Source organism: Lissotriton vulgaris, chromosome 6 (assembly GCF_964263255.1).
Source record: "Lissotriton vulgaris chromosome 6, aLisVul1.2, whole genome shotgun sequence".
Lineage (NCBI taxonomy): Eukaryota > Metazoa > Chordata > Amphibia > Caudata > Salamandridae > Lissotriton > Lissotriton vulgaris.
Window position 1 is genome coordinate 1,623,749,126 of NC_141694.1, and position 144,179 is coordinate 1,623,893,304.

Sequence of the window (144,179 nt, forward strand, 5' to 3'; positions counted from 1 at the left end):
CTGTGATTATATGCGGGTTTGGATCTCTAGATTTTTGGATGATAACGTAGGTAGTGCGCTAATCGGCATGGTCTGGGATGCCCTAAAAGCCGGGATCAGAGAGGAGACTTTACGATTCTCATTAAATGCCAATAAAAAAGCCCAACAAGAGATGCAGCCACTCCAGAATAATATAGTTATAGCAGACGAAAGACTTACAAAAATTGTTCAGGAGGGAAGGGAAACTGAAAATGAATTAAGCCAGGTTGCAATAGCCAAAAACTGTATTATTGATATTTTAACGACAAACGCTAAATAAAGACCCACCATGCACAAAGATATTTTTTATGAACTGAGCGAACAGATGGGACATCAGCTTGCTGTACGAACTCGAGAACAAAGTACATCTAATTTTGTAAAGGCAATACGTGATCCAGAACTCTGGGTAAGGACAGATCCCGACGCAATAAGAATTGTGTTTCAAAAATACTATCAGGATTTGTATAGGGATATAGATATACAGCAAAGTTCAATCGAACGATATATAGATCAAGACAATTTTTGTAGATTAGAGACTGAAGATCAAGAATGTATGGATAGCATCCGGCACTGGGAAAAAATCTCTCTCTCAATTAATAGTCTTGCCCCAGGTAAAGTGGCGGGTATGGATGGGAGTCCCACAGAGTTTTATGTTAAATTCTCCCCTCAGCTAAAAAATGTACTTACAGATTTGATCACACATGTATTTCAAGGTGGACGTCCTCCGCGATCATGGTCCATGGCAAAAATCGTGATTTTCCTAAAAAAACACAAAGACCCTTTGGAACTTGGGTCTTATCGACCTATAACATTAATTGCCCGTTTGGCTCCAAGGATACATAAACTTGTATCTGAACGACAGCACAGGTTTATCCCAGGAAGAGCTACAACGGATCACATTCAAAGGGTGACCTCATTGTTTGATTGGTCCGAGGTTGCAGGAGACCCAAAGACACTTACATTATTAGACGCCCAAAGGGCTTTCGATAGGGTCTCCTGGAAATATCTTTGGACAGTTATGGCAAGGAGTGGTATTGGGGAGCCATTTATCAAAGCATCACAAATGTTATATCGGGATCCATCTTCTGTGGTAATGGTCAATGGGTCAGAATCCAAACCACTGGGTATAATGCAAGGAACTAGACAGGGGTGCCTGTGTTCCCCTCTTTTATTTGTGGTATATATTGGTCTCTTCATTCGAAGACTAGACAATAACGTACTAATTCCACCCATATGGATAAGGGACCAAGCTACAAAAACGTTGGTGCACGTGAATGCGATCGCGCTGGGACTAGTGACCTTTTAGGTACAATTGGTATAATGGAAGAAATGGCTACAAATTTTCTTGAGGTATCTGCATACAAATAAATCAAGACAAAACTCACATTATCCCCAATAGTAAAGTTGAGATAAGGGACGTACGGGTAACAGAGAACACAACATATCTAGGTGTTAATATAACGGCCAAATTAGAGAGTGTAGTTAACAACAATATTGTACCATTAATACAACGCACAAAAAAGGATATGATACAATCCAATAATCTACATCTATTTATTGGGGGAAGATGTAATCTGATTAACATGCTCTACTTGCCTAGATTTTTATGTTTTTTAAGTTAATTTGTTTGAAATTCCCACCCCAATTGTTTAAAGATATAGATAATATGTTTTCTAGATTTATTTGGGGGATACAACAGTTCATGAAGAGCATTATGATTCAGAACATTACCCTAAGAACAGAGGGGGAATGGCATTGTCAAACACCCCCCACCCCACTTCACCCTGGGGGCCCGCAACGGGCCCCCAAAGCAAAGACTCTATGAATTTCCACGGCGGCAATGCCGCCGTGGAAAGGCATAGGACCGCTGGAATCGTAATATGGTTGGCGGTGTCTCGCATACACCGCCACCATATGTAAGCACTTTTTCTGCCGGTCGCGAAGGCGACGGGCGGAAAAGCGGCAGACGGTCTTGCCGGCCGCCGCGGACTCCCCCGCCATCCTAATGTGGCTGGGGTCATTTCTGAGAGGATGGCGGACGGATTGCCCCCGCCTGGCCGGCAGTGGCTACCGCCAGCCCAGCGGGGGCAATCCGTCCGCCATCGTTATCGACCCCAAAGGTTGCAATTATCGTAGGAATATTTATTGTAACCTTTTTTTAGACTAACATTTTAATATTTCTTTATTTTTATATTTCATTATTTTTATATGGTTTAAATAGCAAGAGCTTTTGATTAGAACAGATTTGCAAAAAAGCACACAGTCATTTTATTAGAAGACGCACCTTTCTTGATAGAGGCTATGGTCGAGAGTTTAAGCCCATTCAGCATGTGACAGAAGGACCAGGCTCATCACATCTCCATATGATCTCGCAGCCCATTCAGGGCAATATACTTAAATGAATATACATATTGGAGGCTGTCTCGTATGATTTTCACTTTATACATCTGTTTTTTGTGATAAAAACAATTATGAAAAGTATAGTTTCCTCTTTTAATTGGGTAAGTGCAATTAGAAAACCGGTACAAAACTTATTTAGAGAGAGAATTGTCTCCTAGTCAGTATAATGAATTTGTTTTTATTCAGGTTGTGGTTTTAATTAATTATTTATGTGAATTTTTACAAACTTTTATAGGGATGAGCATTTATATATATGTTATTCACCTTAGCAACCCATTATATGAGACCCAGTTTAAGTTTTTATTTTTATTTGAGAAACTTAAAATATGTTGCAGATATATATATATATATATATATATATATTTAAAATGGCTGCCCGATATTACGTTTGGTTTGGAGATGATAGAAGCCCATCAACTATGTTCATGCTATTCCAGCCCTCCAATAGTGCTGTCATAAGATATAAGATAGGGAAAGTGTAGTGGACGCTGACATAGACAAAGGCCAGAGGACCAAAATGCATATGTTGGTTTGTTTTTTGTTGTGGTCACATGCAATAATAAAAAATAGATGAAGAAATCGCTCTTGAGTGCGCAGCGTTCCTGTGGGGAGTAAAACGTGCCTGCAAATAATTGCATTTATCAGCCTGAGTTGCACCTAGATAGGCAAATTAAGCTTTAGGAGTACAGGCCCTGGCCCTTTTGACAATTCATTTCTTAAAGTATAAATCCGGGGAGTGGCTTTGCAAACCACATTTTCCAGCAGCTACAATGAAGGTTACCAGATAAGCCGACTCTGGGAGGTAATAATATAACAGATATGAGAGGTCGGGATGAAGTGTGACTATAGGTGATGAAGACATATCAAAAAGAACGGCGTAACTAGGGTGAAAAGTAAAAGAAAGAAAACAAAGAGGAGAGAGAAATATAAACAGAATCTGTGAGCTAAAATAAAAAGGAAATACAGATTAAGGAGGGGGAAACAAACCCAAAGGAAAATCAGAAAAAGAAAGGCTGAAACAAGGTATGAACAAGTAAGAAGGGGAGAAGGACAACATAATGAAGAGAAGAAAGACATTTTTGGGGAGAGAAAAGTATAAGAATTTAGACAAAAGAGTGGAAGGAATAGGGTGAAAAAGAAAAAGGGGAAATAAAAAAAGAAAGGAGAGAGAGCAAATGAATCAAGAACCCCTGATATGCAGTTATGATGCACGGACATGTGGGATTGAATTTGTTCATTTAGGACACTAGTAAATGTGTGTACTTGATGAAAACCGCATGCAAGTATTAAGGACCAAACAATTGAATAACTAAAAATTCAAAGCTGGTATTTCACTGACAAAGAGTTATTTTCTTTACAAATTACCAACTACTGTTCGAGGAAGTCGATTTTCCAAAATTAAAAGAAGTCACTTTGGAAACGTGTATTTTTTTCAGACGTTATAAGTTGATCTTTGAGGACAAAAGTATTGTTCACATTAAATATTTAAAATTGCAGTTTGATCAACAATTAATTCTGAGTTAGGGACCCACATTGCTGGTGTGATTAACTTGGTGCCAGAGGTCAGTTACTGCTATTGCCGTTATTTTACGAATTATATAAAGGCATTTGTTGTCTGATCCAAAGCTTAATGATATTATGGCTATGTCTAATGACTGGATTTGTAAGTTCTCAGTAAACTGAGTGGCAGCTCTATTGTTTGAGCTTACAGCTTTAAAAGTCCCCACCCTGCCACACCTGATTAGATTTTCTTTCATAATGTATTACTGAAAATCTTGTCCAAATGTGTAGGACCATACATTGAAAGGAGGTGGGCAGTAGAAGCGAAGATAGATGCTATATGCCTCTTGAAATGTAATAGAACCCACATCAAGTTCATCCCCACATTATTTGAACAGTATGCAAAACCTGTGACTTTTTAAAATCATTTTTAGGGAAATTGGACTGAAAAGTATGCCATTTTGCACCATTTTAAAATGTTTTCTCAGATAGTAACGCTCTGTTGCAACTCCCATTAGGAATTGGCTAGCACTCCTCAAGATTATTGAAATATTTCAAATGTGCCTTTTCAGACTACTGGCTGAAATGTATGGCTTTCTCCACTTTAAAAAAAAATGTTCGTTACATAAACACTTTGGCCTTAAATGTTCAACAAAATCAGGAGCTGGGAGCCTCCAACACCTCTGGTGAAAGTTCGCCTCATCATCAAGGTCAAATTTGCAAAGTAGAGTGCATTCGGATGAATTAAAATGTGGGAAAGACTTGGGTGATGAATGCTTAATATAGCTCACCATTTCTCCAAAGAAAACAAGATTAGGAGATTGCCGAAATTTGTTTATTTAAGAAAAGTTTGTTTGCAGCTACTATAAAATAACATTCAGTTTGACACGCTATGTACAATAAACTATTAATCACTAGAATGTGTGACATTATTATTGCAATAGTTCTCATTCCTTTACCTATTCATACCTTGGTCTAAATGTACATGACATTCTCTACCTTGATAGCCATTAAAACATATATAAATGTATATTGCTTTTATAATATGAGACGTGCCAAGGGCGATTATGTACATTTCCTCGTCCTTGTACATAATTTAATGTGCTATGTATTTGTTGTGCTCTCATGAAAAAATTGAATACCCAATACAAGGTGAAGCAGAAAAAAACATACATTCATCTTCTTAATTATGGTTATTAGCTTCCATCATAAGGCATTAGCGAAGGCCATAATGAATACTAATACCATAATACAGCCCACCACAAATGAGAAGCATTCTTTACAATTGTCGACAGGTTACAATTGTTTGACTTGTGCACCACCAGCCAGCTTTTTACCTTGGGTTCTTATCCCACCCACGGCCTCTTTTGCTCAGCTTATATGTCTTATAAAAATTAAAATAGAATCAATTTCAGTATGTTTTTGACTACCAGAGAAGCTCTGGTAGAAATTATTTATTTGCGAAAAACAGCACGGAAGTCATATACTTGACAACAATAGCCTCCTCTATGATTTTTGTCAATTACTCCATATAGTGCATATGAGCTTTAATTAATTTTTTTGTTTGAACAAATTAAACACATTTGGACAAGAAAGGATAAGATACATACATAAGGTAGATAAGGTACATAAGATACATACATAAGGTAGACACAAGATAAGGTACATAAGATATCTAGCAGTATTGGGTGAAAATGTAGAGATTTGGTGGGTTATGATGGAAGAGGGATACATTAATCTTGGAATTACATAGAATAATTCATTAGCATATGTACATATTTGTGAGAAATGGATTGTTGGTTGGCTGAGGTGGGAGCCCTGGTCAAGCAGCAACCACAATCCTGGTCAGGGTTAGGCACAAACAAACTCTAAATTAACCTGTGCTCAGCCCTCTGGTAGTTTGGCACAGAGTAGGCAGGCTGAACTTAGATGCAATGTGTAAAGTATTTGTGCAATACTTCAAACAGTAACACGGTGAAAACACATCGCAAAAGGGTACCACAGCAGTCTAGAAAATAAGAACAGAATTGAATCAATAAAACAAGGCCAAAAAGAAAAACATTCAATCAGTTGAACTACAGTTATGAATTTCTTCAGTGTAAAATAGTGCCAAAAAGCACAGAGCCTACTGTGGCTATCTGGCTGCACTGAATCGGGTGAAAGTCACAATTTCAGGACGATCACCATGGAGGGCAAGTCGGCTACAGTCACTGGGTCACGCCCACTGAAGTTTACCTTTTCAAATCTGTGCCCAGAATTCAGTTTACGATGTAGGAGGCTGCGAAGAGCAAGGGAGTGTTGCAGTAGGCTGCCAGAGTAGCACAAAGAGGAGGCAGGCATCGCGGGTGGACCTTTCTAGAGCTTCGCGCTGGTGGTCCCCCACTAGCGGTCGATGATGAGCTTGAAGAGGTGGCTACCGGAGCTTTAAGTTGAATCGCGGTGTGAGCAGCTCTGTCTCTGTGTGAACGGGCCTGTTTGCAGTTGAGAAGTGCTCAAACACCTTAATACAGCTCCCTTGAGCCACGCCAAGTGCCCAGGACCTGAGGGGCACCTCTTGGGGGTCATGAACTCACTACAGCAGGGTCCAGGGGCTGATGTAGAATGTTGGGGAGCCTTTTATGTCCCTGAAATGCAGATCAGGAGGGCAGCATATTAGCCCTTGGAGTCACTGTGGTGTCCTTAATTCAAGGGTAAAATTGCAGGTTCAGTTCTCTCCTCACCCAGGCAAGAGGGCAACAGGCAGAAGGCCAGCACAACAATGCAGCAGTTCCTTCAGGGCAGCAGTCCAGCAGAGTGACAGTCCTACCAGAAGCACACCAGTCATTCTTCCTAGCATACTGGTCCAGAAGTGTACCGGAGAGCTGTTGTACGAGTTCCAGTATTTATAACCATTTGTGCTTTTGAAGTGGGGATAAGCTTTCAGAGGCATGCCTTTTAAATGTGCAGGGGCCCTGCCTTCCTAGTCCTGGCTCTAGACTAACTACAGGGGGTATGTCACCAGTTATGTGTATTCTGGACACAGCCTATTCAAGTGTAATTGGGGCTAGGCCCAACTCCTTGCTCCCATCCTGCCAGTGATGGCCCATACAGTCACACTTAAAATCCACATTCTGTGTGACAATCTAAAAGGAACACACAAACACCAGCTGTCCTCCACACCCAGCCATATGACCCAGAGACAGGCCATATACCACACATTGTTTGTAATCTCAACAGGTTTTTATACAAGGAACGTCAAATTTGTATTGTAAAAATGGTGCATGGTGTCCTTAGTGAACATGGAACCTACAAAAATTGTGACATATTGTGACATAGGAAAGTGGTTTCCAACAGTAATAAAGACAACCATCAAAAGTAATGTACAGTGAACACAGCCTCTTAATTTATAAGTAGGGACTGGTAAATGGTTTGCTGTAGTTTTTGTCAATGGCGTATCGACTTTCACTTCCTTGTGGTGCACTAATGTCACTCTGATATCGACTCCCTCTTAGGTACCTGCCTTTTTTCTGGCGTCTTCCCTATAGCAATGTAGCTATTTCTGGCCACAACATTAATGCTGTCATTCTCCTCATTATATTTCAGATGTCCCAACATCACTAGGTCCTGAAGAGACTCCTTACTGTTAAGGGGTCGAAACGCCATCAATAAAACCTAAAGCGAACCATTCGCCCACCATATTAGTGCATGTGGTCACGATACAACATGTACGCTAATCAGACCATGAAAGGGAAAATTTAGAAGGTGGATTATAAAGGTGAAACAAACAAACATGACTGTCAGCGGTCTGTAGAGTAAAGAAACTATGTGTCTGAAATGACATAGGTGTCACTGTGTACAGGAAATGAATCCCATCAGCCCACCCGAATGGCGGAATATCACCATCTGGGACTTTCGTGGAAACTCGTATGGATAGGGAGATACACTTGTTGAAATAGTGTGTTAATCTTCACTTCACCGAGACCACCAGTGGTTCTTGCCCCACCCACCCTACCCTTGCAGTTAGTGCCTTAGATTGATTTTGTAGTAGGGCTATAGTGAGCAACAGTGGTTGATGTGCTGTTAGTGTTCTGCTTTTGTTTTGATGTGGCATTAATTGTCTTTCTCGTTCATAAGCTGTCATGATGTTTGCTACCTTTTCTCAAATTGGGGAGGGGTGAGTTTATTGTGGGCTGAGACAACGTAAATTACCTTCGTCCCTCACTAGAATTCTAGACACAGGACATCAGTGTTTCAGGGGGACCTAAAAGAAGGATTCTTGCAGCATTTGGTAAAGAACCTGGAACTTTGAGGAGGGTTGGGTTAGTCGCTTTCAGGTCTCTTGGGGATGGAGGATGTGGTCTGTGCCAGGATACAAAGCCATGGCCCGGTTATCCAGACTGACTCTCCAATGATGTCAGGGGTGCCTAGATGGGGTTTCATTGGGTTGAGGAGATTTTTGAGTACAAGGAACAGCAAAGACATCGAGGAGGAGCGGTAGTCCTTCTTAGATAGTGCAGCGATGCTAGGGGAACAAGGTTTTAGGGCCTACCTTGAGCTCACATATTGTTTGTCCCCGGAGGTAACGGTTATAGGTGACGCGATGTATAGCATACTCTGTAGAGACAAGGCAATTTATGATCAATATTCAAACCTGTAAATAGGAATGCTGTGCGCTTTTATCTCGCTAAATGTGCTAACGTTTTTGAAGTGTTATAAATATTACATGTAGCTTATGATTTGGGTTTGTGGAGGCCGAGGGCATCAATGTGTCCCCTTCCATTTGGGGAGGCTACATTAAAATCCTGAAGACCTTGCTGATAATGGTATGGGGTAGAATGTGCTAGCTATTGCAAAGTTCAAGGAGTGAGTATTATTCACAGGTCAAATCGATGCTAGATTAGGCCGAATAGGAGATTGTTACACTAGCCAAGTTGCCTCATGGCTACAACATTGATTAACGTGGTTGCTTTCTGGAATGGGAGATAGGGATGGATCTTGCATATAATATAAATTTGCTAGTCAGCTATGAAAGCTCTCGCGGAAATTAATCATAATGCGCTTACAGAGCATCCTAGGATTTCCGGCTAGAAAGGACAGTATAAGTGTGGCAGGTGCTAAGAGTATAGGGAAGTATGGGGCATTTATGATTCCTGTTTAGGAAAACTTGAGCATAAGAAATGCGATCAGCCATGAATTGGCAAGTCACACAGTTTGGCAGACAGAGATGTGAGATTAAAGTATGAAGGGAAGGCTAAAAATGATAAAACAATGTTTGGCCATCTGAGATTGGATAATTAACGCTCTGGTATCAGCACAAACCCCTGCTCTTGAGGGGTGTGATTAGATCATTGACAGCTCTGGTTTTAGCCCAACCCCCCCCCCCCTTTGACTCTTTATTATTGTGTGCAGGCTGCAAGCTATGTAAAGACTGTGCATGCCATGCCTGTTGTATTCGCACCTGTTATGATAAAACCTCCAGCAACCTACCGACCTGGCATTGTGGACAGTGTCTTTATCCTTTGTCTTCCCTTGCATCACGTGGAAGTCTTACAAAGACTCGTCAGGTGCACGTAGGTCCCCCAGTAGGCTAAAGTCTTTAGACGCCAGACCCTTGCACAAGCATCTCCGAAAGATAACATGCCTAAGCACCTTAATCACCCTGCGCTTTGATGCCGTTATTATCTTACTCCAGGCACTTAGCGCTTTATCCGCCGCACCCGCACTTTCACAGGGTCATTGATTACAATATCTGCTTGCGTGAATATGCATCGTATTGGGGTAGGAAGAGCACACTTAGAAAACTGGATGCAATCTACTGGTGCATCTTAATTGTATACACTCCCCCCGGTCAGGGCAAATGGTATTCACAGGCTTGCGGCCGTTCCACCTCAATCTACAGGGTAGAACGTTATTCCCTTTTAAATCTTTCCATACAGTATTCCGCCAGATGGGTTTTCACCTTCAAAGGCCAACTGTGATGGCACTATGTGTCTATTTAGGGCATCCTTTTTAACACATTTGTATGTGTTTACTGTGTACTGTATTGCAACGGTGTTTAATAATCACGAAATAAACATTACTGTAAAATGTGGTCATCTGCGCATAGGTGGCAATAAAATGCAGCTGAAGAAATAGTATCACCTGGGAAGGGAGTATTTACAGCAAAATGAAAGGACTGGGGACACCATAAGACGTTGTGTGGGTGGTGAATATGAGGGACTCTAGAAGACAGTGAGGTCTTGATCAGAAAGATCAGACAAGCTCCAATAATGTCCTGGGTCATTGATGCCAGGGCAGCAGATGCAGCCAAAAAAAAGTCAAATGCCTCTAAGAATAAGGATATGGTAAGATGAACTGATGACATTGAGCGAGGACAGTTTCTATAAAGTGAAGCGTCAGAATAAAGACTGGATGACGGATAGAATGATGTGTTTTAACAGAGAGTAAGATTGTTGAAGTCACACCATTGTTGTGTTTTTGAGACCAATGAGAGAATGAAGATCGTGTGATGGCTTACAATACGCACTATGCATGCATTAGAAAGAACTATGCAGTAATTACTACCCTCATTACAAGTGTCCTCCAAATACCTATATGGGTGGAAAACGAATGCATCCGCCCTAATCAGTATGGCATGTAAAGTGGTATTACAGCATTCGTTATTCCCAGGAGCTGTAATATCGTATGTAATTTTTGACTCAGATTGGCTTGTTAAAATTAGATGAAATATATGCTCAGACTTATGGGTTTCCATTTTTCAATTAAGATGATGCTTGAAGAGGATCAACTTGCACTATCTTCTATTACTAATTATTGCCCCACTTATAAGCGTCTGTCTCTATTACCGTGATAAGGGGGCAGTAGGCAGACCTTCTCGTTTCATAAGGCTCTTTGGGAGTGGGAGATGGGTGAATGTTATAAAATTACATACACACTCACACATTTTTGACTGCTATCTGCCTAACCTGAGTAGGTAATAAGTATAAGTAAAAAATTGCAAACTGAATAGAGTCTGTGGTCTGTTTCAGTCTTCAAGACCTGGTATCTCCCTGAGATATTTAATAATAGTTAATTGTTGATGCTTGTTAGGTCTTGCCTAGGCCGCTCTTGTGGTGTCACTTCAAGATATGCTATATTCGGGATAGGGCATGAAGCTGTGCCCACTTCCCGCTCATCTTTTAATTGGCTCCTGTCACTGTCATTTGTAAATGGTGTCTCTTTGCATTGGTCAATAGGCTTAGTAGTCCCTCCTTAGTACCACCTTTTATTTTCTTGTAACCTCCCATGTGGACCCCCCTATTACATGTGTTGTTACTCAGTAGGCTTTAATTAAAGCCTCCAAGCACTATTTTCTTAACTAGCTTTGTCCTACGCTTTAGCTTTACACATCTTAAGCTTAAGCGCGTGTGCCGCAATTGCTTTAAAAGTAAACAAATAGCAAAACAAATTACATTTTTATGTTTGTTTACTTTTGTAGCTATTGCGGTCCTCATGCTTTAGCTTAAGATGCTGAAAGCTAAAGCGCGGGTGCCACGATTGCAACAAAAGTAAAAATATAGAGAAAAAAGTGTGCGCTCGCCATTTTGTTTTCTACTTGCTGACTTTTGTTACATTCTCTATACCTGCGCTTAAGCTTTCAACATTGCTTACCTTTGTTACAATTGCAGCACCCGCACTTTAGCTTTCAACATCTTAAGCTAAAGCTCGGATGCTGCGATTGCTTCAAAAGTTAAAAAATAGAAAAACGTTTTTTTTCTTTCTTTACTTTTAAAGGTATTGCAGCACCGCGCTTTAGCTCACGAAGTTGAAAGCAAAAGCGCGGGTGCAACAAGCGTCTCGCATTTGTGGGAATTTGAGCTATTGGCATTGTAAATTGCAATGCCTTTTAGTTATGTGTTTACAAATTCTGCAAGATGTATTTACACACCACTTGCAGGTTTCTTAAACACATAAATAAAAAGTATTATTATTTACAATGCAAATAGCTCAAACTCTCACAAATGCGTGACCTATTGCATTGCAAATGCTTGTTATTTATGCAACAATGGCATTTCTGATATTTTTAAAGAACTGAAAACGTTATGCTTGAGCTCTTTTTTAAATTTTATTTAAGGCATCATATTTACCCTTTACCTGTGACCAAACTTCCTAACATCCCCAACGCATAAATGAACTGCTGGCCACTTTTTATCAACCTTTCTCTTCGCTTTGGTTTGGCAGGCTTGGAACAGCAAATTCCAATTTCTGATTTTATACACACCTGGCAGCACGGGTGATGATAGCCAGCACCAGTCATCCATCAAAAAGGTGAGCTCTAATTCCAAACCGGAGAGACTTGCTTCGATTCCTTCTTGAAATGGTTAATGCTTGTTTGCATTCATGTGTGAAAGTGTTGCAGCTACTGAAATACACGGAGGAAATGTTCACATGGTATGTATGGATTAATTTATGAGATAAACACCTTGTGAATAGGGAATGCAGACGGATTAAAATTTCATTTCATGAGCTGTTTGAAGCAATCCTACAATGATTTACTGAATGGTTCCACCGGAGCTGGTAATGTCTTATCAGGCCATCCTTTGACTTTCCAAAACTGATTATTTAAAGGAAATTAACCACGTGACATAGAACTAATTTAGTAGCATTTTCTTATGCTTCTGTTGTTTGCTACACTTTTTAATGAAAACTGGAAAAACAATGAAAGAGTAAAATTATGATCTATGCGTATTGGATTAATTTAAAGGGCGACTCTGTCGCCAGATAATGGGCTCAAATGTGGGCGATTATGGTCTGGCAGTGACAGTTTTAACTGTCTGTCAGATCTCATGTAATCAAATACATAATTAAATCATACATGGAGGGACATTGTGCAGGCCCTCCAGCTACTGCTCGTGCCAGTGTCATTCACATGTTGGATAGGGAGGGAGTGATCATTGAGAGGTGAAGATGTCTCTGTTCAGAGACACTAACCAATGTCTCTGGCTCCACCACCTGCACTCCATGTTGCTGTTGTACCAGGCCAGTGTAGGCAGTGAGACCTGAGATGGAGGCAGCATCTGGGCCACCAAACACATGGACAGTTGGACTCACTTAGTGGCAGCATGGGTGACGCCGAAGACCGTGGGAGCTACTAGAGCGCCACAGCTCATCCGAGGACATCCTCTTTTGTTGATGTAGGGTGCATTTCTCCCCGAGATCTATGTTTGCGTCAACCACAAGTGCGTGCTTAATCCTCAGCAGAAGTTCATCAAAGCAAATGAATGGAAGGCATATGCAGCTGGGCACTTCCTGCACTGCACTAACCTAAGTGACCAGACCTGCCAACTTCCTAATAAAACTCATTGTGTGAGATGAGTGACCCAGAAGGGAGCGGGCATAAGGAGGGTGCGGGATCTAAAGTCCATTACCTTTGAAAGTGCTTCTGACGGAGTGTGGCTATCAAGGTAGGGGGCAGTGCTTTGGACAGGTCACTGCCCCTGAGCCACAGTAACCTCTACCAACCCAAAAAAAATCTGAAGTTTCAAAGGCTGCCACTGATATCCTGAGGGGGATGGGCATCAGCTGTGTTCAGCCTTGAACAAGATGTGTGTTAGAAACACTCGCTGCAGGAGTTTCCAACTCACATTGTCTGCCATGGTGCGATTTTGGCTCCTTACCAGGTGACTATCTAAAAGTAGTTGAAACCGCGTGGCACACAGTGGTGCTGTGTGAGTTTGCAGGTCTGGGTGACATTCTAAAACCTGTACACGCTGAGCAGACACTGGTTACGATTCTTCAGCAGTACGCACAATGCAGTTCAATGGAGAAAATAATATTGGTCCAGCAGAGGGTCTGGGTTCTCCCTGCCCCTTGACTTAACCATTCACTACAGTGACCCTGACTCGACACCCATTCACCAACAGTGCTGCTCAGTAAATGCAAGAATCTGGAAGGTGACAGCTTTGATATTTGTATCATTTTGAACTTCCAATGTAGAGTCCCATGGGAAGCCTAGTCTTCCCATGGGTGTATTCGTGAAGGGGAAATGACATGGCAGGACATTATAGGTTTAGGATAAAGTAAACACAAGGAGATGATGTATGGAGTGCTGTAACTTTTCAGACACTCATCCCCGGAAGACCTGGCTTGGCAGTTCGGGCTGGACTATTCACATGAAGAACAGGGTCAAGACTGATTCGCATACGGCTGAGTCTGAACTTGGGTGGCGAAGTGAGCTAAAGAACGATGATGGATTCCACCCAAGTCTGTGACTGGGGGTGAGTGTGTGAAAAATGTCAGCGCTCCGTCCATCATCTTTTTGTGTTTGCTAGGTTTAGGATAGGCATGGACAGAGGTTAACCTTTTGCAGGTTGTGTCAGGTTTGTGGGCCTGCTCACTCGCAATTACTGCGGATGCTGAGGCGGTCCGTGCGGCTTTGCACATGCTTGCTGTGGCTGGGTGTTCTGTCCGAGGCCTGGGTCGGCCTCTCAACACCAACGCGGGCTGCCTCCAGTGGTGTGGCTGCTGCAGTTGTGGAATGTTCCTCGCTGCGAGGTAAGCCTGGGAAGAAGGGCGGACTGGGCGGGGCCCTGCTATCTGCTCCGTGGGCAGTGGAGTAGTTTGCCAGCCCCTGTCCGGTGGGCCATGTGTGCTGCGGGCCTGCTGGAGGATGCATTGAGCCAGAGAGTAAGGCCCGCCTCATGAGTACTGAGCAGGGTGGGGCCAGTAGCGCGAGAGGAGTGATCTGTAGTGCGGGACAGCCAGGAGGCCTGAAGCGCTTTCTCTGACCCTGAAGCCTGGGGGAACACCAAGGGGGTCTTGAAACAGAAAGGCAAGCAGAATATGCCCCTGATGGACTCTTCCTCTTTGGTTGATAGTGGTGGGGTGGGTAGCTGAGTTCCTCACCTGATTACAATGAACTTGGTCCCATAGAAGTGGGCAGTGACCCAAGGGATGTGAGCATGGGAGGCTGAAGGCAAATGGGGTCAGGTTTCTTCCCAGGTTCACAGGTGGCAGAACTGCAACCTGGAGGCCAAGACCAGGGACCAGTGTCGGTTGGTAGAAGAGACAGAGGAGAGGTGGGAAAAGATGTGCAGGGAGTGGGAGGGTCAGGTTGAGATGGGGGACCACTCTAGGAAGGTGAGGGGTGCATTGGGTGAGAGGGAGGGTACTGGTAGCCCGGCAGGGGTTCTGCTTGGTCGGTATGGGTGCCTGGGGATGATTTTGGGGTCCTGAAGACGGAGGCTACTGCAGCACATAGGTCCTACTGCGCAGGGAATCTGCACGGTAGGAGAGACGCTGCAGAGAGCAGGGGTCCAGGTCAGTGGCTGAGGCTGGCAGGATGTTGGAGAATCCGGCAGGGTAAGGGCTCTTAGACGTTGAGATGAAGCACTAAAGGGGTCTTCGTTGACCTTCCCTACTTTGGGGGATTGGAAGCAGTGCTTAGGAGCACCCAGTGGCAGCTGGAGGATCTGGGGCCGGGAGTGTGCTTCTATTATCTGCTGAGCTGTCTGAGGTTTGAGTGAAGTGGAGGATGCCTTGGAGTTGGATTATGATGAGGGGAGTGATGAGTGGGAGGAAAGTGAGGTATGTGATAAGGATGAGGGGCACTTGCTGGATCTGAGTGCCTGGGGAAGGGGGGGGCAACAAATTCTTCAGTTGCTTTTTTGCAGAAGTCAGGTGTGGACCAAGCTGCTGGATTGGCGTGACGGAGGTAGTCGTCCTCTGGAAGGGCTTCAGCGAGGATGAACCCCATTTGTTGCCTCGAGATAAGAGCGACTGGTGGTCAGTGTGGGAGACTGGGATAGCTGGCTCACATGTGAAGGGGAGCAGGTCTATGGGGCTGGCGGAGGGGAGGGTAGATGAGGGGATGTTCAATCAAAGGGGGCATCTGAAGAGCGCTTGAAGGGTAGTGCCAAGGGCAGGAGAACAAAAGGGGGGGTGAGACACCTTAAGCCTCTGAGAAGGCGGGGGGACAAGAAGGACTCTGAGGATGGCTCACATAAGAAGCGGTTGCCATATATCGGGTTGGCCATGCCACTGGGGTGTAATCAACACAACAAACCGGGGGTCTAAAAGCCAATATTATGGCGAGCTACCCGTAACTTCACAAAGGTAAGTTAGTACCCGAATTACCAAGAGAGCCCAAAAGAAAGAACTCAAAAAAGAAGAGAACGCTAAGGTGATAAGTGGTAGGATCCAAATTCTTAGAACTGGATTGCCATTAACTTAACTTTGTGATCAGTATTATCATTTGGTTATCCAGCTAAAGAAATGGTATGTCCCTTGATCATCGAGACGTACCACCATTCAGACCATCATAGGATGGATCATGCCCCCAATCACTTAAAGACGGTAAATAAACAACTGATTAGTTGATAGTCAAAGTAATTCTAACGTGCAGTGCAATAACACAAAATATATGTGGTGGGTTAAAATAGAGTGATGTGTCCAAAAATAATACACTTTTTTATTAAGATATAGACACATCCCCTAATTAAAAACAGAACAGTGCAAACGGCAGTTTGAACAAATAACTGCCAACATGTTTCAGCCAAGTGGGCAAATAGCCCCACGGCTTTTGTCAGGGCCTCTGCTCTCAAAAATTGTGAGTGCATACAAATGTGTTAAATCAAAAATGTGAAAGAAAAAACAATTAATTAAAGGTTGGAATGAATACAACCTGTTATGTACAGATCCTCCGTATCAGTGAATGCAGAAGACATTTGCAATAAATGTAAATAGAACAACATTAACAGAATACACCTTACATGTCCTCTTCCTCAAGTGGTTCATGTAATCAAATAATAAATGTATAGATATTCTCACCCAGCTTGACCGGGGACTGGACCTCACCTCACCTTGACCGTGCTCAGTATATAGAGGCCCCGCTCTGTGAAGAGAGAAGATAGACAAAGGGAAGACATATAGAGCCACTAGTAAGCAGTCTCTCTATTTATTCTATAACCTATATCCCTTCGTCACGTGCTCATCCTCTTCACCTTTGAGTAAACTAAGGATAACCGACCAGTACTTCGTACAGCACTCCAGGTGCCACAACACAACTTAATGTGAAAAATGAATAATGAATAAACACCTATTCAGTAATAGTGTCCTTTTGAAACAAGAGCCCTAGAGAAATGTAACAGGGATGCTCTATGTAAATCTCCAAAGTAACATTCACCCAACCAAACAGCCTCTTGTATAAGGTGTTTGCAAGCTAGTGCAATAATCCCCTTGTATACAATTAGTTTGTTTTGTAATGAAAGGTTGATATCCAGGCCTGATCTTCTATCCTCCCAGATACCTGACATTACAGGCAAAGAACAATTATGTATATAGTGCTGCTTAGCTCCTCGCCAGCCTACCTGTCCGTCGTTGCCTCAAGACTGTCCTGAGTCTTGGGGGAGGCACAGGACAGCTTCTGAGGCTCGTTTAAAAAGAGCAACAGGGACTATTTGTCTACCTCTCACAATCGAAAGAACAGCCTAATTACATCATAAATCACCACTACAAGTACTTGCAGATCATTAAATGTGTATAATTCGGGGCAAATAGGGGAACAAAAGCGACTCATTACGCGCATAAATCTTGTGGTAATTATAAAATGCTCCTACCTTGTTTGTTGTACTCTGCCGCGAAAACGCGGAAGTCTAGGACTACAGATTGACGTCATCACTGCGACGTTAGCAGTGCCACTGGGGTTCCATGTGGCTGAAAATACTAAAAGTGAATCTGGAGTTTGTAGATGTTTTAAAGCGCTTACACAGGGATATACAGGCCAAGGAAGGTTCTAAGGAAGACGATTGGGAGTTAGCCATGCGACTCAGTGTGCCCATCATCATGTATAATAGGACATCAGCCTTCCTGATATATGCAAGTATATATTGGGAGAAATATGCTAATAGGGACATTGCATTGTATAAATTTAATTTATGGACATCATTCGCAAGGTGCAGTTACACTTTGATGACTTTGCTTGGCTCAGCTACAACAAGGAGTTTCAGGCCAGGGTCAGCCTTGAACCACAGAAGCCTTGGGGGGATGCAGACTCAGAGCTGTGAATGCAGTGAATGTTCTCAACCTAGTATTTGGCTTCGACAAACACTGTCAGTGGCCTGTCCAATACATAGAAGCCCTTCCAGCCTTGTCCCCCCCAGCATGGAGCAGGACCCACACCAAAACCAGTGGGCACAAATGTGGGTCCCTGTTGGAACTTCAACAAGGGGGCTTGTTCACGGTATCCCTGCAAGATCAAACATGTGTGCTCCAAATGTGGGCCTGGGCATCCCGTCACTCAGTGTTTTACACTGTCAGGCCCCTCTTAACAGTGGAGGGCTGCCAAAGGACAGGGATCTCATGGCCCTCCTGTGCCAAAAGGCTCCTACTTCAATTAGGCTGCGAGCGCTGTTACTGTGGCTTGCTCTATATTCAGACACGGTGATGGCTTAGAGGTTGGAGCGGGGTTTCTGAGAAGGTTTCAGGGTGAGATACCAAGGGCCCAAGGTCAGGAGGTGGGTTCACAACTTGCGGTCAGCCAAGGTTGCCCCCAGTGTAGTTTTGGACAAGCTTCAGTGGAAGATTGAGGAAGGCACGATTGTGGGTCCCTTTCAGCATTGGCCTCTGCAGGACCTGATTGTGTCACCTCTCCGAGTGGTCCCCAAGAAACAGCTGAGGGAATTTGACCGTATTCATCATTTGTCTTGTCCAGAGGGTCTTCTGTAAATGATTTCATTGCAGCTGAGGACACGAGGGCGGAATATGCCTTGGTAGATGTTGCAATCAGGGTGGTCAGGAGTTGTGGTGCGGGAACTTAGCTGATGAAGGGTGGCATCAAGTCAGTTTTCCGGCTTCTGCCCATACATCACAAGGATTTCTCCTTGTTGGGGATGCAATTGGATGGGAAGATCTGCATAAACAGAGTCTTGCCCATGGGCTGTGTGATCTTCTGTGCTCTTTTTGAAGTTTTCAGCACTTTCTTGCAGTGGGTCTTTGTGAGGGACGGTGGGCAACAGGCAGAGTCTGACTATCTTGATGATTTCCTATATGTGGGGACAGCGGAGTCTGGGGAGTGTCTGCAGGTGCTGAGGAGGTTTGAGGTGATGGCAGCAGAATTTGGTGTTCCTTTGGCACCTGAGAAGACGAAGGGTCCCTCTAAGGTCTTGACCTTCTTGGGCACAGACTTGGACTTGGTGCTCATGATGGCCAGGCTGCCCAGGTCAAAGGTGTGGAAGATTCACACTTTCCTGGAGGGGTTCTAGAATTGAGGAAGCTGTAGCTCCCGGAGGTGCAGAAGTTGCTGGGTTTGCTAAACTTTGCCTGTAGGATAGTGCGGGCAGCAGGACTTTTTACAGGCGACTAGGTTTGGCTAGGCCTATTCTGTCACACCACAAGATTCGGATTTCCATGGGGTGTGAGGGCAGATTTGAGGGTCTGGTTGGACTTCTTGCAGGATTCAATAGGGTGTCTATGCATTTTCTGGATGATGACAGTGTGGGAAATTCAAATTTTCTCTGATGTGGCTGGGGCTCATGGTTTAGGACCCTTTTGGGATGGTCGGTGGCGCTACTGCGAAGAGACTTGGCCAGCAGCATGGTTGCCTGAGGGGCAGCGCATTGCCTTTCCGCTGTTGGTGGCCTTTGCTGTTTGGGGTGCTTAGTTTGCAAACAGGACGATGCTTTTCCATGTAGACAACATAACTGGGGTGAACTTTCTCAGCAGACAAAGGATGAGGTATTTGCGGGTGCTGCGTTTGCTGCACAGGTTCTTTTTGTTTTGCTTGCGGCTGAGCATTGTGTTTAAGGCGAAGCATGTGCCTGAGGTCAACAATTTGGTTCCTGATTCCTTGTCTCTTTCACAGTGGCAAAGCTTTTGCAATCTGGCACCGGGAGCGGAGGCTTACGAGACACCGGTCCTGGTGGGTGCCTGGGACTAAGGGGGCGTGAGAGCTTTTAGGCTGGCTAAAAACTCAGTAGCTGCATCCACCAGGAAGAGTTATTGGTTGGCACTGAGTGATTTTTTGTCTTTTGAGGGGGAACTCTGGCAGTTTGTCCACATGGACCGAAGCACCCAAGAAAGTACAGTGATATTGTTTGTTTTTTCACTAATTGATCGTGGTTTGTCACCTGCTACCATTGCGGGTAAACTGACTGGTTTATCCCTCAATGGCAAATTGCATTGGGGTTTTGACCCTGCACAGGATGGCATGTTGGGTAAAGTATTGAAAGGGTGGGGGAGGTGGAGGGTGGGGAGGGGTAGACAGCTGAGGGAAGCTATCACATATGAACTGTTGGCTGATTTGTTGCGGGTTCTGTCTGACTATTGTGTCATTCGTTTTGATATTATGCTGTTTCACCTGACCGTAATTTGGATGTTTTTTGGCGCCTTTCGTGTGTGTATGTGAATTGCTGGGCCTGAGGAAAGACAAGGGGGTTTTGAAAGGAGAGGTGCGTCTTGAAGGGGACAGGTTGGGCATCTGGTTGAGATAGTCTAAGGGCCTTAAATAGGCTGTGCAATAAAAAATTATTGCATAGATCATTTAATGTACCATATTCACAAAGATAACATAAAAGACAAACATACAGAACACATTAAAAGAAGGGGGAGAAGTAAAAAAGACCACTCCAACAATCAATTTCTCAATGAGAAGATACACTCCTACTTAATGGGTCACTGGATGTCGCTGAATACGTTCTATTGACATATGTTGGTGGTCTTAAACCATGTGTACCACCGTCCTCAGGACAAATATATTAAATGACTCCTCCCAACCCCAATGTCCTATACTTTGTATAGCCCATGCTAAATCTATGGAGATACTTTTGGTGCAATTAGAATGGTCTAAAAACATGGGCCTTTCCTGATTGTTTGATGTGTACTAAATCCGAATTGCTGAAGTATCACATTGTTTAGTTTATTCCGGGGGAAGAGCTTCTTTAACCTGGGCGGATCTAGTAAGGGTGAGTCCATTAAAAGCAAAACACACTCGATAGCACAGTGTTATTGGGAAACATCAATTGTTTAAAAGAAGTTAACAGCAGTGAAGAGAATAAAACCTTTTTGGCTGAAATAGTCCTCTATATTGATATATAATTGTGTGACTGTTGCACAAGATCTCCAAAATATAGGTGAGTCTGCCCTTTCCCAAGTATCGTGTAAGAAGCAGATACCCCATAACACAGCGTTATTGAGTGTGATTTGTTTGTAATCAAAAGTATCACTACAGATTGAGCGTGGGTTATACAAAGGAGAAGATATTCAGCTGGGGGGAGTCATTTAATATATTTGTCCTAAGGAAGGTGGTACACATTGTTTAAGACCACCGAAATGCATTGATGGAACACACAAACACGACCCACAGTGCATGGACTATTTCGATATGTCAATGAACATATTTAGCCATATCCATTGACACATTAAGGGGTAGATTTTCAAGCATTTTTGCGCTGCGTTAGCGTCACAAAAGTGACACTAACCAGCAAGATTTTTTTTTCCTGATTCACTTTTCAGGGCAAAACATGTTTCACCCTGGAAAGTACCCTGAAAGTAACGCAAAGCACTGTTTTGCATTACTTAACACCAAGGGGGAGTTGCATGGGCATTCCCATACAACCACCATGCCGTTTCAAGTAAAACCCTATCTACAAACAATAGTAGACAGGGCTTATTGCCAAATGTTAATGTCATAAAACAGGAAATGTTTTTATTTCTCCTTTCTTTTCCGACTCTGCATGCGTGCTGTACTGTACAGCACACATACAAAGTAGGAAAAGCTTTAAAGTGTGTCTAAGTATAGCATTTTATACTGAAAGGGTGCCCTTCCAGTACAAAACCCATGGTACACTCAGGCATGCAGCCTAGCACTATGACACTAAGGTGTGTGCCTGGTGCACAGCAGCTACAATCTGCACCGGCGCTAGAGAGAAGCGTGTGCAATATCTCTGTACATATGGTGCTCTCTCCTAGTCACGTGATTCTTTTGAGAGTCTGGGCTTAAGTGAGAGTGTATCTTCTCATTGAGAAATTGATTGCAGTATTTTTTGTAAATTCCCTCTTCCTCTAATGTTGTTTTGTATTTTTGTCTATCTATGTTAATCTGGTGAGAGAGCGCAAACTGAACAAAATGTATGAGTACACCAATGTTACAAGTAGTACGCACAAATCATAAGAGAAATGCTATGAGTGCTGAAAATATATTCACCTATACTTCATAATGCGTAGTTAATCTAGAGATTTTATATAGAAGTGGAACTAATGCAGAAACGTGTGGAAAATGTATAACCTTATTAGACATGATTAATCCTGATCCATGTTATGTAGCTGCTAATGGAAGAATGTCATGCTGCAAAGCACAGAACGGAATAGGCCCACAGCCAGAGCTGAAAGGGTTTGGGAAAGGTATTCATTTGCATCGACATGGATTGCACTAATGTTATGATGATTTGTTTATTCATTAGAGATATATTCTATAGACGTGTTTTATAATCCAAGAATGAAGTATTTACATGCTATTTTGCTTTACGAAAGGATTTGAAGAGTATAAACCTCTGCGAGAAATGTTGTAGGCCTGAAACCTTCAAAGAGTTTCTGATTTGCACGTGCTAGGTACAAGTCGAGCTGTGCCGAGAAATAAGTTGCAAACTTCTGTTAGAAGTTTATGGGAATTGGGATCCTAGCTGCAGATGTCTGTCTGCGGGTGAAAGGGGGGATCCAATTAAGCATTAAATGAATAGAGTTCTGTTCAAGAGACTGGTACAGACATGGAGGAGGGTTCAGGAATGTTTGAGGGGTATCGGCGGGCCGGAGAAGAGTCTGAGAAGCAAGGTCAACTCTAACGCACAAGGCCCAGAGGAAGATCATCATGGAAAAAGCCAGAATCGACACCACGTGAGGGGCGTCTCGAGAGGGGCGTTCCAACTGTAATTGGGGTTTTGTATTAGGGACAGCACCCCTGGGTGGAGTTAGAGCAGATGAAGGGAGAATGGTTTTTAGGATGTCAGAGAGCGGGCGCACTGCCAGTATGGAAGCACTATGGGAAAACAAAGTAGAGTGTGGTGCAACTGGGTGAGTGGAAAACCATATAACCACTCAAAGGAGAAGCGAGCAAGCTCACTACTCCACAATGACAAGAGACAACAAACCCTATGCACACACTTGACAAGTAAAAAAACGGATACAATGTCCAGATGTAAGAATTCGATGAAGCAGAGAAACCACAGTAATGTGTAAATGAATATGTATAAATGAGTAAGTATCAATGAAGAAGTCTTGATCTCCTTGTTTTATTCCAACACAGCATGTGAACAACCAGCCGACACGTGTTTCATCGCATCTTGCGAATCTTCAGGGCTCTATTGGTTGTGTATCGGACTATATGGTCGCTCTTCCGGTGATACTTCCGACCCGGAAGGGCCCAAGACCATCCAAGCTCTATTGCCTTGTTGCTTCCTTCTTCTCCCGGGTCTCCTCGTTCGAAGTGCGAACCCAAGCAACAAGACGCTTTAAGACACCGAATCCGGTACAGGCTACGGAACAATCCCTAATAATTGAGCAACATCGGAATTTCAGATACAAAGTGACCGAGTACAACATCTTCCCCCGGGCACCCCATAACAAGCGCACTACGCTTGCAAGCTATTGTACCTCACTTTTCAATAGAGCTTGGATGGTCTTGGGCCCTTCCGGGTCGGAAGTATCACCGGAAGAGCGACCATATAGTCCGATACACAACCAATAGAGCCCTGAAGATTCGCAAGATGCGATGAAACACGTGTCGGCTGGTTGTTCACATGCTGTGTTGGAATAAAACAAGGAGATCAAGACTTCTTCATTGATACTTACTCATTTATACATATTCATTTACACATTACTGTGGTTTCTCTGCTTCATCGAATTCTTACATCTGGACATTGTATCCGTTTTTTTACTTGTCAAGTGTGTGCATAGGGTTTGTTGTCTCTTGGAGTTAGAGCAGATGCCTGAGGATCCTTTAGAGAGCGGATGGGTAGGCAGAGAGGGGTCATGACTGGAGATCATAGGTTTTCACCAAGAGACTAAGAGTGAGTGACCTTCCTAGGAAGTCATTCACAGCTGACACCTTTTTGATAGGTTGGGATTCTGTTAAGTAGGGATACCATCCAGAGCAGGGTAGGGACAGCCTAACCTGAAACCTTTCACTCCTGCTGTAAATGACGGAGAGATCACAATACGTGTCTATGCTTGCAGCCCTTTTGATTTTAGAATTAGTCCTAGTTGTATTCTTTGCTCGCCTGAGGGCTTTCAGAGAGCACATGTATGTAGTGGTGCCCGTATATCTTTTGAATCTCATTTTGAGATGTCTGTACTTGCAGTTAACCTTGACTTTGTAATAAATCTTTAAACTTAGAAGTAGTCTGTGGTTTTTCCAAGCCGAGTCCATTATTGATTGAACTAACCTGGTAAGAGATGCACTTTCTTCCCTCAATGACAGGCAATAAAGGTTCAGTTGACCAGAACGGGGTTTAGATCAAGAGTGATAAGATAGTGATCAAATCCCGCCCCCGCAGTTGGTAGCTATAGAGGATGGTTGCCTTCTTGAGGAAGGTGATCTAGGCCAGGTTAGATTACCCCAAGGCCCCTAGAGATCGATGATCGGAAGAATCGCCCGCCGAAGAGGGTCCGGATGACGTGAGACAGAAAAGCAGCAGTATCGGTCGAGAGTGAGTATAAAGGGTCATGCGTGTTAGATTGCGGTGTTTTTGTGTTGTATCTATGTTGTAATGTCTGGCGGAGTTGAATGCCTGTAGAGTGACTGTGGAACAGGTTGTGAGCGCGTGCAACCGGTGCAAATCTTAAGTTCAAGGAGAGCTTAAGTGGTTCGGGTGTATCGGACATCCAGAGTAATTGTCAACCAGTGTGAAGGGGGTCATGAGGTACCATTGATCGCCCGCAGGACCGAGATAGGGGGAACGTAAGAGTGAGTGCGTGAGTAACGGACGCTGGTCGGAAGTTACTGTGTGTAAGCAACCTATCAGAGAGACGGAAGACATTTCGTCAGTTGTGGTGACAATTACAGATAGACTGTGGACGTACAGTCAAGAGAAGTGACGGCTTGGTCGGAAGTAGTCATTTTTCGGTGTATGAATGGGACGCATGTGAGACCGGGAGACGAGCTGAGAAAGGAGGGGTGCTGCTGGGAAGCGGAGACGAGTGACGTCAGAAAGTGCCGCGCTGGGATTGGCCGGCCGGAGCAAGACCGCGCTGTGATAGGCCAGCTAGCAAAGCCGCGCTAGGATTGGCGGATTGTCAGCAGGAAGTAAACAGAATAGTGAGGCTGGAAATTGTACGTTTAATCATGAAATGTTTTAAATGGTTAAGAGCAGCGTTTAAAAGAGAGAGACGGAGATCTTATGATGGGGAAGAAGCCCCGCCGGAGGGTACGCCGGCTTATTATATGGCGGCAAATGTTGGGCTACACACTATAATGTGGATTTCAGAGTGGAGTAAGATTACAGAAGGAAATGAGGAGCTGACATTTCCAAAGTACGGGACGTTCAGATTAGAGGTGCTACACCGATTAAAAGCAGTCATGACCTCAATGAGACCTATGCCTAGACCGACCCAGTTTGAAGCTCTCAATGCATGGATTAGGGCAGCGCACGAGAGGAACCTGAATAGACGACAAGAAAGGGTGAAACGATCGGTAAGAGCAGTGCAGGATGCCAAATGGGATGCGGATGCTAAAAGATGGAGAGTGCATAACCTTGAAGTAAACAAACTGTACCCAGTATTAGAGGTGGCAGGAAACAAGAGTCCATTCGAAGAGGATGAGGAGAGCGAGACAGAAGATAGCCTGATAAATAGGTTACTAACAGATAGGCCACCCCCGTACAATAAAGAGACAGGAAATGTCGAGCCATGCAGAGAAGGGGGGCCTGCCATAGGGGAGCATGGACCGCTTCCCATTACAGATTGGGATCCCACCGCAAGCAAAGAAGTGTCTCAACCTAGTCCGGTGCAGCAGGTAGTCAGAAGGTTTGTGGTACAGAGGGTGCCAGAAACGGAGCGTGCCACATCCTACGCACTGCCAGATGCCCTGCAAGTACCTGTTACTATAGGCCCTATAGTATCGATTTATGACCCAGAGAGAGCTAGAGGGGAGGAACAGGTACGGATGGACAGGGAGAGAGCAGAGATGGCAAGGAGGAACGATACAATCAATTCCCCAAGTCAGTTGCCAAGACCCAGAGAGTGGAGCACCCCAGTACATACAGCAGTAGATCAAACAGGAGATCCGGGGGGCCCTAGATGGCCGATGGATCTGAGGGGATCAGGACGGAAATCCTTCCAGGAGCTAAGCGAGTATATGAAGAAATGGGATGAGGCAGTAGAGGCTAACAAGAGCATCATAGCAGCGGAAGCTGGAAGGGAAAGCCAGGATAGCAGGACCCGGACTCAATGCGGGGCTGAAGAAAGCAGTCCGGAGTGGGACGGGAAGGGACAGGACGGTAGCGGAGACACTCGTCATACCAGGAGTGAGGGTAGAGCAAACCTGGAAAACAGGAGCCCCGAGTGTGGGGGGGTGTCCCGCCCAATGCACAGCGAAGGGGATAGGAGAACGCAGGAGTACAGAAACAGTTTTAAGCGCACCCATTATGAGTCTGGCAATAGTGGACAGAACGAGAGTTGCGAGAGGTCTCGCCATAACCCCTGTGATTACGGACAGGAACGCAGTGCAGGGGAGACGGGGAGCCGAGAGGGAACTTACAGAATACTGAGTGACACTAGACAGAGAGAGAATAGCGACCAGAGGGAGAACAGCAGGGAACCCTACCGTGGAGCGAGAGAGGACAGAGAGAGTGGACAAAATGAGATTGGGGGAAACAGGCCCGTGTTCCATCACCTTCCAAGACAGGATGGCCGAGCATGGGACCTAGAAAGATGGGAACAAGGGAGAACTCTCCTTAACTCTCCTGAGCCCAAGCGTAGGACTCGGAGTTGGGACGGTAGAGAGACCAGCGAACCCCCTAAGAAAGACATACTGCGAGCCGAGATAAAAGCCAAGAGACTTGATGTCGCCAGCTTAAAGTCAGACCTGGATGACATGGTGGATGGTACCTTGCCTCTAGAGAGAATGGAAATGTACGAGCAGGATGAAATACTGTTCATGGCAAAGGACATCACTCGAAAGGCGAGAGCAGCACATGAGAAACTAGTTGAACTAGCAGGCAAATATATGGTAGACCTGTCAAGGACCAAAGCATTGCAGGGTAACCATAGGCTACATTATTCAGACCAGGACCTAGATGAGAGAAGAACAATAGGATTGAAAACACACATAAGGGAACTGATAACTGGAATAAGGACGTGGAGGGCGCTGGATAAATGGGAAGAGAGATGGTCCAAGAAAGGGACCGTTAGGAGAAGCATGCTTGGGATGTCCCCAGAGGGAGGACTGCAGAAGATAGAGGCATACCCTTTGCGTGAGGTTGCAAACGGGAACTATGTACATGTGCCATGGAGCAGGGGGGACTTAGCGGCCTTTACCAACTCCTTCCCTAAACTGAGGGAGAATCCAGTTGAGTGGTACAAGCAGGTAGAGAGGTTTGTAAAAATATCCAAGGTACTATGGATAGACCTGAACACTCTGTTTGACATCGTGGTACCAGGAGACTTGTGGACAGCATGTAAGGTTAGTGCTGAGTGGCCCACATCAGAACCAGAGAGAGATGCACGGACTAATGGACCGTCCGAGATAGTAATGGCAAAATACGAGAGAGTGATGACTTGGCTGAAAGATAAGGTGCCAATGCAGGACATAGATTGGGTCAAAATAGATCGAACTAGACAGGAACCCAAAGAGACAGTTCATGAATATTATGAGAGGTTGCTGAAGGCGTTTAAACAATATAGCGGATTGGATGTAATGGATCCTAAAGACATAGGGCAGTTTGTGTCTAAATTCGTTTTGGGTTTAAGACCGGATATTAGTTTAATGATTCAGCAACACTTGATTTGTTGGCAAAACAAACCTTTGGATGAAATTCTGAGATATGCGAGATACTGCTGTGATGAGATAGATTCAAAGGCAAAGAAGCTAAAAGAGAAACTGATGGTGGTGCAGATGCAGTCAGCCGGGAAGGGTGGACAACAGCAACAGGGAACAGGGACCGGGGGCAGGAAGCAGAATAACCAGAATAAGGGCAACGAGGAGAACTCCAACTTTAGACCTAGGGTAGACATAGCTGCATTGAAGAAGACGACCCGGTGCCACCAGTGTAACGAGGTGGGGCATTGAAAACGCGAGTGTCCCTACAACGTTGAAATCGGAGAACAAGAGGTAGAGGAGGAAGAGGTTCAAAGTACTCCAGGAAGAGGGGTAACGCCATACCAAGGCAAGGTGGTCAAAGGGGGGACCCCAGCTCCACGAGCCCAGTTCCCTCAACCACCCAGAATAGGGACAACGGGAAAAACCTATAGACAGATGCCTCTTTTTGTAGGAGGTGAGGAGTGTTACTATGTTGATCCCCTTACAGGACAGAGAGTGGAGAGAGAAGACTGTACCCTTGGGGCAGCCTTAGATGTGGATCAAAGGGGACCCTATGTTGAGGCAGAAGTGGCAGGGTGCCCCACGACCTTCCTGGTAGACACAGGAGCCACTCGATCCACAATAAGATCAGCTGCAGTCCCAGGCCTGCCAATGTCAGGGGAGACGATACAAGTGGTGGGGGTCGCAAACAGGAGGATAACCAGCCCATTGACAGAACCAGTGCAAGTAAAAATAGGGAAATACAGCGATGAACATCAGTTTGTGGTTTGCGATTCTAGTCCAGTATGTCTGTTGGGAAGAGACCTTTGGGGAAATTGAATTGCACAATATACTGCACACCGCAGGGAGTGGAGGTATTGACTAATGATGATGATGCTGACTTCAAAGTCGCAAATTCGAGAATATGTGTGGAGCTGTATCCCACTTTGACAGTGGATGAGCTCCCCTGGGATCTAAGAGAGACCGTGGCACCAGAAGTGTGGGATTTCACTGGGGAGGAGATTGGACTGGTCAAGGGGGTAGACCCAGTGAAAATCATAGTGAAACCGCAGGCTGAGTTTCCAAGAACACCCCAATATAAATTGACTCCAGAAACGATTGCAGGTATAAAACCCGTGATAGAGTCCATGATTAAGCAGGGAATACTGAAAGAAATCGTGGGTAGTCCATGTAACTCCCCGATTATGGGATTATAGAAACCAAATGGGAAATTCAGAATAGTGCAGGACCTTCGAAAAATCAATAACATAGTTGTCTCATGTTGTCCAGTGGTACCGAATCCATCAGTGATATTGTTTCAAATACCGTTCCAAGCTGAATGGTTCACGGTGATAGACCTGTGCCAGGCTTTCTTTTCGATCCCATTGGACGAGGACAGCCATTTCCTTTTCGCTTTTAAGCTGGAAGGTCGCGTATTAACATGGTGTCGTATTCCCCAGGGGTATACAGAGAGTCCATCGATCTTTAATCAGCTGTTGAAGAAAAATCTTGAAAGTCTAGTGCTGCCCCAGAAGTCAGTTCTGGTCCAGTACATAGACGACCTACTTGTAGCGTCAGAAACTGAAGAGGCTTGCAGGGAGGACTCCATTGCTTTGCTAAATCACTTAGCTGCAAATGGGCATAAGGTGTCCCCGGGCAAATTACAGTACTGCCTGACAGAAGTGCAGTACTTGGGGCACAGAATTGAAAAGGGAAAACGAAAGGTGTCACCAGACAGAATAGAGGCGATCATGAAGATGAATGCGCCCAAAACACAGAGAGAGGTCAGGATGTTCCTAGGGATGGTGGGGTATTGCCGACAGTGGATAGCGAACTTTTCACTGAAAGCAAAACCCTTGCAAAAACTGACGCACAAGGAGGTGAGTGATCCGGTACCATGGGACAAGGACTGTTTGATGGCGTTCCTGCAGCTGAGAGAGGACCTGTGTCGTGCTCCTGCTCTGGGAATGCCTGATTACGATAAAATATTCTTGCTTTACTGTTGTGAAAGAGAGGGTTGTGCTTTGTCTGTGTTGGTCCAAATCCATGGGAATGCCCGTAGACCAGTTGCCTACTTTTCGGCAACCTTAGACCCAGTAGCCGCAGCGTTGCCCGGATGTCTCAAATCCGTTGCTGCAACAGGTGTCAGTATCGAACGTTGTGAAAACATAGTGATGGGACACCCGTTAGAGGTGTATGTGCCACATTCTGTAGAACTGTTGATGACCAGGACCAAAACCCAGCATCTGACCAATAGCAGACTCACGCGCTATGAGCAAGTCATTCTTGCTGCAGAGAACGTGACCCTCAAGAGATGCTCTGTTTTGAACCCTGCTACCTTGATGCCACTCCCAGATGACATTGATGATGATGTATGTACAGACCATGATTGCCTCGATGTGACTGAACTATGCACCAAACCGAGACCCGATATCGTGGATGAGCCACTGACTGACCCCGATGAAGTTTTCTTTGTCGATGGTTCATGTGTAAGAGACGAGGTTGGGCAGTTGAGAGCAGCTTATGCTGTTTGTACAATTACTGGAGTTGTAGAAGCCGGATGCCTGGAAGGAGTACACTCCGCTCAGGTAGCTGAAATTATTGCATTGACGCGTGCCTGCCTGGCAAGCAACCAAATTCGAGTCACCATATACACCGACAGCCAATACGGTTACGGGGTAGTTCATGATTACGGGCAGTTATGGTCTCAAAGGGGTTACATGACTTCCTCAGGTTCACCCATTCGTAATGGAGAGTTTGTACGTTTGCTGTTAGAAGCTTTGCAATGTCCGGCAGGTATTGCAGTGGTAAAATGTACCGCCCACACTAGGAACATGGACTTCGTGTCACAAGGCAAAAGATATGCCGACGAAGTCGCGAGGTATTGTGCAGAGCAAGGGTACTCTTTCACGGAGGTGGAAGTGGGCGGAATAAATGTAAGAACTGAATTAGCCATGATATTGGAAACTGTCGACACTTGGGACGAGTTAAAATGTATGCAAGAAAATGCACCCGATTTTGAAAAACAAACATGCGAAACTGCAGGATGTGTGATAGGTGAGGCGCATTTCTGGGTTTCAGCAGATGGAAGAGCAGTGTTACCCAATGAGATGGTGAGCCCAATGGCCAGACAGATACACGGTCCAGTACATCTAGGGAGAGATGCTATGCTGAGAGTATTCAGACAAACCTGGTACAACCCTAAGTTTAGAGTAGCAGCCGAAGCAGTGTGTCAGCGTTGTGTGACCTGTCAGCAGTTGAATGTAGGAAAGAGAACACCAGTTGCATTGAGTCACATAGGGAGGTCTGGAGGTCCGTTCAATAGGATGCAATTGGACTTTATTGAAATGCCAAGGTGCAACCGCCTTCGTTATGTCCTGGTGGTTGTTTGCATATTTTCCAGATGGGTCGAGGCATACCCTACACGTAGGTGTGACACCCTCACAGTAGCCAAGTTATTGCTTAGGGAACTCATACCACGATTCGGGGTACCGGCCTCTTTGGAATCAGATAGGGGAACGCATTTCAACAGCGAACTTGTGAAGATGATTTGTGCGGCCCTGAACATAGACCAGAAATTGCATTGTAGCTACCGACCAGAAGCTTCAGGAATTGTAGAGCAGATAAACAGCACCATCAAGTCCCGAATTGCCAAAATGTGTTCATCAACGTCCCTGAGTTGGCCTGATGCGCTGCCATTGGTCCTTATGAGCATCCGTAGTACCCCAGACAGAAGAACGGGACTGTCACCTCACGAGGTGTTAATGGGGAGGGCAATGAGATTGCCATCAGTACCAACTGCTGCACTATTGAATATCACAGATGATATGATCCTGGACTATTGTAAGGGTCTGTCTGATGCCATTCATTCTGTGTCCCTTCAGGTGCAGGCTGCCGAGGTCCCGTCGTGCCAGGACTTGTGCCATGACCTGTGCCCTGGCGATTGGGTGCTTGTGAAAAAGCACGTAAGAAGAAGCTGCCTAGATGTTCGTTGGCGTGGGCCCTACCAGATCATCCTGATCACGAACACTGCTGTGAAGGTGGGAGGCCTGCCCAACTGGATCCACGCGTCTCATACGCGGAGAGTTCCAGCACCTCTGGAAGAAACAGCTCCTCCGCTGTGAAGAGGGGGCCAGCCAAGCTGTAGAGGTGCCTGAAGAAGCTGGGAACGAGTCTGACCAGCCTGAGGACGGTCAGTACAACAGCGAAACAGACGACGCTACAGAACGAGAACGTAGCTGGGAGTACGAATCAGACACTGACCAGGCTGAAAGAGAGCGAGAGCAGAGCAGAAGGACAAGGAGTAGAAGGGTAAGGCGTGGAGAAGCCAGCTGGCCGCAAAGAAGGAGTTCAAGCCTGAGGTCAACTCCAGAGAGAACCCTTCCTCCAATATCCGAGGACTCAGACCCGGAAGAAGGTGCTCAGGGCTCTGAAGCACCAGATCCAAGAAGGTCAAGAAGAGTATGTGTGCCTAGCAGAAGATACGCCACTCCTGAGTGGACATATCTGGCGACAAATGTCTTGGGAACGAGCGACAGGGAGGATCAGAGCGGTGCTGGTGTCCAGCTCTGAACCCATCATCACAGTAGAAGTACAGCTGTTAGTGCCCGGAGTGGAAGCAGAAGGGTCACTAACGTTCACACTCCCCAACCCTCCCCGCCTAAGCAAGTTAAAGCACATGTTTTTCACCGAATTGCAATTCCCCGATTTTGGAACAAAAATAACAGGCCATGAAGAGCACATTCTTCGTCTGGAAATATTGAATTATGCTGTTCAAGCCGCAGGCCCGAGCCTCATAGTAGATGCTTAAAAGACTTTGTAAATAAACGAGAAAAAGAAGATTACCTAGCGCCCAGGAAGCAGAGAAACTTAGGGACCTTCCTATAAGTTGACGGAGAAGGGCTAGGGTTGTCTGTGTTAAAGCTTTAAAAGGACTTTGCAAAAGGAGATTGTCAGCTTCCAATTGTGTGATTCTAAAGACTGGATGATCAAGAGAGACTGTAAAGGAACAAAGAAGAAAAGAACTTTGTGTTGCAATAGAAGGAAAGAATCATACTGTCTGAAGAAATGGAGGCCGGTAGCCCGAATCGTAGAGCCAAATGTATAATAGGCACACTAATAGTAGGAGTGATACTTCTAATAGCTTTAGTAGTTACTGTATCATATGTGAAGGGACATGAGAGTGAGGCAAGGGTATCAGACGAGAAGTCTGTAGTGACACCAAAACCCACTGTTGCTGGTAAGAAAGGGGAAACCATACAGGAGAAAGCGTTATTAGCAGCAGAAGCCCGTAGGTTACACATGGATGAGTCCCAAGGCGACTTTAGGTCAAATGCTTATGCCAAACTTTTGTACGAATACGTGGATGCCATGGAGGTCAAGGATTGCTACGTCTGCATGCAGTTGCCGGCGTCTGTAGATGAAGGCATTAGATATCATCACCTCCCGTTGACATATGGCATTACATGTAGCTTATTGCTTAGCATATTTTACGGAAGAGATAGTTTTGAGTATTACTTCTCTAACTATGATTCTGTGTTACCAGAAGTCCCAAATTATAAGCAAATGAACAAGTGGGACTACTGGAAGAGTGAAGACAGATTGGCCAAGTTCTTCATTCTTTGGGATACCTTAGATACTTCACACGCCCGCAGAAATAACCTGACATGTAAAGTGTCAGAAGTCGAGAAGAAGTTTATAGGGCAAGTGGATGATCGATACAGAAGGCAAAAGATTTTGAAAAAATCAGGACAATGGAAAACAGATTGGACCGAGGAAGAGAAGGCACACAAGAGGAAGGGTAGTAGTGGTCCAATAGCTTTGGATAAAACGCAGAGAGGGAAGTTATGTCTTCACAGAAGCAAAACGTACTACGAAAATGTATTCGTAGGGGAAGTCAGTTGTGAACATGCTTTCAGATTAGAATATTACACAAAGGATTTCTTGAAAGGAATGCAAGTGATTCCAAATGTATATTTTGTGTGTGGAAGAAATGCCTACGTGAGACTACCTGACAATTGGTATGGATCATGTTACTTGGCAATTGTCTTTCCCAAAATATACCATGCCCAAGACTTAGAGATCATCGAGGGCAAGGCCTCGACAAGGGGGAGAAGAGACCTAGGAGATGCTGAAATAGTTGGAGATGTATTTGGAGCTGCATTTCCTCTCTTAGGACTGATCCTCAATGATGTCAAAATTAGACGACTGGCAACAGTCGTAGACAGGTTGTCTGCCAGCACTGCTAAGTCCTTAATGCTGGTAGAAGGAGAGATGCAATCGATAAGGGCCATGGTGCTTCAGAACCGTCTTGCGTTAGACGTCCTGCTAGCAAAAGAAGGCGGAGTCTGTAAGGCTTTGAAGGTCCAGGAATGTTGCACTTACATTCCAGACAATTCAAAACCTCTGGAGAAAGTCATTATGAATATAACTAATATTCACAAAGAGATCGAAGACCTGACTAAAGTAAATGTCTGGGAAAAGGTGGGCCATGGAATGGGCGAAGTTGGAGGTTGGTTCGCCAACCTAGGGAAGAGTTTTGTATGGTATGTGCTGAAACCTATCATCATAATAATGATCTGTGTGATCATGTTGTGGGGATTTGTGAGGTCATACCAATGGTATAGATCAAATAGATTGGAGAGATCCAGGAGAGAGCAGCTACAGAGATTGGCTGCCATGCAAGACAACCAGTACCGGAGTCTGAGGGCTCTAGAAACGCAGAAACGAGGGGCAATAGCCATTAGTTCAGTTTAAATCTTAGTGATGACCCCGAGAGGTCATCAAAGGGGGGAACTGAGAGAGCGCAAACTGAACAAAATGTATGAGTACACCAATGTTACAAGTAGTACGCACAAATCATAAGAGAAATGCTATGAGTGCTGAAAATATATTCACCTATACTTCATAATGCGTAGTTAATCTAGAGATTTTATATAGAAGTGGAACTAATGCAGAAACGTGTGGAAAATGTATAACCTTATTAGACGTGATTAATCCTGATCCATGTTATGTAGCTGCTAATGGAAGAATGTCATGCTGCAAAGCACAGAACGGAATAGGCCCATGGCCAGAGCTGAAAGGGTTTGGGAAAGGTATTCATTTGCATCGACATGGATTGCACTAATGTTATGATGATTTGTTTATTCATTAGAGATATATTCTATAGACGTGTTTTATAATCCAAGAATGAAGTATTTACATGCTATTTTGCTTTACGAAAGGATTTGAAGAGTATAAACCTCTGCGAGAAATGTTGTAGGCCTGAAACGTTCAAAGAGTTTCTGATTTGCACGTGCTAGGTACAAGTCGAGCTGTGCCGAGAAATAAGTTGCAAACTTCTGTTAGAAATTTATGGGAATTGGGATCCTAGCTGCAGATGTCTGTCTGCGGGTGGAAGGGGGGATCCAATTAAGCATTAAATGAATAGAGTTCTGTTCAAGAGACTGGTACAGACATGGAGGAGGGTTCAGGAATGTTTGAGGGGTATCGGCGGGCCGGAGAAGAGTCTGAGAAGCAAGGTCAACTCTAACGCACGAGGCCCAGAGGAAGATCATCATGGAAAAAGCCAGAATCGACACCACGTGAGGGGCGTCTCGAGAGGGGCGTTCCAACTGTAATTGGGGTTTTGTATTAGGGACAGCACCCCTGGGTGGAGTTAGAGCAGATGCCTGAGGATCCTTTAGAGAGCGGATGGGTAGGCAGAGAGGGGTCATGGCTGGAGATCATAGGTTTTCACCAAGAGACTAAGAGTGAGTGACCTTCCTAGGAAGTCATTCACAGCTGACACCTTTTTGATAGGTTGGGATTCTGTTAAGTAGGGATACCATCCAGAGCAGGGTAGGGACAGCCTAACCTGAAACCTTTCACTCCTGCTGTAAATGACGGAGAGATCACAATACGTGTCTATGCTTGCAGCCCTTTTGATTTTAGAATTAGTCCTAGTTGTATTCTTTGCTCGCCTGAGGGCTTTCAGAGAGCACATGTATGTAGTGGTGCCCGTATATCTTTTGAATCTCATTTTGAGATGTCTGTACTTGCAGTTAACCTTGACTTTGTAATAAATCTTTAAACTTAGAAGTAGTCTGTGGTTTTTCCGAGCCGAGTCCATTATTGATTGAACTAACCTGGTAAGAGATGCACTTTCTTCCCTCAATGACAGGCAATAAAGGTTCAGTTGACCAGAACGGGGTTTAGATCAAGAGTGATAAGATAGTGATCAAATCCAGCCCCTGCACTGGTGCATTGGTTGTCCTATGCAATATGGTGGGACTTATGCAGACTCAAATATAGGTAAAAGTTGAGTGTTTTAAGGAGTGATGCTTACAGTGTAATGTCATCAATACGTAACTTTTCTATGCATACATCTTGTTATTTTATTATGTGAACCACCAATAACTGTCATATTTCTCTAGCACCAGCATAAATTCAAAATTCTCCTAAAAAGTGTCCTATGTGTTAGTGCGCGTGCGAGCACAGCTCTTACTTGTTGTCAGATTAATACAGACATAGAGGAAGTGCTGTTTAATTCGCACTGCTGCTCCAAAGTCTGGGTAGCTTTCATATTATGGACTGTTTTTTAAAAAGGTCCCCTAATGTACCAATAGGCAAGGCACCAGCGTCGGATTGGTAACACCAGCACTCTGGAAATGGTCGAAGGGTCGGAAGCTGAGTTCCAGATGTGGGCTGCTTTTTTGGGCAGCCTGGGGGTTGTCTGTGCTGTTAGAATGTTGCCAGCGGCCCAGTGGGTGCCTGAGTGGTCCTTCTAGAGGCGGATGGGCGAGGTGTCACTCCCTTTCTCTCTAGCTGCGCCGGCCCATTAATGTATGACGATTGAGCGGGGGTAGGGGGGCTGAGCAGAAGTGGTCTCACGTGCTTTCATGTGTGGCTTAGCAGTGTGAACCTATCTGTGCATATTTTTTTTTATCTTAGGGAAGCTCATAAAACATGCCCCAACACCCTTTCCTTTCATAAAACTTCGCCGAAGCAGTGTTTTGTGGAAAGGCAATACGCAAATGCGGGCCACTTAATTTGGGTGTGCCTGGGCCGATTTTTTATCCCAATCCAACCCTGCAAGGCACTTAAAGCTAAGTACTACTCCCGTAGAAGAGCTACTGCCCACCGTGGATGCTGCAGCCAGATCCGCCCCCCAGTGGAGGGCTCGTAGCTGCAGCTCACCACCAGATGTAACCACTATGAGGCGGCAAGTGAAGCCTTCATTCAGACCCCACACACACTGAAGAGATAGGCAGCCTCGAGCTACAGATGCAGCAGGCCGAGCATATCGAGTTAAAACGATATCTAGTTTAATGTTTTTTTTTCCTTTAGAGAAAGTGATCGAATTCAAAAAAGAATGCCATGATTTTTTTGTGGAGAAACTGTATAAATTACCAACGATCAACACGCTGGTGGTGTTGATGACGTACATGTCTTCCTTTCCTGCCTTGTGATCGCCTTTCTCTTTCTCCCCAGGGGCAGCTTGGGCTGAGGTGAAACGTGACAGTTTGAAACCTATGCACTTATGCAAACAAGTCGGCCGAGGTGGATCAGGGCAGGGTGGAGAGGTGTCTCCTGTCGGCGCACACGAGAATGACTTGGCACTTGCAGCGTGTTGACACAATATATTAATCCCTTTCCAAATCTCACCTTGGGACACAGTAACACGTTGAAACGGCTTGAGGTAGCCGAGAGTTCAGCGCTGGTCTGATATTGCACCATGGATTATGAAAGGAAAGTGGCGCCAATACAAGGTATTAGCAAGCAAAATGACAACAAGGCCCGGGGCTACAAACAGCAGATTTAGAAAGCTATCACAACTTGAGCAGATGAAAGTGATGAACCAATTTCAATCAGTGGCCATGGTTACAGAGATATCCATAGGCTCACGGGGTACTTAGCTGCAGCCAAATGTGAAGTGTTGATCTGAGTGCTGCAGTCAGAGAGGCTTAGGCCCTTGGCTTTTCCAGCAGCGCGTTTGCTTTGTGCGTGCCCCGTCACATAAGCACGTTTACTTTGTGCGTGCCCCGTCACCTAAACCCCTGCCGTGCACCAAAGTGTTCCTCGTTTTTGCATCTTCTTGTAATAGTACGCTCCACCCCCTCCTCGCCATTCCTTCCTTTCTGATGAGTCTTCCTGAATAAAATTACATAAAGTTCAAATTTCTAGAAAAGTAATCACGGTGTGCTTGCTTTGTGGTGCTTAATTAAAGAGACAGGGGCATTGAGGTTAAAATAAGGATGAGTTATTTAGGTACTCTGTAGTGAGTAAAATAGGTAGGGTGAATCCCAAAGCATGTAAATGTGTCTTGCAGTCCTTCATAAGTATAGATGAGACAGCTGAAATCAATTGCAATTGTTGCGAACGTGACACATGGAGTACACCCAAAAGACACGCGACACTCATAGCCAGTAGCATGACCAAATGGAGGGGGAGCAGAAGAGACAACATGCACCCTTTGTTGTTAATGTTAGCACAGGAAGTGACATAATTTGACCTTTGACCCTGAATCTTCCCACAAAGTGATGTCACATAACCTTTACACGATGACATCAGAATAATGTACGTTGCTGAAGTTCAATTATAACTGCATGGTTACATATAACAACACATGTCAATTTTAGATACCACCTATATTGGGTATTTGATATGTTATGAAAGTGGAGAGGCATAATACATTTCTTGCCCTAGGCTGTAGATAGCGAGTAATGCAAATTACCCAGACCTCTTCTATAGGAGTTTCAGGGGGTTTTCTCTCTGAGAAAAGTTCATAAAAATCAAATAGTTCATCATATAGTACAATTTTTCACACATATTTGCTAAAAAGTCATGGGCTCTCAAGGGTCCCTAATTAACTCTGTTGTTCAAGGGGGTAGTATTTAGACATGAGTACTCCCCAGATGGCATGGTGTGCCCCTTTATGGCAAAAACTATATACAATGTGTCAGTTTATAGAATTTTGTAACCAACGCCAATCATAGACCATGGGTGATTGTTTTGCCAAAATGTATCATAGAGCCAGTATTTTGCCATGATTGCTCACTCCAATATGCCACAGATGGCCTCTCCTATGCCAAGAATGACCTCCAATGTTTTAGCTCCAGACATCTGAGGAGTACAAAACGGATTTACAGGCAATGGATTAGCATATTTGGGATGTCCAGGAAAGCACTTCTCACTTTCAAAGAACCTTGACATGGTTGCACTGTGAGAGCAGGAGCTTGACTAACCAAAAGCAAACGTCTATGCTATCCGTTCCCATATTGGCTGCACTCCATTTCGTGGCCACATGATCTTTCCGCTGGTTAGATCTGACAATGTAGGCACCTCACAGGCAAACCAGTGTCATTTTATCACCATGCCACAGTCATTGGTGGAAATGCAAGAAATGGCAAGGGAATTATGTGCCCATGCCTACTTGTCTATGCCATTGATTCCACCCAGGTGGCACTTCAGCCACCTCAAAACAAAGCACACCTTTTCAGCAACAGACATCATTGGCAGTTCAGCACCATACCAGCGGTCCTCGATGGCAGGCACTGAGTCACTGATGGTTACTCTGCCTTGCATGGAAGGACACACGTCAGCTACATCTTCCATCAGTCACCTCTTGTAAGTTGGTTGGTTGCTGGAAATTTTGGTGACAGGTGACTCATTGACAAGACCATCTCATATATCTATATGTGCATCTGGTGATGGCATCTGCATTGCTCTACAAGAGTTCAATTAAGGAGCATGGGGTGTCAGGGAATAAATTAAAGATGCCTGAGGTGGATTCAGGACTGCACAGCCTTGGTATTTGGAGCACCGGCATGTAACAGCGCTGGCCATGGACATCTGAGCAGCTCTTTGGGAACCGGTACCCATTATTTTAGAAATCAAATGCTGGGCAGCTGCTCAAACATACTCACCCATTAGTCACTACAACACAATATGCACAAACTACCCTTTTAAGAAATATTGCATGTCTTTGTTGCAGATGATAGCGGGTATGCCCTCTATTCCCATCTCCTGACACCTTAAAGATGTCCAACTGCACAACCTAAACAGTGGTACAATACGGCACACACATGTACATGAACCAATATTGAATGCAATGTTGGGATCCTCAAGTTGCTATTTGCATTTCTTGTCAGTACTTGGTTGCTGGTGGACTCCTCAGAAGTAGCGTGCAAGATTGTTCTAGCCTGTTGTGTGTTTGTACAATATCACACTGCGATTGGTCTTACAACCAGGGCCGGCTTTAGCGCTAGTGGCGCCCGGTGCGATAATCATTTTTGGGTGCCCCCAAATCCGATGACCACCTCCTCGGATTCTCTCACTACCACCGGGCATAAGTGTCCCTCATCTCTCCTATCCTAAGTTGTTGCTAAACTCAGAGCCCACCTGGCTTTGGCACCCCTTTCACAGGTCAGCACCCAGTGCGGCTGCACCAGTCACACTGCCCTAAAGCCGGACCTGCTTACAACTCAGCTTTACCCCTGATCTACAGCCACATTCAAGTATACAGGGTGGGTTGCAGAAAAGAGGCAAGAGCATATAGGTGCAGGTAAAAAAGTGGCTTGGCAAGTAGGTTAACTTGCCAGGTCAAAATGGCAGTTTAAAACTGCATACACAGGCTCTGCAGTGGCAGGCCTGAGGCATGTTTAAAGGGCACTGAAGTGGGTGGCACGATCAGTGCTGCAGGTCCGCTAGTAACATCTAATTTACAGGGTTGGTGTACATATAGTGCACTTTACTTGGGGCTTATCAGTAAATTAAATATGCCAATTTTGGGTTAGCCAATGTTACCATGTTTACAGTACAGAGCATGTGCACTTTAGCACTAGTTAGCAGTGGTAAAGCACCCAGAATCCTAAAGCCAGCAAAAATGAATTCAGGACAAAAGGAGAGGAGGAAGGCAAAATGTTTGGGGTGACCCGGCAGAAATGGCCATTTCCAACATATGGGTTCCCATTATGCCAAGAACTACCTTCTTGATAACAGCACCAGCATTTGTCATGTATTACCTCTCGAATGTCAGTGCCAGTATTTTGTCAGAGGTTTCTATCATGTTAAGAATTACTTCCAGTATGCCAGTGCCAGCAGATTGCCATGGTTACCTCTGTAAACCAAGAACTACCTTCTTTATGCCAAGGGCAAAGGCAGACTTGCTGCATAATACAACATTCTCATTCAGATTCACTTACATATAGCGACTCACACTCATTCAAACTCACTATGCGCCAATCTTTCTCACTCACTTGCACTCACTCATGAATTCATTCTCGCTTACTCTCTTGCGCTGCTGCTTATTCTTACTCACTCCTACTCCCTTTCTTTCTATGACTCATACTTTTTCATCCACTCACACTTCCATTTACTCTTACTCTCACTCCATCATTCTTGCTCAACCTCATTATTTTCAGTCACTCCGACTCTCCCATTCTCATTCATTCCTTTGTTCATTCACCCTTACTCTCACATAAGTTCATACTCTCACTCATAAGTTCTCATTTTCAGCTTCACTGATTTTTACTCGTAGTTGCACTCAGTCACTCTCACTCATTCTCTCCCACACTCTCTATAACACTCCCTCATTCTCACTCACTTGCAGTCAATGTTCCTCTCACTTATTATTACGAACTCTAATTCACTTATGCGAAATTACTGGCGTTCAGTCTCACTCATATTTACTCACTGTCACTCACTCACTTTCACGTATATACATGGTTACATATAGAAAGACACACACTCACATACACAAGCTCTCTCTCACACACAAACTTCCCCTCACCCCAATTACACACACACCACACATTTTAACACTATTGTTTTTCTTACTTCAGCTGCTAGCAAAGGTCCCAGTCCAGCTAATTGAACACATTTATTTATATTATACTAATAGTGAAAGCTATGCTATGATTCACTATTAAAATAATACATAATGAGCAAGGAGGAAGGAGCCGCCTCTATGGTGTTGGTGCAGATTTTGCCACCTGTGAGGTTTGCAGTTATAAAGGCAGTGCCAGAGGTCTCAATGGGCAACGCCTGCTGATTCCTAAAGGACTCTCATGAAAGAGAGGCATTCATATTCAAATACACGTAGAGTACAACATAGAGAAAAGTGAGAACCACTCATAAGCAGCGTACCTGCTGCAACTGCGAGACATATGGGTGACTCTCATAGCCAGCTTCCCTAAAATACACAATGTATGACCAAATTCCCATACAGCAAACCGGAGGGACACACAAAACTCAACTTTAACTATTAGTTCCTGTAGCACACCCAGCAGTACAAGACATAAGCAGAAAAAGTCATATCAGTTATACATGAAGCACACCTAAAAGACAAATAAGGAACACTCACAAAAGTGTTTATCTATACATAACTTAGAGAAAAGGGCTTTGACCTCCCTTTTCCTGTCATGCTTAAAAAACTGGATCCCAAAACTTGGGTCGGGCTGGGTTGGGGAGGCCATAGACAAGGACTATAAAAACAGGCACTTACGGCTCCGCGCAGCGGACGCGGCCAGCGGACGCGCCGGACCTGCGCCGGAGTCGTGCCAGAGTCCTGCCCGTCCGCGCCCAGGCGGGCCTAGGGCCTGACACCATGCCCCATACAGTGACGCCTGTCACCTCCAGGTTACAATACGAAGAGACGCCCTTATCGCCTTGCGTCCGCCCCACCCTACTAGTTGTAGCTTTGCACAGATGGGGATTATCCCATTTTTACCGTGCAGAGCGTGTTCCTCCGGCCACAATTCAGTGGCTGTGAAATCCGTTCTCTCCATGGCTTTACTAAACTGCCGGTCCTTGCCGAGCCATGCCATTGAAATCAATTCACTTATCCTAGACCACGAGCTCGATGTGTTATTTCTCACGGAGACCTGGCTCTCCCCCAGCTCTGGCCCTGACATGGTCAGAGCACTCCCCCCAGGCTTTCATATACTCCACCTTGATAGACCTAAAGGGAGGGGAGGAGGAACTGCAGTTCTCTATAGAGACACGCTCGCCTGTAAGATCCAGAATGGAGGGGTGGCTGATTGTGAGAGCTTACAGTTCTCCCTTCGGTTGTCACCTACAGTGTCTCTGGTGGGCTTGTTGATCTATCGCCCTCCCGGACCTCTGGGTAGTTTCCCTAACTCTCTCTTGGAAATTACTGCACTTCTTGCCTCTTCAACTGCCAACTTTGTTGTTCTCGGCGATTTTAATATCCATCTTGAGGACCCAGCCAATGCCACAGGAGTCGATCTGCTCGACGATCTCAGATCTTTTGGACTCAATTTGGCCAACTCGGGCGCGACCCATGAGAAGGGCCACCTGCTTGATCCCTTATTTTCTAACCTGGACCATCTTACTCCATCTCCGGCTCTTGCCCTACCTTGGACAGACCATTATTTGGTGTCCGCGTTATGGCAATTCGACAGCCGAGCTGCGGTGGTCCCACGGGTTCACACCTTGGAGAGAGCCTGGTCGAGGCTCCCAGTTGACACCTGGGCGGCACACTTGGAGGCCACGCAGCCCTCTCTGGGAGCAAACCCGATAGTCGCTGACGCGAACTTCCACACCTGGCTCGTGGATTCTCTAGACACTCTCCTACCCAAAAAGAAACAACTTACGAGGGGGAAGAGAGTGGGCTCGGCACCTTGGTATTCATCAGAATTAAGAACTCTGAGGAAAGGATGTAAGAGGCTAGAGCGGTCCTGGAGGAGAGACTGGAGTGAGGCGAATCGTAAAGAATATCGTGCGGCCCTGAGTAGGTACAAATCCGCTATTCGGGTGGCAAAATCAGGATTCTTTGAAGAGCGCATTGGCTCTGCGGCCAACTCTTCCAAAGAGTCATTTAGGGTCATTAAGGAGCTACTCAATGCCCCCGACCCTCAGGTTTTCCACAAGGACCCTCGCAAAAAATGCACAGAACTGGCCTCGTATTTTAAAAGTAAAATCGACAACATACTGGCTTCCCTTCCCCAGCTAGGTGAGATCTCCTCTTTGGAGGACAATCCCAGCTCCCAACCTGAGTCACCATTGGCGGAGTTGGCTTCCCTCGGTCCAGTTACTAAGGAGGAAGTCTTGTCGGTGCTGAGATCTATGAAGAGCGGCTCCCCGAAAGACCCAGCACCTATTAAATATCTTAAACAGGTGTCATCTACTATCGTTGGCCCTGCTACGGACTTGATAAACCTGTCTCTCGCCCATGGGGTGGTCCCCCCCAGTTGGAAAGGGGCGGTGGTTAAGGCTCTTTTGAAAAAGCCCAACCTCGATCCCGCCGATCTCGCCAACTTTCGGCCTATCTCTTTGCTGCCGGGTATCAGTAAGGAGGCTGAGAAGCTGGTGAATAGCTGCCTCTCCAACTTCTTGGAAGCCAATTCCCTCCTGGGCGACTCCCAAACGGGTTTTCGCCCCGGTCAGGGGACCGACACCGCCCTGCTGGCGGTCGTGGAGAATGCGAGGAGCATGCTGGATTCGGGGGGATCAGTGGCAGTGATCCTCCTGGACCTCAGCGCTGCTTTTGACACCGTGGACCATCAGGTGCTTCTCCAACGGCTGTCAGGGGTGGGGGTCACGGGTTTGGCCCTCAAATGGTTCGCCTCCTTTCTGGAAGGTCGTACATTTGAGGTGTGGGAAGGCCAGGAAAAATCATCTTCTACCCCTCTCCAGTGTGGTGTGCCACAGGGCTCTTCATTGAGCCCTACCCTATTCAACGTTTACATGGCCCCCCTGGAGAATGTGGTACGGCCGCTGGGTATCAAAATCATCAGTTACGCTGATGATACTCAGCTGGTGGTAGGCCTCTCCCAGTCGGCGTACCATCCCGACCGGCTGCACACGTGTCTTGAAAAGATCTACACGTGGATGTGCAGCTCAGCCCTAAAGTTAAATGGCTCCAAAACGCAACTGATGCTGCTGGGGAACTCCTCTCCATCTTTGCCCCCCAGCAGCTGGCCAGACTGTTTGGGACCGATGCCCCCCCCCCAAGCAGGAGATCAAGAGCTTGGGGGTATGGCTGGAGCAGGACCTATCATTTAAAACCCATGCCAAAAAGACTGCTGGCGTGTGCTTTGGCCTGCTCCGTTCAGCCCAGAAGATTCTGCCCTTGCTCCCAGTGGCCACTCGAAGGCTTCCCATCCAGGGACTTATCATCTCGCGGCTGGATTTCAGCAATGCGCTTTTCCTGGGCGCACCCGAATCTACCCTGAACAGACTGCAGCAAGTGCAGAACGCGGCTGCCAGGCTTTTGGCGGGTCTCCCTAGGCGGCAATCTGCCCGCCCGGCGTTGAGGGCACTGCACTGGCTCCCTGTGAAGGACCGGGTGAAATTCAAGTCTCTCTGCATCGCCCACAAAGTCCTGCACGGGGTGGGTCCACCTATTCTTGAGGAGATGGTCCAGCCCTATAAGGCCTCTCGTTCCCTCCGCTCTGACCACCAACATCTCCTTCAGGCTGGCAGGGTGAAAAAGGCAAGAACTGGGGGCAGAAGGTTTTCAATAAATGTGGCCTCCTTGTGGAACTCACTGCCCCTACAACTGCGCTCCGAAGCCAGTCTCTTCAGGTTTCGTAAACTTTTAAAAACTTTTTTGTTCTCTGTTTAATCCTTGCATTCTTGTAGCTGTGTTATGTTCTGATAAGCGCGGGGATGCCTATTGGTAACCAGGCGCTATACAAAACTCGGAATAATAATAATAATAATAAAACTGTAAATTAGCAGTGCACTCTTATTCTGGGAATACTGTGTATACATGTCGGAACAATTGCACAAAGCGACCTTTAATTTTTCCCTGGGGCAATGAAAACTTAGATGAACCTTGAATTCCGTTTTTGTGTAAATCGATATGTCATGTTTGTAACTTACGCTTCATTCAAGTTGCGTTCATTTTCAAAGATGAGAGCTTGTGCTGACTCAATAATTAATAACGCAATAGATAATGTGTTGTCTTGACATGTTATGTTTGTCTTTCATGCAACGTGTACACAAGGTATCTTGAATAAATGTGTGTTTATCTTGGCAATTGCACAAACGAGGTTTTGTGTTTTTTACTCCTTTGGTGCTATAAATAGCATCTTGTGACAACCTGGTGCTCTTTGATGCAGATGCTTTTTAGGGCAAGAATGCAAATGTACCCCTGCAAACAGTGAAGGTGGGTCGCACGTTTGTATTACGTATCAGGGAGGAAAGGGGAAATGACATCTAAAACATTTCCTAAATCTATGGATTTTTTGTTGTTATTATTTCTATTTATTTTGTTGTAAGGTTGGATCTGCTATCGCAAAAGAACAGAACCTTCTCAAACAGAGCAGTTCGCATGTAGTTCTTAAGCACCTTTAGGAAAGCGAATACAGGGAAAACTTCCAACCAACAGGGCTGGGTTCACGAGAATTGTGATTCATGACCAGACTAATGTCCTTGGCGTTCGTTTTTCCCTCCACAGGTATGAACACAAACCTGTCCATGTTTAGTTTTTTTGTTTGTTTTAGTTTGTTTTGTTTGATTATTGTTTTTACCAAACCCCCTTCCCATGGGGTCATCAGATTAACCTAGATTACCAAGTGCAGTCCCCATCAGATGATCACAGGGAATTGTTGGGTTCATACTGCCTCTACAATCTTGCAGGGAGAAGAAATTATTCCAATGTTTCACAGTTAATATACATTTTTCGTAGCACCCAATATTGTCTTACAATAACCAATTATACATATAACAAACATGAAGAAAACATGATGACACAATCTGTGCTTATGTACCCCCAGTACATTACATATAGTCATTTATATGGATTTTATTTGCATGCACATTTTTCGTTTATAGATGCTTGCTGCATTTAGTATTGTTTGCACGTATGTAACATGCCACATTTACTTAAACACAAGAATTATTCATATATATGTATTAATATAACTCTGCAATGGCCGGTCTCAAGCCCAGCTGTGAAACTTGGATGGTTATGCGAGTGGCTAGCTATCCCACCATGTAAAAATTTCTTACCTACAGAAACGTCAACAAAAAGCCATCTTGGCCTTGGGGAGACAGGCATTTTCTTCATGGAGAGCTATGATGCCTTGTGGTGAAAGCCAGCAATCCCTGGAAGAAACAAAGCCAATACACCTGCTTTCAACCAAGGCCATCAAAATTGGGATATGGAATTTGGGGACCATGTATGAGACAAGAAAGACAGCCCAAGTGGCAATGACAATGAAAAACTACAACATAGCTCCGCTTGGCATCAAAGAGGGTAGCTCTATGATGACCTGGCCAGATTTGGCCAGGTCACTGACACTGCACAGGCACACTCTACACAAATAGACATATGTTTACATCTCATAATCAGTGACAGTGATGTGTGGTTTAAATTGCATCACACAACAGCACCTTCTCATCAATATCACAACTGTTCATCTCTGTGACACACTCACCTTGCATACACCATAGATCCTGTTGGGATAACAAAGATTCATCTGTATGGATGTGTGATGAAACTGAAACACACCTTCTCTGCTACAACTCTGAATCAGTAAACGGGATTACAAATAGAAGGTGTGAGAAGCATTGAAATGGCACAATGTAAACACTCTCTGCATAATAGGTATGCTTCTACCAAGGGGAAGCAAGAAAGGCTAGGGCCCTGGGCCACAGTCCATTTTGCACAAGGCTTAAAAACTCCATGTGCACAAGACCTATGAATTGCAGTATATCTGGGACAACCAATAGCATAACCAAATACCATGCATGTGTTGTAATGTGTAAGTGCAAGTCATGAAAGTAAACACAGCACTAACAGCATTTGACACACACCTACATAAAGTGGGTGTAAGATACACACTGGAAAATGGACTCATATCCATACAAATGTTCACAAAAGTATGATAATTTAACACCCTCCATATGTGGATAACCAAATATCTAACTAGAACACATAAAGGCCAGGCCAAGCTGAAATACGTACCATATAATGTAACACCCAATGCAATGTCAGCCTCAATTGGATTTCATCCCACATAGACATCTATTTGCATTTCCGCTTGTCCTGTGTAACTCCAGCACTGCGTCCATGGTCAGATCATACTAACCACTTCAAATGGATCAGCAATCACAGATGAAACAAACACAACTGTAGTCACACATCCCTAACTATACAACATCAAATATTTAGAAAAGCAATGGCAAGGTATGAAACTTTTTAATCAATGGAATAAAATATATAATGCTAACAAAGGGCAATGGCCCAGCCATTTATTTACTCTGTGCCCCCAATGACACTACCAGGGAATCTCCTTACAAAGGGCCGTCCATTGGACATAGCAGGCAGATATAGATGGGATGGGTTTGGTGTTAGGAGGGGTTTTCTTTGATTTCTTAGGGTTTGGCTGGGTTTAGGGGGTGTGGGTCATGTTTCTCAGGGATAGATTGAGATGTGGAAGGGATGAGTTAGGGTTTGGAAGTTTTAAAAAAATTTGTAGGGGTATGGCTGGATTTAGGGGGCTGGGAATCAGGTGTCTGTGGCTGTTGCTGTAGTGTCTTCTTGAATGTGCTGGGTGTTGTGGAGGGGGTTGTGGCTGTTGCTGTAGTGTCTGTATGAACAATAGGTGTTGTGGAGGGGTCTGTGGCTGTTGGGGTAGTGTCTGGGGGTATGTTGGTGGTGGTGAGGGGTGAGTGTCTGGTTAGTGGTTAAAATCCTGCATTGTGCATGTGGTTTGTGTATGTGTGTGGTGCTTGGGTCTGATGAAGTACATGCATGCGGGTGTGTACGTGAACCTGGGACAGGTACAGGAATATGGAATTCAGATTTTGAAGGGGAAGGGGGAGGGGCAGATGGTTGGGATGGGGGAAAGACTGTCATGGGGGAGGAGGCCAGAGCCTCTAAAAAGGCCTCTGTAGGTCAGTGGATGCCTTCCAGGTAGGCCATTATATGTGTTAGCTAGCTGCTTGCACCTGGATGGAATTCAGGAGTGCAGTCTGACCCATAGAGCTGTTCCTCAGGAGGTCAATACCCTCCTCGCTCAGGGCAGTGGGGTAACAGGGGCAGGGGTTGAGGTGCCTACAGCAAAGGAGATGGCTCCCGTCTTAAGGGAGCAGGCCGGACAGTTGGTTGGGGGACAACAGGGGGAGTGGCGATGACACTGGGGGTGGCAGACAAGGATGAAGGTGGAAACACCACTCGGATGTGTTGGATCATGAGAATAAACGTGAGCTTTTGTCCTCTGTGGCACTCCCCACAACCTCCTGGTCTCTGGGTCCCTTCATGGCTGTGCTGTCATGTCTGGAACCATTGTGACCAGCTGTGTCCCAACGGCATTAGCATCTTCTCCTTTGCTTGCCCTGGATATATCTAAAATGAAATGTAAAATAGGTTTATTGCAACTGCGTTTCCATGTCTGACCGACACCTAACAACAGAAAACATTTATTAAGTGCACATATCATACCAGCTTCATGGTTCACTATATAGGCTTCAACATTAGCATGAGCACATGCATTCATGTTACATAGCCTGCAAACAGTTGGTTCTACTTATGTCACAACCCCAGACATCTCCAAATGCATTGTTGGGGCTGTCTAAACTCCATCCTTATGCTCATACTAGGATAGCTGATCACCTTGCATACTTTGGCACTTGTAGTATAGCATAGTAAAATGATTTACACAATGGTCATACCAGGCCCAAGTTACACAAATTTCCCTCACAACACATAATGATGTCTCAAAGGTCACTTTAAAGCCCAATGTACCATTAATATGTGCTGAGCCAGACATCATGTCAAATACAAATACTCATTGCACACTGATGACACTTTTGACATATTTGACTTCAAATGTCCACTACCTGAAAAGTCTAATGAAAGCTGCACTGAAGTAGGTTAGCTACATATCACATTTAGCATAGAAAGTAGGCTGGTGGAAATGAAGGACAAAGTTTTGGGAGATAGAAACTCCAAATGCACACAGCATAAGACTTCTTATTGCCAAATGACAATCCCTAATCCTGCTTGGTACTGGTGATAACACCATTCATAGATTTCATTCCTACAGGCCAATACACCTTTGATTGTTGTTGTGTGGCTGTGAATATCTATGAGATGAATAGGTGGGAGAACTATAGTCCGAATTGCTGGCTTGGAGCCTGAAGGAGGAACTGCGGCAGGAGGCGTGGCTTGGAGGGAACAGACAGCTGTGAAACAGGCTGGAGTGATCCGGCACCGGTGGTGTGCCCTGGATGTGGACATGCACATTGCCCCGAAACTTATGCGGCTGTGAATTGGGGCCCGAGCGGTGCCGCGAGCGGTGAAGTTGTGCGAGCAACTGAGGCAACGGACAGCAGAGCGCTCCTGGTGGGCCGTGACATGCAAATACGTTGTGGCAGAGGCGCTGCTCCAGGTCGTCATCGGCTGACTTGTTGTGCTGCTGGAGGACTGGGCTGCACAAAAGGGATGCGGTGGTGAGTGTGCGGTGGCCTGGGAAGGCTGCGCGCATGACAGCGGACCATGCTAGAACTCTACCTGAAGGTTCGGTGTTGCGCTGTTACCCCATGCATGTTTCCACACTCATCTGGACGCATGGTTTGCCTGCTAAGGGAACATTCAGGGGAATCGCATCAAATATAAATATTGCAGCTTGGAGGGCTCACGGTCTCTAAATACTAGGGGGCAGATTTATGAAGGCCTTGCGCCGCCAGTGCGTCACTTTTTCCCATGTTAAAAATGACGCACCGGCGGCGCAAGGCCTTCATAAATCTGCCCCCAGAAGTCTGAGGTCTCCTTCATGTACACGCAGGGCACACTATTAGTGGAATAGCTGCGGTTTGTGAAAAATGCACTTTGGCCTACTGTGGATAAGAGTGCAGCACTACCCATTTATTAACCTTTGTAGCCAGCAGTCAACAATAACCAAAGAACTGCAACTGTGATTATTCACCTGCTGTGGCCTGTGTTATTTAACTGACCTGATCGTGATACTGGATTAGTATATTGACCTGGTACAGCCCAGGCTTCACCATCTTTGAGTGCGTTACATTTTCTTGTTTTATATTGTGCTCCTTTTTGCGGGTTAGCCTGTCCCTAGGGGGAACATCTTGTTTATAATATGTTCAAAAAGAAATCTGGTGACCTCCCGAGGGAGGAAATCAATGCAAGAAAACCTAGGAGACCAGGTCATAAGAAGTTGACAGCTGACTCGCATGCAAATGCTGATACCGAAACGCTGGCAGACATTGATCTACTAATCGAGGAGGTTGAGTCTCAATTAAATCCATTAAATACTGACAAGGGGAAGGGAAAATACAAAGTTCTAAAGGTTCCGGCTATATATAAAAATAAAAAAAACCTCAAAATATGACTATAGCACAATCAGGGAATCTTGTCATTTCAGATCACCATCAGACCGAGAATGCTGAAATTGTAGAGGATACAGCTTCCTTACTGTCTAAACATAAGGAAATAGAACATGCTGATCAATTAAGCCATGTCCAGCGTCCGCTTTTCCCAGAAGTCATTATTGCTCCTAACATTCATTGTCAAAATCGTTATGTCCCTCTTCAATCTCAATCTCAATCTCAATCCCCTGAAAGCATTGGAAGGCTACACTCACAATTACCCCAGGACCAACCCGGGATGAATCACATGGGTCAAAATGAAAATGCGACTCGACAAGATACTGGGACACCAGCTGAATGAGTAACTCTAGAAACATTAAACTTAAAATGTAAATGTAAATGTAAATGTAAATGTGGGGTATTTGTAAAGCGCACTGTTACTCTAACCGAGTGTCCTGGTGCTGCAGACCGTTGGTGAACCCGTCCTGGTTTTCCCTGTGAGATGGTCCCTTTCTGTGTATCTCCAGGGTGAAACCAGGCATCCCCGGCGTCTGTGGGGGGCCGTTGTAGAGCTGAGGCAAGCCTAATGCCCAGAGTTACAGAGTGTGTCCCCTGGTTAGAGAAGGCACTGAGGCGAGAATTATCGAGTCCATTGACCCCTGGTCCACGACCCTGCTGCGTCGGGAATTGAACCCTGGTCCTGGCCTGTTCTCTGCTTACAGGTCTGCTGCCTCTAACCAGTGAGCCACACCTCTCCAAAATTGAACTATCTTAGCAGTATGAATGTTTCATTGGTGGATCAAGTCTCCCTGCTACAAAAGAAGAGTTTCCTCTTCCATTGTAAACAAGCAAGTACAGCTAAATTGTCTACGACATCTCATACAGAACAACATTTTTCTGAAGAAGCAGTAGTTTCGAATGGAACTGATTGGGCGCAAAATTCTACTGCTGCATTAAGTTCTTTTCAAATATCTAAAAAGGTCCCGGAAACAACCCAACTTCGAAGGGCCCCGAATGCAAATCGGTTTATGCAACCTCAGAAACTCTTGAATCAAGTAGTATCCAATAGCAAGGTTGCTAATGTAAAACTGGCCAAGGGTGGAGCAGTTAATATTAATGTAACCCCTCCCATCTACTCGGATAATATACAAAAAAACTGTCCTCTCTTCCCAGCGAGATTACCCTTTAAGATCTCAAACTATAAATAGTCAAGGAAGATCTAATCGAGATTAAAATAAATGGTATTTACTTGACGAGAGTGCCCAAATTAAACCTTGGAGCCTATGAAGACACTGATGCGCTAATTAACAAAGTCATTTATTGGCTGAGGTTGAAGGTCAAATGCCTTTTAGTGATTATATCTGATATTTTGGAAGCCAGGCCGTGTTCTCAGATAGTGTAGACTTCGATTGTATACAGGTCACTCTGTGTAACAAACAGCTAGTAGAGAATCTGATTCATTTTGAACTCAGCACTTGACACTTTCTGGGGAAGAACACGACTGGGATTTGGTTGAAACTGTTTTCAGCAAATATTAGAAATCTTGAAGGTCCCCTGGTGCAATTTTGCAATTTAAGTAGGCATATTAGCCATGTAACATCTGTCTCCAATCTGAATGCAGTCGATTGACTGAGTGGTGAGCATATATGGAATACCTGTATAAATTCTAGCACAATGTCTGCTTGTGGGATAGTCAACTTCGTTGACAATGCTTTAGATCTGTCCAGTGGTAGGAGGAGAAACACAGGGCTGGAGGAAACTACACATTTTGCAATTACAAATGAGAATTGAGACAGAGGTTGGGATGAAATATTCTCGGGTGATACCCTAGGCCCAAGTAGGATTAGCAAGAACCCTGATAGACCTTGTCCTGATGAGTCAGGAATGGGTAGTATTCCAACCATTACACCTCTGGCCCCCTCATTTAAGCCTTCCACAAATAGCTGATCAGGAGGTCATTCAAACACAGAAAAGATATTAGTCTGATATCGTGGAATTTGGAGTGGATTCCCCTTAAATTGGGTAACCCGTATTGGCTATTGTATATAAGTAAGCATGATGTTTGCATGTTTCAGGAGACCTGGGCAACAGGAAAACATTTTGTTGATGGCTATATGACCTATAGTGTGGAAGCCAAACCACCAGAACATTTTGGGAAGGCTTCAGGAGACCTTTTGATTCTCATAGAAAACAATGTATTTAAGTCATGCACCCCATTACAACTAGAATGCCCAGACTTAATGGGGGTTGTTGCTTCGTTACAATCGGGACTGGTTTTGGTCTCTTTAAACATCTATGCCCGAACAACTGTGGCCAATATAGAATCTCCTACTCTTTCTACTCTTGAAGGAATATTAGATTCACTTCATCCTAATTCAAAAATAATATTAGCAGGAGATTTTAATACATTCTATGAGCCGTCATCATATATTAACGAGGTTAGAGAAGAGGAGGACGAACAATGGGGTATTGGAGCATTAACTGGGAAGCCGTGAGCCAACTTAACAGCAACAGAACGTAAGCTAGGCTCTATATCAGTGGGCAGAGGATTGAAGGCATGTAATGGCAGCACTACCTCAGATCCTGATCATGCACCCACTTTTAGAAGAGGTCATCATGCGAGTGTCCTAGACTTCGCTATTCTAGATGTGAGGCCATGGCCACTCTTATCTGACATGAGAGTAGATAGGCGATCTGAAAGTGATCACGATCCCCTGGTAGTATCACCAATTGGAGCCCCATTAGGTAGGGAAAGAAACACATGTTACACAGCCGTGCCTGAACCTGTTTTATCCACCTGTAGACATTATGTCTCTTGGCCTAAAGTTATGGCAGATCCATCTTTGCTGGCTCAGATTTATGGGCTCTATAACAATTTTTTTTATAAACTATGAACTAATGAATGAATTGGAAATTCCAATATTGAATATACATAACTTACCTTTTGACAAGCTGCTTTATAAGGAGGTGGCCCACAAGAAGTCAGCCCTCGGGAGAAATATCAAATGGTATGATTTTTCCTGTAAACAAGCCAAATGCTCCCTAAGGACTGCTGTCCTAGGAGGGGAAAGAAGCCAGATAGCCCAAGCCAGGCATGCTTATAAAGTCTCATTAAAACAGGCTAAAAAGGGTTGGGATGACAGAATTCGGCAAGACATGTTGTTTGCGGTTAAAAGAATGATAATAGTCTGTTTTGGCGCACTGTGGCCCAAACTAGAGCTGATAACAATAATGCACCAACATCATATACCGGATGATAAGTGGGTATCTCATTTTCCTAATCTGTACGAGTTTTCGTCTGAAGCCCCTTCAAGTACATGTGGTAATATAGGATCTTCTATGGATTTGCCCTGCTGTGAAACTTCATAATCTTATGGTTCAGCTATCATCTTTAGCCTAGAAGACACTGCCAATGCCATCTCCGCATTAAAAATCGCTAAGGCACTGGGACCTGATAAGATTCCAGGGGATCTATATCAATCAGAACCTGAGATTTGGGCATTTTATTTGTATCTATTAGCCAATGCTATAGCACGAGGGGGAGAGATACCTGGTTCTTGGAGGGGGGCAGAGATTGTTACAATATTTAAGAAGGGTAACGCTTGCGAGCCCTCTAATTATAGGCCAATTAGCCTAATTGATAACGACCAGAAGTTCTTTGCAAGGCAAATAATCGATAAGTTGTTACACTGGATAGACACAAAAAACATCATGTCACTCCTTAACCCCTTCGATGCTGATGACGAGCTCAGCTCGTCATCAGCCACGGGGGGCGTGTGCGGATGACGAGCTGGGCTCGTCATCTAACGCGGCTTTTGAAAAAAAGCCGCGTAGGGGAAAAATCACCGCAGCAGCGATGCGGTTAAAGCAGGTTTTCGCCCTACGAAGAGCATTATAGATCAAGTTTCCAGGGGGCATATTACCAACAACTAGCGATAATTATCGGTATGGTGGCTTAGCGGCAATATTTTTATCGCTGAGCTGCGGCGATTTTTATCACTTAGGAACCTTGCTATTATCAAGGTTTATCTCCTAAGCGATAAAAATCGGCCGAAATGCATGAATATCGCTGAAAAGTCCGCGATATTCATGCATTACCGAGCTAATGCTCTTAGCCTTGTTATCCACCTCCCATTGGATAACATGGCTAAGAACTGCTCAGGGCAGGTGTTAGCTTTTGGAGATATTTGCGCTTAGCGCGAATATCTCCAAAAGTTGGTAATAGGAGATAGCGATGTTAGCGACTGTTTCCAGTCGCTAACATCTTGGCACGCCCACTTTGCATGTCATTAGTGATAAATTTCACTGACATGCAAAGCGGGGCCCAAGATGGCTGCTATCTCCTACTAGCTGTCGCTAACTGGTGTTAGCGACAGCTAGGTAATAGGGAGATAATTTTATCTCCGCTTTCTTGGCTTTTAAAGCCAAAAAAGCGGAGATAAACCCCCTTGATAATATGCCCCCAGATTTGCCACATTATACTGAAAATATATTTTACTTCAACAACAGAAGCTCTATGTGGCGTTTTTTGATCTTAGGGCTGCCTTTGATCTTATCCCCTGTTCTAGCCTATGGCTCACCTTAAGTAGGATGGGAGTTCCTGGGATCCTTTTCCATGTCATGTCCAAACTGCATAGTTATAATTTTGCTCTGTGCGGTGTGGGCATGCAGGAGAGCTAACTGAATGCATTCCTATGCAGCGGGGTGCGCCAAGGGTGTGTCATTGCTCCTACGCTCTTTACCCTCTTTATAAATGAAGTGTCTGCCGAAATGATTCCCCTACACAGAATGGCAGCAAGGTGCCGATCATCCTGTTTGCTGATGACTCCCTTCTCATCTTCAAGACTCCAATGGGACTCTAGCTCCTTGTTGACATATTAACAGATTATTGTGTGTCCAGGAGTCTGGAGCTCAATGATGGTCAAACCAAGTTCATGGTGTTTTGGAAGGTAGTGGCCAAAAACCTAGCGTGCTGGAAAGGAAACACTGGTAAGGGTGAAGATCTTTGATTATTTCGGAGTCAAGGTAATGGAGAGCCTGAAATGGACTGATCAGCTCTGGAAAGCATACTACTACTTGAGCATAGAGCAAATGCTATTAGTAGACTACATAGACAAACAAACTCTCATGCTGTTTCGCCGGCTATTGAGGTTTATCGCGGCCAGGCACAAGGGCTGCTCTATAGGGAGCTGAAATATGGGGATGTGCTGATGTTTCCCCACTTACTGCCGCAGAAAATAGATTTGTTAGACTGCTTGTTTCTGTTCCCAACTGTACACCTCTAACTCCCCTGTTCTCGGACTTAGGACTCAAAAGAGTTGCAGATTTAGCTGCCAAAAGACCACTTGTTTATTGGATTTAGCTTTGGGTCACCCCTGAGTTAAAGGAATTTGGAGATTGTTTTGATGAAGTGCTCTCTTTAAGGGGTGCCAAGTCAATATCCTGGGTTAAACATGTTTCCAATTGGTTCATTAAACGGGGTCTAACAAGATTTTGGACTAACCTGGAAAAGATGAGTAAAATTGACCTTAACATTATGAAATCTTGCTACTGGGTTTATATCCAAGACAATTCTTTTAATAACCAGCGAATTGGCACACTGACGAGTCGATTTTTAGTCATTAAACCTTTTTTCCGTTTTGCAGAATTTTTCGATTTTATTTCCTTTCCCTTAGCCAAAAGCCTTTATATCTGCTTTAGATTTGGTCCTCTATCTTTGAGATCTTTAACTAATAAATGGCACAAGGGCTCTAGTTTTAGTATTTGTCCAACGTGTGGCCTGGGGCATGAGAACAAGGCACATATAGTATTTTTCTGTCCTCATTACCACGGCCCACGCCGGAAATTGATTATTCCCTTGTGTAAAAATTTGAAGGTGAACAAATATTTAGTGGCTCTTAGAATTTTAAAAAGCGATTCCACTCCTGTTATTGTTATTGCTACAAGCACATTTTTACAGGCAGTCTGGTATAAACGCAGTAGATTGCTAAATTTGATTTCTAGTGTTTAGATTTTCTAATTATTGTCTTATCTGAATTGTATACATTTTATGGATTCTATGTATTTTATCTATTAAGTAGAAAAGTACATTTTTAAATATTTCAAAGTGTCTTGCACTATTTGCACATAACCTAGCCTGCCCATAGCTTCTGATGTTATGTGCTAATAATAATGGAAGAGAGAGAATCTTGATAAGCCTCTATTTGCTGCAAAAAAACAGGGAAACTGAACTGTGCGGGGAGATATTTTTAATATGTATTTATTGTAATGTTATATGTTTGTATACTTTGATGGTACTTGGTTACCGACTAAAGTTACTACTACTACTACTACTACTACTACTACTACTACTACTACTACTACTACTACTACTACTACTATATTCCTAATTGGATGTTACATCGCAGCATCCTTCTGGTATAGCAAACACAAATTGCCTTGTAAGACAGAGTGTAGACACTCACATAAGATTCCGACATTTCACTCCATGATTCAGGTCACCGGTCAGTGAATGAATCTTCAAACACCATTGCATATGAAGTAACAACAGGGAAATGTACACTGGGCAACATATAACCACTAATGCTGATAGCACCAGTGATGTTTCCACACTCATGTCACTGTTGTATGTCACTGTATGTTGAATCTCAACTTACCAATGGTAAATATTGTCCTGTCAATCAATCAACGAAGCAGGATTTGTATAGCGTAGATGCTTCACCTGTGAGGGTCTCAAGGCACTGTGGGTCCTGCTGCGGGATCAGGTTTCCTGTTTTTATTGGTTGAACATCCAGGTCTTGAGGTCCTTCCTGAAATGTTGGAGCAACGGTGATGCTCTGAGGTGAAGGGGGAGGGTGTTCCAGGTCTTAGCCACCAGGTGGGAGAAGGATCGGCCTCTGCTGTTAGCCTGGCGTATGCGCTGGGTAGCTACTAGGGAGAGGGATCTGGAACGGAGCTCCCTAGTATGTTGGTGGAAATTCACTTGTTTGTTGAGATGTGCTGCGCAGCCAATGGAGTTTCCTGAGATGAGGGGTAATATGTATCTGTCTGAGGAGGATAAGGATGAGTCTGGCTGCTGTGTTCTGAATGGTCTGGAGTTGGGCAGTGATTCCTAAGTAGTGGGAGTTGCCGTAGTTGAGTCTGCTAGTGAACTATAAAAATTGCTATAAGCAACTATAGAAATTGCTATAACTGAATCGAGTGGATATTGCATTATTCAAAGTTGTATAACAACCCAACGAGTGATGAACAGGGAATCTTGGCGAATGGGGCTGACCTTGAGTCTTCCCCCCTTTTAAAAAATTAGCACTGGATTTTACCTTGAGTGAGGCCATCGATGCCATTAATGTAAGTTTAGGTGGTAAGTCCCCGGGGCCCAATGACATCCCGGTTGACCTATTTAAATCTAACTTGGCACTGTGGGGATCACTTTTAACACAAGTTTTTAATGCATGTTGTACACAGGGAATTTTAACAACCTGGCATGGTTCCATAACTGTCCCCATTTTAAAAAGGGAGACAGGGCGAATTCAGGTTGTTGCGCCCAAATTTATTATTGGATTCCACAGTTAGGATTATAGGATGGGTGATCCTAGAAAGACTGCAGGCCTGGGCCGGGGAGCAAGGAATTATAAGTGACCTACAATATGGCTTTCGCAAAGGCCTGAGGACACTTGACCAGGGACTAAATCTACACATTTTTATTGGATAAATACACCAAAGCAAAAAGGGAAAGGTTGTTTTTAACTTTCGTTGACCTAACGGCCGCATTTGATTGCATCGTCCATGAAAAGTTATGGTCGATTTTGGAGGGGCAGGTGGTAGATATTTTATTAATCTCCTTTTTAAGGCAGCTTTATTCGGGGGCAAGGGCAAGGGTGCAGTTTGGGATGGATGGGAACTGTACAAAAATGTTTAGTGTGATGAAAGGCGTTAGGCAAGGCTGTGTTCTCGCTCCATTTTTGTTCAAATTGTATATAGACGATCTAGAAACCACTTTGGTTAAGCAGTGCAGGGATTTACCATTAGCAGCAACTCACCCTATCCCTGCACTCCTGTATGCAGATGACGCGGTCCTTAAGGATCATGCTCCGCTTGGTCTCCCAAGGGTAGTTACTTCTTTTACAAATTTGATGTCTAACTTGGGTCTTACCATTAACTGCTCAAACACATTCGTAATGAACTGTGGCAACGGATCCAACAAAAAGAGTAATACTATTTTTATTAATACCATGGCAATAGAGTGCACTAAAACTTTTTCTTATCTAGGGATTTTATTTGACCAATCAGGAACTTGGACACGGGCAGTTAAAGCCAGAGGGTTTTTGTTTAGTAAGTCATTGATGGCACTAACCAACTTTAGTAGAAAACTAGGAAAACGCTTTCCGGGGGAACTATTGCATATTTATAGGGTGAAATGTGTTGCGATTGCCACCCATGGAGCAGGAATCTGGGGATTTGCCAAGGTAAATCTATTACAGATGGCAGAAAATATGTTTCTCATGTTTTTCTCTTCAGTACCAGACAGTGCGCTGAATTTTATCTGTCACGCTGAACTTGGTTTGCCCTACTTGGAGGACGTGATTAAGATCCAGCCCGTCCTCCTCTGGCACAGGGTTTGGACCACAGATGAGTCTGCTTTTAATCGCCACATATTAAAAGATGCCCTGGGGATCGATGGGGCTAAACATAAGAGATGGCTAGAATATGTTAAAAAATACATATTTCAATAAGGCCATCAAGAATGTTATAACAATTCCCACACTATGTGTAACGTGTCTAGAAAGGATCTAGAGAGAAGCTGTATGCAATATTTGAGTGAAATGAGAATTATGACTGAAATGAAGAAAACAGCGATCCAGTCTCACCATCTTACTCTCGCCTTTGAGAACATTCAGTCATATGTCCTGTTAATCACTAGCAACTACGATAGATTCTTGCTAACACGTTTCAGACTAAACATTCTACACAGGTCGGTAAGTTTCCACAAACTAATTGATTGGTCCAGAACGTTATGTAAATGCCTGTGTGATGATGTTTCTGTACAGTCGTCTATACATATATTGTGTTTTTGCAAATTGTATTCTATCCCTAGAAAAAGATGGATTATACCAGTGTTAAAAAAAAATTGGGACTGAGACAATGTCGCACTGCTTTTCTGGCATTACAATTTTTTGGATAATTAATTTATTATTGCCTCTATTACTGCCTTTTAAAAAAAATGTTTTTCGATCGCGTAAATCAATTGTGATATGATATATACATGTTCTTTCTTTTTTAGTTCATGTTAAGAGTATCTGATACCCTTGTGGTTTTCTTTTTTTAAAAAATGTTTAGGGAAATTTAATTGTGTAACATATGAACTATGCTTTTATCGTTTACTCTGTATAGTAACAGAATAAAGTTATTACATTGAAATTGAGTCTGCTAGTGACAAGAGCTTGCATAACAGTTCACATGGTGTTGGGCGAGAGCCATCTGAAGACCTTTCTGAGCATTCGGAGAGTAAGGAAGCAAGCGGAGGAGACAGCGCTGACCTTCTTCTTCATGGATAGCTGGCTGTATGGAGCATTACATAAAGAGTGCACTGTATGCCATGTTATATGAAATAGGGCCACCATCACATGAGAGACAGTAGTGAGGGAACCTCACTCTTTACTTAATGAAGACAAGTGGACTGTTTGGTTCAACTGGCAGCCAAAATATCAAAGAACATGAGCTGGTTTTCTACTTCACTCAGCCATGTGTCTGCCCAAGGCAGGACATTGGTAGTGGACTGGACTCAGCTGGGTTCCTGATCATAAGGAAAATAGGCACTGCACATCAACATGCACCTGCTACCAGACCGACACAAACAGTGACTCTTCTTGTGTGGCTCACATGGTTCACCCCCAATAATAATGGGGAAATGTCTGCCTGTAACAGACAAAGTTGGCAATGTAACATGTATGACTCTGGCCAGGACTCACCTTCTTGTTTCTGCAGTTGGGTCTTTAACTGCCCATTAAGCTCCGGGTGGGTCTCTGCCAGTATGTGGCCATTATCAGAGTGAGGGTCTGGCACACAACCTGTCCATGTTGGGATGACAGCCCCTTTTAGGGGGTAATTTCGCTCGGCGGTCTAGTGGTGAGGGTGATTTAGGCCCTCCCACTACAAAATGTCCCCCCCCAACTCGTACGCGCAGCGGGCGCGCTGGAGGTGCGCCAGAGGTAAGCCGCGCTCGACCGAGCTCAGAGCCCAGCCCTCTGGTAGCCACCCCCCAGAATCCCCTTACATATTGTAAAGAAGCTCCTCATGAGACATAAGACCTCCCCACCCTGCTCCCACTCTATCCTGGTGGACGGTCCATCCAAACACTGTCATAATTGCCCCTTCAAACTCACCAACAATGTTCCTAGCCCTTCCCCCTCCACGGATATTTGCATGGCCCTAGTGAACTGCAGGCCACTCCCTAAACATGCCGAAGAAATTTACAGCATGCTAGAGGATCTCCAGCTGGAGGTTCTCTTTTTGACGGAAACCTGGTTAGGACCTTCCTCTGATCCGGACATCGTCAGGTCCGTCCCACCAGGTTTCTTCATACAGCATCTAAACCGCCTTAAGGGCAAGGGAGGGGGAATAGCCATTATTCATAGGGACCATCTCTCTTGTCGCCTTCAAGGCAGTGACCTGTAAGATTGTGAAAATACCCTATTCACAATCCAAGTGTCCCCATGCAAATCTCTATCAGGTCTCCTTATATATCGCCCTCCGGGCTCGGTAGGACAATTTTGCAGCTCACTATTGGAACACTCCTCTACGATGGCTACCACCCATTCCAGCTTCATGATCTTAGGAGACCTGAATCTCCATTTTGATAAGAATGAAGATAAGTTGGTCTCGGACCTCTCTTTAGATCTTGCATCCTATCACCTCCGTCTGGAAAGCCGCCTTCCAACCCATACGCTGGGACATCTGCTAGATCCTATCTTCTCTAATGTTCCCGATCTGTCAATCTCCACTCCATCTCCGATACCCTGGTCAGACCATTATGTAGTTACATTTAAGTGGCAGATTCCAACCCCCCCCCCGCCACAGACCCCCTCCGAGCCGTCCTACACGCCCTTGGGCTAAACTCGACCTAGAAATCTGGAAGCACCACTTGGAGCGCACCGCTCCAAGGGGCGGATCAGATCCCATATCGTCCGATTCCGAGTTCTGCAAACCCCGAAAAAAAATGTTGTCGCCCTGGTATACAACAGCAGTACGCCTTCTAAAAAAACTTTGTAAAAAAGCTGAAAGGACTTGCAGAAAGGACTTTGAACCTGCAAAGAAATTAGAATACAAGCGCCTGATGCTCAATTATAAAAAAGCCCTTAAATCTGTACAGTCCACGTACTTCGACGATAAAATCAGGTCATCCGCGAACTCCTCCAGGGAGACATTCAATATCGCGAAATCCCTTTTAAAAATCCCCGACCAGCGGCCCCCGTGGAGCCTTCGGTCAGCCGATGTAACGAACAGGCTGAATTTTTTGACACCAAGATCAAAAATATTCTGACCTCTCCTCCATCGCTCCCCCCAGAGACTACTGAACCGCTTGAACAGGTTGAAGTCTTACCCCAAGCAAAAAAAACTAAATTAGACTGATTTGTACCGACAACAGCAGACAAACTTTTATCTGTCCTACAGTCAATCAAAAGTGGTTCCCCACTGGACCCTGCCCCTCTAAATATCCTAAAATTAGTTTCCCTGACCACTATGCCTCAGCTGGTCAACCTGATCAACATTTCACTCTCCCATGGAATGGTCCCACCCAGTTGGAAAAGGGCAATTGTTAAAGCTCTGATTAATCCTGGCCTGGGTATCTCAGGGGTTGCCCTGTCGTGGCTCGACTCCTTTCTGAGCGATCGATCTTTCCAGGTGGCGAACGGGGACTTACTCTCCAATAGCACACCGATACACTGTGGGGTCCCCCAGGGCTCGTCGCTTAGCCCGACCCTCTTTAACGTATATATATCCCCCTGGAGAAGATCGTCGCTCCATTCGGGATCAAGCTACTCACCTACGCTGATGACACCCAGATGGTAGTGTCTCTCAACCAGCTTAACCACCCCTCTCCTGATCTCTACAGTTGTCTCGGAGAGATAACCAAGTGGATGGATGGATCCCACCTGAAGTTGAACAGTGGAAAAACTGAGATCATGGTTCTGGGCAATCAATCTCATTTTCTCCTGGAGTCTCTCTGGCCCCCATGCATGGGTCCCCCTCCAATTCCCAAGTGCGCAATCAAAAGCCTGGGGATATGGCTGGACGAAGGGCTTACCTTCTCCACCCAATCCCGGAAAACAGCTGGCATCTGCTATGGCCTCCTACAGACCTCCAGGAAAATTCTTCCGCTGCTGCCCCCTCAGTCCCAAAAAATCCTGATACAGGGATTAATACTGTCCCGTCTGGATTATGGTAACGCCCTGTCCTCGGCGCTCCTAAAAAGGTGATCTCCCAACTCCAAGTTGTACAAAACACGGCTGCACGCCTCCTTACGGGCAATGATTACCCTCCAAGAGGTCCCGGGTCTCGTGGTAGAGTCTGATTCCCAAATATCTCGGGGAATCCCCCGTCCAAGCCAGTGAGGCCTCACCCAGGCGGATTTCCCTGTGTGGAGTATTCGGGTTCAGGGGGTAGAGAGAGGATTTCTCCCAATTCACCCGTAGCCCCGTCGCCCTCTCAAAATCCGAGAGTGTGGTCCAGATGGTGGTAAGGTCCGCAGCAAAGTCCTTGACATAAATGAGGAGGTCATCCGCATAGAGGGAGACGCAGTGCATGCTCCCTCCCAACGGAATGCCCCGGCGCTGGCCCGCCTCCCGCAGTTGGGCTGCCAGTGGCTCTATTGCAAGGGCTAAGATGACGGGGGACAGGGGACACCCCTGGCGGGTACCGTGCCGAATCGGAATGGAAGGGGAGAACGAATGACCTATCCTTACCCTTGTAGTGATGTCGGTATATAACACCCGAGTGTATGCACGGAAGTGGGGTCCCACGCCTGCCTTTCGTAGCACCTCGAAAAGATATTGCTACGCCAGGGTGTCGAACGCCTTCTCAAGGTCCAGGACGAGGCACGCCGCCCTTGGGAACCTACCCCACACCCCATCCTGGACCTGGAACAGCCGGCGAAGATTCTGAGAGGTATTCCTCCCGGGGATGAACCCGCTCTGATCTGGATGGATCAGCCAGGGGAGAACATCTGTAAGCCTGTCCGCCAGGATTCGCCCTAAAATTTTGCAGTCTGTGGTCAGCAGGGTTATTGGCCGGTAGGATGGGAGAAGCAAAGGGTCCCGATTGGGTTTGGGGAACGTCACCAGTGTGGAACCCCGCATCGACTGGGGTAGCAGGCCCACCTCTAAGGCTTCCCGAAAGACCGTGTCGAGCTGTGGGGCCAGCTGCTGTACAAATGCTGTATAGAGTTCTACCAGGAATCTGTCGTGACCCGGAGCTTTATTTGTAGCGAGTCAGCGAAAGGCGAGTTTAACCTCCGCCACCGTTATCGGAGCATCGAGCGCTGTTCTTTCCTCATCTGTGAGTTGGGCCAGAGCCTCTGCGTGTAGCATGTGTTGTATGTGGCCCTCCCTGTCTGGTGTTGTGTAATAATCATAAAAGGCCAAGGATATATCCGCTTGCGCATAGACCAGCTCCCCCGCAGCGCCCTGGATGCCGGTGATCGGTTGTGTTTGTGTGTCCTGGCAGATAAGCCACGCCAACAGGGTGCCGGCCCGGTCCCCTTTGCTGTGGGCTCTAGTGGTGTAGGTGCGGAATTTATAGCGCTGCAGATCCGCACACGCCGTCTTGTATTTGGATTTGGCCTCTGCTAGTCATGCGGGGGAGACCGCTCGCTGATCTGCCTCTTTAGATAAGTGCGCTACTTGCTGTTCTGTAGTATGTACTGCCCACTCCAGGGTCTGATTTAAGGGTGAGCGCAAAATCCGTTCCGCTCGCGGATTTTCGGTAAATCCGCAATCCGCGAACTCCCGCGAATTTACCGAAAATCCGCGAATCCGCGAGCGGCGGATCTGGGGGGCAAAAGTTCAAGCCTTCAAGCTTGAAGTTGTTGTAACTATTTTTTATATATTAGTGCTTCCTGATGAAGCTAATTTAGTAACTATTTTGGGATGGTGCTGGCAGCTTGCCAGTGCCATCCTAAAATAGTTACAGGATGATGGATGAACAGCTCACTCAAGGGACCCCTGCGCACATCGGTGTGCATAGTAACACACACATGGCCGCTGGAACTAGTTGAAGCTCAAATTCAGTGACTCATTCATCAGCTCAAAAACAATCGTGAGCGTCGTCGAGGCTGGGCAGGTGTGCCTTCTTCCCAAATCTACCGTCGAAAATCAGCTGTGATGCTGGATAGAGGCCTTTGTATCCTTGACTTTCACGAGCGCAATCCTCGTGCTGTTCCTGTGACCAGGAGCTTCTTTGTCTTGATCCGCTGCTCTGATCGGTCTCTGACCTTTTATACACACAAGAGGCATGTGAACTCGCATGGAAGCCCCGCCCGTTTGGAGCCGCTCACACACTCGCGGTGTGCACCGTCTTCCCGGCATTTACCCACTATGATGGACAGCTCACTCAAGGGACCCTTGCGCCCTTCAGGGCGATTGCATAGTAACACACACATGGTCACTAGAACTAGTTGAAGCTCAAATTCAGTGACTCATTCATCAGCCCAAAAACAATCGCGAGCGTCGTCGAGGCTGGGCAGGTGTGCCTTCTTCCCAAATCTACCATCGAAAATCAGCAGTGATGCTGGATAGAGGCCTTTGTATCCTTGACTTTCACGAGCGCAATCCTCGTGCTGTTCCTGTGACCAGGAGCTTCTTTCTCTTCATCTGCTGCTCTGATCGGTCTCTGACCATTTATACACACAAGAGGCATTTGAACTCGCACAGAAGACCCCCCCATTTAAAAAATCCGCAAAATCCGCGAATACGCAAATTCGTGGATTTTGCGGATCCGCGAATACGCAAATCCGCAAATTCGAGGATCGTGGATCTGCGAAATCCGCCCATGCTTAGTCTGCTTCACCCCTGTGATCTGTTGGATACATGTGCCCCTTAAAACTACTTTAAATGCATCCCATTCCAAGGATCTAGTCGCTGCGGTGCCCCTGTTTTCTTCGAAGTAATGGCGGATGGTGTCAGCTTGTTCATTCTTGAACACTGGGTCCTGAAGGCAGTCTTTGGGGAGACGCCATGTGGGGATTGGCGGTGTGGGTGGGTGTCATTCAAGGGAGACTGTGTGCGCGTCGTGGTTCGAGGCCACCCTGCCTAGGTAGTCTGAGTGGGTGATGCCTGGCAGAAGAGATTGCGTACATAAAAAGCAGTCTAGCGGATGCGCAGATTGTGTGGGATTGATTGGAAGGAATACATTTTGGTGGCTGGGTTGATGTGGTGCAAGGCATCTGTGAGGGACCAATGGGCCGCCCAGGCCTGAAAAGCAGCAGTGTGCGCATGGGCTGGGGAGTGTTAGGGGGAGTGGGACTGATCTAATGCTAGGTCCATGGAGCATTTGTAATCCCCTCCCAGTATCCATGGGGAATGTGTGAAGCCTGCTAGGGTAGTCGTCAACGTCCCCCAGAATGGTGTTTGATCCATATTGGGTGCATAGATGCTGCCTACGATGATAGGCTGCCCGTCCAGTAACCCCTCCAGTAGTGCATACCAGCCCTCGGGATCTACTTTTCTGCCCAGTTCCCTGAAAGGTACTCCGGGACGAATCCAGATTAGTGCCCTTCTTGTGAAAGCTGAGTACGTGGTACCGCAAAAAGGCCCCTCCATTTCCTCTGCAGCCTACCCATTTCCTCCCTTGTGAGATCCTGTTGCCGCTTAATGTACGCATATATCTCATAGCGCTTTTTGGCTGTGTGCATCCCCCGCACATTCAGGGTTAAAAACCTGACGTCTGTATGTGCCATGGTGGGTTCAATACCGTCTCCGGCTGGCCCTCGGTCTGTGTCCGAGTGGGGTCTCCTATCCCGTGTTGTTGAGTGTCGTATATGAGGCTGTGCAACAGGGTATGTATATGCCCCTGCCCTACATATGGGGTAGAAATAGAGGTCATGGTGCATGGGGTGGGTGAACTGAGAACTGGGGTCGGGAAACTGTCCCAATACAGGGGGCCTACCGCCTGGAGCGATACGTCCAAACTAGCCCTCCAGAGAGTGGAGAGCGTCTACGAACAATTAATAGCCATGGGGTGGTGGTGCGTGCATGCGAGGGGGTGCGCAGACTGGGGTGCGCAGGATTGGTGTGCATCATCTGATCCCTGCAAAGTGTGGAACCCTGGGGTGTGCAGGCCCGGAGTGGGCCTCGGGGTGCAGTAGGGGTCCCTGGCCTACCCGAGTTAAGGGTCTTCTACGGACGGGTGCTGCCAGGGGTTGGGAACAAAGTTACTCTGGCATACTGCAATGTGTGTCTCTGCTCTCTCTTCAGTTTGTGAGATCTGCCGTCTGTGGCATAACTCTTGGCAGGGTGATTGAGTCCCCTTTGAACGATGATCCGTCGCTGTCGCCCTTCCCGTGGAGGAGAACAACCGTGGGGCCCCATCCGCGTCATCCGAGCGTGGGGAGGTCTGTAGTGATGAGACTGCTTGGAGGACTTCCAGGCGTTCTTGCATGATGAGTTCCAAATCAGATGAGTTTGATGCGGGACTGGGCGTCATGGTGTTCTCACCCTTGCGCCCCCTGTTTTGGCTACGTTTCCTGGGTCGCTGTGGCCTGTGTCTCTGCCCCCCGTGCAGGTCCGGGCCCGGGGAGTCGCAGACAGTGCATATCCGCCCATTTCCGAGCCTCCTCTGCACAGGTGAAAAAATAGGTTGAATCCTTGTAGATGATTCTAAGTCTTTCGGGAATACCAGGGAGTATTGAATGTCATTCGCTCTCAACCTTCCTTTCACCTCCAGGAATAACGATCTTTGCTGCTGGACCGCTCGAGCATAGTCCGGAAAGACCATCACTAGTTTGTCTTCCACCCGGAGTGGACCGGATCGTCTTGCGGCTCTTAGTACTGCATCCCGGTCCCTGAAGTGGAGGAATTTTGCCAACATCGGTCGGGGTGGGGCTCCTGGTCGGTGCTTGCGCGCGGGAACTCGATGGGTGCGCTCGATGGAGAAGAACGCCGACCTGTCGGTCTCCGGGGTGAAGGATTTCATCCACTCCTCCATGTGGTCTACCGGGTCTTGTCCCTCGATACCTTCCGGCAGGCCCAGGACCCGTATCTTACAGCGTTGTGACCGCCCCTCAGAATCAGTCATACGTTCCTCCATCGTGGACAGGCGTGTAAGGACAGCACTGATTGTCTTTTGTTGGTCCTTCACCAGGGGCTGCATGTCCGCTATGATCTTTCCCCCTTCGTTGACCTTGTCCGCCAACTTCCGATGGTCGTCCTTCACTACTTCACTAGGTTGACGTCCGTCGCGAGAGTGCCCAGTCATTCTTCCATGGTCACTCGTGAGTGCTCAATGGCGGCCAGAACGCGGTCCAACTTGTCTGATATCGACTGTTCCGGGGGGGCCACGGTCGACGCGGTCCCTGTCTTGGGGTGTGCAATATTCTCAGGTGCTGTCTCTAGCACCAGGGTAGGTTGTGTATGTCGGGGATTCCCCATTGTGCCCTCTGGATGGCCGGGGAGTTGTTGGTCGCGCTACTGGGCACGGTAGATGCTGTTGTTGGTATCTGGGTCCTTTGGGTTGGGGTCCGAGTATGCTCCACCCCCTGCCTGGATAGCCGATGGAGGCGCGCAGTGTATCTGCTGTGTCCGGGGGGGGTCACTCCCTCAGCCGTGGTCAGGGGTGGGCGCAGAGTGGGTGTCGCGTCAATAAACCCGTCCAGTCCATATGGTGGGGGGCGACACCCTCCCTCCTTCTTTGGGCAGCCCCGGAGGGGGTATCCCCTGTCGCTGATGACCGTCACTGGTGTCTCCCACACTATTTTCACTAGGTGGGGCTGAGCGGATGGAGACACTGCGCCCTGTCTTCCCCTCTTGCCTGAGGACGCTGGGGTTTGGCAGGCACCCCCCGCAGGGTGTCTCCTGATTGCTGGCTATCGATGGCATAGGCAGTCCGCCATCTCAGGGTCAGGCACTGGGCCGCAGCGGCAGGGATGGTCCCCCACTCCTCGCCAGGGCCGTCTCACCTCCAATGTCCCTGCCGCCCCTGCTCCGGGGAGGTATCAGCCGTCGTGCGGTCCGCGGCGCCGAGGGGAGCCGCAGTCTCACTGTTCTTTGTGGTGTGATGGTCCTAATGCAATATGTGTGCCATCATGTGCTCCAACAAAATTTTGAAATTTTTGGAAGGGCTCAAATCATGCTATTCTGTCTCCACATTGGCTAAATACTTATTGTGCATGAACTGTATGTAACTGTTGTGCCTCCTCATTGTAGGCCAAAGCGCTTGTGTTACAGCAAACAAATGATGGACGGAATGCTGACAATGCAAACATTCTTCCCCAGTCAAAAAATCTGAGTTAAATCCATTGTTCTTTTGCCCACTATGCCACCCCAGTTTGGACCCAGCCATATGCAAATCAGTCTTGACCCTGTGCCCCATGGGAACATTCCAGACCGAACTGCCAAGCCAGGTCCTCTCTGGACTGGAAACAAACTTCCTGGGACCGGTTTCAGGGTATGTCACCCTTTTTCAGCCAGGCTAGCTTGAATCCAGTTGCACAGTGAGCAAGGGACCCACGCCTGGGCATACCCATCCCACTTAGGGCAAAAAGTGTTACAGACGTGTGTCCCTTTCTCACTTTGCCACTGGATTCATGCCTGGCTGATGACGGCTGATTAGCCAGAAACCGGTGCAAGGATGCTTGTTTCCGGTCCAGGAAAGACATGGCTTGGCAGTTCGGGCTGGACTGTTCCCATGACGCACAGGGTCAGACTGATTTGCATTTGGCCATGTCTGAACTTTGGTGACGGAGTGAGCTAAAGAATGATAATGGATTGAACCCAGATTAGTTGACTGGGGGTGAGTGCTTGCATTGTTCAACACTCTGTCCATCATCCCCTTTGATTTTGCAAAGTGCTTGTGGCACATGACTGACAATTCTTTGTGACATTCCATCAGATTCTGCCAACCTGGTTCGAAATGACCCTGTGATCAGAAACTGTTGTACTTCCATGTGTCTGTTTATATTCAATTCAATTCAATTTTATTGGTATATGATTTGGAACTCTATTGAGTTCCACATAAAAGCAAGACATGAAAAAACAACAACAGTTACAGATACATAAGATCCTTAAAAATACACTCTATTAACACAGAAACTGGAATATGGGGATCATGTCCATTAATACAGTTCTAAAAAACATTTAAAAAAGTTAAAAATTCTGTAGCAAAACATTTCATTGGGGGGGTTATGAATAGCATCAACTAAAGAGTTGGCAGACAGAATGCTTAATTGTAAACAAATTGGTCTGACCCACTTTCGGCGATGAGATATTAGGGCAGGGCATACGAAGAGAACATGGGCAGTATCCTGGATCGAATTATTACACAGGTTACATTTGTCGGAGGAACCATACCATCTAGCTAGTAATTTATTCAAAGGGAGGAGATCCTGTCTCAAAAGGAACCAAAAGCGGCATAAGCTGTGAGGAAGGTTCCAAGAAGCATAAGGTTGAATATGTTTAAATAAACAGGAATTAACAACATGAGTAACACCTTTCTTTGAAATAACGGAATCTCTGTCCCTCCTAAAACTCAAATTCCATGTTGCTAGTTTTAGGGTGGACTTTAGCTGATGTGGAGATAGCAAAAAAAGGGTTGATTCTTCCTATTCAAGTAGTGTAACGGCCCTTCTAAAATTCTTTATAAGTAGGGAGTATTCTTTTAGGGGGCCCAATAATTCTTTTTTGATGAGGTATCTTAAAGTGGCCGGTTTTCCCTTTGCCAAACAAGAGACCCAACGTATTACTCCCGCCAGGCCCTAAACCCAAATACTTTGTATGCCAAATTCAAGTCTAAGAGATGCTACCGTACAAGCATTGTTAACCGTTGTTAAATATCGCAAAAGTCTGCCCTCGACAGTATCCAAAAAACTCCATTGCCCCAGATCAATAAGTTCAATGCCGTAAAGCAGAGAGGCTGGAATTTTTGCCCGGAAAGCCTCTAACAGATGAACAAAATGTCTTTTGCCTGTGGCTTTATAAAGAGCGCTTAGTCCTTTACCTTGTGTCATGGCCTTCCGAGTATTGTTATCTATGTGGGCCTTATCGCTCAAGTTGCCACATACTATTTTCCCTAAGAAAACATAGGATTTTACAATTTCCAGCTTATGACCACCTAGAGACCAGCTAAAAATCCCAGATTTCGATTTTTTCTTTCCCATCATACACATTACTTTGCTTTTAGAGATATTAATCTTCAGATGATGGGACTCGGCAAATACATGTAATGCCTGCAGACGATTATTTAGTCCTTTCGGAGTAAGATCTAGAAGTAGTATATCATCTGCGTACATCAAACATGTAATTGGTTTGTCCCCCAAAAGAGTGCAATTCCTTCGCTTGAAGATAAAGTCTGGGGGAGGTCGCAAACATAAAGGGAAAACAATAATGGGGCCAATAAACAGCCCTGTTTGAGACCATTGGCTGAGGGGATCGCTTGGGATAAGCCTCTCTCCCCTCCCAGTAATACTCTGCACCAGGAAACGGAGTGGAGTTCATGGACTAGGTCTAAGAGCCGGGCTGGCATACCAAAAGCCGATAGTTCCTTCCACAGCAGGGGGCGATCAACTTTATCAAAAGCTGTGGAGAAATCTATAAAGGCTGCATAGACTCTCCCCCCTCTGACCCTGATGTATTTATCGGATATTACTTGCAGAGCTGTTAAATTATCCATGGTGCCATGGTTCTTTCGAAATCCCATCTGCTCAAAGGGAAGTATATTGGTCTGGTCCACTCAATCATTAATTAATTTCAAAAGGCATCTTGCGAAAACTTTGCCAATTGCATCCAGGAGAGAAATTTGACAATAGTTTTGGGGAGACAACCGGTCACCCTTTTTAAAGAGGGGAACCAAAATACTCCCCTTCCAAGATGGAAGAACCTTTCCGCTCAAAAAGCAAATGTTGAACACCGGGCGTAGCAGTTTGCTCCATTTTGCACTACTTTGCTTTAGAACAGAAATTGGAAGTTCGTCCGGTCCCATTGCCCCAGAAGAGCGCATTTCCCTAATAGCTAATTCAATATCCCTTTCAGAGAGTGGGACCAGATGCTGACTGTCTTCATTAAAACTTATGCGGGGGACCACTGTTCCATTACTTGCATAAAGGGCTGTGACATAGTCCACCCAAATTTGCTCTTCAATGGGGATAGGAAGGGTACTTGTTCTGGCCCCGCAACCCTCGCCTATAGGGGACCAAAACTGTTTCATTTCTCCATTAAAGGCGGCCTCTCTTAGTTTTATCCAAATAATGTCCCCCCCCCTCTTTTCGTAATTTTGCCTGTAACCTTCTCCTCCTTCTTTTTAATAGGGCTACTCTACGCACTCCTTCAGCCGATTTACTCAAATATTGTTCCCTTACTAACCTATTTATTTCTATATTGAGTAGTCGCAAGGGACTGAAGGGTATTGTATTATATCTTTTCTTATTTGGATTTTTAGCGACTAAGATCACCACCTTCATAAAATCTGAGAAACGCACAATTTCGGAGCCATGCCAATTAGCGAGGTCATTGATTGCTACATCAAGAACACTCTCTAACTCTCATTGGGCTTTTGTATTCCAGTAGCATCTCCCAGATTTAACTCCAAAAGTTACCAGATCGCTGTTAAGTGACCACTGGTCAGATTTGGGGGGATTTATATTCACAGAGGTAGAAAGTATTTTATGGTCGCTAAAGAGAGTTTCAATAACCCTAAGATCCTTCAATAGGGCGAAGGTAGAATTCTCCACTATTACATAATCTAGAATAGATTCTCCCTGATGGGATTTATGGGTGAAATTTGCAGGGGAATCGGAAGGGAGCCTTCCGTTCGCAATGATCCCATCCATATCGAACAGTTCTTTAAGAAGTATTTTACCTCGCTTATTTGTTTTAATGTTCTCCGGGAAGAGAGCTTGGGGGATCTGTTGTGATTCTTCTTTGTATTTGTCACGAAACAGGCTCATACTCAAATTAGAGATTTTACAATTCAAGTCCCCTACTAGAATTATGTTAGGAGAGGGAGTTTTCTCCCTAATATTCTGTATATAGACAAAGACCTTTTTTAGAGTTAGATTAAAACAAACTTCAGGGGGGATATAGGCGTTAATCAGAACTAAAGGTTTAGAAGCTTCAACATTGTCGAAACTAAACAACGTTACAGCCTGAAAAAGATTACAAGGATCCAGATAGTGAGAGAAATTCTATTTTATCTGGTTGGACAATAAACAAGCAATACCCCCGCTAGCGTGGCCTCTCCTGGAGGAGGAAGCACAGCCCTCCAATACAAAGTAATCCCTTCCTACCTGAATTTTCTCCGAACACCACGTCTCTTGGAGACAGATCACACTGGCTTCTAAGGACAGGAGGTATTGAATTTTTTCGGGACTATTCTTCAACCCAGCGGCATTCCAAGATAATATCGATATGTTGCCGCTAAAGATGAGAATGAGACGCGTACTTATTAGTCAATTTCCTCAAAAGAACACCAGGTAACCAGTTCCATCGGAGACTTTCATCCACAACATTATCCTGGGGAGGGGGCACAGGAGGGTTAGTGTATGACACAAAGCGGATATCTTTTGATATGCAGATTTTTAAATCATCAAAACCACCAGACTGTTCTGTATTACCAGAGTCTGCCTGCAAAAGTGAAAAAGGAGAGCCTAAGGATTTTGAGGTCTTAAAAGGTCTACCAGAGAGGATATTCCCCCAAAAGGGCATAACATCGATCCCTCTACTCTGGAAGTCTTCCGACCGTTGCAGGATTAGGTTTGCTACTAATTTGGAATAAAACTTTACCCTTGTTTGAGTTCCAGCCTCTGTCTTCAGAATCAAGACTTTGTCTATATCTGCAGATTGTATTAATTTCAAATTTGCGGATTCCTGAAAATATTTAAGGAGTAATGATCTATTTAAGATGCAGTTAGCGTCAAATAGGGGGAAGAAATCGAGAGTAAGGGTGTCAATACTTTCCCCTTTGGGCATTTCAGGAGGTTTCTTACAGACCACTGCTCCTTCCCTCTTGTCAGAATAAGGTCTGGCCAGAGGATTGAGAACTGTTAAAGCAAGGCCCGTAAATTTAATCTCATTCCCCTGTGGTACTGAGCTAGAAGAACCCCCTTTTTCAATATTGTGCTCACCAAATGAGCAAGGAGGATTAGTAAGGGATATGACGGGAGTTGATGGTAAGGGGACCGGCCTTTGTACTAAGGAGATTGAGGTGTCTACAGCTCCTTTTACATCCCCACTTTCATCTTTTAATACCAACAGGGAAACCTGATATGGCTCTTTTTTAGAGGGCGTATCCAAATGTTCTCCAAAAAGGATTTTTCTCCGCCTATTTTTTTCAATTCTTCTAATTAATTTCCTCTTTTTCCTCCTATTCTTTTTAACTTTCCCTGCTTTACCCTTTTTTCTATTGTCTTCTGGTTCTGAAACCTCCTTATCTCCCTCACCCCGCTGCATATTGAAAATCGGGAAGAGTTCCTTGTCTACCTTTGAAACAGCTTCATGTAGGACCTCTATTGCTGGGTCAAGATCAACTATACAGTTTGAGGTCGGAGCTCTCGATGGGGGAGCTAGTTTTTCCCTATCGTAAAATAGTTGGGAAATATTAGGAGCCCCATTCTCTGTCTTAGGGTCTTTCTGCAATGCAAGATCTTTCTGTACTACAGGATCTTGCCCATTTGCCTCTAAAAGAGGACTGATTTCCTTCTCATGTCGGTTGCTCAATAAGACCTTCAGTATTTGAGTTACTGTTTCCAGTACACAGTCAGAGCCCCAACAAATTTTTCTAATAATAACAAAATGGAGGAAAGTAAATGTTCAAGAGAGGAGAGGGAGTCAGAGACAGGTTTATCTAATCTAGGCGGGTGGATGGCATCTATGCCTGTTATATTAAGGTTAGGGCTCATCGAAGTATTTGACTTGGAGATATTTGATAGGGTACTGCTATAAAGATGGAGGCCAGGGGGAACAGATACTGCTGGTGTTTTTATAGGATCCAGAGCCTTACCAGTATCGTCCTCAATATATCTCCTGCAAAGCTCCATATTTAAATCAGAACAGATTAAATCGTTGTTTCGCACTCCTCTAGGAAGAGAAGAGCTAAATGAATGCTGTTTAGGTGGAGACTCGCTGGGATTAGGAAAAGAAACATGTTCTATCGCCCCCATGACTTTTGAAATGGCTTCAGGCGGGGTTTGAAAGGGAAGGAGGGATTGTATATTTTTATCCTTTGAAGTAAACAAGGGGGCAGACACACAATTGTCTAAAAAGGCCGAACCTTCCGTTACTGTAACTAATGTAGTAGCTCCCCTTTTCTTGTTGTTCTGATCCACTAAACCCTCAGTACTCAATCCCATCAGAGTAATGTGGTCTTTTACCACCAGGCCTTTTACATCCATGTCGTCGGGAGTGGGCTCTACAATTGTAGCTCTATTCTTTCCCCTTTCCCAAAGGTTGAATAACTGGCAGGAGGCCTTGAGTTGTACAATATGGCTATCCTTATTTCGGAGGGGATTCGATTTAGTTTTGGAGCACGACCTTCCCACTAATAATCTCTCAGACCTTAATTTTTTGGCCGTCATTTCAAAGAACCAGAGGGGAGCACAAGAGATCACTAAAAACTATAACAAATCACTATGATACGCACAATTACAGCCACAAACCAACTAAAGGTTATAATTAAGAAGAAAACATTTTTGAAAAGGGATGGGCACAGCACAGCCTGCTTCAGCCTCTGAGGGCCCGCCCTTTCCCCGGGCTTCGCCCCGGTCTTCGTCCCGCGTGCGCGTTCTGAGTAATGTTTAAATAGTAAGGGGCGGTGTCGGGAAGAGGACCAGCTGCGGCTTGTCAGCGCCGCTGTGGCTGCTGGTCCTCGCAGTCCCGGTTAGGCTCAGGGGCTCAGTGTCCAGCCACAGATAGGTCCTCCTTCGTAGTCCTCAGAGCGAACGGCTCCCGCGCACCGAGGGCCGTGAGAGGTTGATCCCCTTTTGCAGCGAGCTGGCGTTTGGCTCGACTAAGTCCGTAACAGGCAGCAACTCCAGAGAGAAAACAGCTCAACAGAAACCGGAGGATGTAGAATCCAACTCCGATTTTATCAGGTGAGGGGCGGTGTCGGGAAGAGGACCAGCTGCGGCTTGTCAGCGACGCTGTGGCTGCTGGTCCTCGCAGTCCCGGTTAGGCTCAGGGGCTCAGTGTCCAGCCACAGATAGGTCCTCCCTCGTAGTCCTGGGGCCGTGAGAGGTTAATCCCCTTTTGCAGCGAGCTGGTGTCTGTTTATATGTTTATTTATTTAAGAAGCTTATAAAGCCCACAGCTACCCCCGGAGGGGGTGTCCCGGTGCTACAGATTACATGTCAACAGAGAGGGAAAGCTGCTTTAAGAGATAGTGAACAGCCAGGTCTTGAGTTTGCGGCGGAACACTAGCTCCGACTCAATGAACCTAAGATCCAGTGGAAGGCTGTTCCAAAGCTTGGCAGCAGCCACTCCAAAAGTTCTGCCCCCGCTCCTGGCACGGCAAAACCTAGGTACCACCAGGAGACGTAGGCTGTTTGATCTCAACGATCTGACAGAGAAAGATAATTTGAGTCTTTTACTCAAATAGACCGGGCCTGATCCGTTAAGAGCACGAAAGGCGAGGATCAAGACTTTAAACTGGATGCGGCGGGAGATGGGGAGCCAGTGCAATTCATTCCGATAAGCTGCTACAGAGTGGCGGAAAGGAATATTTCCGATTAGTCTGGCAGCTGCATTTTGAACAACTTGTAACCTTTCAATAAGGTAAAGGGGGGCGCCAGCATAAAGACTGTTCGCATAATCTAGATGCGACGTGATCAGGGCATGGACAATAGTCTTACGGGAGTCCAAAGGAAGATAAGGAAAAATCTTCCTGATCATGCGTAGTTTGCCGAAGCAGGCAGATGTAACCTTATTGATCTGGGCCTTACAAGACATGGTATTATCAAATTGGAAGCCCAGGTTACGAGCTGACTGGACTGGAATCGGAGGGGGATTCAGAACGGTAGGCCACCACAGAGTAGCGGGAAGAGCAGTTTTTTGGTTGAAAAATAAAACCTCCGTTTTGTCAGTGTTCAGGACCAGATGGTTAGAGGCTATCCAAGAGCAGATGCTGCCAAGGCAGTTGCGAAAGTTGGTAAAATGGGAGTCAGAGTGATCTCTAAAGGAAAACACAAGCTGCGTATCATCAGCGTAAGAGATCACCCTGACCCCCCACGACTCAACCACCCTGGCTAGCGGGCCTAGGTAGACATTGAACAAAAGGGGGCTCAAGGCTGAACCCTGAGGCACTCCACAAAAGAGAGGTTTATCCTCTGATTCAAAGGGCAGAAGAAGTACCCTCTGCGTCCGCCCTGTAAGGAACGATCTGATCCAGGTCAATACAGTGCCTCCGATTCCCCGCTGCTGCAGGCGATTCAGTAATATATCGTGGGACACCGTATCGAAAGCGGCGGACAGGTCGAGGAGGACCAACATGGCCTCCTCACCCCTGTCCAAACACTCACAAATCGTCTCCTATACCTCTAGCAGAGCAGTCTCTGTGCTAAAGCCGGTTCTAAATCCTGACTGGGAGTCATGCAGCAGCTGGTTAGTTTCTAAGTAATAGGCCAATTGCCTCTGAGCCACCTTTTCCAGGATCTTAGCAGGTTTGGGAAGAAGGGAAATCGGGCGGTAATTAAAAAATTGTGAGGGATCCGCATCTGATTTTTTCAGACTAGGGACCAGCATAGCCTGTTTCCACGCTGAGGGGAATCGACCCAGGCTTAGTGAAGAGTTCTATATGGAAAGAAGAGGGCTGGTTAAAACCGGAGCAAGATTTCCCATCACCTTGGCGTGGACTGGATCCAATGGGGACCCTGAACTAACTTGAACAAGTAGTATAGTGGCAGTCTCAAGAGTAAGCTCTTCAAAGTAATTAAAAGAACATTGCTGAGAGTCAAACTCAGCAGTCAGAGGGGGGGACAGAACTGGTTCAAATGAGGAAGATAACTTAATGATTTTATCCTGATAAAATCAGAGAGCCTGTTGCAGAGGGCCTGGCTAGGAGAGCTCTGGGCCTTCATGGCAGGAGGATTAAAAAAATCCTTCACTATCTTGAAGAGGGTTTTGGTAGAATTCTAAGCCTCCTTAATTAGCTGTGAGAAGTAACCTCTCATCGTGGAACGTTTTAACTTTTGGAATTTATTCAAGGCAGACTGGTATACTATTTTAGACTCTGGATCATAGGTCTGCCGCCATTTACGTTCAAGCTGTTTGCATCGACTCTTTTCCTCCTGCAAAGTGGGGGAAAACCAAGGAGCAGAGGGCCGAGATCTAGCGGAAGTGATAGGGTTTAGTGGGTAAATGACATCAAGTGCAGCGGAAAGAGTGGAATTATATCTAGCTACCTCCTCATTGAGGTCTGTGGAAGGATCAAACTGATAAGAAAAACAGGGATCGATAGCGTCACAGGTTACTTTAAACCATTTTCGTCCATTCTCTCTATTCAAAGTAGAAGGGGGGGGGGGGAGGGAAGGAATGGCAATTTCAAAAGGGAGGAGAAAATGGTCCGACCAGGTAAGGGGCAAATAACACAGTTTTTAAAATGCTACAATAAAATAGTTACAGGCTTTAAAACCACTTGCGCTAATTTCGGCAATGTTAGCTAAAGTGAGGTAACACGTGGATGATTCGTAAATATAAGGTCAAGGGTATGACCTGCTGTGTGCGTCGGGCCCTTAACTAATTGGGACAGAGTTAGTCCTTGCAGGGTTTCAATTAAGAGAGACGCTTGTGTGCAGGATGGGTTATCAACATGAAAGTTGAAATCTCCTAACACCGTAAAATAAGCGTGTCTTAGAAAGAGGTCGGCTATTGTGTACAGCAGGGTGGTAAGTGAAGAAGTGGAGGCAGTAGGGGGATTATATACCAGGATACCAGCTAGAATAATAGTGGCGGAATCCAGGATCTTGAAATACATAGCTTCAATAAGTCCCTAATTAGTGAGTTTCTTAACGGTCAGGTTAAGATGTGATTTTAAAATAACAGCAAGGCCCCCTCCAGTTTTGTCGTTGTCACGATTGATACCCACTAATCGATAGCTGGAGGGGGTGGCCAGGTATATATCAGGTTTGGACGTATCTTTGATCCAAGTTTCAGTAAGATGTCCCAATCCTGAGTGTCAAGAGATAACCATATCTCATTGGTGTGACGAGGCAGGGAGCGACAGTTGACTAGAGCCGCCTTTATCAACCTAGAGGGACTCCGAGGTTTAGTGATCTTCAATGAAGGAGGGCAATGATTCCGCAGGGAGGAAATAACGAATTCACAAGATAAACAGTTGTAAGGAAGATCCTCTAAACTAAGAGGACAACAACAGACACCTGGGGAGCAGATGCCTTGTCTGAGCTGAAGAAGCTGGGTACTAGTCCAAGTAATTTTCGTAGGCCGAGTGACAGGGGGACCGGCACTAGGCGCGGGCCAGGCGCAGACGGGTGCAGACGGGCTTGCCTTAGGCGCGCCCGCTGCGCGGACGGGCAGTCCCCTTTTTTATATTCATTCTGGAGGAGGGTGGGAGGCGTCCAAGAGCTGGAGCGCTACCCTGCCTCCCCCCAAGATGGCGGCTTAGCCTTCTACCAGCCGGCGTCAGCGCTGCAATCGGCTGCGCCGGGAGTGAGAGCCCAATGCCTGAGACCTGAAACGAAGTAATCTCGTCAGGATCAACACGTGAACAAATAACACAGTTTTTAAAATGCTACAATAAAATAGTTACAGGCTTTAAAACCACTGGCGCTAATTTCGGCAATGTTAGCTAAAGTGAGGGATAGGTAGAAGATGCCCCCGGCTTCCGCCTCAGGGGAAAGTGACAAGTAATCTGTCTGATGTAAAAATAAGGCGCCTTAAGTAACCTGGGAGGGCGGGAGGCGTCCAAGAGCTGGAGCGCTACCCTGCCTCCCCCAAGACCCAAGATGGGGACTTAGCCTTTTGCCAGCCGGCGTCAGCGCTGCAATCGGCTGCGCCGGGAGTGAGAGCCCAATGCCTGAGACCTGAAACGAAGTAGTCTTGTCAGGATCAACAAGTGAGCAAATAACACAGTTTTTAAAATGCTACAATAAAATATTTACAGGCTTTAAAAACACTCGCGCTAATTTCGACAATGTTAGCTAAAGTGAGGGATAGGTAGAAGATGCCCCCGGCTTCCGCCTCAGGTGAAAGTGACAAGTAATCTGTCTGATGTAAAAGTAAGGCGCCTTAAGTAACCTGGGAGGGCGGGAGGCGTCCAAGAGCTGGAGCGCTACCCTGCCTCCCCCCAAGATGGCGGCTTAGCCTTCTACCAGCCGGCGTCAGCGCTGCAATCGGCTGCGCCGGGAGTGAGAGCCCAATTCCTGAGACCTGAAACGAAGTAGTCTCGTCAGGATCAACAAGCGAGCAAATAACACAGTTTTTAAAATGCTACAATAAAATATTTACAGGCTTTAAAAACACTTGCGCTAATTTCGGCAATGTTAGCTAAAGTGAGGGATAGGTAGAAGATGCCCCCGGCTTCTGCCTCAGGGGAAAGTGACAAGTAATCAAGTAATTAAATGATGTAGGATTCCTTTTGTGAGGTAGGCGATATGGCTCCAGATGATGATGTAGACCTAATTATATGTTGCCTAATATAAAGTTAGTACTTGGCTCATACCAGCTGGAAAGCCATGATAGGCTCCCAAGACTTGATGTATGACGGCCTGGGTGTGAGTGACCCCAGTGGGCTCACTCAGTGGGCCGACAGTTACCTTCCCACGAGCCCTACCCCCACAGGCCTGTGCCTGTTCCCTTGGACCAGGCTGTACCCTCCCACTGGGTCCTGGTTTCTCAGTGACTGGGTTGGTGAATGCCACCTCAGAAGCCCCTGATATTGATGACTGTCAAAAAGCTTTCGACCTGCGGCCAGAGGCTTCCAACCGACATTTTGGAATTCACTAATATGGTGGTCGGAATTTAAAACAGCTGGTCGTTCTGGCTGGCTTCCGATGGGCTCAAGGAGCCCATCAGCCAGTCAGAACCGGAACGTAATCCCTTAAATACGGAATTTCCGCAATTGGGATTACGATGTCAGCTTCCCACAGGCTTTTAATGTCAGGCTTTTTGACATGAAAAGCCTGTCAGAAAGTGACTTTGAGGCTCCCTCTTGCCTATGCGGCCTCAGTTTGAGGGTGAGGGGGAGAACACAGTTGCCCCCCTGTTAATATCGGCTCTGTGTGGCAGGCACAGTGCCTGCCATGCCGGGCAGAGATTAACAAAAACACCACCATGTGATGTTGCATTGTAATTGCGGTGCCGGGACCGCTGACCTACGGTAGGGCAGTTCCACATCTGTGACGATGTCAATCGGAGGCAACTCGGACCAACATTGTAATCAGGCACCTAGTTGTGTAGAATACAGGGGAATACGCAACCTGGTTTTACATCTAGCATTAGTCATCATGTGAACAGTGCAGAGTCAGTGGGTCACCTGACACTTCTTATCAGCTGAGTTACCTTCATGCCTTATATAGTTGAGGTACACACTTGGTATGGTGTCACTCATGCCATCAATAGTTTCATTTGAGGAGACCAGGACAACATCAGTAGTAGTAAGATATGTCTCTGATTTGAGGATTGTATGTACATTGCACAGTCCATGAGTGCTGAATATCAGTTGTAACAGGGCAGACAAGTGAGAATGGGCAAGATCACTATTGTATGTTGTTTCGAGGTACAGTAACAGGGCCTCATGGTAGTTGTAGTAATTTCAATCTGGACTCCCCAAAACATGTAAAATGGTTAGTGTAATATAGCTGTTGGCAACATGCATTTAGGATTGGCCATACATTTGCAGATTAACACATACCATGGGTTTTGGGATGATATATTTATAGTTATACACTTACAGACAGCATTCCAACATGTGGCATGTAATGGGGATTGATACATGTAATCTTATATGCAACAATAAACATTTTTACTGACAGACCAACGTCTCTGCTACTTGGAGGATTGGATGTTAGGATGGTTGGTAGAAAACGCAAGAGTAAAATCAGAGTTGAGATCCAACAGGATATTGAGGCATTGTGACAGTTAGTGAAGTGTAACTTACCAGACTCCTCTCCCCCAGCTATTCCTGTCATGCCCTCAGTATGCAGGATGGGTAGGACCTACTACTCCCAGGGAAAGAGTTGCAATAGGGTGCTGGGAGGACAACTGCAAGTCCTCTGGACCTCCAGGTTGTGTTTGGAGGCCAGGTAACACACCTTCATCCTGGAGTCAATCCACCTCTTCCTAATTTTCAGCTGTGTGTGCAGAGTTGTGCCAAGACCATTCACTTTGTTGACTATCTTCTCCCACATTTCCATTTTCCTACTGAGAGGAGTATGCTGGACTTGGGTTCCAAACAATTGTGACTCTACTCTTATGATTTCATCCACCATGACTGACAACTATGCCTCTGCAAAACATATCTTTTTGGGGTGAGACATTCCTACAAAATTAAAGTAAGTGACAAAGAAATAAAAAATCCAAGAGATATTAGAGAAAAATGTTACACAAAAAGGGTGTGGAGAGTGCAAAATAGGATGATGAAAAAAAGGGCTGCCTTATTTCAAACAACACAAAACATTGATGACTGTCTTGTGGGCTGTAGTTGAGAAGCAAAGGGTCATATTCATGGATGGGGTGTGTTTTTTAGTGTGATTTGCAGGTGTGTCTACTTAACCAAAGGGCATCAATTGTGTAGTTTTTTAATCCATCCAATAGGCACTATTGTGGTGCTAAGCTACGAGTGTACTGCGGTGGCCGACCACCTTTGGCGAACCACCTCAAGGGAACTGCCAATACAACTGTGTTGTCGTATTAGGCTCAGCAAGAAGCTGTGACCCTAAAGGTACCATCGTCAAAATGCATACTGCCGCTGCCCAGGTGGGAATCATGCCATGGGCACGGTTGGTGCGTCAGTCTGCATGCTTCGTAATGCAGTCTTATAGGGACCGCCGTTGCGGGGGTACAGCAGTCGGACATCCAAACTTGTAATCAGGCCCTATGTCACATATCACATGACCAACAGTTATCATGTATCATGAGTTTCTATTTTATTAATGAGGCTGTTGTTATCAATAGTCTATTATATTTTAAATATAGTAGTTATTTTATTTTGGCTGCTCTTTAAAATTCATGAATTTTGTCTCATACTTTCTTTCAACAATTTATAGACCAATTAACTTGTACATCTTCAAATTGCATTGAATATGGATTTGTGACTAGCTTCATGAGGGTTAAGGAGATGTTTATATAAAAGTTAACCTTTAGAAATAACCTTTAACATAGAAATCATTTTATCATTGTGATTGTGTAACACATTGCATTTAGTAATTCTAAAATGGAGCTAGGAATCTTGTCAATCAGTAAATCGTATTTATTGGCAAATGATTTTGGGTCATTACAAAGATATTGTACTACATGAAAACAATTAATTCCGTTATCAGCCCCAACAGCTGGCCAACCAATTTGTCTCTCCAAATATTCTAAAATATGTTTTTTTCTTTATATTTAATATTTTCTATACGAAAGGGAGGAATTCGTACATTAGCTGAGAACAATAAGAATTCCTCAAAGCAAAAAGGAGAAATTAACAGGATTTCTATAGTGACCCATTGAGGCTTATATAAATCTTTATCAAAAGGTAATACAGCATGCATTTTGTCTTAGAGAGAACGCTTGATATTTTTAAAAACATGAGAAGTTTGATACTCCATTATGTGTTTTTCAGTTTTAGGCATGGGGCAATCTACATTTTTATTAGGCCATAAAAGGCGTAACAAAACAGATTTATTCAACGTTGTAGAACTCTGAACAGGCATCATTGAAATAAAATACATACCAGGAGGACAAAGCATTGTGTTTATAGAGTTAAGTCTATCCTCGAGAAGACAAAAATAATGTATTCCATTTTAAACAGAAATTCTTCAACTTCTTTATGATTGCCTCCAAATTTATTTTAACTGTGTCTTTAATAGAAGTTGTGAACCACATTCCGAAATGTCTTATCTTATGTGGATTCTAAGCAATGCCTAAATCCTAAAAGTATTCTTTGGTAAAAAAAACTAAAAAAACTTGCTAAGTGTTAATATTACAGATTTTCTAATTTATATTCAGAAATGTGAGAAAATGATTGCCCTTCTGTTTGATAGCAGGGACAGATTTATTTGGGTTACAAAGTTATGAAATAATATAATCAGCATAAACAGATAATTTCAATTGAGAATTTATATAGAAGAAATATCTTCATTTTGTCTAATTTTGGAACGGAATGTTCTAATATGAGAATAAATAAAAGTGGGGATAAAGGATATCCCTGACTTACTCCCTTTTATAATGCAAAGTGTATCTGATGATGTACCAGTTGCAAAAATAGCAGCCTTAGGGAATTAGTATAATAATGAAAGCATGTTCAATATGTTTGGACAAAAACACAACCAGTTCAAAGTATCACACATAAATTGACATCCAAAATGATCAATTGCTTTCTGAGCATCTAGTGTAATAGTAGCAAATACATGGGAACATTTTAAAGTCTTACTTATGTTAATAAAAAAAGACATCAAGTATCATTGGAAGAAAAATGACTTATGAATAAACCAATCCGTTCTAATCCAATTAATTTAGGTGAAATAGTCTCCATTCATAATGGTAACATCTTTGCAATTATTCTATAATCCACATTAATTAGAAACATTGACCTGCACTTATCACAGAACTGCAAGTCACAGTTTTTTTAGGGATTAAATAAATCATACATTCTTGAAAAGTTGCATAAACCTATCTAGATTCAGAATAAAAGTGAGATAATTTCAGAAGTTCACGAAAAAGACTGTAGAGACGTGGAAAAAAAATCACCCGTAAAACCCTCTGGCATTGGTGTTTTACCAGTGTTTAGCTTTTCTACTGTATTTTCAATCTTCTTATGAGATATTGAGGTTTCCATTAGAGAAAAATCAACATCCTGTAAATTAGGTTTTGAAATGGAGCTTCCATTTATAAGAATCTGTATTTGTGATGGGGGTTGTTCAGAAGTATAAAGATGCTTATAAAACTTCACAAATGTCTCAAAAATATCTTTATCTTTGGAAACAATGTGACCATTAAGAACTTTAACTGACTTAATTTTATTTAATTCCTTTCTTATTTTTAGATAATTTGCTAACAATTTCTTTATTATGTTTTAGCCACCATAGTGTCTAGCGCTCCATTGGAAAAAAAAAAGGATGACGCTTGTTCAGAGGAAATCTTATTGAATAGTTATTTTATTTTAATTTACTCATTTAGTAATACTTGAGCTTTGGAATGATAGTTTTGTATTCAAGCATTTTAATAGCAGTCAATGTGGCAATTGATTATTTATCAATTTTTCTTTTTTTTATGCTTCACATAATCAATAATAAATCCTCTTGTAAATACTTAGAAAGCATCCCAGATCATGGGTAAAGATGTAGTATGAGATCTGTTACCTGTACAGAATTCTTTAAGAAAATCTTTATATCTACATCAAAAAAAGGATCTAAAAGGAGTGCGGTATTAAATCTCAAAATTGTAGTCTGTGGCAAAAAAGGATTAAAACAAATTAGGAATAATGGGAGAATTAAACTTTTTTCTGCAGATAACATGTTAAACCTTTACTCATGAACATAAAATCAATTCTGGACAGCATATGATGCGCAGGAGAAAAAACATGTTCACTTAAGGATGGATTACAATGTCTACATGTATCAATCAAAGGTTTCTAAGAAATTGTAGATTAAAACATTCCATGCATGTTGCTGGGCAACCTAAGTTTAGAATTCCTTTCTCAGTTACAATCTAATACTTGGTTTTACCTTCCTTAGAAATTATTTACCACTGTATTTTAAAATCTGATTTTTCTGAATATTCTCCAAACAGAATTATTGACTGCCATAGGGCCATAAACATTGAAGACTGTAAGTGGGATCTGATTAGTCAATTATTTAAATGCAATCCATCTACCGTCATTATTTTTAGTTTTCAATAAAATCTTGACCTTTAAATGTTTGTTAATAACAATTATTGTATCATTTTAGTATTTCAAAGCTGGAGATGCAAATATATGGCCAAATCAACATCCTTTAACCTTCAATGCTTCTGACTCAGATAAATGTGCGTATTGTAAATAGCGCATTACCTACATTTAACTTGGTCAAAAATGACAATACTCTTTGTCTTTTTATTGGTTTTCCTAAACCAATAACACTCCATGATATTACCCTAAATGCAATAAATTCAGTGATAAATAAAACAACACTATGATTACAATAGTATACTGTGAGGATTATGAGCATATATGCAGCAAAAGAGTTTCCGGTCTCTCGGCTGGGGACCTTCAGCCTCAGAGCGGAATCAGGTGAGACGCCCGTAGAAACTCCTAGAAAGCTCCGACCAGCAAAATGGACCTGCACTCCAGTGCAAAAAGAATATCTAGCACATTTACTAACATCATCCTCATCTGCTTCTCACAGTATACAAACACAGCTCATGCAGTAAACCCTATACATATGGATGGACTTTTACCAGGATCTGATTAGCAAATCATTCATAGGTACCATTAAATGTATACATGCATACGTGTGTGAAGTAGCACAAGTAGAATCTAGAGTTTAGCACACAATACACATCACAATGGTAATGTTCAGTGCACAAATTACAGTAGATACACAAGTCATTACATGATTGTCGAATGTAGCGATAAAAATTGTTAACCACAATCATAATTCACTCTAGGAATCCTGACATTGCCATGAGAGGTGCAAGAAATCCGCACCCTCCCGACGGCATCTCCAGCAGCGATCATCTTCACTCCATTAGAATTTGTGCAATTTTGTAGAGGTATAATAGGTTCTATTTAGAAATTTAAAATGGATAATGCGTAATCAGCTACTCACAGTGATGGCCTCCGTTTGTGAGCAGCAGTAAGCCTATTGTTCGTCAGTAAGTGGTTCCCCCAAGTCAAAATCCCATTCCTCCTTGGCTCCATGGATCATTTGTTGCCTTTCAGTCAGCACTGTTCCATAGATATGGGAAACAGCATGAGCCGGCCCAGCCATTTTTACTGCTGAGTGGAGGACCTCAAGTGTGGGTGGTTCTAATCTCATGTTTGAGCCTTATATATAGAAACGGATGTATGACGTTACAACGCGTTATTTTACAACGCAGACCGTAACATCGCAATTTTTACAACGCAGGATCCATTACAATGCATGCCTTTACAACGCATGTCATTACATAGCAGATGCTATTACAACGCATGCCATTACAACGTAAGTATAGGTAAGTATATCTTTTAAAAAAAATATAATTAATTTAATTTAATTAATTTAATTTAATTAATTTAATTTAATTAATTTTAAAATTGTAATTAAATTAATTTAATTAATTTAATTTAATTTAATTTAAAAAAAAGAATTAATATAATTTAATTAATTTAATTTAATTTAATTAATTTAATTTAATTAATTTTAAAATTGTAATTAATTTAATTTAATTAATTTAATTAAATTAATGTAATTTAATTAATTTATCAATTGTAAATAATATAATTTAATTAATTTAATTTAATTTAATTAATTTAATTAATTTAATTTATTTAAAGTCGTTTTTTAAAAAAAAACGGAACCCTAAAAATACCCCTGTACCCCAAAACCCAAACACAGCCCTGAAACCTAAAAATACTCCTGTATCCTGTATCCCAAAACCCAAACCCAGCCCTGAAACCTAAAAATACCCCTGTACCCCAAAACCCAAACCCAGCCCTGAAACCTAAAAATACCCCTGTACCCCAAAACCCAAACCCAGCCCTAAAACCTAAAAATACCCCTGTACCCCAAAACCCAAACCCAGCCCTGAAACCTAAAAATACCCCTGTACCCCAAAACCCAAACCCAGGTCCTCTATCCACTTGTTTTATACTGAAATCACAGCACAGTTGGGTGTGGAGTCTCCTTCAGATCCCTCGGCCCCAGTGCTACTGCATCTGCTGCACTATGTATAGCTATGTCTGTGAATGTAGACATCGTATCTGTTATTGCAGACTGCATCCCCTTCATGAACGTTCTTTGCTGTTCTGGAATGGCCATGGGTTCATGCACATAGTCCAAGACCTTCTTTACAGGTTCAGGGCTAAGTATGGGCGAAATTTGCGAATTCGCGTTCCGTGAATTCGCGCGAACTCGAATTCACGGGGCTTTTTGCATGTTCGTGGGTCGCTTACACGGCGAAGTTACGAATGCGGTGGTGTATGGGCGTGACCATCTTGTGTGCGTGATGTGTTTCCGTTTCCGGGCGCTAGATGCATGCTCGCATCGTATGCGGCGCATGATTACGTGTTCACAAGGGAAATATCGCGCGAACTTACCCACGCTGTCCTCAATGGGCGCGGCCATCTTGTTTTTCATTCATTGCTATGGTTCTGTGCATGCTTTCTAATCCTCCTTTCATCTGTGCAATCCTTTGTTTCTTTGGATTTTTTTATCTTTTCTACTCTATATCTATCCGTTTTTTTTCTAGATCTACATTTTGTGTTTTTTTCAACTTTTCGTTACTTTTAAAGCTACTTTTTTTTTCTTTACTTTTTTCCTATTCTTTCCTTTTTTTTCTTTCTGCTGTACAGGGCCATGGCAAAGGGAGCCGGGAAGGAGAAGGGGAAGGGTCCCGCACCCCGTACCCGGCTCCCTTGCAGGCGGTTACGAGGGGAGGAAGTGATGGCCAGGGAGATATTCAGCCCGGTGGAGGTGGCCGCACTGACCTTTTATGTGCAGCGCCACCTCCCCAAGATTGTGGCAGCAGAGGGCAGGCTCGCAACAGGGTGTGGCCTCCGGGAGCGGCGCCAGCTGTGGGAAAAGGTGTGCCGGGCCATGCGGAGGGAGTCAGGGGTCCGGCGCACCTACCAGCAAGCGACGCACCGGTGGACGGACCTCCTTGACCGCGAGCAGGACCTGCTCCACCTGCTCGGTATGAAGATCCCTGGCCTTGGTGAGTAGCTATTTAATAACTACTTTGTTTTCTTCTGCTCTGTGTTATATTGCTAATATATGTTTTTCCCGAAAAGCAAGAATGCTGCCAATTCGATTACATTGCAGGTAAATTAATGTTTAAATAGCTTCTGTGATTGCAGGTGCTTGCCTGCTCAGTGGCGTTGCTACTATGCTTACTTGTTTGCAACTTTGTGCTCATTTGGCCTGAATGTGTATGAGGGTAGTACTTTACAGAACTGCATAATGCTAGAGAGACTAGAGACTCAAGTCTAGTCCTTCCTTTGAACTCCTGCTGCAACTAAGAAGAAGAGATGGTGATGGATTGATAGGTTCAGGTTGAGTATATTATGACTTGTTATTAGTAGTAGTAGTAGGATATTTTTTAGTGCTCTGCAATCATGATGACAGACTGTGTCTGTCATGTCGCGTGCTGCTGAGTGCTGGCAGTTGTAGTAGAACCTTTTTGTTATTGGTTTAGTTATTGATTTACATAACTTTCCAAGTAGACGGTCTGCGAATCCAGCAATACTGTACTAGTATCCTCCTAGTTGACCAGATCAGATAGGTCAATACATGTAGTGCAATTGTTGCTAATTTGTTTCCCCGAGATAATTTAGGATTGTGGTCAAAGAAATCAAATATTTCCAAAAAACAATCATCCATGTTTGTGTTTATTTCATGATCATCAGCACCTCCCAGGGGCAAGATGACAGGACCACCCCAGACTCCGGGGGAACAGAGTGGGCAGGAGGAACGGTCCACTGCAGGCTCTTCTGATGGCCCCAGTAAGTAGTTCTGTTTTTAAGATAATTATACTTCCCTAACTCTATTTTTTACAAAATAGTCTTTGATCTTCTTGTAGATTGTTTCTACATTCTTATCCTGCCTCTCTACCATCACTCTCTGTGCTACTACTATTTACTATTATTTATGAGTCGGTCTGTGTAGGTAGCTAAGCTTGCCTAGTCGGCAAACGGTGTTAAAGAAAAGTCTGATCCAGCAATAGCTCTAGAGGCTCTCAGTGCACATACCATACCGCTAGTGTTTCAAATTTCAGGGACTATTCTGCACATACAGAAGTATGGACAAAAGAAATAGGACATTGTTGATGATAGGTGCAGTTCGACTTTCCACATACCTCAGTCAGAAGTAACTGTGCGGGACTCGGGAGCCCTCACCTTGTTGGAACTTCAAGTCCTCCTGGTGGTGATGGGGAGTAGTTGGTTCTGTCTGTAATTATAAAAATGTTGAAAGTTAAAGAGCAAGCATTCATCAGTTGTGCCAAAAAGAGTTGTATGTTATGGCTAAGCATATAAGTTAACACCCTCCCCGAAACCGTGACTTCTTTTCAGTCCCAATAATTAAAAATTGTTTAACATTTTCTCTTCCATTACGAGACGAAGTAGGGGGTGGTGTATGGCATCTAAAAATATGACATGTTTTTTCTAGGCGTCACAACATCTGATGCAGCACTTGCTACCACCAGTGCCGGGGCCAGCAGCGCGGAGGGGTCCACTCAAGCGGCGGCGCCACCAGGAGGAGCTGAGGGGGATGGCTCAGCAGCGGCGGACGGTGGTAAGTTATTATTATACTCCTTACTTATTGACATTTTACAGTAGGCTCGCAAAGGAGTGTATGATGTACTGTACAGTAGAAAGCACACTACTACAAGTACACTGTACTGTTAAGAACAGTTACTGATTAAGAACTAAATTTTTTTTTAGCCAATCACGGAGAAGTCAGTCACCCTTGACTTAGCAATAGCATTAGCGGCGGTAGTTCTCGAGTAAGCAATGGCCCCCTCTATTTGACTTCAAATCACTGGGAAACTTTTAGTGTGAAGCCAAGTCATATCAGATGAACTTGAGGGATGTGATGAATGGATGTACGACGTTATCACGCATACTTTTACCACGCATACCATTACCACGCAATTTTTACAACGCAGGACCCTTTACAACGAATGCCTTTACAACGCATTACACTACAACGCAGATACTATTGCAATGCATACCATTACAACGTAAGTATAGGTAAGTATATAATATTTTAAAATAATGTAACTAAAATTTATTTAAATATTTTAATTAATTATATTATTTTTTATTTAAGAATTTGTAAATATATGTTAAAAATACACCTATACCCCAAAACCCAATCCCAGCCCTAAAACCTAAAAATACCCCTGTACCCCAGAACCCAAACCCAACCCTGAAACCTAAAAATACCGCTGTACCCCAAAACTCAAACCCAGCCCTGAAACCTAAAAATACCCCTGTACCTCAAAACCCAAACCCAGCCCTGAAACCTTAAAATACCCCTGTACCCCAAAACCAAAACCCAGCCCTGAAACCTAAAAATACCCCTGTACCCCAAAACCCAAACCCAACCCTGAAACCTAAAAATACCCCTGTACCCCAAAACCCAAACCCAACCCTGAAACCTAAAAATACCCCTGTACCCCAAAACCCAAACCCAGCCCTGAAACCTAAAAATACCCCTGTACCCCAAAACCCAAACCCAGCCCTGAAACCTAAAAATACCCCTGTACCCCAAAACCCAAACCCAGCCCTGAAACCTAAAAATATCCCTGTACCCCAAAACCCAAACCCAGCCCTGAAACCTAAAAATACCCCTGTACCCCAAAACCCAAACCCAGCCCTGAAACCTAAAAATACCCCTGTACTCCAAAACCCAAACCCAGCCCTGAAACCTAAAAATACCCCTGTACCCCAAAACCCAAACCCAATACCCCTAATAAATGTTTTTAAAAAAAGATAAACTTACCTATACTTACGTTGTAATGGTATGCGTTGTAATAGTATCTGCGTTGTAGTGTAATGCGTTGTAAAGGTATTCGTTGTAAAGGGTCCTGCGTTGTAATAGTTTCGTTGTAACAGTATTTTGTGCTAAAAGATGCGTGGTAACAGTTACATACCGTGATGAACAAAAAGGGAAAGAACTTAGGGTCAATGGAAGGACGAGCGAGTCATAACATTTATGACTAAAGAATGATATGTGTTTTTGAATGCAGGCAGAGGTGGCTGATAGGAAGGAATCAGATGCATGGCTGCTTGAAGCAAGGATGGTTGGAGGAGAAAGAAAAAATTACAGCCTGTGTGGGTGAATCAGAAAATTCATGTGTGGTGTGCATTGCAATATATCATTTGGGTGAAACGCAAATGCAAGTCAAGACGAAGACGGTGGTTTACCAAATAAATGAAAAGGGTGTTATTTGGTTGTTGAGAAAAAGTAAAGTTGTTACAGTTGAGACATTAAGAAGAATTATAGACGTTTACTTTGGAAGCCTAGATGGTATCTTCTTCCTCATACATAGCAGAGGTGTATGTAGAGCAGACGCTCAGTGCATGCAGAGTGTTACTTTGTTCGAACAGCATGTCTGTGCCAGAGTAGCAAAGCAGAGGAAATCCAAATACTACAAGTTGTGATTGTTCTGAAACTCTCCCTTGCCTAAAGTAACAGTACAGTAGTTTACTTTGCAAGCACAGCATATATTGTGTATGTATTGTATAGTTGACAATTATATCAAGTCAAGTCCCTTCCTCTGGCAATTATGGTTACCATACTCACTCCCTGTGTTCATAATTTTCTTTCTGCTGTGGACTATCACTGTTGTACACTCAATCTATCAGAATAAAGCACCTAAAGTCATCCATCACATAAGCAAAGAGATCATGTGATTGGCTGGATACATGATCAGAAAGTAAATAATCTTCATTTTCCTTTTGTAGTACTGAAGGCCCGGGGGGGGGGGTCAGTGCGAAATATAAATTACATTGAGCAGTAGCCCTTGATGTAACCGAGTATGGCCAGTGCCACCCCTATACAAAAGTAAGAGATTCCCTATCACCACCTGCATATACTGCTTAAAGTAATGCATGCAAGTCTGCATCATCATGGCTTGTGTCTCTTTTTCTTGGGTGCAAGCTGAGTGAGCTGGCATTTTGCCGGCTACCACAAGTTCACGTACAAGTAATTTCTTTTGCAAAAGTAGAGAAAAAAAGAAGAATACTGGTGTACTCTCTGACCATGTTTTGAGTCCATAGTGCTGCCTGGTAGTAGAATTCTTGAAACTCCCACTGTTACAGGCCTACAAACTAAGACGGCGGAGAGATACATGCCAAAATGTTATACTGTGCTTGCAAACTGCTAGTGTTACTGTGAGACAACTTTCTGTTGAAATATTTTGTGTTATTGTTAAAGAGTATTGGTTACATTATTTTTCTTTCTTTCTTTCTTCATAGAGATGCTCCCAAAAAGCTCACCAGAGGGGAGATGGCTGTCCGAGCCAGAACCCGTAAGATGGAGGCCATTGCTGTGGAATATCGCCGGCTATGGGCTCGGGAACAGGAGGAGGGGGCATCAACAACCTCCTTTAGTACCGCCGGGGCCAACCAGCCTCCCTCCAAACAGCACCATGGCCCGACGGCCTCCCGCCGCCGCCGCACAGCAGCCAAAACAACTGCTGCCCCCCCCCGAGCCTGGATGACATGCCTGCGCCGCCTGCGAAAGCAAGTGGACTCCTTGGAGCGCTTGGCAGAGAAACAACAGCGCCAGCTCCGGGAGCTCCACAAAGAGCTGTAGGACCACCTGGCCACAGGACACCGCCGGAAGTGACTGTCCCTTGCCCCTTTTTTAAAGACTGTTGGGGGAGTGGGAATTGGGCATTGGGGAAAGGGTTTTTGAAGGACATTTGGACATTGGTTGGGTTTAGGGAGGGGGTGAGTTGGGTTAGTTTATTTTTGTTAGGGAAAATATATTCATTTATTTTACATACTTAAAGATAGTATACGCGTTCATATTATTTTGTGTGGTGGTGGGCGGGTGTTACTGTACGTTTGGTTTCTTCAAACTTACTACCAGAATGGATTATCTAAACGTCCAAAAATGTACAAAAGTGGCAGTAACAGTGTTAGTGAATTCAATTGCCCTACTAGTTCTTTACTAGTACTACTGTCAGTCTCTCCTCTCCTTCGAGTTCTAGCCCATTATTCTACCCCCAAAATGCTTATATTACCTGTGGTTCGTGTTTGAGAATAGGGCTAGGTAGGCAAAGGGCTGGCAGCATGGCAAATGGCGAAAGCTTTGGTGTTGACTTGAATCCTGGACGGATGGAATATCAACGTTGTGCTGGTAGTAGTAGTGGTACACACTGGCAGTAGCAGCATATGAAAAAAAAGGAAATGAAACATTGAGTGGCCTGAGCGTAGCATTAGAAACAGTACAATGCAGATAGTACGGTGGAGAACAGTGCCATAAAATGTAGCCTAAGCAGAGCAAAAGTAATGTACATGTAAGTAGTAGTTGTGGGGAGTATGACTACTATAAGAAATAGTATTAAGCCAAAAGACACAGCAACGTAAGCATTAAGCATTTGATTCGTCACGTAGGAGGAGGATGTTGTTGATGATCAATCCACGATTACGCACATGAAATTCTGATTGGAATGATTTCTCAGTTACTTTGACCTTATCCTCCACAGCAAATGTGTGGAATGTATTGTTGTCAGTCACACCTCAATGAAAAACCACACAGCCCGGGCGGAGAGGGTTAGGGTTTGCAAATTGGATGGGAATGGGGGTTTTCGGGAAAGTTTGGTAGAGAGGAAAAAAAACACAGCATGGACAAACAACAAATGAAGAGAAACAGATCTTTGGATTCGAAGATATTGATAAATCTTCTAAGGTACATAAAGGAAGTGCACTACTGCATGCATGAAGTTGTTTGCTAAATGGATGGTTAGGTTACTGAAAAGTAGTACTACTACTTACTGCAACTTACTAGTTACTACGAAGAAACAAGTTGACAGTACAGGGCTGCAGTAACTAATTACACAATTTCACTTGCCTCTCTGCCCTCAGAGAGAATAAAGAGTAGACTTATTATTAGAACTTTAAATTAGTTTAAAAAAAGCAAAGACGTATATCAAATAGTTGGAGTGATGAATTTGAAGCAGAGATCAAACAAACGCACAGAGTCACACTCGTAGAAGTAAGTTCAAGTTCACAACAATAACATTTAAAAGATAAGGAGAATTTAAGAGGATACTGTAACTGTATGTTGTAGTTGTCCTGTTGCATTTGTGAAGTTGATGCATCCAGCCATACCTCTTATTCGCGGTACTCCTTCATTCCATCTGATGCTCCTTCGATCAAACTTGGTGACCGATTGCGGAATTACGGATCGCTAATGGTAATCCTGAGTAGTACGTCGTTTGTTCCATGGCACAGAGTAAAAGCTGGCCTGTAATTGTTGATGGAAAAACAAGAAATGATAAAAACACCACGGCTGTGTAGTGCAAAAATAACACTCTCAGTTTCAGAGTTGACAGTATCACTCCCAAAAATCCAAACACCCCACATTACCCTCCCAAAAACGTGCAATACTGCTACCTCACAGAGGCCTGAGTTCAAATCGTGCCAAAACACACTCAGAAAGTAGGCCAAAATCCCCCCTTTTCCACCATGGATTTTCTTCAAAGAACTTGCAACCAAAATTAGACATTCCCACGAGTGCTCCAAGACCCGGCCAGAACCCAGTCGCAAAAATCTAGAACACCCCCAAACACATGCAATACTGCAGTGCTAACCCTAACGAGCCCTAAGTTAAAAATAGTGCCAACCGCTTTCTGCAACTAGGCCAAATCCCCCCTTTCCCAACATGGATTTTCTTCAAACCACTAGCAATCAAAACTATTAATACCCAGCGTTGCTCCAAGACCCCCCAACGCCCCCCCAAACACCAGGAACCCCCCAAGCAGGCCCCCGAAAACACAAAAGTGAGCGAAAACTCTGGAAAGTGAAAAACCTTTCCACCATGGATTTTCTCCAAACAACTTTTATCCGGTATTAGACCTTCACAGCAATGTCCCCAAACCCGTCAACCCAGACGGAAACAAGTTTAACACCCCCAAACAGCCAAAAAGCAAAACCACAAATAGTGACACTTAGAATTATTTAGCCCTCAATCCCAAATCACTCCGTGCGCACTCTGCAGCTAGGCCCTAACTCCCCTTTGCCACCATGGATTTTCTCCAAACCACTTGCAATCAAAAGTATCCAAACCCAGCTTTGCTCCAATACCCCAAAACCCCCCCACAAACACCAGTAACCCCCCAAACAGTCCCCGAAAACGCTAAAGTGAGCGAAATGTCAGAAAATGGAAAAACGTTTTCACCTCCGATTTTCTCCAAACCACTTTTATCCGGTATTAGACCTTCCCAGCAATGCCCCCAGAGCGGTCAACCCGGGCGAAAACAAGTTTAACACCCCCAAACAGCCAAAAAGCAAAACCGCAAAAAGTGAGACTTAGCAAATTTCAGGTCTACCTGGAATTCAGTCCAAATGTGCTCTGCAGCTAGGTCCTAACTCCCCTTTTCCACCATGGATTTTCTGAAAAACAAATGCAATCAACATTAGACTGTGCCAGCAGTACTCCCAGACCCCAAAAACCACCCACAGAAACCTAAAAGCCCCCCAAACAGCACCCCAATGACAGGCAAGTGAGCAAAAAACACCAGGAACCCCCGAAGCAGGCCCCCGAAAACACGAAAGTGAGCGAAAACTCTGGAAAGTGAAAAACTTTTCCACCATGGATTTTCTCCAAACCACTTTTATCCGGTATTAGACCTTCACAGCAATGCCCCCAGACCCGTCAACCCAGGCGAAAACAAGTTTAACCCCCCCAAACAGCCAAAAAGCAAAAATGGGGACTTCGACAAATGTATGCCTAGTTCCCAGATCACTACATGCGCGCTCTGCAGCTAGGCCCTAACTCCCCTTTGCCACCATAAATTTTCTTCAAAGCACTTGCAATCAAAACTATCCATACCCAGCATTGCTCCAAGACTCCCCAACCCCCCCCCAAACACCAGGAACCCCCCTAAGCAGGCCCCCGAAAACACAAAAGTGAGCGAAAACTCTGAAAAGCTAAAACCTTTTTCACCATGGATTTTATCCAAAACACTTTTATCCGGTATTAGACCTTCCTAGCAATGCCCCCAGACCCGTCAACTCAGGCGAAACAAGTTTAATCCCCCAAACAGCCAAAAAGCAAAAATGTAAAATAGGGACTTTGACAAATGTATGCCTAGTTCCCCGATCACTCCGTGCACGCTCTGCAGCTAGGCCCTAACTCCCCTTTGTCACCATGGATTTTCTCCAAACCACTTGCAATCAAAAGTATCCATACCCAGCGTTGCTCCAAGACCCCAAACCCGCCCCCCCACAAGCACCAGGACCCCCCCCAAGCAGGCACCCGAAAACACGTAAGTGAGCGAAAACTCTGGAAAGTGAAAAACTTTTCCACCATGGATTTTGTCCAAACCACTGTTATCCGGTATTAGACCTTCACAGCAATGCCCCCAGACCCGTCAACCCAGGCGGAAACAAGTTTAACACCCCCAAAAAGCCAAAAAGCAAAACCGCAAAAAGTGACAGAATTATTTAGCCCTCAATCCCAAATCACTCAGTGCGCGCTCTGCAGCTAGGCCCTAATTACCCTTTGCCACCATGGATTTTCTCCAAACCACTTGCAATCAAAAGTATCCATACCCAGCGTTGCTCCAAGACCCTAAAACCCCCCCACAAACACCAGGAACCCCCCCAAGCAGGCCCCCGAAAACACAGAAGTGAGCGAAAACTATGGAAAGTGAAAAACTTTTCCACCATGGATTTTATCTAAAACACTTTCATCTGGTATTAGACCTTCCTAGCAATGCCCCCAGACCCGTCAACCCAGGCGAAAAAACAAGTTTAACCCCCCCAAGCAGCCAAAAAGCAAAAGTGCAAAAATGGGGACTTTGACAAATGTATTCCTAGTTCCCAGATCACTCCGTGTGCGCTCTGCAGCTACGCCCTAACTCCCCTTTGCCTCCATGAATTTTCTTCAAACCACTTGCAATCAAAACTATCCATACCCAGCGTTGCTCCAAGACTCCCCTGCTCCACCTCAAACTGTAGTGTAGTTCCTAGTTTCCCACTAGGCCCTGCGCATTGGAATAACATAAACAGTAGTATCGACGTGGAACTGCGGATATTCCAGGCCTCCACTGACTATGCTAAACTTAATTGGGTTGTGTTACCAACTAGCTCAGAGGTCACTGGAAACTTTCTTCTCTGCATAGGAAGTGATCAGCTTCCCTGGCACAGACAAGAAGGGATTCAGTTTTCCAACAACCGTGCAACATGACAACTTTGCTCCTCAGATCAAGAGTCGATCTCTAGGGTCGTGTGAAACAATAGACATAGATTTCACTCAGTCAGTCTGGTGCAGTTTACTTTCACAGTATGTAGAGAATAGAGAGACGGGCGTGTATCAATAAAGGGTAACATTTATTGAACAGTCTTTCTTCTCGTACAAGAGAAATGTATTGCCACAATTGCAATAATTGTTATTGTAAAAAGTACGTACAGTAAGATAAGAATTGCGAAATAGAACTGTAGAAGCATTGATATGGTTTCTTAGCCATACAATGGTTTAAAAGTAATAAAACATATATACAGTCATATATACATTAGGCTAACATACTCAACTGGTGCTTCTAACTAAGCCTACCCCGGTGTGCCTGACCTAAGCCTAACACGTGAGAAGGGGGAGTAAGTAAGTAGCTTAAGTTAAGTTGGTTTTGCCAAGGTTTGTTCCAAGAATTCTCTTCTAAGGGTTTAGTCAACACCATACCTCTGAATAGAATGATGGAGGATTGGTATCTCCTTCAGGGGTCTCTCTCGATATCCCAGTCACCTGCGAGGGTAAACCGGAAGCGCCGGGACTGGATTTCTCTGCACGAGAAAGGCAGCGGCTTCTCTCAGCGCGTCTGGAGGAAGGAGGGGTGACAGCGTCCGCGGGCAGCTGGGCTGGATGTCTTCGCAGAGGACGGCTGCACGGCTCCTCAAGCGTACTGAACCACAGTTCGCGCTGTAGCGGCGATAATGGTAATCAGTAGCTTCACCACCACAGGATAGCAGGCTGCAGCGACAGAGTGCTAGTTTTTACCAACACTGGTCATGCAGGCAGCTGGCATCAGCAACAGGCAACGCACATTGCTTAAGGCAACGTTGGTAATATTTATACCTGACAGGTGCCGGGTTTGACGCAAGTTTGCTGGACATAAGACGTCAATTAAAGATGTCACTAGGAAGTGGCAGCTATCAGTTGCTCATTAGAGTTCTATTACTAATCAAAACATAGCAAGCGGGGATTTCCAGGTTTGCTAAGTTTTTATCTTGTTGAAGAACTCGGAGTGTTATCTAGGAATATCAGATAGTGACTGCTGCTCTGTCATTGCACTAATTGGTCGCAAAGGAAGTAGCAGAGAGTCATGCTGGAATGTGGCTCTGTGGCTTTGCTCGTGTGAGGCCAGAGATGACTTTTCAGAAAATCGTACTTGAACGGTTATGCCAATATAGGGAATAAATGGATTTATAGCCGAATAGGGGCATAAGGTCACAGTATCGATCAGGAACCTAGATAAGCACATGACACCCACTCCACGAATTCATGTCCATCAAAATTACTAAAACTAAGCAATTAGATGCATGTGTAACATTGCCCACCCCAAAATACATAAATGCATTCGAAATAGGCGTACTTGTAATACATGGAATTTAGGTACTGTACGTTTTTTAAAGCATAGTAATCATTCAAAAATTATTGCATACGAAATCAATGAACGATTATGCATAAAGAATTACACATGAAGTATCTCTGACAGAAGAAATGCGAGATAAATCATCACATAAAAATGCATTGTAATAACATGTGTGCTAGAGGCTGGTGTAATGTTGTTATGTCTCTAGATGTGTTTTAGAAATAGAAGTGTGAAGCTTCTGTTCTCTAAGAATAGTTTTTACGTTAAGCAAAGAATTGTTCGTGCCAAAAAGGAAAAGGGTCAATATTTGAAAAATTGTCCAATTCAAAGAAAAAATCAGTTTTACCAAAGCTCCTGGCAGTTTTTTGTTGATCAAAACTGAAGGCCGAATCCAGAGTTCATGGGAACGCTGTGTGTCGGAAAGCTTCTCAAAAGTTATTGTTTCTCTATGGGTGAGAACATCGTATCAGACAGGCTCGCAAAGAATTGGTCTACAAAATCAGGTGATAGTTCAACCAAATTAGATAGCGCTGTAACTTGGCAGGTGTGAGAATGATTGCTGTCATCGAAGTCAGGACCAGCAATGTTCACAGCACGTCGTACCTGGATGATGTTGCTTTTGTCACTCGCTCCACTGTTACCACTTGGCTGTAGTACAGGAGTCTCCACGAATGCCGTCATCAGGATTGGTAGCCGCTGGGGACAACACAATGCGTGAGCCGTTATTGGACTTAGCAAAGTATCGACGTCCATTGGTACTGCTGATGGAAGTGAAAGACAGATGTCCAACACGCATTCCTCGCCGCAAAGCATACACCGTAGCACAGGTAAAATGCAATTTTGCCATATCGGTCTGAATGAAAGGAACCAGGTCATGTTTAGATCTCTCAGCCTGGCCAATCCGAGGACGTTAGTTATCCTGTCCCTGTAGCGCATTGCTAGGATTGTCTCTTCCATTCCCATGGGAGCTATGTCTGAGCCGAGGCTTGCCATAACGTAGCAGGAGGGTCAAAAATAGAATCCCTGCGATGAGTCCAAAAAATAGTGGAATACCACCAAAAATGGAGTGCACAAAATTAGGAAAGATTCCCAAAATTGCCTGGAAGGGTGTTAGCAGTCCTGTAAAGACTGTCTTAAATATGCCTGGGATGCTCGTGGCACTAGACATGTTAAGGAGCTCGTCGAGCATTTGTACGAAATGCACGGGGCAATTTGTTGATAAAAGGTCATGGACCTCAGTAGCCGTCCTTGCGACTAGAAGATCATACGTCTCTTTAGATGACGTTATAGGCACTGTTGTCTGTAAAAGCACAGATTTCATTTTGCTTAATGTATCAATTCGTATAGAATAGAGATTCAGACGAGGCCAAATGGGAGTCACTATGTCTGGAGGCCCGCTCGGAAACAATGCTTGCATACAGCATTTGACCATGGACGTTACTTCTACTAGATAACTTAGTCCGGGCGCGAGGCCACAGCACCTGTGATCCGTTCTTAGAATGTAACTCCCGTTTGCGAGTTGCATAAAGAAGGGCTCTATCTGAGTTGCAGGTGTGACTAGCTGGTGGCATGAAAGGTTGTTTGAATTTCCATCACATGCTCCGTGTAAATTAATACCCTGACACAAAAGTATACCGCTTAGTGAGTGTTTACAGTTGTCACCACTAAGAAATACATTTTTGTCGCTGTCACTATAGCAAGAATGAGTGTATGGTAATTTCCATTCGGATTTTAAGTATCCTTTACCCAATTGTTCATATTGGCCAGCAGGTATGTATTCAAGGCACTTATGAAATCGGAAAGTTGTAATCGGAATTGTGATAATTCCGTGTATTATCCATTCAATGACAGGGCTCTCTGACATTGTCAATGGTAATCGCTCGAGTTTCTCGATGCTCAAGATTGTATAGTCTGCTCCTTTCTGTGCCAAACTGATCTGTTTATCAGTAAGGTTAAAAATGGAAAACAATGACGTTGTGTTGATTAAACGCCAAGGCACATAGCCTGAACGAAGATTTTGCAGCGTCCAGCCTAGTTCTATAATAGAGCGTAATTGAGATTGGCCATGTTGTAACATTAGCAAATCTCTGTCTATCACATCAAAGGCAGATGATACAATATTGTCCAAAGAATATATTCTGGAAGACAGAGTCATTAACCCATTGTCTACCACAGAAAGTGTTTTCTCCAAATTAATACGATCAATTTCTCGTATCTTTTCTGCAGTTTCAATTTGCTTTACTTTCCAAGCCTCGTTGTAAGCCGCATAGATGCTGGTCGCTATGAAACGCTTTTGACGCTGTTTGCGTGGTCCAAGAATGAAATCGCGCAAATCAGCACCATCTTTTAATAAAGACAAGTGTTGCTTAATTTCAGCCAGTGTGGATGTAGTTAGCCATTCTAGGCAGAGTTTACCTACACTGTATGTTGTTATAACCCCTGGATGTTGTCTCTGGGAGTATCTTGGGTCTAATCTGGTCATTTTTAAACCCTGTGTTTTATTCAGGAACCTATCTTGACAGTTATTTGTGTCTGTAGGCCAGATTAACCACTTTTTCCAATCAGGATGTGTTCTGTTGAAATGTAAAATGTGTGACACGTCTAACTCATTATCTGCGGTTGCATTTTCTGGTATTGGCTTTGGTATAGACGGTGTTTTCATTTCTTTGTTCTTAGCTAGGCCAAGACAGGATGTTTGGTGTACAGTGTCATTTAAAAATAACATTTGTTCTGGTATCATGCAGGTTCTAAATAGTGCTTCAATGCCTTGCACCTGCCAATCTTTTGTACCCCAAATTGTTTTCGTTTCAATATTATTTTTCCAATAATCAAAACCAAATGTCATCATTTTGTCATAAAATGCTTCTGAATATATCAATTTAGAATTTGTCAGCATTGTCTTCATTCCTGTTTTATCTAACAGTTTGTAATAAAACGTTTCTGCATCACTGGTGTTAAACCCTGAAAAATATCTGAATTTCTCAAAAAATGCTTTAGAACTGCTTTTAGGTGGTGTAGAACAATGTTCCCATTGGTTATACATAAAAACATTTCTAGGCTGTGCAGATTTATGCAAGTAATGATCCCCATAGTGGGTGTAACAGAATAACTGCTCATAACTAGATGAACCTTGTAAATAATCATGATCTGTGAATCTAGCTGACATAACTAAATCAGACATCATGTCATTAATACTGTTAAAGTCCCAATCATCAGAGAATGTACTAGGTGTAACAAAGTCACTTAAGGAAACCTTTAGTTGATGAGGATACTTCAGGATTTCGACCGGACCATAGATCTCATAGTCTGTTTTCTCCCATACTACCCCACCAGGTATTGGAATTGCTGTGACATTTACTGTTGACAGTTCTCTTTTCTTCACGTGGGATGATCTGTGTGGTTTCAGGACTAGGTTGATGTTCTGACTTGCTGTGTCCATTGTAATATACTTTCCTTCAATGAATTTTCCCAGACACAGTACCATGATGAGCCAAAGCAGGAGGAAAAATACACCTAGACCGAACCAGAACTCTAGCCAAGGGGAAACAAGGTAGATTTCCTTCAGTTGATGAAAGAGTTCTGTTGCTTTTTCTTTAAAAGACTTTTTTGTTTCTGGCATCACTTCGGGGTCGTTTAAATCTTCAGAGAAGTTGTCGAAGTTGATGAAATAACCAGAGGCAGTTCTGTCAATTCTTTCAATCTGTCTTTCGGTAGCACTTTCTGATGCCACATCATTGTAGACTGGTGTTGTTTCTTGACGAACTGTTTCAATCTGTGTTTCAAGAGGTACGAGTTCCATGGCATTATTGCATAGTCCTTCATTGTGCACTGCAGGCTGATCGAATGTGATGAGTCTTTCAGTTTGAACCTCTTGGATTGTTGCAAGTTTGGGTATTCTGTTGTTTCTTGGGAGTCCACTGGGCCTACTGTTGATTATAGGCCACATGCTTGTGGTTTTACCAGATCGATGGACACGACTCTGTTCTCCTTTTTACCAGCAAGGGGCGGTAGCACAACTGATCTTGTTCCCGTGACTGCTAAGACAGGTACTGCTTTTCTGTAAGAAGGCCCAAATTCCTTCTTCACCGCGATCTTTTCTCTGACTAGATCCCCAATCTTTGGAATCCAGACAGGCCTTGCTGGGGCTGTTGCGGGTGGTGCCTCGTCAGTGGTATTTGGCTGTTGCTTTAACTTTATGTTGCTTAATGATTTTCTTGTTTCATTCAGTTCCTGTAAAACAGCCAAACGGTCTTTTACTTCAAACTGCTTTGTTTCTTTTTGTACCACTGACATCTGACTATCGAGGTCCTGAACGTTCATTCTAATTCCGAACAATAGTTCGTATGGGCTGAAACCTTTTAGAGAAATTCTTGGCATGTTGTTAAGACTAGTCTGGACACTTATTAAATGTTTGACCCACCCAGCGCCTGAACCTAATACCTTCGCTGTTATAGATTGCTTTATATCCCGGTTTTTTCTTTCTATCACACTATTCCCTCCCGGGGTATGACTGACAAGAATACCACAACCCAATTCCCATGCTAGCCATTGCCTCCTTATAAGCTCGAGAGCTAAAAGCAGGACCCTGGTCAGAATGGAACGTGGTAATTGCGTATATGCCGATATGGACTCGCAAATCTTTTATAACCGTTCTAGCGTCAGCCGAGTGCTGGAGGCCTCATTATTTAAGTGTATTTCGTCTTAAACGTTGTACACTGGGACGCGCTTCTCTTCTTTGATTGCGCAGATAGACCGCCTTATGCTGTCTAGAAGGGATCCTGAAACTACCCTGGCCTGTTCATTACTGCGATCTCTGTTGCAGTCTTCACAATTTTGAGCAAAACATTGAATATCTATACTCATTCCTGGCCACCAGTACTCTGATTGTAATTCTTTCAGAGAGGCTTTGATTGTTTGGTGTTTCAGACCCAACCCCATGTGTGCTTCCAGTAGGAGGAAGCCCCTCCTGCTCCTGTTTGGAATTACTCTATCCCCCACTCCAGGGATTCGAGCAAAAGGAACGGAGTTTGCATCAATTGTGTATGCATAATTGAGTGGATAGTTTACGGGTAGTGCTGCGCAGTCGCCTTTTACGGTCGTTCTTACTGCCAGCATGGTTTCCCCGTCTATATACTTATCTGTACGATTTTTTGTGGCTACGGAAGCCGAGTTAGTTGCTTCCGCTTTGGCTGTATTAGCCAATGAATTCCCTGCAACGTGAACGCCATCACGTTGAAGACTCTGTGCGTGAATCACGTGAGTCATTTGTAGTTCTTTGTGTAAAAGAGCTACCTCGTTCCAGAGCTTTTTATGCTTTATTGTGGCACCTGTGTCATCTTTGTAGTCGTTTTCGATCCAACTCTGCAGTTTGTTGTTGAAAGAATTGACGCAAAAATGAGAATCGCACACTATAAGTGTGGGGAATTCGCGTTCTGCATTTTCGAGCGCCATCTTTAAAGATCTGATTTCAGTTCTTTGAGCCGAACAGTACTTGACTGATTCAGTTTTTGTTATTTTCGGTTTGATTTTACCGCACAGCCAACGACATTTTATGATCGCACATGCTGCATCGTAGGATTTTCTCTCTACGTTGAAATGCTGTACAAAGCTATCTGTGTAGATTATACAGGCGTATTGTGGGAGAGGCAGGATTTCGATTGGCAGAGGATATTCTTCTTCATATTCTAAATCATTCAGTTCTTTGTATTGCGGGGCGAAATAGTATTTCACATCTTCCGCTCCTAGAGAATCTATACACTGTATCCATTTCGGATCCAGTGACACTGTAGGCAGGTTTACTGGGCTGAATAGCGCTTCGAAGGCGGATTCCGCTGTAAGGATATTAATCCGTTTGCCGTGTGCTAGTTCTCTTTCATTTGCTAATGCGATTTGTACTGCGTTCACAGTTCTTTCTGTGCGACTGAATGTTTTTTCTGCTTGTGTGTACAAGTGAGACTTAATTGAAATTGGTACCTTTTCTCCCTCATTAGAGGTTAGGTATGTGAATCCGCATCTTCCTGGGATGACTCGGATTACAAGATCGCGTGTGTTGTCACGTGTATCTAATTTTGTTTTTGCTAACATGTCTGTTTGCAGTGATCTCAAAATTTCTGTGTGTTTTTGAGTCCAATTGATTTGTTTTAAATCAGGTTTAATTAGTTCGTATAGGGGTTTAACCCTCTCTGCGTAATTTAGGATGTAAGTTCTTCCGAAATTCAGAAAACCTAGTATTTATTGTAAATTCTTCAGCGTTTTTGGAGCTTGGAGTACAGCGCACTTCTCTAAGAAGTTGTCCGCTAGGCTTTTCCCTTCACTTGATAATTCGTACCCTAAAAACAGCACTGTCAGATGGGCAATTCGAGACTTTTTAAAGTTGAATTTGTAACCCTCTGCTGCGAACCCAAGTATAATGGTGTTCACTCTTTTCAAGTGAGTATCCAAGTCGTCGTCTGTGAGATAAATATCATCTACGTAAGATAATGCTTCATCATCATAGATTTGTAGTAACTCTGTTACCCTAGCTGAGAACAGTCCTGGGCTGTTCTTGAACCCCTGTGGGAGTCGACAGAATTTTTTCTGCGACCCAAATGCGGAGAAAGCGGTCAAGTATCTGCTTTCTGGTGCAATGTTTTGACAAAAGAAACCATTAGAAATGTCTAATGTCGTTTTGTATTTTTTCCTAACTATGTTGTTCATTAGGGCTGCACTATGCGAGTTTTGTACTGCAAAAGTTTTGCAACATGTATTAAGGTGTCTGTAGTCCAAAACTAGACGATATGAATTGTCTGGCTTAGAGACAGGAAACAAAGGATTGTTCATTTGAGAGGTGCATGTTTCAATCACCCCCTGGTATTCAAGTTGATCTAAGATCTCCCTGACCTGTTTTTTAGCTTCTTGCTTTATGGGATACTGCCGTTGGGCAGTTGGTTCACTTTTTAATTGGATTTTGTGAGGCGGAGAATCCTCATCCCATCCTACATGATTTTTATACAATGCAGGTGCCTGGGCTACTGCCCATTTCCTTGCATATGTGTATTTTTTCATGAATCGGTATGTGATTCGAGAAGGCAGGCATAATCACCTCTTCGCCACGAGGGCACTCCCTGACAAACTCCGGGGGCCAATCTTTTTCAGCTAACAGAATATCATAGCCTTTTGAGAGCTTATCCCAAAATAGACCCTTAATTTTCCTAGTCTTATCACCCTCCATACGCAATGTTATTTCGTATATTTTATGGGGCTCGCTAAGTCTGGCGTCGGCAGTTTCAACCTGAACGTATTCATTCGTGTCCACTGTCTCCAGATGACTCATCAAGTTCTTGCGCGCTATACTGATCTCTGCTGCACTGTCCAACATTGTCAATGCCCACTCCCCGTTTTTCAACTGTGTCCTCAGTATTCTCGGCATGGTTGATTACTCTAATACTGGCTACCTTCTTTTTCTGAAATTGAGATTTCTTATTTTGAGCAGGTTCCTTGTCTTTGGACTTGGTGTGCTCTCCTGGGTCTGACCGTCCTCTTCTTTCCGAATTCTGTGGAAGAGATCGAGAGGGACGTGTATCAATACTTTGATATCTATCAGGTCTTTTTATATTATCCCTATTTCTAAGATTATATCTTTTCTCAGAGGGCTCCCTCTGGGGAGACTGGCGTTCTCGAGTAGGAGTTCTTTCCCTCCGTCGAGGAGACCTTCCTCTGGACTGGAAAACTTTTTCCTTGGGAGTGGATTGTTTATTTCCATCCCAGCTCTTTTTAGGAGTGTTTAAATTATTTCTAATAAATAATTTTTCAGGATTTTCGAGCAGTTGGGGTTTAACTGGTTTTCCACCCAAGCTGTCTCTACCTAATTCTTCATAGCATTTTTCTATGATTTTTGCAAGCTCAACAGGATCTTTTATATCTGTTTCCCTCAACTTCTGGCGAATCGCCACAGATGCTGCTTCTCCCTTTACATTGGCTAATAATATAGCCGTGACCTGCTTGAAGTCTTTCAGTAATTTCATACCTAGATTTAAAGCGGGCTCTGGACCGAATTCATTTTGAATCTGTTTTAGCACGTCTGGTATTACCGCCATAGACGGAACACCGTGTGTTTTTGTGTAAATGGAAGCAAAGACTGTACCCCAAGTGTCGCAGTCCTCCACGTGTGGTGCGATTCCCATAGGAAGGCAGATGGTCAAGATTCTGTGTTTCTCAATAGGGGTAGTATCAGGAAATACTGCCTCTATTTGAGTGATTTTCTGGGCTAACCAGAAAGGAATTTGTTCCCGTTTTACGGGTGTTTTACCAAGACATGACTGTATGTTCTGTGGTGTAATTTTATTTGTGTTCCCCTGATGAGGGGTCAGCTGGTGTGAATTAACAGCTGGCTGGACTGTTGCAGTCCGTATTACATATTGGACTAGTTGCCTATGTATTTTTATTAATGTGTTTAGCTGTGCTAACAGCTCTTCTCTAGACATTCTTGCAATGTCAGGATGTGGTGTGTAGCTGGCTAGAACCGGCCACGTGGCTCCTGGTCTACCTAGTGGACCGAGCCTGGTTATGTGATCATTGTGTTTTAGGGCGCCATTAAACCAGAGCAGGTGCTCTTGAAATTTAAGTGGGATTTCAATCTCCTCGAAAGGAGCGTACTCTCCCGGAGGTTCCTCTATTTTGTAATAGTGAAACTCTTGTGTTATTGCGTTTACCGCTGGAAAGTTTATCCATGAATAGAATACCTCTGTCTGCCGATACTCGTGAGCCTCTATCACGAAAATTACTGTACCACCTTGAGGTGTCAGTCCGTTTTCTATAAGTTTTAAAGTTATAGATCTTCTTAACTGGACCGGGATGATAATAGCATCCGGGTCTGCTTGTAGGAGACTCGAGTCCTCCTCTATTAGTATGGAAGCCAGCCTAGCTGCTTCCCTTTCTTCTTCACTGTCTGTCATTTTAAAAATGCAGGCTTTGCAGAGTAGGTCTCCAAGGAGACAAAGATTAGATGCACAATATTTTGGAACACTGTATCCTTCAACGTTGAATAAACCGGAGCTTTACATAGGAATCTCTTCCTACTAAGGTCGGGCGGATTTTAACCTTTCACCCACTCCAGACGTCTATTGGAGTATTTACGGGAGAAAGGGGTGTGAAATATGCACGACTGAGTTACTCTACAAGTCTTACGTTAGTTTATCGCCTTACCAAACGTTGGGCGCCATGTAGTGTAGTTCCTAGTTTCCCACTAGGCCCTGCGCATTGGAATAACATAAACAGTAGTATCGACGTGGAACTGCGGATATTCCAGGCCTCCACTGACTATGCTAAACTTAATTGGGTTGTGTTACCAACTAGCTCAGAGGTCACTGGAAACTTTCTTCTCTGCATAGGAAGTGATCAGCTTCCCTGGCACAGACAAGAAGGGATTCAGTTTTCCAACAACCGTGCAACATGACAACTTTGCTCCTCAGATCAAGAGTCGATCTCTAGGGTCGTGTGAAACAATAGACATAGATTTCACTCAGTCAGTCTGGTGCAGTTTACTTTCACAGTATGTAGAGAATAGAGAGACGGGCGTGTATCAATAAAGGGTAACATTTATTGAACAGTCTTTCTTCTCGTACAAGAGAAATGTATTGCCACAATTGCAATAATTGTTATTGTAAAAAGTACGTACAGTAAGATAAGAATTGCGAAATAGAACTGTAGAAGCATTGATATGGTTTCTTAGCCATACAATGGTTTAAAAGTAATAAAACATATATACAGTCATATATACATTAGGCTAACATACTCAACTGGTGCTTCTAACTAAGCCTACCCCGGTGTGCCTGACCTAAGCCTAACACGTGAGAAGGGGGAGTAAGTAAGTAGCTTAAGTTAAGTTGGTTTTGCCAAGGTTTGTTCCAAGAATTCTCTTCTAAGGGTTTAGTCAACACCATACCTCTGAATAGAATGATGGAGGATTGGTATCTCCTTCAGGGGTCTCTCTCGATATCCCAGTCACCTGCGAGGGTAAACCGGAAGCGCCGGGACTGGATTTCTCTGCACGAGAAAGGCAGCGGCTTCTCTCAGCGCGTCTGGAGGAAGGAGGGGTGACAGCGTCCGCGGGCAGCTGGGCTGGATGTCTTCGCAGAGGACGGCTGCACGGCTCCTCAAGCGTACTGAACCACAGTTCGCGCTGTAGCGGCGATAATGGTAATCAGTAGCTTCACCACCACAGGATAGCAGGCTGCAGCGACAGAGTGCTAGTTTTTACCAACACTGGTCATGCAGGCAGCTGGCATCAGCAACAGGCAACGCACATTGCTTAAGGCAACGTTGGTAATATTTATACCTGACAGGTGCCGGGTTTGACGCAAGTTTGCTGGACATAAGACGTCAATTAAAGATGTCACTAGGAAGTGGCAGCTATCAGTTGCTCATTAGAGTTCTATTACTAATCAAAACATAGCAAGCGGGGATTTCCAGGTTTGCTAAGTTTTTATCTTGTTGAAGAACTCGGAGTGTTATCTAGGAATATCAGATAGTGACTGCTGCTCTGTCATTGCACTAATTGGTCGCAAAGGAAGTAGCAGAGAGTCATGCTGGAATGTGGCTCTGTGGCTTTGCTCGTGTGAGGCCAGAGATGACTTTTCAGAAAATCGTACTTGAACGGTTATGCCAATATAGGGAATAAATGGATTTATAGCCGAATAGGGGCATAAGGTCACAGTATCGATCAGGAACCTAGATAAGCACATGACAAAACACCGGGAACTCCCCCAAGCAGGCCCCTGAAAACACAAAAGTGAGCGAAAACTCTGAAAAGTTAAAAACGTTTTCACCATGGATTTTATCCAAAACACTTTTATCCGGATTTAGACCTACCTAGCAATGCCCCCAGACCCGTCAACCCAGGCGAAAGCAAGTTTAACCCCCCCCAAACAGCCAAAAAGCAAAAATGCAAAAATGGGGACTTTGACAAATTTATGCCTAGTTCCCAGATCACACTGTGCGCGCTCTGCAGCTAGGCCCTAACTCCTCTTTGCCAGCATAGATTTTCTTCAAACCACTTGCAATCAAAACTATCCATACCCAGCATTGCTCCAAGACTCCCCAACCCCCCCAAACACCAGGAACCCCCCCAAGCAGGCCCCCGAAAACACGAAAGTGAGCGAAAACTGGAAAGTGAAAATCTTTTCCACCATGGATTTTCTCCAAACCACTTTTATCCGGTATTAGACCTTAACAGCAATGCCCCCAGACCCGTCAACCTAGGCGGAAACATGTTTAACACCCCCAAACAGCCAAAATGCAAAACCCCAAAGACAGGCAAGTGAGCAAAAACGCAAAAACCTTTTCACCTCCGATTTTCTCCAAACCACCTTTATCCGGTATTAGACTTTCCCAGCAATGCCGCCAGACCCCTGCCGCCACCCGCCAAAAAGCATAACACCCCCAAACAGGCAAAAAGCAAAAATGGGCCTACCTTCAATTCAGTCCATATACGCTCTTCAGCTAGGTCCTAACTCCCGTTTTCCACCATGGATTTTCGGGAAAAAAAAATGCAATCAAAATTAGACTGTGCCAGCAGGGCTCCCAGACCCCAAAACCCACCCCCAAAAACCTAGAAGCCCCCCAAACAGCACCCCAATAACAGGCAAGTGAGCAAAAACTGAAAAACTTTTTCATAATGGATTTGGTCCAAAACACTTGATTCCGATATTAGACCTTCCGAGCTATGCCCCCAGAGCCCTGCAGCCACCCGCAAAAAAGCAGAACACCCCTAAACAGGCAAAAAGCAAAAATGCAAAAACTCATACTTTGAAAATTTTCAGCCAACCAGTCAACATCGGTCCAAACGCGCTCTGCAGCTAGGCCCTAACTCCTTTTTCCCACCATGGATTTTCTTCAAATCACTTCCAATCAAAGTTATGCTATCCCAGCAGTGCTCCCAGACCCCCACACCCTCCCCCACAAATCTATATGACCCCCAAACAGCCCTCCAAAAACATGCAATACTGGTATTTTCAAAACATGGCAAATTGCGCTGTTCACAAAACATTGCTGTTTTCAGCACTTCCACTGCTTCGATCCTCTTGAAACTTACCTGGACAGTCACTTGTTCTAGCGATTCACAAGAATCTCAGCAAGGCAGAACAAAATCGAACCACTGCGCTCTTTGAAGAAGAAGAAGAAGAAGAAGAAGAAAAAGGTCTACGACCAGTTTTCACTTAGTTTTCACCCAAACACACGCGCCCGCAAAACACCCAAAAAGGCCATAATTCTGCCAATTCTGGACCAAAGAACACCAAACCCCCCTAAAACATTGCCAACATCAATATGAACAAGCCTGCATCGGGCCCCGAGCCCTAGAATCAGCGTGAACTATACCAACTTAAACCCAAAAACCCTAGTAAATTGCACTGAACCCTAAACCCTAGTTATGCTTTGTCTGTCTGTGTCAAAGAGCCTAGGTATGCTACATCAGGAGGATGCTTCACTCAGTGGTGCCGGCCTTGACCGTCTGCATGGCCCTGCTGCAAGCATGGGCCAAAAATCCGTTCCGCTCAAGAATTTGGGATTTTTCGGTAATTTCTCGAGATTTGTGAAATATCGAAAAACAGCAAATTTGCAAACATAACGGATGTTTGGCCCAAGCTTGAGGCAGTGCCATGCAGAGGGTCAAGGCAGGCACCACTGAGTGAAGCAACCTGATGTAGCATACCTAGGCTCTTTGTCAGACAGACAAAGCATATCTAATTGTATACAGCCAGCCACATAGCCCCAATTTTACATGAACTGCTGTCTGGAGTGGACTCGGCCTGGCAAAACAGCAACAGTACACTGCCTCGCCCTCGACCAATACATACCACGAATAGACAGACATGTAGTCCTGCTGTAGTAGTTGTTGTAGACTGGTTTACCTGTTTACCACTCACGAATTGGCCATAGTTCTTCCGTAAACCGACGCTGATGATCCATCCATCCCAGTGAGTGACTGTAAAGAAAAAAAGATCGCTCCAAGGACATTTTGCATATTTTGTGAAATGTAATATAGTGGCCCTTAAATTTGAAGTACAATTTTAATTAAACAAGGTAAACAAAACAGAGTTGTTGACATGAGTTACAATTACTGTGTAAAAGATTAAATAATAACTAAGACAAGACATATGAATCATCATTTCATGCACAAAAAAAAACAGCATTTGGTTTCATCAGAGCCAGACAGCCATTGCTGTCCACTGCATGCCATCTTCTCAATTATTCATTACCTGTTCTACTTTTTGTCCGCATCTTCTTTGGAAAGTGAGGGCCTACAGGGCAGCCTCTCCTGTCAATATCAGAGGTAAATCTCTCAGCAATCAGCAAGCATGTAGTCAGTCAGTAATTTCAGTCCCACTTGAGAGGACTCGTCGTAATCCATCCATCTGCCTTGAGGCAAATGGATAGGGGGAGTCTGGAGGAGGAAGTATAAAGGAGCATGATTGAGTTGTGAACTTGTGAACCTCAGGAATGCAGACTGCGGCACCTTCAAATCAATAAGGAATATAAGATGAAGACAGTGCTGCTGATGGACTTGTTGTGATTAGGTGATTAGAGTTTTGTTGTGGTAAAAGTTGCAAAACAAAGAAAGACATACAGGAATAAAAGTGAATAAGGGCGTAAAAAAAGGATGTCATTTTCAGGGCTCGGTGTCAGGGAAGTAAAGCTCGTCCTCAAACTCCATGACTTGAGACGGGGGTAGGTCAGGTAACAGAGAAGAACTTCTGTCCCCTAAATTGGTGTCCTCTTCTTCCTGCGTGCATTCACGTACTTTGTAATGTGGTGATATCAAGTGCTGATTCATCTTGATCAGTGTTAACCTCTCCACATTTGTGCCGAGAGGCGGGTCCTTTTTGAAGTTACAATGGCACCAGCAGCACTGAAAACACGTTCAGAAGACACGCTTGCAAGTGGGCAAGACAAATAATTTATAGCCAGGTTGGTGATCAGTGGCCATAGAGCCATTTTCCTGTACCAATACAGCAATGGGTTTGTATTAACAAAGACCTCTGTTGGGTCATCCAGATAGGCCTGCACCATCAACTCAAGGTTCTCCACGGTTGCTCCACTTTGCGTACCATCTGTGGCCTTCGCAGCACTGGAACGAGCAAACCCTTGATGAGTTAGCCAATCCGCTTCCGACAATATTATGGCTGGGCCTGGTGCAGGTGAGGATGATGATACAGTTGCTGCTGGTGTCATTAACGGCTGTGAGGGAAAGTGACTCCCTTAGCCCACAGATTCAAAAGTGGAACTTGACTCTGGATGGCCTGCTGATTCAGTTGGACTTCTGCCGGCTTTTTCGAACCGAGTGGCTGACACAGCTAGCCAATGTTTGTACTTTGAAACATCTGCTTCATCAAAAGGAATGAATGATTTGCTGGCCACTGCCTTTTTGTACCGTGGATCCAGACAGTGGCACAAATGTAATGTTGTTCTGTATGTATGTTTTTAAGCCTTTCATTGGCAACTAGGCGGCTTAATAACCTCTCCGCCAACAGATATGCGTCTTTCTTTTCAACATCATCTCTGAGCGTTTAAGACACCGCCTTCAGTTGGTGCTCTAATATGACCAACAATGGGATAGCTTTGCTCAAAGAACAGTCCTCCCTGCTGACTTCACGCGTGAAGACCTCAAAAGGACGAAGCACGTCTGTCAGGCTTTTAACTAGCTTCCATTCCTCCAACTCTAGCCTCATGTCTTTCATAGTAGAACCTAGTTGAAAGACATAGTCATTGATTACCATGCACTGCTCAAACAGATGCTCAAGCATGTAAAAGGTTGAGTTCCAACATGTTGCCACCTCCTGGATGAGTCCTTTGACTGGCACTTTACGTTCATGTTGAATGCTCCTCAGCTCCTTCCGGGCCTTAAAAGAATGGCTGAAATGTGTGCAGATTCTTCGGCAGGTGGTCAGTAACTTCTTGACTGTGTTTTCATTTTTCAAGAAATCTTGCACAACCAGGTTTATACAGTGCGCCAAACACGGCACTCTGAAATATTCACCTTGCTGCATGGCCTTAACTATATTACCTGCCATTATCCGTGGAAACATAACCAACGATGCGATTTCTTGGTTGCAGCCATTCAGAAACCTTACTGTTAAACTCCTCCAAAACATTTTTTGCAGTATGAGTTTTCTCCATGGCAAACATGGCTAATGTTGCATGTTTCTGAGTAGCTTGAAAAACTGTGTCCAGGCCAACAACTGCACTTGACTTGTCTCTAACCCCTGCAAAAGACCCTGCAAAAGAGACCCAGTGTGCAGTGATGCACATGTAATCAAGGGCTTGGCAACTGGTCCACAAGTCTGTTGTCAAGTGGATAGTGTGAACAGCACTCTTCTGCAAAGCTGCCCCAATCACCTCCAGCACATCTTGATGTAGTGCTGGAACCGCAACTCTGGCAAAAGAGGACCGGCTAGTAACCTTCCATTTAGGGCAGACTGTTGCCACAAATTCTAGAAACCCCACCCCTTCCACGAAAGAAAAAGGGAGAAGGTCCAGCGCTAGCGTTATAAAGACGTACCGTTCGGTGGTTGCGTTCAAATGGCGCCTCCGACCACAAAATTCCGCGAATGGTGGGCTGGATCATTTTAGGTGATGATGATGATGATGACGTCTTCAAACCAGTTAGGCCCAGTGATGTAGTTTTTCGCATTGGTGTCTCTCCCAGACTCTTAGTGTACCTCATAGATGTTGCAGGGGTAGAGGGTGTGGGTGATACCACTGCAGTGCTGCTGCCAGCGGTACTGGGTGTACCAGAAAAAATGTCTGTCGCTTCTTCACTTCCCCCCTGCACGATCAGCCTCTCGTCATCATCAGATGCAATATCAAGGGATACATTTGGATTTGTTTTTCTTTTGCCTTCCTCATTTGTGCTTCCCAAATGATAGTGTGGTGTTGCTTGAGATGACCTCTCTGGCCTCCAGTACCATAGTTGGTACCAAGCTTACCCCGACTAACGGATACTTTACAAATCGAACAAGCGACCATGTTTTCCGCCTTTGCGCTAACAGTAAAGAAGTCCCAAACTGGGGACGGGTGATGTCTGCTGGTGGTGGTGGTGCTACTTTGACTTTCAATGCCAGATGAAGTGGAGGATGGGCGCGGTTGCATTCGTTTCTGTTGTTCACTTACAGCACCGCTACTTGAGGTCGAGCTGGATGGAGGTCCATGCCGGCCCTTCTGAATAAAAAAGATGGAAGCTGTAGGTCGTGTTGGTGTTGTAGTTAACGGTAGTGGTACCAGGGCCACGCCGCCCATATCCCGCTCAGCAGCCATTCGGCATAGGGTCAAAATGTGTGTCTGCTGCATGCCCGCTGGGGCTGGAGTGACTACTGTGATGACTGGGTCGTGGTCAGACTGTTCATCAGCAGCAGAAGACACCACTTCTTGTTCGTCGTCATCATCACCCATAAGACGAAGGCTTGCGGGAGCCTTCCTTTTAGGCTTAGCTACCTTTGGCGTGACTCACTCTCAGACTGCATTGCTGGGTTCCAATCATGATCAAGGTCATCAGAATGAAGGGGGCTTGAAGAAAAACTTGTAGTAGTAGTAATACCCCTCCTTGACCTTTTTCTTGCTGGGGATCTGAAAGACAATGGATCATCATCAGGAGGAGTGGCTTCCTCGGATGATACCTCCTCTTGAATATCAATTTCCTGATGTGCCCCTACTTTTGGAGGGACAAGCGTTGTAGGCAGTTGTGCCGCTCCATGAACCTCTAGTTGCACCTCTCCATGCGCCTCTACATGCGCCTCTCCTTGCGCCTCTCCATGCGCCTCTCCTTGCGCCTCTCCTTGCGCCTCTCCTTGCGCTTCTCCTTGCCCATGTACTTTCGCTTGTACTAGTTGCACCTGTGTTTGTGGCTGTGGTTGTTGAACACTCATCATCTGAGTTACACCTGGCGTTGATTGGATGGTACTTTCTTGTGATGAGCCAAGATCACTGGTCGATGGTGATTGAACAACCAAAGTGGCTGCCGCAGCAGCACTCATGTTCTTGGACCTAACTTGGCGTGGTGGCACTGAGCCCAATGAAGCGGAGGTGCTGCTTCCAGCTTGGTCCCCGGTGGACACCGCTGCTGCTGCAGGCGTAGTTTTTTTTCTCCCAAAAAAGGTGTCGGTGGGCACACCAGTCTCCTTAGTAGGTGGTGCCACTTGCTTCTTCTGCTCCTTTTTACTGGCAGTGGCACTGGCAACTTTTTTCGCTGAGGCGCTACAGCCAACTTTCTTTGGGGTCATCTTCTTGCGATGTCAGAACAGCAGGCCGCAGTTGCACGAGTTGCAGAGTTGTCTTGTCTGTGGCCAAATGTGACGTCACGTGACGTTGTGCTGCAAACACCTCTGCAGGACTTCTTTCTGGTACTGGTGGTTCTCTTGTGCACCTAAAAGCAATGGAAGCCAGAGGAACATCAGTTATACACCCCAAAAAATTGAAAAACACTCAAAAAATCACCACAATTCAAGGCCATCCATGCCCTCAATGATGTTTAAATTCAAGACACCCCACAGAAAGACTAGGCCCATGCACCAATGAGTACCCCTGGGCATAATGGTTGAAAGCAAGGCAAACTGTGTGCAGGCCTGAGCATGCTGCCTGGCTTCAAAATGGCCCCTTGACCCCCACCACATGGCCAGGCCCTGCCTGTACCAGGCCTCAAAATGGCCCCCACCCACATGGCCAGGCCCCAACACCAACCCAAAAAGTCGAAAAACACACAAAAATCACCACAATCCTATGTCATCCATGCCCTCAATGATTTTTACATTCAAGACACCCCACAGAAAGACTAGGCCCATGCACCACTGAGTACCCCTGGGCATAATGGTTGAAAGCAAGGCAAACTGGGTGCAGGCCTGAGCACACTGCCTGGCTTCAAAATGGCCCCTTGACCCCCACCACATGGCCAGGCCCAGCCTGTACCAGGCCTCAAAATAGCCCCCACCCACATGGCCAGGCTCCAACACCAACCCAAAAAGTCACAAAACACACAAAAAGAACCACAATCCCATTCCATCCATGCCCTCAATGATGTTTAAATTCAAGACACCCCACAGAAAGACTAGGCCCATGCACCACTGAGTACCCCTGGGCATAATGGTTGAAAACAAGGCAAACTGGGTGCAGGTCTGAGCACACTGCCTGGCTTCAAAATGGCCCCTTGACCCCCACCACATGGCCAGGCCCTGCCTGTACCAGGCCTCAAAATGGCCCCCACCCACATTGCCAGGCCCCAACACCAACCCAAAAAGTCGACAAACACACAAAAATCACCACAATCCCATGCCATCCATGCTCTCAATGATGTTTAAATTCAAGACACCCCACAGAAAGACTAGGCCCATGCACCACTGAGTACCCCTGGGCATAATGGTTGAAAGCAAGGCAAACTGGGTGCAGGCCTGAGCACACTGCCTGGCTTCAAAATGGCCCCATGACCCCACCACATGGCCAGGCCCTGCCTGTCCCAGGCCTCAAAATAGCCCCCACTCACATGGCCAGGCCCCAACACCACCCCATAAAGTCGAAAAACACACAAAAATCACCACAATCCAATGCCATCCATGCCCTCAATGATGTTTACATTCAAGACACCCCATAGAAAGACTAGGTCCATGCACCACTCACTACACCTGGGCCTACTGGCTCGTGAAGCTTTACAGGCACCCCAAAAATTAAAAAAATCAACATATACCAGTGAGCTAAAATTCCATGACATAAATGAGAATTAAGTTTAAAAAAAATCACAGAAACAGTCCTATCATGCACCCATGACTAACCCTGCGCCTACTGGATACTGTGGCTACCCACCACAATATATATTTTTTTAAAGTTGTGAAAAAAGTTTTAGAACTGTAGTTGCCTCACCTGCAATGCCCCAAAAAAACAACACCAACTTACTTGTAAAATCTCAAGTCCAAAAGTGATCCAAACTCCAAAGTCCACAAAGTCCTCAAATACAAATATCCATTAGCAGCCACAAAAAGTAATCCTTCCAGCTCCACATCCAAATCAAAAGTGACCAGGACATGGACAAAGCACTGGGAGGAGCCTGCTGGACAGGAACAGGAAGTTGGAGCCTCTGGGGCGCTTCCTTCCTCCCACCCCACCCCAAAAAATGGTCTCCTGCACCAAAATGTGCAGCCAAATGTCAATCTGCGGAGTTATTCTGATCAAAATCATCATTTTCATATGCTTCCTGCGAAGGATTTCTTGTGCAGAATTGCAATTTTTGTAATTTCAGGAACGCGAGCTGTTCAAATCTCCCGCCGGAAGTCAGCTGCGTGCCGCATCTACATGTTCGGCATTGTTTACTCCCGCAATGCGTGATCGCGGGCCTTTATGACGTACTCGCGTTGTCAAACTCTTGCTGTGCAAGATGGCAAGCCGCGGTAACGTAATTGCGTTCGAAAAACTCTCGCGCGATCACGCAGCAAGATTGAAAATGGCACAGCACACGCAAACCGGGAGAAAAACAACTCTGCGGACTCAGAATCACGGTAAGTCAACGCCGCGCGCGCAATATTGTATTTTTCAAGCGCGACCAAGCAAAATAATTCGTAGCTTGCGAATTTGCGGATTTTTGGGCCAATTCACGTGATTCGCGGATCGCAAAATCGTCAAAAATCCACAAATTCGCCCAGGAAACGGATTTTACGCCCATATATATTCAGGGCTAAATTCCTATCCCTGGTCAAGCAAGGCATTGCACAGGGATCAAAACTGCAAAGTGTGAGATAATTTTCACACCCTCGCATTTATTCACTGATAGATTCCAGTGAGTAAATCTTGTTGAAATGACTTAAGAGAAAGGTAAAGGGAAAAAGCAAAACATTTAGAAATGTTGTGCTAAGAATGGTTCTGCTGCTATAGCTAGTTTTAATGTTGAAAACTCAAAATAAATAGTCTTTTCCAGAATTTGTAAAATCTTGTCGTAAGGTGCTGGTATTTACCAAGTATTTTAAATACTCTGGACTTTTCTGCCCATCTTATAAAGTGGGCCTCAAAAATGGAGGCTAAATTTGATCATTAGAGCTTTGCACTAGCTATCCACCATGGCAGCCCATGCATTGAAAGAGCCAACTGAGGTAACACTATGACTTTCAATGAAATCTTGTCACATAAAGAGTTTTGCATTGTGCTGGGTGCAAAACTATAGGGGTTGTGAAGAAGACCTGGGCAGTACAATTATTCAATAATAAAGTGTAGCTCTTGACTTCCAAGGCAATAGTATCACACTATGGAAATAAATAAACCTCTCAATAAGCCTGGTGGGACTGAACACCATCCATTCCAGGGGCATGGACATTGGTGCGATCAACTCCTCCCTTCCGACCTCATCAGCTGGTGGCCTGCACCCCGGAATGGGATACTTCTTGTACATAACCTATGGCAGTAACCTGCTGAGGGAGAGGATAGTGTTCAGAAACCCGTCTGCCACGTTCTAAAGTACAGGTAAACTGCAGATACACTCCTGTGATATCAAAAGAGTAATCATTGTATATCTCTCAAAGGAGATCGAGCTCTACGAGGTCGCAACCAGGAGAGACACGCCGAAAAGACCGCTTATATTTTTCAGGCTATTGGACGTATCAAGGTCCGACAACCGGATATTATTATGAGGCTGGATTACGGCCACTCTAAACTGCCGGGACTACATCCCTATTGCAAATATATCTTTTTCGACAACCCTGACCTCGTATCTCTATATAGGGAGAAAAACACAAGTTTATATACGCCTCGACGATTAAATGCATATATCTTGGCATTTGGAGATCAAAAAGACTTCTTTGATCATACACCGTTGACAAGCCTTGAAAAAGGCCTGTGGGTGAAACGCGCATCAGCTGCTGCTGTGCCAATACACGTTTGATATGAAATAAAAAAATAGAAGATCTGATTGGAGAGCGAACGTTTTTGGAGTTGAATCTCGGCAAATTGAACTCAAGTGATCTGATATTCTGTTTTGAGAAAGGAGAACGTCTTATATCCTACAAAAAATATTTTTCCTTGTAGCAATATATGTAAAGTTTGGATTAGGGAAATAATGATCAGGTGTGTTCGGGTGTAGTGGTTATAATGTTGGGTCTGGATTTTTGGGAATCCTTGGACTGATTGACACCCTAGTGGGTGGGTGCAAAAACACTCTTTTAGAGCACCCTATACCTGGTAACGTGTAAAAACAAAATTCCTCTTTCTTTGAACTTGGAAAGTCAATAGATGTGCATTTCAATTTAAGCAAACCCACCATTTGTACCCAAGTGTTTCATCATCTTCACCTACTTGGTGTAACACTCTCTCTTGCAGTTTTAGGGATAAGAACCGGGCTATCCAAGCGGCATTTACTCCCCGCGACATCAGAATGGAGGCTCTTTGGAGTGTCAATCTGCTTGTACAGCTCATTCCTTGTTGGTATTCAGGCCAATCGACCCAGTGGAATGTCTTAAAATTCTTAAGGGTCTTAAGTCTGGCTCACCCTCGGACCCCTGTCCTGCTGGATACTGGCAACAGTTGCTGGGGTCGCAAACACAGAAGTGAATACCATCCTTAACATGTCTCTCCAGAAAGTGGTGGTACCATAGGCTTACAATGAGGCTCAGATCTTGCCACTCTTGAAAAAGTAGTCATTGGACCCCCTTTGTCCAGGGAATTACCTGCCTATCTCCCTCCTTCCTCTTTGGCAAATGTGTGTGAGAAGGTAGCAAATAAAGAGCTAACCAATTTTGTGGAAAGGGAGGCGCTACTGCATCCAGTCCAATAGGGGTTTCGGGCATCCCACAGTCCAGAAACAGTGTTGGTTGTGGTGGCGGAGGCCATCCGGGAGTGTTTGGATGCCAGCGGGAGAGCTGCATTAATTTTGCTTGACATCTCGGCGGCGTTCGACATGGTCCCGCACTCACTTCTTCTGTCATGTATGGCCAAGATTGGTCTGTCGGGTGCTGTGTGGGGCTGTCTCTGGTCCTTCCTGGAAGGGCAGATTGAGCAGATTTGGATTTCCACCGCCCTCCTCCTCATCCCCTCAACCAGTAACAACGGGAGCCCCCCAGGGATCCTCCCTTAGTCCCCTTCTTTTCAATATCTATGTCACTCCTCTAATATATCTGGCAGAGGAGCTGGGGGCCAAGGTGATGGCTCACGGTGATGACACCCAGCTGCTTTTCACCTGGGGCAAAGATGAGGACTCTGTACTATTAGTTCAAATTTGCCTATCTTCTATCTTTAAATGGCTGGCAGAAGCGCAGCTTAAGTGCAATGAAGACAAGTCATAGATTCTGCTATTTGGTGAATTCCCCTTAATTGTAGAGAGTAGCTCTGGTCTCCTGAGTTTCCATTACCTACCTTGTCAGGGAGAAGCCAGCTAAAAATCTGGGGGTATGGTTCGATGAATGGCTTTCCTTCTTGAAACACATCAAGAAGCTGGCTGGTTGCGGTTTCGGCCTGCTTAAAACTCTCAGACTATTCTTCCCCCTCTTACCTCAGGCGGCAAGGAAAACAGTCACCTCTGTGATGATTCTGTCATGGCTGGACTATGCCAATGCCCTACATCAGAGGTCTTCAAACTTTTGGTTGCCGAGACCCCCCTCTCAACATTTTCTAGCATAAGGACCCCCTCCTGACAAACATTTCTAAACCTCTAGGTTATGAGGAAGGTGAGGACCAAATTATGCGACAGGCTTCACTAAATTGTGTGAGTAGAAGATGTAAATAATGTTCTGTGATGCTGCGTATTTTGGGGTAGCATTGCTTTATTATTTAGAATTTCTTTTAACACAGTAATACTGAGGAAAGATTTCACCCCATCAGTACCAGTTTAGAACCAAAATACAGCAATTAACATCAGAAAGATGTCTAGTCAACCTCTGTGAAGGGCCTCCCAATCCGCAGGAATACGCGCTGCCACATTAGAAGCTCACCTGGCCATGGCCGGGAGCAGCAAGGGTGCATTCAAACCGTGGTGGTCTTGTGCTGAGTTAAGCAGTTTACCCATGCCCCTTTCCTCTCACCCCCTTCCTTCCATCCCTCTCTTCTCTCCTCTCCCAACCCCGGATCCCTCTCTCACATTGCAGGCAGATGGTTATTAGCCCCAGGACACCTTTTGGTAACAGTAGCGCACTACAAATGTAAATAATAGGCAGAAGCAGGGCATCCACTAGACCCGAACTTCGGGTGGGGGGGTTAACACTCCCAGCCAAGGATTGTCCAAGCACTGGTCGCACACGGTGCAACAGTCTTCCCACCTTCTCCATGAATTCCCTCACTACCACTCACCAACAATACACCTCATCTCTCTATATCACCTGTCTGACAAACATTTCATTTGTTTTATAGCGCTACTCATAGTTTACTCACACTCAGTTCTCTGATGTGCATGGTACATCTTCTTTGTACCAGGCACTTTAACCTTCTGCACTGTGTGGGTGACAAGAGTGCCCATGTGACTGCACGGTGAGCAATGCAACAGTGAGAGAGTATGGTAAAAGGAGTGACTGCAGGGTGAGTGAGGTGACCATATGAATTTGGGTTCGGCTGTAAGTGCAGAGTGGGACGAATTAGTGCATGGTTAGTGATGGCCTTGTTTGAGTGAGCTACAGATTGAGCAGTAAGGGGGGACAGGTGAGTTGAGTGTCACATGAGTGCAGGGTGAGAAGTGTGCTCGTGTGACTGCAGGGTGAGGTACTGAGTGAACAATGCAAGCGAATTTTTAGTGCAGAGTGATCACTGTGAGAGCAGGGTCAGCGGGTGAATGTTGTGAATGCATGGTGATCAGTGTGAGTGCATGGTGATCAGTGTGAGTGCATGGTGATCAGTGTGAGTGCATGATGATCAGTGTGAGTGCATGGTGATCAGTGTGAATGCATGGTGATCAGTGAGTGCATGGTGATCAGTGTGAGTGCAGGGTGAGTGGGTGAATAGTGTGAGTGCATGGTGATCAGTGTGAGTGCATTGTGATCAGTGTGAGTGCATTGTGATCACTGTGAGTGGTGGGTGAATGGTGTGAGTGCATTGTGATCAGTGTGAGTGCATTGTGATCAGTGTGAGTGCATTGTGTTCAGTGTGAGTGCATTGTGATCAGTGTGAGTGCATTGTGATCAGTGTGAGTACATTGTGATCAGTGTGAGTGCATTGTGATCAGTGTGAGTGCATTGTGATCGCTGTGAGTGCAAGGTGAGCGGGTGAATGATGTGACTGCATTGTGATCAGTGTGAGTGCATTGTGATCGCTGTGAGTGCAGGGTGAGCGGGTGAATGTTGTGACTGTATTGTGATCAGTGTGAGTGCATTGTGATCAGTGTGAGTGCATGGTGATCAGTGTGACTTCATGGTGATCAGTGGGAGTGCATTATGGTCGCTGGGAGTGCAGGGTGAACGTGAAAGTGAAGGCGAGAATGAGAAGTGAGCAGTTTGAAAGCAGGATGCATTCCCAGAAACTTGAAGCGTAGGGTTCAACTATTGCTATAATGGCATTAATCAGGGTTCGAGGGTGGAGGAAATAAATAATGTGCTGATCCTGCAACAAACTTCCAGTCTAAGGATTAGGGTTACCAGCTCATTATCACCTACAGCTGTATTTTTTGCACTTATCTGTGAATACTAATAACAGCAAATATAAATAGAAAGCACTTTTAATTGTTAGCTATGGATGCCTCAATGATCCATGACTAATAATGAAAGAAAATAAAGACAGAAAAGTCACATCACTAATTAATGCATACTTTTTTATTTATAACTCAATTTAGTGTCAAGAGCAGGTCTCTACAGGATCTTTAAACAACACATAGCAGGCATGTTTCTTTTGGCAACCCAACTTTATATTTGTTTACATTAAATGCATTCTCACACTACAGCAGTAATTGTAAAAATACAAATGTAAGAAATAGGCAGAATGGGGGGCCAGTGGGTACTGGAACCATAAAAAACTAAGCTTTGGTAATCAGTTAACAAAGGCATGTAAATATGCTAATGGTCTTTCAAGACCTGTGAAAAACTCGGGCCGGAGATAAGACTCCAGACACTGCCCAGCCGAGGCCCCAGGAGTGCGAGCTGCACTGCAGCAGCCCGGGCTGAGACACAGGATGGGGGAGGAGGTGGGCTGAAGCCCTGGAGGCCAGGGCAGAAGTGACACTGTGAAGGCACGACCCCCTTTGCATCGCTCCACGGCCCCCCTGGGGGTCGTGCCCTACAGTTTGAAGACCCCTGCCCTACGTGCTAGTATCCCTGGTTACCTGCTGAAGAAGTTACAGGTGGTGCAACATACGGCAGCCAGACTCTTATTGGGCAAATCAGCTATGAACGGTGTTTGTCAACAGCTGCGCTCGCTCCACTGGCTCCCCATGGTGGATAGAGTTAAATTCAAACTTTTAGCTCAGGCCCACTGTGCTCTCCACGTTTGTGGTCCTCTTTACTTGCAGAGGTGTCTCTCCTGCTATGTTCCTGCGAGCTCCCTGCATTCCTCGTCCTTATGTTATGCTCAGGTCCCTCGTTTCAAGCTTCAGAGGATAAGGGGTAGCTCATATCCAGTGAAAGTGGCGGTTGCTTGGACTGCTCTTCCTCTTGCCCTGCATACTGATCCAGCGTTCCTACCATAACTCTGCATAAATAATGTCACCATCTACCACCAAACTTACCAATCAATACCAGGCCCATAAAAATAACAGAGCAGCTGAATCATGAGGCGAATGAATCTAATATGTTGTTTAAACTACCTACAATAAACAAGACCAGCTTGTCATTTAGTAAGTTTATTCAAACATATTCATGAAAACTTCGGCTTTGGAACTTTAATAAACAAGTATTAGAAAATGTCATTAAAGAAAAGTTTATTCAGCATTTATAAAGAGAGCTTGATTCAAGAAATATTATTCATAAACAGAAATAAGTGAAAAAGAGCATTTCCAAACCCTAACTAATTCCCTAACTCTACCCTCATCGCCTGAAAACAAAGTCTTTAAAAGTCTCCTTTCCTTATGTGCGTTCGTCGATCAGCAGAACATGACCCTCTGGAATCAAGAAGCGTAGCAAAAAATCTGCTCCTTGAGCCAATTCTTATACCCTAAAACTAAGGCTAAAATAACTATTATCACATTCCAACAGCTGAATTCTGGCTCCCCATTGGCTGAGCCACCTCATGCCGCAGTAAATTGTGACATCTTCCACCTCAGGTCCGGGCTTTTTCACTAACCCATTGTTCATTCACAGAGTCCTGGCGGCACTTCCTTAAGGCTGCTACATTTTGTAGCAAAGATGTTCATGTAATGCACAAAAATGCCACGACTCACATCCTGGCCTTGAGCCTGTCCGTTCTGAGCTTCCCTTGGCACAATAGCAAACCTCTCCACAGGGTCGCCTTTGGCAGTTCTTTTCAAAACCTTTCACAATAAAAGTTTATAGACTTCTCATCTTTTTCAAAATAAGTTTTCTCTTTTGGCTTTACATCAGCAGGCCTCTTTTCAGAAAGCGTCAATTTTCTGCGCCACTTTTTCTTGCGTCACTTTTTTTAGAATGCATTATTTTTCTGCAGCCAACTCTATGCTTCTTTGAAAAACTATTAAACAAACATAAAACATCAATTAATTAAAGAATTGACATTTGTTCTGTTACCCACCCCCTTTGCTAAATGTTAACCCATTAATTATGTTACCTAGCAAAAGCACATTTAAGCAGCATATATTACTTTTGATATACCAATACGATCTGGAACTGCATTTGTCACAGAAAAGACAAGACAAAAGCACATTTAAAAGCACATGCTATTATTTTTAACAGCAGCAGTTAGTATACGACAAAGACAATAGACAATAATTATTGTATTATTTATTTTGCATTTTGCACAAATAAGCATAATGTTAGTTCCATATGTTCATGTTGCACAGTTTATTCTAGGGTGATTTAATAACATGCAGTAAACATATTAGTTTTATTAAACATTATGGAAGTCTGACTTCACAAGCCTGAACAAAATATTGTTCTTCAACCCGCTCCATCAGTACCATCCAGTACCCAGCCGTGTTCAAGACGAAACTGAAAACACATCTATTTTCCTGAAGCCCACTGCACATACCCCGCTAGGCACTGTGCCTGGACACTCATGAGTTGCTGTGTGTGTCATAAACTCATATAACATATAACATAACATAACATATAACATAAATAAATGAATACATGTAAGTTCATAAATAAGAGAAAACAACTGAAAGGCTACTCCAATTCCATCCAACTGACCCGTCTTTGTAAGACATTTTTGACAATTTTCAAATCTGTTATTGGTCAGTGGTGCTTTTGTCACACAAGAAAGAACTGCCCATTCAGTATTCATAGTTTTATTTAGGTCCGTTGGTCCAGTGACATCATAACAGTTTTATTCAGTCTGAGTCTGTAACTCTAAACTTTCAATGATCGGTAAGATATAGGAAATCAATATAGAATTGAACCAAATTAATGGTTCTTGAATCTTAAGTGATAAAAGTTGCCTCATCTCACTGGTATTTATAGTATCATTCTCTGAAGAATGAAATGCTGGCAGAAGGCTTCTGGGGTTCAAACCTGTGACAAGAGCATCAGACCGCTGCAGTGGATACTAGTCAACCCACCTAGTAAACTCCTCTCAAATGCTCTCATTCCAGGTGCCTCGGGATTAACGTGCACGCAGAGCAGCCCATACATTTCATGTCAGTAATGGAGAGGTGCAGGAATAACATGGCATTCTGAGTTGGACCCTGAATGCGCCCTGGGAAATGCAGTAGTATTTTGGGAATCAATGGGCCTCATTTATGAAAAGTGACGCATTGCTGCAATGCGTCACTTTTTATTGCGCTCTCCTTGCGACATTCCTGATGCGTCATATTTAATGTATGACGCATCATGTCGCAAGGAGTTATAGATACGTCAGTATTTCTGACGTATCTGCATGGCGCAAAAGTGACGCATTGCTGGAGTGTGTCACAAAAGTGACGCAACTCCAGCAATGCGTCCTTTCACATGGGGCAAGCCCCATGTGAAAGGACCTGCGTCAGTCTTACGCCTGCTGTGAGGCAGGCGCAAGATTTTGACGCAACGGCGTCCTAAAAGTGACGCAGTGAAATCTCTTAGATTTCACTGCGTCACTTCTACGACCCTTCCTTGCATACATTATACCTAGCGCCGGTATAATGTGGCGCAGGGGTTTACAAAGTGACACATCTACCTAGATGCGTCACTTTGTAAATTTGGTGCAACAAGGCACATTTTTTACGCTGCTGGTGCGTCACAAAAAGTGACGCACGGCCTCATAAATTAGGCCCTATATTTTCACACCCACAGTTCCTGCTGTAATTGCTAACATTCAGACGGGTTCCAACTCAAACATTTTACCTGGTTTTAGCTGAGGAAATGTTCATTGGACAGACATGGAGAAGAGTGGTTTGATCCCATGAGCTGCAATTCCTGATTCCCTCAGTCACTCCTTTTACCTGCCGAATCGGCAATTGTGGGCTCCTCAGGTGAGGGTTTGTATTGTCTCTCCTCTGAACTTGTTTAGATACAGATCTGTTCTTCCTACAAAAGTCACCATCTTCGAGCTAAATCCGCTGCTCAGACAATGGCCACACTTTTGTTTCTGTGCCAGTTTCATTTGTAATAGAGGGTCACAGTAATCATTATTTCATATGTCACTGGAACCTATTTCCCAAACGCGACTTTCCTCAATAATTTTCTGCCCATTGATTGCTCTTGTTACCCTGCTTAAAAAAATTAGTACCTTTGGGGTTCCCCATGGAAGGTGTCAGACTCATAGGCTGCCGGAAAAGGAAACCAACCTCGCAAAAGTTGTCTGGAGCATACCTTAACAAATAGAAAATGATTTTTTACCCGTAATTGGGAATTATTGTCTGCTGTAGGCCACTCGTTCAGTCGTTATCACTAACTTACAATCTAGCCAGGAGACAACAGCTTGAGTAAATTGGCAAAGTCTACTGATGCCAAAGAAATATGAAATACAAAACGTAACCCTTTTTCCAATCTGCCATGCAGTGTGATCTGTTAAATTAGATGTTAGAGTTTAATAAAAGATCCGGACATTTTCTCTCGCAGAAATAATTACACCCTGGGCGGCAATTGGTCCCATGCCCAGCCACAAAGCCCAATGTAGCAATTAATCTTTTTGGAAAAGTATAATGTTAGAAAATCATATTGTAGCAGTTCGTCCAAAATTAGAGAATGCATTGCGTCCGTTCTTCTTATGAGCCAGAAATGTACCTGCATTGAAAAAAACAAAACAGAAACTTCTGCCAAGGAGATCAAGAATAACTTAGGAAGAACCAATGGCAGAAAGTCTCTCATCAATACAGGAAAACATATGTCTTAACTTAAATGTGTCAAAGGCTCGAAAAGAAGGACTTAAGTATTTCTTCCTATTGCTTGATGTATTCAGCAATTAGTATTTGGGCGTTTTTAAATTCATGTCGTAAAAAGCCAAAAAACAAGATTTTTGCTCGTAAATCAAAAAGTAGATTAATATTTTATAGGACAGGGTGTTCGTCAAAGAACATTTTCTTTTTGGATGTTTAAATAAAACGTGCCTGCTAGCCGGCATTCAAGGGATTGTTCCTGTGTCAGTAGAGCACACAAAAGTACAGTCTCGGTTTTATTCCCTACACTACCCCACGCAGAAGCACACAGCACACACACTGACCTGCCCTCTTCATTGGTGACTGAGCTAAACCTGCCTCCATTTGGTACCACTCATGACCTCGCCACCACCCCCGCGAGCACAATGCTAAACAATGGCACGGATTTATTTTGAGTGCTGTAGTTGTTCAGGCTGCTGTGAAGACATACATGTCAAAGTCCAAACGCCAGGCTCAACATCTGTGCTCAGAGGCAGTGTCATTGAAAGCAAAAACCAACTCAAACCAAATGGCAGAAGTCAACTTAGAAAGTAAAGGAAGAGGCCCCCTACTAAGAGATAATGCTCCTTAAGGCAGGGCTAGAGTAATTCAATGTAAATACTTAAGGCAACAATTACAAAACAATCATATTACAATCGATATAAAGCAATTAGCAAATAAGTAAAAGAAAGAACCAACATGCCTGTGTTTCTTAGAAAATTACAAAAGTTATTTTATTAGAAATCTTTTAACATAGAATATATAGAATGGAATAACTAAATCACACAGATCCATGTATGTCTACATTCTCATGCACTCTCAACAATTTTAAGAGCATTGTCCATGATCATTGATATTCAATTGTGATTTTCGTGGACAAAAAAGGGTGGCACAATTCATATTTGACAGTGGTCTTCACCATCAAATTGTTTAGGTATTCCATTATATATATTTTGTGTTAATTTTACTTATTTGCTAAGTGCTTTATATCGATTGTAATAAGTGTGTTTTGTAATTGTTGCCTTGAGTATTTACATTGAAGAAGTCAACTTAGAAACACTGCTGAAAGAACTCACCTCAATCAAGGTGATCTTGGGCTCTGTCTGAGAAGACACCAGGACTACAGTAGTGAAGGTCAAGTCACTGAGGACAGAATAGCTGAAATCAAAAGACCGAAGTATGGAGGTAATGGAAAGGCACCCAGATTCCACAGACAATATCCCTGACATGGGAATGGAATCATGGCATTGATGTCGGACTTTAATACACATGGAAGACAGGCGCCATATAAAACGGCGTCTACTTTTCAGGAATACCGGACGGTTGTGAATCCGGTGACATGCCATTCTTTCTGTATACACTCCTACCTTACTAGCAGACTTTATTAAACACCCTTTAGACCCCTGGCTGCAATTGCAAAGAAGCCATAGGATCGGTATTAGAAACCCTTAAAGACATATTCACCATAACCTGTCATAGCATGTTTAAGGTTTACCAGATGATGAATGACTCCCATCAGCAGCATGATATGCTTCGCCATGGTCCTCAGAAGATCACCATGTCAGCCGAGTTCTTATAGGATACTAGCATGAAAGAAGGACATTTCTGTGTCCTCCATATGCAACTCTGTAAACAGAACATTCTGTATAGACTACTGGGGCTGGCAACAATGATTCTGGCCATAGACAGACCTTGGTTGTTGAACCTTGACCAGGTAGCAACGCGTTTGGAACCTGAGCAGATGGTCCTCTTTTGGGGAAATTCTGACACGCATTTTAGAGGACTGTAAGAACTGGGTAGTCACATCCTTGCTTCTGGTTATTCACGGTCAGTGGACTAACCATCATACAATGGAGTTGGCATCGCCTGTGTTTTAATTTATCTTTCTTTGAATGCAGATGTCAGTACTTTGTTCTGTTTTAGACCCCAATGTAGCAGTGTGTCAGGACATTGAAGGCTGAGTTTGTCTGTTCAGAGTTTTGTAGTTCGGTGATAGTACATGGTCTTTTGGTTCTTTTTTTTCCACTTCTCTCTCCTGCTCTTGTAGTCAGGTCCAACATGAAATTAACCTGGTCAGAAGCATCACAGTAAGACCCACATTCCTAATCCCCCACTACCACTGCTATATGCCCCTCTCCCTTGCCTTCTTGATTTCATTGCAACAGTTTGCATCTCTTGTGCAGGACTCTAACAAACCCAGGGCCATATTATCAAGAAAGGGCGATACATTATCCCCGCTTTTATCGGCAGGAAACTGCAGCTAAAGTGGCAATATTAGGCTTGATAATATTCCCTTGTGAATTCCCATAGAAGCCCAGGTTCTGGTGTTAACCTGGGCTTTCATGGTAATTCACAAGGGCATATTATCAAGCCCATTATCGCCGCTTTAGCGGCAGTTTCCTGCCGATTAACGCAGCGATAATGTATCGCCCTTTCTTGATAATATGGCCCCCAGTTCTATCATCTAGAAACTTCTTCCTTTAATATCCCTTAGTAGGAATGGTATGACCAACTATGTCATTCATAAGAAAGAGTTATTATACCTAGCTACCAAGACCCATGATTTAGCATTCATCTAAGAAACTCACATGTCTGTAACTGAAGCAGGGACTTTGAGGCGGTACTGGGTGGTGAAGGGGGTGAGCACCAGCAGTCTATAGCACCGGGCTGACAACATGCAGAACATCTTCAAGTTGCACACTTATTACCACATAAGTTGTCGCCCTAGGCACCAGTACTTTTGTGCTGGAATCTCCAGCTATAACTTCAATTCAAGAATTCAACTTCAATATTTCTCAGCAATGTATACTCCATACTATGTTTTCGTTCAAAAACCAAAGGTGTTTTATTCACTTTTCATTCTTTTCAAAATTCTAGACAATCCATTGTTCCAATGCATTTCGGTGCATAACTACACCTTCGTCAGGAAACGTCTAAAATTTAAACAAACAAAACATTTTCTAAGTACATGTACCATTACTTTGAACTGTTCTTACGCGCTGTGTGTATGAGTTAAATCTCAACTGTAGTGTGAAATTTGGCTAATGTCGCTATGTTTGGTCTATCCGTTACAGGCAACTGTATCGAGTTTCTATTATGTTTGTTAACTCTCGATGTTAATTTGTAGTTAATTACGCGCTCGTTACATAATGCTATACTATGTATCTGTTGGTAATACCCCTACTGGTGTTCAGCTATAACCGTGACTATCGGGTGACTACGCCCGCCATTTCTCACCTTGTTGTTAAAGTGAATCCAGCTCGTTCTGCTCCGCGGAGTCGTCCCGCTCCGCTTGGCATTCAAAAGTCAATGCTCACTACGCGCTGATTCACGCATGCGCTATGTGTAGGTTTAACTTTTTTTTATATATTGTACTAACTTTATTGTTCGCTAGCGCGATCAATCGTTCGCTCTTGTTGTTAACAGTAGATCAATCTAGGGCCCGTGTGGGCACGTAAATGCGCACTACTTGTACATATAATGCTTTACTTGTTCCTTAAAATACACATACATGATAACACTAGTAGTGTTTAAATTTATCACAAGTAACAAGTAAATTCAGTCCTGTCATTCATTCCATTGGGCTTCAGGCTACAGAGATAGTAGATCCAGTAGTTTTCTCTTTTCAAGAGGTTTTTTTTATTCATTGCTCCTTCTCTTTTATGGCACTTTGCACTTTTAAACATGTTTACACTTACCTGCAATTTGCATCCTGGGCCAGTAGACCAGTCCCTTTCAGGGCTGGCATTAGAATGCCTTATTTGATTTTAGGGCTCGCCCCTTTCCTATTCCACAGGAATAGGAAAAAGAGCCCTAATGCAGCTAAACCACTACTTAAGGCCAAGGGCTCTCCCCTACTTAAGGCCAAGGGCTCTCCCCAAAAGCGGATTTTGGGAAGTGCACGTCTCGTGCACGAGCTTGCCTGAGCCTTCTGCCTATCAGCCTGCCAGTTCTCCTCCCCTAATTATTCACTTCACTTATTCACGGCCGCAGGCCGTGACATTGGCTCTTCAAAGGCTCTGCTCCCCGCCCCCGCCTGCACTTCACGGCCGCCAGGCCGTGCCCCTGTCATTTCATCTGCTTGCCTTCTATCCCTTAATCTCCCCGTGACTCTCCCCTCACCTCTCCCACTCCACTGCTTCAGGCCCCCACCATTTGCTCAGGACATTGCTTGTTTTAACTTGTTTGCCTCCTCACCATTTGAGGCATGCAGCACGGATACAACCAGTGGCCCCCCAGAGCACAGGTCGGCCTGCCCCTCAGTGGGAGCAGGACGGAGCCTCCTCAGTCCTGCCCCCACCAATCCAGTCTTCAGTCCTGCTCCTCAGAGGTATTTTGGGAATTATCTCTAAGCGTGTAGAACGTGTTTTTTGGGTTTTACTTGCCAGACAGAACAGGTCACTGCTTAGAGACGGAGAAGGGGGAGTGCCATTTGGCTGTCAAACCTCTGAACATTATTGCCAGAGGAAAACATGACCAAATTCGTCCATATGGTCTTGCCTTTCTTCCACCACTCTTTACTTTAAAGGCTTTTTTGTGTGTACAATTTTACGGGTTATTTTTGTACGTAACTAATCTGAAAGTAAAGTATGTAATAAAAAGAGGCTGTTTCCCTGTTTAAGGTGTGTTTTTTCTCTCCGTTCCTTCAAAACTAACATTGTTTATTGGCAGGGTGATCATGGAAGGAGGCCAAGGCAGTCCCTTGCTTGTAAAGTCGTGCCTGAAACTTGGAAACAAAAGCCACGCGCTGATGCTATCGCTTTTATGCTAGCGCTATAAACATGCAGCAAACTCTGCTTAAACCGTTTCTTCCTTTCACCAAGGGGGAAAGTATTTGTTCCAAAAAAGATTACTTTTGCGTCGAAAATAAGGAGCTAGAGTAGTTTTTTTGTTACGTGCAAGGAGTTATACGGCTGATGACCTAGCAGTGTGACACTTTGGGAAGAGGATCTTTTTCTGTTTACATACTTTGTGCCTTTTAACTACAGCATGCCAGTTTGCAGATATGTTACGTTGTGTTATTTTGTCAGCTTTTGTGTAGCGCTTCCCTGTCATGTGTAAGGCCTCGCAGCACACATACTCAAGAAAAAATGTTGGTGACAAGTTGCTTGTTTCTGACGTATTTCCTGAAGGCTAAATGGAAATGGATCTCTGGCTGTCAACGGAAACCCATGCAAAATGCAACGCTTGCTGCCTCCTCGCAGTTCGCATGTCTACGTGAACAGTGGCATCCATGTTATTCATGTGAACGCTGTGCCCTGCGCCATTAGCATCTGTGTTTGCCATGGGAACGCTGGGTCCGGTGCCACCTAACGTCCAGAGCTGGCGACTTTAGAGCTGAGGAACCAGGTTCTAGTCTGTCGTTGGTGCACATGTGAAACGGCATGGCACAGTCCATTAGTATAAGTTCTTTTTAGTAATGCCCCGAAATTCATACAAACTGAATACGTACATTTTGAGTTCCTTTATAGGAAACATTTTAACCATCACGCATATTCTCAGCTGTAGTGTAGATGTGCAGCCACAGGACCTATGAATACAGATGTTTGAGTGTGTGTATAATGTTGTGTGCATACTGTTGTGTGTTGTATAATGTAGCACTCTATCACCAGAAGGCCAGGTTTTAAAAAAAAGTTCATTCTTAATTTATCACGGGTCCATATAAGTCACAAAGATCGATGAAACATCACCATGCTTACATAATAGGAAATGTTCTTAGGCGCCCAAAAAGACCCCCCAAGGTATGCTTTCAAACTATCCAGCGCTCTATACGAATACCACTGACTAATAATGCAGGCTGTTCATGATAGTTTTTGTCTAAAGTATCCAAAATAGTTTTCCGATGTTCATATCCATGCCAGGTTCTTCAACTAAACCCTGACCACATAATCATTTATTGTGTCTTCTGTCACGCCTCAGACTCCCCAGCGCGCAGCTCATGTGCATGCTGTCACTCATGTTTGCATCTGCAGACCGGGATGTGTTGTTAATCTTTCTCTTCGCTTCACCGCAAGGTGTAAAATTGTCATGCAGTGCTTGTCACGGCTGCATAGCATGTTCTAAGGAGGCCATACCCCACTTTCACCACCAATGCGGCCCATTACACCATTGGGCCACCATCACACTATCCACTGTCTTCAGTGCCTGCACCAGGCCCACTTAGAAGCAAAATAAGTTAGTGAACCTACTAAATAGGTTCGGGTTGACATTCACCCCGATAAAAATCAGTACCAAATGGTGATTTTTACAGCATTTTTGCAAAATAAATGCTCAAAAAAGGCAGAGGTTTTGAAGGACACTTATGAACTATCCTGGCTAGTACTTATGTGGTGTTCTGCGGAAGACTTTACACTCTGCATGGCTATTGGTACTTACACTTCCAACTTCACATGGCCTATCACTTATAAAAAGGTATAGAGCATCTTTCATCACTTAATATTTTTTGGGCCTGTCACTTCAAATAGATTCTGAGAATGCAATTTAAGGGGAAAGGGTGGACCTCTTCAAAATATGGTGCTACCGACAGGAGCCATCAGTTACTCTAAAAAGCAACGCATGCTTCTTTCTAAATTTCTATGTATTCAATTAGATCCGTTTCTAGCAGTCTGTTAGTCAACTTCCCTGCACGTTTTAAAGAACGTTTAGTCCTTGTTAAAGGGATTAGATTTTCTGCTTCAAGGGAGTAGAGGACATGTTCCAAACGCCTGCAACCCTGAATATTAACAAGCATTTGCAATGCAATAGGTCTCGCATTACTGAATGTTTGAGCTATCGGTGTGGCATTATTATTAGCAATGCCAATAGCTCAAACTTAAATATTGCGAGACCTATTACATTGCAGATGCTTGTTACTTTGTTTTACCATACAGGTTGGCTGCGTGCAAATAGTTTTTTATGAGTCACCTGCATTAGTTTGATTGCGTGGCAAACTGCACTTTGAAACACACTTGTACTTACTTACTCTCTATGTTGTACTTCAAATAGTATTATGCCCAAGCCACATGCTAAGAAAGTAAGTCTAATGACTTCAATATCAGCAGCTCTAGAGCCACCTGCATCAAACACTACACTCTCATTTAATAACATAATGCATTTGTCAAAGCACATACCATATTCCAGGCCCTCCATTTTGATGATCGATGGCCATGCCATTATAGTAGCGACCTCACAATGTGACTTCAATGTGTGGATTTTAAAGAATTTAAAGGACATATTGCCTGACATCCGTATTGTAAAGGTTTTCATTGCAACGTGATTTTAACTTGTGGATTTTAATGGATTTCATGTCTGTTGTTATGGTATGTAATGGAGTTGTAAAGATTATAATTAATCATACAATAAACATTCCCTCATGCACATGTCATACATATCAACTTGTTTGGAAAGGGCACTGGAACTGGGGCCTGGTTAGCAGGCTCCAGTGCACTGTCAAAGTCGAAAACCAGCATCTAGTAGTGCAAATGAGTGCAAAAAGTAAGGGGCTCCTGCAAATAGGTCTGTTTTCTTACACAAGTTCCCACCCAACCAACAAATTCAGGAGATTCAGCTCAACCCTGTCAGAGTCTACCTGACTTGAAAACTGGCTAAACTATTGCACGAAGAATCCTACTATCAGTGTGCATCACAGGGAGGGGGAACACTCAGTGTTGTGTAAAATACCCCTCACACACCAACAGGCCCCTTGGTGTCATGCTTCATCATCGGGGTCTTCGCATCCCGCTAAGGGGATGCGGCACGCTGCGACCTGCGACTATGCGGGAGCGTTGACAAGTTGGACTATGTGTGGTGTGTGTTGAGTGCAGGTGAAGGGATTTATGTGAGTGAAGGGTGTGGTGAAAAGTTAAAAAGTACCTGGCTAGTGGGTGGTGTGAAAAAAACTTTATTTCGTACCCCTAGCTGGTGCTATTAAAAAGGTGTGCAAAAAGAGCGAGGTTTTATTGTCTTAATTAGGGACAGAACCTCTGGTGTGCGTCGACATGTTTCGGTACTGGTGTACCTTCTTCAGGACGGGGCACAACTTCCCAACCCTACTCACGTTTTTCTATAAAAAATGTTATCTTAAAAAGTGATAACAATTTAAAGGAGGCTACAGTGTGCCTACAGCGGTTCTTTTGGATCATGCAGTTGCATGCCCTGCAAAAAAAGAAAAAATCCATAAGGTTTGGTTGCCATATAGGATTGGCTCAGACAGGTGCAGTCACCTGGAGCCCCAAACAGTTAAATAAACCTGTAAGAAAGGGGACACACAAGACACACAACATATAAGACACACTTAAGGTTTTTGTTTATACTCATTTTCTTTAGACATACTCATGGTCTTTGTGGTATATTGCCTCATGAGCAAATCCTGGGCATCAAGGTAGGTAGGTGGATCCACAATCTAAGTAGGGAGATAAGTGGATTCAGTGTTGTTCCTTTTACTCACTGTTTAACTCCACGCTACACCTGGACAAACTGGAGTTGCATTTGTTGTAATATACTCACGAGATCCGCCTGAATTGGCCTCCTTCTACCACCCTGTGCTGCTCCGCTGTGAATACAGTGGGAAAAGCTAGGCGGTATATATAGAGTATGAGGGTGTAAGTTCATTGGTTAATTGGCGGTAATTGAAGGTGACCTTGTAAGGAACATCCGTGTTACCGCCTCTCGTATACATGTGTTTTGACCACATGTAGCATGTATCCCTCTGTCATTCGTTAATTACCGGGTTTACTTGTTGTCCAAATATGGACTATCCGCTTTCCAGCCACTCATGGGCTCGGGCTCCGACTCCCGTTGTCAGAGGAACCTTCTGCACAGGTTCGGCTTGCGTGTCTCTCTGGCGCGCGTGCGTACAAGTGTTTTTACCGCGTCTCCCTCAAATGATTCACGGCGCATGCGTGATCATGTCTCTGGGTAGCGCTGGTCACTGGAGCTGTATAGTCCATCGGTTTTCCTTAAAAGATCGCCTTGCTATTTCATTGTCACTCAGGGTGTGCCTGGGTGTGAATTGTTAATCCGTTTCTTTTTTTAACAGAGGCATAGAGACAAATATTAAATACACAATACCCTCATCCTTTACAGTGTTAGTTTTTGACTATAAGGATTTCATACACTCCATTGCAATCGCTGTTTGGAGAAAAGGCCATTCAGATGCTTACAGTTTTTTGGCCTTTTTTTACATAGGAAAATCTTTTGTTGTAGACGTTCTCATATCCCACGTGTGGTTTAGGTGATTTGGCTCCATGGGATGTCGTCGTTGAGACCTGTGACATGGGTTCCTAAGCGGAACACCCATCGTTGTTCCTTCAGGAACAAGCCTGTTTCAGAGGGTAGACGTTCGATGACCGTCCAGCGTAAATCATTGATGCAATGCTGGTGTGTCAAAAAATGTGATGCCATCTTGGTCGTCGTTTTCTTGCAGCGTATATTGCTTTTATGCTCCCCTATCCTTACTTTCACGGGTCGGGTGGTCATACCTATATATTCCAATCCACATGGGCATGTTATCATATAGACCACGTTTCTTGTATTACAATTGGAAAATTGGCGTTGTTCCCATGATGTGCCATTCTTGAAGGTTAGGGTTTTACTTTTTTGAGTTTGGTGACAGCAGCTGCAATCCCCACAAGGGAAGTGACCTTGCACACCTGTATTATTTTGTCTTGCGGTGGGGTTTTCACGTGGTCTAGTGTGTACCACAATGTCTTTTATGTTTTTGCCCCTCCGATGTGCATGCATTGGTTTCTCAAAATCGAGGTCTCCACAGTTCAATATTCCCCAGTGCTTGTTAATGACTTTTGATACCTGGTTTGATATGGAAGTGTAAGTTGTCACACAGATTGGTCTTTTGTTTGTTTCTTTATCTTGTGAGTTATTCTCTATGAGTGCCTCCCTGTGATTGTTTTTTGCGCGTTTCATCGCTTTGTCGATGGTTTTGACAGGATATTGTCTTTGTATAAGTTTAGATTTCAAGTCTTTTGCCTGTTTGTTGAATTCGTTCAGTTCTGTACAGTTCCTTCGGAGTCTTAAAAATTGACCATACGGCAGATTCTCCCTTAGGTGTCTGGGATGAAAACTGTCGTAGCGCAACAGACAGTTCCTGGAGGTGGGTTTGAAGTGGGTGGTGCTTTTTAGCCTTCCATCCTCAGTGTAAATATTCAAATCCAAGAAAACCATTGATGTGTTTGAAATGGTGCTGGTAAACTTCAGGTACGCATTCTGGTTGTTTAACCAGGCCACGAAATTCGTGGCGCTGGTGACATCCCCGTTCCAAATGATGAAAATATCATCTATGTACCGTTTCCAGGTGTCAATCTGGGAACGGTATGGGTTACTTTCATGTAGGATTTTGTGTTCCTCCAAATGGTGGACGTATAGTCCCGCTAGACTTGGGGCAAAAGTACTACCCATGCTCGTTCCATGGGTCTGTAGGTATAGTGTCTCTTTGTACTTGAAGAAGTTGTCTTTCAAAGCCATGGTGATACATTCAAGGACCAAGTTCCTTGGTGTCTGATACTTCCATGCATTGCTGGAGAGTACTTCCTCTATGATCTGTAGAGTCTCTTCATGAGGCAGGCTCGTATATAAGCTCTCCACGTCGAGGCTTACAAGGAGCTGTGCAGCTGGATCAAATGCCTTTTCTTCCAAGAGTTGTAGGACTGATTTGGTGTCCTTCAGGTATGTGCTTGTTGCTTGTACCATTGGTCTTAGGAATGCATCTGAGAACTTCGATAGAGGCTCCAAAATCGACCCAATCCCTGAAACAATGGGTCTTACCGGTGGATTTTCGATGTTCTTATGTAACTTCGGGATACAGTAGAAGTATGGTATTTTCGGAGTGGGTTGTTGTAGGAAATCCGCTTCCTTTTTACTGAGCCAGTCATGGGCTAGGCCTTCCTCAACCATGCCGCCGATCCGGGTCCGAAGTCTTTCCGTTGGATCTCTCTCCAATACTTTGTAGTTCCGTTCATCCGATAGTAGACGTTGGCACTCTTTGTCATATGCCTCAAGGGTTTGCAACACTATGGCTCCCCCTTTGTCTGCTGGTTTTATAACAAGCTCGCTGTTGGCCATCAGTTCTCGTAGGGCTTGTTGTTCCTCACCACTTGTGTTATAGAAGACGTTTCTCCCTTGTGGGTTCAACTTGTTAACCTCTGTGATCACCGCCTTTTCAAAGGTAAGGATTTCTATGGGAATAGTAGAGTCGGGTGGGGTAAAGGTTGATTTTAACCTCAAACCAGTATCTGTCTTCTCTTCTGGTATAGGCTTGTCTTTGAAAAAAGCCTTTAGTTTTAGTTTTGTGAAGAAATCCTGTAACTCCTTGTTGAATTTGAAAATATCTGGTTTCTGGGTTGGTACAAATCCCAAGCCTTTGTTTAGAACATTCTTCTGTGTCGCTGTTAAAGTAACGGGTGTGAGATTCACCACTAGGTCCCTCTCTTGCTGGTTGACGGCTGGTTGGGAAGTGATCCCGTCATGCTCCGAGTTGTTCGGGCGTTGGGCTGTTCCTGGTCTTAACAAGCGACATTGTTGCCTTTCCGGTTCTTCCCGCATGTGTTCTGGCGTGCCCCTAAAAAAGGTTGTTGTGCCCCTCCATAGGGTTGTTGTTGTCCATAGTAACCATCGCTGTATTCCTGGTTCCACATTGGTCCGAACTGAAAGGGGTTGAATTGTGGTGGGCCCATAAATTGTTGGAAATGGTTCGGTGGTTGATACCCCCGCCATCCTCTTTGTCTAGGGAATTGTTGCCTCCTCTGTCTCCATCCTCCTCTGCGTTGTCTGTTTCCTTTGTTACCACTTGAATTGGAACCTGAGGAGCCATTATCCGAAGTGTCGCTGTCCGCGTCGCTGTAAGTGTTTTTGGAGACATAATCCACCTTTGTGTATGGGTATGCATTTTCGGGAGTGAACTTTGCCACATCCTTAGTTAATTTGTTGGTTTTGCTCTGTTTCAAATTGAACTCGAAGTCGGTCATCTGTTGATTTAATTCTTCGAGTCTGGTTTTCAGCTCTTCCGGTGAGATATATGTTTTCAATTGGACCTCTATTTTATTTATTTCAATTTTGAGTTCTTGTGTGATCCTGGCAGCTGTCTTGATTATGAGTACTAACCAGTCTCTTGAACAGTGCCAAGAGATTAAAGACCACTCTTTTTTGAAAATCATATCATGTTGGAAAATCAGTGGTTCATTTTTCACAATTAGGCCAGGTGGTGCCATTTTGTTACGGAGGTACTGGGTCATAAACAGCCCATGTAAGGCTGCTTTTATTTGGTTACGTCTAAGGTTTAGCAATTCGTTCCAATCGTTTGTTTGTGGGCCTGTGTCCTGGTTACATAGGCCTTCGAAAAGGTTACTGTCAGCTAGGATTTTGTCTATTTCGTCCTCTGCGAAGGTGAGGCCATGTTCATCTTCCATTGTGAGAAGTCCGCTGGCTTCTTTTGTTATACCTAAGTGTGTGTCTCTATGTGTGTGGCAAAATGTGTCTGTAGGAAAAACTCCCGCAGCTGTGCGCTGCCTAGAGACTACAATTAACAAAGAAGGGAGGTAGAGTACAAAAGTAGGATTCCTACTCCACGGGCACTGATAAATAAACAAGAAGAATCCTACTATCAGTGTGCATCACAGGGAGGGGGAACACTCAGTGTTGTGTAAAATACCCCTCACACACCAACAGGCCCCTTGGTGTCATGCTTCATCATCGGGGTCTTCGCATCCCGCTAAGGGGATGCGGCACGCTGCGACCTGCGACTACGCGGGAGCGTTGACAAGTTGGACTATGTGTGGTGTGTGTTGAGTGCAGGTGAAGGGATTTATGTGAGTGAAGGGTGTGGTGAAAAGTTAAAAAGTACCTGGCTAGTGGGTGGTGTGAAAAAAACTTTCTTTCGTACTCCTAGCTGGTGCTATTAAAAAGGTGTGCAAAAAGAGCGAGGTTTTATTGTCTTAATTAGGGACAGAACCTCTGGTGTGCGTCGACATGTTTCGGTACTGGTGTACCTTCTTCAGGACGGGGCACAACTTCCCAACCCTACTCACGTTTTTCTATAAAAAATGTTATCTTAATTCCCTAAAAAGTGATAACAATTTAAAGGAGGCTACAGTGTGCCTACAGCGGTTCTTTTGGATCATGCAGTTGCATGCCCTGCAAAAAAAGAAAAAATCCATAAGGTTTGGTTGCCATATAGGATTGGCTCAGACAGGTGCAGTCACCTGGAGCCTCAAACAGTTAAATAAACCTGTAAGAAAGGGGACACACAAGACACACAACATATAAGACACACTTAAGGTTTTTGTTTATACTCATTTTCTTTAGACATACTTATGGTCTTTGTGGTATATTGCCTCATGAGCAAATCCTGGGCATCAAGGTAGGTAGGTGGATCCACAATCTAAGTAGGGAGATAAGTGGATTCAGTGTTGTTCCTTTTACTCACTGTTTAACTCCACGCTACACCTGGACAAACTGGAGTTGCATTTGTTGTAATATACTCACGAGATCCGCCTGAATTGGCCTCCTTCTACCACCCTGTGCTGCTCCGCTGTGAATACAGTGGGAAAAGCTAGGCGGTATATATAGAGGATGAGGGTGTAAGTTCATTGGTTAATTGGCGGTAATTGAAGGTGACCTTGTAAGGAACATCCGTGTTACCGCCTCTCGTATACATGTGTTTTGACCACATGTAGCATGTATCCCTCTGTCATTCGTTAATTACCGGGTTTACTTGTTGTCCAAATATGGACTATCCGCTTTCCAGCCACTCACGGGCTCGGGCTCCGACTCCCGTTGTCAGAGGAACCTTCTGCGCAGGTTCGGCTCGCGTGTCTCTCTGGCGCGCGTGCGCACAAGTGTTTTTACCGCGTCTCCCTCAAATGATTCACGGCGCATGCGTGATCATGTCTCTGGGTAGCGCTGGTCACTGGAGCTGTATAGTCCATCGGTTTTCCTTAAAAGATCGCCTTGATATTTCATTGTCACTCAGGGTGTGCCTGGGTGTGAATTGTTAATCTGTTTCTTTTTTGAACAGAGGCATAGAGACAAATATTAAATACACAATACCCTCATCCTTTACAGTGTTAGTTTTTGACTATAAGGATTTCATACACTCCATTGCAATCGCTGTTTGGAGAAAAGGCCATTCAGATGCTTACAATTTTTTGGCCTTTTTTTACATAGGAAAATCTTTTGTTGTAGACGTTCTCATATCCCACGTGTGGTTTAGGTGATTTGGCTCCATGGGATGTCGTCGTTGAGACCTGTGACATGGGTTCCTAAGCGGAACACCCATCGTTGTTCCTTCTGGAACAAGCCTGTTTCAGAGGGTAGACGTTCGATGACCGTCCAGCTTAAATCATTGATGCAATGCTGGTGTGTCAAAAAATGTGATGCCATCTTGGTCGTCGTTTTCTTGCAGCGTATATTGCTTTTATGCTCCCCTATCCTTACTTTCACGGGTCGGGTGGTCATACCTATATATTCCAATCCACATGGGCATGTTATCATATAGACCACGTTTCTTGTATTACAATTGGAAAATTGGCGTTGTTCCCATGATGTGCCATTCTTGAAGGTTAGGGTTTTACTTTTTTGAGTTTGGTGACAGCAGCTGCAATCCCCACAAGGGAAGTGACCTTGCACACCTGTATTATTTTGTCTTGCGGTGGGGTTTTCACGTGGTCTAGTGTGTACCACAATGTCTTTTATGTTTTTGCCCCTCCGATGTGCATGCATTGGTTTCTCAAAATCGAGGTCTCCACAGTTCAATATTCCCCAGTGCTTGTTAATGACTTTTGATACCTGGTTTGATATGGAAGTG